Genomic DNA, 103,810 nt, shown 5'->3' with positions numbered 1-103,810 from the left:
GCCTAACACTTAACATCAGCATCAGTCCACTAGTAATCTTAACGTCCATGAGTTTAGGGCCAAAGTACAAAGCACACAGCCCTCATCGCTCGAGGCCAAACACTGTCCTTTGGTTTGCTGTTGAGGCATACAGCATTGTAAGCCTGATAACTTTGCTGAGTCCAGGGACCTGTTACTGATTTGTACAGCAGCTAGCACAGGAGGAGTGGGGAGGGGGCAAGCCCTCTTTAGGTCACCTCTAGTTACTGGGGAACGAGTAGTCAATTCATGTCCAAGGTGGTCTCTGGCCTGTACTCTCTGCAGCTGAGGTGGCAGGCTGTGAAGGCGGCCTTCAGGCCTGGTGTGGGGAGGGGGTGCTGGCACCTAACCCAACTTTGAGTAACTTGGAGGCTACTATTCTGTGACAGACCCAGGGCTTTGCTCCAGCATCATCGGATTGACAAGACAAAGGAGAGCCTGGCCTCATGCAACTTTGATAAAACCCAGAATATTGACAAATACTCAAGGGGCTTCCCCTAACAGTGATGATTAGAGCACAAGACTGGTACGAAACTGGTCACACCTGCACTTGGTCTTGTTCATGACCTTTTTTTTTTGGCAATTGTTCATGTGAGTGAGTTCCACTCCTATGACCCCTACTCTTCAGTGCTTATGACTGGCTCAGCTCTGGCTTATGACCTGGAGCCGTCCCTTGGTGCGCCACAGACCACAGCTGCCTCAAGTTCAGCATATAAATACCTGAGGCAAGGCCATCCAGGTCATTGTAGGGTCAAGCACCCATCAGAGAAAAGCTTAAGCTGTTCCTGGGCAGAAAAACAGGCCACCACGAGGTAAGAAATTGTTACAAATCATTTGTTCAGATGTAGCGGCAGCACTACAAGTGGCCCTGCAGCAGTTGTACTTCATCTCTGCCTTTCAAATAGCCCTAATGTTGGACCGGTCTAGCAGGTGCCTACCTGGGCTTTCTTTGGTGCTGCTTACAGTAAGCAAGTTTACACTATGGGGAAGCTGAAGGCAGTAACTCAATGGGCAGGTTGGGTAGGGGTGGTGTTTGCTTTCTGGCAGTAGCGCTAGGCCCAGCCCTCAATAGGAGGGGACAGCAGCCACCGCAAACTGCAGGTGGCCCCTGACACTTGCAAGATTCAGGATTTTGACTGACAGTAGCCGAGTTTCTCTGAGGTGGCAGTAGACATATTGTTGTTTCAGTGCCACATAGTGGGCCAAATTAAGAATGGTTATATCAGCCCGGTCCTCAAGGGGGTTAAAGCAGGTATGAACCCAGCCTTTTGTTAGCTAGACCTTTTCCAAGTGAAAAATGCTACCAGCATTTCCTTTGCTGTATCTGTCACTGGAAGACACTGATATTTAATTTAGTACAGGCTCGTACCCCTCGGAATTGGTCATTAGGATACTTCACTGTGTAACTGAATACAAAGTTAAAAGAAGCAAACAAAACCCAGGAAAACTGCCTGCTCTATCCGAGCACTGCACACAAACTCCCCAGGTGATGCAGTTTCAGCCTGATTGCCACTGAATGACAATTCAGTCAGTTATTTAAAAATATAATTCATACCACAAAAGCATAAACAAATGGAATCCAAAATGTTTGTGAGTTGTTCACCAAGAATCACAGGGTTGGAAGAGACCTCAGGAGGTCATCAAGTACAACCCCCTACTCAAAGCAGGACTAATCCCAGCTAAGTCATTCCAGTCAGGGCTTTGCCAAACCAGCATTTAAAACACTTCTAAGGGATGGAGATTCCACCACCACTCTAGTTAATGCATTCAAGTGCTTCCCCACCCTCCTGGCGAAAAAGTTTTTTTCCTCATATCCAACCTACAACTCCTGCTCTGTAACTTGAGACCATTGCTCCGTGTTCTGCCATCCGTGACTACTGAAAGCAGCCTCTCTCCATCCTCTTTAGAGCCCCTCTTCAGGTACTTGAAGGCTGCTATCAAATTGCCCCTCATTCTTCTCTTTTGCAAACCAAATAAGCTCAAATCTTTCTGCCTCTCCGCATAAGTCATGTGCTCCTCTGATGATTTTTGTTGACGTCTGCTGGACTCTTTCCAACGCATCCACATCCATTTTTGTAAGGGGGAGCCCCAAAATTGGACACAATATTCCAGATATGGCCTCACCAGTATCAAATAAAGAGGAATAATCACTTATCTACATCTGCTGGCAATACTCCTACTAATGCAGCTCAACATGCCATCAGCCTACTATAAATGCTCAGGTCCTTTTCTGTAGAATTACTGCTTACGGTCCCCAACCCATAGCAGTGTTTGGGATTCTTAGGTCCTAAGAGCAGGACTCTGCGCATCTCCTTGTTAAACTTCATCTCTTGGCGCAATCTTCCAATTTGTCTAGGTCATTTTGGCCCTCATCCCTACCCTCCAGTGCATCTACCCCACCCCCTAACTTAGTGTCATCTGAGTACTATGAGAGATTTTACCAAAACCTTTGCTAAAGTCCAGGGTTTGTCGCTAAGTCAGGAAGGTAGGTTGTTATGATTTCTAGGAGTCACTCCCATTATAAAATTAATTCATTTTAATTACTAATGTTATAAGCAACTATTAGGGAGTGCATAAAGAAAAGGAATTGAAACAAAGACGGTTGCACCCCCCCGACCCACTTCCTCAAACCATTCTATGCATTCATCCATAAAATTAATTGTCCACTTTTCTTGAGGCTAATATGATTAATTTCTTTCATAAGAACAAATAATATAAAATAAAATGATAGAAGTGCAGATTAGCACAGCTTTTACACCCATCAGGAATGAGGAAAAATTGTTGAACTCCCTCAGTAACAGATGAAAAAGCTAAAAACCTCCTATAAAACACACACTTTCACGCAAAGATTTCAGTTTCAAATATTGTACATGGTGTATCTTGCACATAAGGACACAGTAGACAACAGAATTCTTTAATACTGTACTACACGGCTCTGCCTTAAACAAAAACAGTTGTGTTCTGTAACTGGTGTTCTTTGAGACTCCCATGCAGTACCCACCCTGAGGTGGGTAGAAGTTTAGGAACAAGTAGGGTACAGCACAGCTCTGCCAAACCCAGCACTATGCCTAGTCTGGTAACAACAGCACAGTGAATGTGTACACCAGCAACCATGTAGATGCCTGATAAATGTCCTGGATGAGGACTTGAGCCAAGAATGTCACTGAAGGTGCCTGAGCCCTATCCCAATGGGCTCTCACAGTTGGCAGTGGGAGGATACCGGTTAGGTCACAGAAGGTGCAGATGCATGAGGTAATCCAGTCTGAAATTCTCCAGGAGCGGACAGGCTGGCCCCTCATCCACTCCACTGTAGAACTGAAGAGTTGGTAAGATTTTCAGAACAGCTAGGTCCAGTCTAAGTAAAAGGTCACAACTAAAGTCTTTCCTCCCACGATATGTGGGGGTTGGGACAAAGGACTGGCAGGAAGAGGTCCTGGATCACATGGAAAGTGGGCACTTCCTTGGTGAGTAAGGCTGGGTGTAGCCTGAGCTAGACCTTGTCCTTATGAAAGACTGTGTACAGAGGTATGGAGATCAAAGCATGAAGCTCAGAGAACTATCTGGTTGATGCGACAGCCATGAGGGTGGCTACTTTCCAGGACAAGTTGGACCAGGAGCCTATGGCCAGAGACTCAAAGAGAGGTCCCGTGAGCCTGTCCAGAGCTAAGTTCAGGTCGCCATGGGAACTGGGGGCCTGACCTGAGGGAAAACCTGCTCCAATCCCCTGAGGAATCTGCCCATCATATGATGGGATGAGACAGAGTCCTTGGACTGGTAGATGAAATGACGAAATGGCTGCCAGATACACCTTGAGCGAGGAATGTGCTGGACCCTGGTTCATCAGATGGAGCAGATAGTCCAGGACTGATTGAATTGGAGCATGTGATGGGGGAGATGCTATGATTGGCCTCCCAGCATGAAAACCTTGTCCATTTTACCAGGCAGGTCTTATGAGTCAGAGGCCTCCTGCTCTCAAGGAAAACCTGGTGGACAACATCTGAACAGGTCTGTTTCTTGGAGTTCAGCCACAAACCACCCATGACAGGAAGTGGGTGGGTGTTGCAAGGTTGGGGTGTAGGAGGCAACTGTAGTGCTTGGAGATCTGGATGGTCTGGCAGTGGCCACAGGGGGAGCACCACTAGGCTGGCAGGGGTCCTGAACCAATGTTGCTGGGGCCACAGAGGGATGATCATGACAACACAGGCCTTGTCCCTCTTGGTCTTCTACAGGATCTCATTGATGAGTGGGTTTGGGACAAACACATACAATAGATCCCCTGTCCATGACTAGAAGAAGGCATCAGATACAGAGCTTCCATCCAGACCCCATATGGAGCAGAACTGGTGGTACTGGAGATTCTGCCTGAAAACAGAATTCCTAAGGTAGTGCCCCACTTGTGGAAGATTATGTGGGCCACCTCCACTGGCAGCGTCCACTTGTGGTGATGTGCAAGAGAATTCTGGGTGCCCAGAAGGAGGTGACAAGTTTCTAGCTTGATGTTGTGACTCATACAAAAGTCCCACAACTTGAGGGCAGAAGGCTGAAGTGCAAGCTCCCCCTGCCTATCAATTTAGAACATTAATGTGGTGTTGTCCATGGAGGACTCTGACCATCCTGCCTGCCCGACGAGCGGGAGCAGAAGGCCATGCACACAAGGTGGACGGCCCCAAGTTTCTGGATGTTTATGTGCAACCTCATCTCTTCTGGAGGCCACAGGGCTTAGGTCTTGACATCCCCAAGCTGGGCTCCCCAGCTGAGGTCCAAATCATTCAACAGTAATTCAACAGTAAGATGACAACTCTGGAACAGGATCCCTTGAGGGGCACACATAAGATTAACCTGCCACCAAACGGAGAGAAGTACAGCCTCAGGAATGGAGAGAACCTTGCCCAAGTGATATCAGGACTGGAAGACGACCTAGGCCAGCCACCTCTGTAGAGGACACATACAAAGTCTGGAATGATGCACAATGTAATTGCACATCACCATGGGCCCTAAGAGATGAAGGCAAATCCTGGCTGTCGACATGAGGAACAGGGAGACCTTGTCATCTCCTGGAGCTATACCCTTCATTACTTTCTACTTTTCTACCCCTGTCTACTCCCCCTCTCTCTTCAGGGACTCCTCTCATGAGCAGCTTCTGAAACAGAAGGTGCAACAGCAGTTACTGCTGAGGGTGGGGTGGTATTCTTTATTCTCAGGGCCAAGAGTGGCCTCAGGCCGATCATGTACCTGTGAGACTTTAACCATTGCCTAGTACGGCTAAACTTCTGCATGGTCTGTGTGGCCTTGATCTTCTACCCCCTGGATCCCGGAGACTGGTACACAGTCCTCAATTTTCAGGATGCATACATCCACATAACTCCACCCTGAAGCCTCCTGGGGTTCCATTCCACTGGATGGGGAAAGATGGAAGGAAACAGTAAGGGAGGAGTTGGACATCAATAGGTGCTGAGCCCATGGTTGATGATGATGATGATGTACTTCCATATTCCCATCTTAGAGGGCCATAGGCATATCCTCTGTTTCACGGTAGATCAAGAACCCTACCAGATTGCAGTCCTCCCATTTGGCCTATCAACAGCATCTGGGGGTCTCACCAAGTGCATGTTGATAGCAGTGGTTCACGTTAGGCATTGGGTTGTCCAGATCTTCTGATGTAGGCACAGAGCGGGCTGAGCAGCTCTGGCCTGCTTGAGCCAGGGCCCAGAAGCCTAAGGGGGACTGAGAGCTGCCCAGTGTGGGTCTAGGCTCACTCACAGACATACCCCTCTGTTTAATGGATGGGGGTGAATGACCCTGCACCACCTCTTCAGTTTCTTTGCCAGAGCCAGAGATTGAAAGCAGTGCTGCCTGGTAGATAATGATTCAGAGGCACTGTGCACCAAGGCCTCCAAGTCAGATCTGTGTGCCAGTGCTAGAGCCAAGGATGCCTCCCTAAGGAGGGCACAAAGCCAAATATCCCACTCCTTTTTCCTCCTTCATTTAAAAAAATTGCAAATCTTGGACTTGGCACCGATATGAGCTTTCCTCAGACAGTAAAGGCTGCTCCTTTGTGTGTCACTGACCTGCATGGCCCAACTGCAGGTGTCAGAGGATTTGAAGCCTGAAGACCTGGGCATGCCCCAATCTGGGAAAAATTGCAAAGGGGACCAGAAAACAACCTACTAAGAACTACTACAATAGGGAACTAGGTACATGAACAAGAAACAGAAAGGAGAGAGGTTACAGTAGTTAGCTGGAGTGAAGCAGTTCCGTGCACCATCACTGGCAGCCCGAAGGAAGTGAGGATAGCAGGGAGAACACAACGCCCCTTATACAGCACCACAGAGGTGCCAATCCAGGGGTCTCCAAAGGTGCTCCCTTGCAGTACTGTCAGGGGAAAACTTCCAGCCTGGTTCACATGGTGAGCATACACACACACCTATGCTGGAATGGGCATGAACAATCACTGGAGGAATAGTTTATCTACATTAAAAACCTGCCAGAACATATGCCATAAACACCCAAATCACTCACAGAAACTAAGGCAAAACTGCTTTCTCTCTGCACCAGCCTCAAGCCCCTTTTTCTTTCCTTCTCTAAGTCTGACCTCTGGGCCTTTGTGACAGTGCCTGCATGCACAGGTGCGATGCCCTCAGGCATAAGAGACCAAAAGGAAAGGCCGTGTTAAGAACCCTTTATCAGCTGGAGGAGAGGGAGATGCAGCAGTCAGTCCTAAAATGGACACACTTCATCTCCTGCTCTTGCTGTCTGTCAGATTTAAAGGATGAGTTTCCAGAAAGGCCATGCTGAGAGAATTTCTACCAAGAGACAATCCTGCAGTGGAAGGGGTCAGAGAATACACAGTCACGAAAGCAGGTGCTGTCTTTGCTTTGTTTACCACTTTTTGGGAAACCATCACACTTTCTTCTGTCTAATTCCTCTGAGACGTGCTCTCTTCCCAAGCCACCCAGAGGCAGACAGTTAATTCACCAAGACACAAAGGCCAGGTGAGTAACCTGAAAGTCAATTACAAGTATGCAATTTTAATTAGGGCAATTGCATAGCAATAATCAACATATCGGAAATTGACTTGTGACCATTTTCACTGAGGGAGGTTGACGGGAGTGTTTCTTCCATTAGTCTTCCTTACTCCTCACAATAGTGTGGAGTACAGGGGTCAACTGCCAACCCCAAACAGATTATTTTCATGCATCTTTACCAGATGCACAAAATCAAACACCTGACCAGGTCACTCTTCACGGAAGTGTAGACAAGCCCTAAGTGTGACTTACCAGAGCTGCTGAGGTGTGTGTGTATGCGCACTTAGTACTCATTGGAGCTTGCTCCTATGAAACCTTTGACCTTCTAGGCAACATCCCTCATTTGCCTCTCTCACCTGTGGTACTGCAGAAAATTAGGGCCTGATATTTGCAGAGCTTTACCTATGGCTGTGGACCAGCCGACTTTTGCAGGCCTTTCAAAGAGTAGCTACACTAAATACACACTAGTAAATACATTGTATTACTCTAATTATAAACCTGTTGGAATAGGGGTTAAACTTGCAGATGCAAAGTGTATTTATTGAATGAAAATTCCCAAGTAACCATTTGTTGCTGCTTGAAGGGTCTCTGGCCACCTGACCAGTGGCTGAGGAAAGCACCTTAGAAAAACCAGTTATGCATGGTTGCAACCATTTTTTATTCTTCAAGTGCTTGCTCATATCTATTCAAATTAAGTGATTCACAAGTCAAACCCAGGAGGAGGGGTCAGAGTCATTGCATGGCTGACTCAAAGACAGTGGCCCTGAAGCTGCATCCTGTCCAGACTGCTGCACAATGAGATGTTAAAGAGTGGTCAGAGGACCATGTTGCAGCTCAACAGATTTCCTGGAAAGGCACATGAGCCAGAAAGGCAGTTGAAGAGGCCTAAGCTCACATAAAGTGCACCATAACAGGTGGTGTGGTAACCTTAGCAAGGTTGTGACATGTTTATACATAGATGATCTAAGAAGAGGTGCACTGTGGTGGTAGTAGTAGTAGTAGTAGCAGCATCCTTCTGTCTACGTAGACTATGGATCGCGCCCTTCGTAGTTCCATTGGGATCATCATTTGCAGTGTCGACTGTGACTGTGAAGGCCCACACGAGAGTGACAGTCCTTGCTGCATCTGTTGCATGTGTAATGGGTGTCTGGCAGGTCCTTACTGTGCTTTCTGTGGGCTCGCTTCTCCTCTGCTAGCTGTCTGATCCTCATCTCACCCTTCTGAAGGCCCTTGTGTAGTTCCTGCCTCCATCTGCTGTGATCGTCTGCCAGCTCCTCCCAACCATCCGGCTCGATGTCTACCTCCCTGAGGTCCCTCTTGCAAACATCTTTGTAGTGCAACTGGGGGCATCTGGGAGGTCTTTTGCCAGAGGCTAGCTCGCCATACAGGCTGTCTTTTGAGATCCTTCCATCATTCATCCTGTGGACGTGGCCAAGCCAGCGGAGCTGTCGCTGCCTGAGGAGCGTGTGCGTGGTTGGGACTCCAGCTTGCTCAAGGACGGCAGTGTTGGACACTCTGTCCTTCCATGATATTCCAAGGATGCGCCTGAGGCAGCACAAGTGGAAGACGTTCAGCCTCTTTTCCTGGCGGGTGTACAGGGTCCAAGACTCAGTGCTGTAAAGAAGGGTGCTGAGGATGCAGGCTCTGTTGACTTGCCTTTTGGTGTGGGTGTACAACTTGATGTTATTCCACACTCTCTCGCTGAGTCTGGACAGAGTTGTGGCTGCTTTTCCGATCCTCCTATTTAGCTCAGACTCCAATGACAAGGTGTCAGTGATGGTGGACCCAAGGTAAACGAACTCATGGATGACCTTTAACGAATAATTGTCAATGCCGATTGATGGAGGGTCAGCAACGTCCTGAGCAAGTACATTTGTCTTCTTTAGGCTGATGGAAAGCCCAAAGTCCTTGCACGCTTTGGAGAACCGATCCAGCAGTTTCTGAAGCTGGTCTTCTGTGTGCGACACGACAGCATCATCATCTGCAAACAGCATATCTCTGATGAGGACTTCCCGCACCTTGGATTTAGCTTTCAGCCTTGCAAGATTAAACAGTTTCCCATCAGATCTTGTGTGCAAAAAGATGCCCTCTGTTGAAGATCCAAACGTGTGCTTCAGGAGGAGCGTGAAGAAGATCCCGAACAATGTCAGAGCAAGCACACATCCTTGTTTGACGCCGCTCCTGATGCTGAAAACATCCGATAATGTGCCGTCATATTGGATGGTTCCTCTCATGTCTTTGTGGAAAGACTGGATCATCTTGAGTAACCGTGGTGGACAGCCTACCTTGTGGAGCAGTTTGAACAGTCCACCCCTGCTGACTAAGTCGAAGGCCTTGGTCAGGTCGATGAAGACAATATAGAGTGGCTTCTTCTGCTCCCTGCATTTCTCCTGCAGCTGCCTCAGAGAGAAGACCATGTCAATGGTAGATCTCTCTGCACGGAATCCGCACTGTGATTCAGGATACACCATCTCAGCAATTTCCTGGAGTCTGCCGAGGACGATGCGAGCGAACAGTTTACCAGTGATGCTTAGGAGGGAGATTCCACGGTAATTGTTGCAGTCGCTTCTGTCTCCTTTGTTCTTATACAAGGTTACAATGTTAGCATTGCGCATATCCTGTGGAACCTCTCCCTCTCTCCAGCACAGGCACAGTTGCTCGTGTAGGGGTTCCAGGAGAGTGTCTGTGGCACACTTGATTACCTCTGGTGGTATACCATCCTGGCCTGGGGCCTCTCCTACTGCAATGCTGTCGATGGCTTTCTTCAGTTCATCCACAGTTGGTTCCTGGTCCAGTTCATCCATTACTGGTAGGAGCTCGATGGCATCGAGGGCTGTATCAGCCACAATGTTCTCGCGTGAGTACAGCTCAGAGTAGTGCTCAACCCAGTGCTCCATCTGTTTGGCTTTGTCAGCAATGACTTCACCAGATTCGGATTTCAGAGGTGCCATCTCGTTCTGGGTGGGTCCTAATGCCTTCTTGATGCCCTCGTACATTCCCCTGAGATAACCAAAGTCAGCACTGGTCTGGATGCTGCTGCATAGCTCAAGCCAGTAGTTGTTGGCACAGCGCCTGGCTGTCTGCTGTACTGTTTTTCTGGCTGCTCTGAGAGCTTGCAGGCTACTCTGGCTCAGCGAGCATTTGTACTCCAGGAGTGCAGCAGCATGCTTCTTTTTGATGGCTGCAATCATCTCATCGGAGTTATCTTCAAACCAGTCATTTGTGTTTCTGGCTCTTCTTCCAAACACCGACAAGGCCGTGTTGTAAATTGTATCCCTCAGATGCTGCCCCCAGGGCTGCTATGCAGATTCTCCTCGAGGGTCTCTCTGAACTTTTCGGCTCTGAGTTTGCCATCTTTCTGGCATCAATGCAGGGCCTTCCAGTTGGTTTAGAGTGGTACAGCTTCTCGGGAATCACCTTGAGTTTGGAGCAACTAGCGAGTGATCTGTATTGCAGTCGGCACTATGATAGCTGAGTGTCAGAAGGACGTTTTTGAGGTTATCATCTCTAGTGATGACCATGTCTAGTTGATGCCAGTGTTTCGAGTGTGGGTGTCTTCATGACACTCTGTGCTGTAGCTTGGTTTGGAAAAATGTGTTTGTGATGCAGATTGTGGTACGTGCAAAGTTCGAGAAGACGCTGTCCGTTTTCATTCATTTTTCCCACACCGAAGTGGCCTAAGCAGGAAGGCCATGAGTCACGATCAGCTCCAATTCTCGCATTGGAGTCACCCAAAATGTACAGTTGTTTGCAAGCAGGTATTTGCGCTATGGCAGCACTAAGCATATCACAGAACTTGTCTTTTACTTCCGGTGCGGTGTACAGGGTTGGAACATAAGCGCTGATCAGGTGGACAGGACCGGCGCAAGTTTGAAGTATGACCTGAAGGAGTCTTTCTGATCTGCCCATGACTAATTCCACCATTTGTAGAAGGGTGTTTCTGATGGCGAAGCCAACACCATGCTCCCTGGGTTCTTCTTGGGCTTTACCCTGCCAGAAAAAGGTGTAGTCCTTTTCCTTTAGAGATCCCGAATCTGTGAGTTGCATCTTTTGCAGAGCAGCAATGTCAACTTGGAGCCTCTTCAGGACATTAGCGACACCCGAAAGACCGCTGTCATCAATGAGGAACTGAAGATCTTCAATCAAACCAGTCAGCATGGTCCGCACATTCCAGCAAGCAAGCTGAAAACTTTGATGGCTCGTGCACTGTGACAAAACTGGAAACCCCTTCATTCAATCGGCAACAGCCACAAAGAGCTAGGAGGTCTTGCAGAAGTGCTTGGTCCATTTGATGTAGAAGGCTAGCACCCACCTCACATTGAGAGTGCAGCTGCTGCTCCTGCGGAGAGCTGTGTGGTTTAGGATAGCAAATAAGAAGGAAAATGTCCTGGCTAATAGGGAAGCTAGAGACCACTTTTGGAAGGAAAGCTGAGTGAGGGCCAAGTTGGACATTGTCCTTATGGAATACTATATATGGGGGTTCTGACATGAGGACCCAGAGCCCAGACATCCCTCTGGCAGAGGTGATAGCCATCAGGAAGGCCACTTTCCAGGAGCGGTAAAGAAGGGAACACATGGCCAAAGGTTTGAAATGGGGTGGAGGGAGGGGTTGCTAAGCACACAGAGCACCAGGTTAAGGTACCAGGCTGGAACCAGCCAGTGGGTAGTGGTGGCCAACACCCTGGAGGAAGTGCCATGGGGTGTGTGAAAACAGAGTGCTTGTCCTCCCCCATATGGAAGACCAAGATGGCTGCCAGGTGAACCTCGATGGAAGAAGCAGTGAGACCTTGCCTACCCAGGGACATGGGCGCTCCTCAGTTGTCTGCATCCCAGGGCAGTTATGGATGACTTGGGCCTACCAGAAGGTGCAGGACACCATGCCTCCTTCTCCTCCTCAGCCTCAGGCAACCCCTCTGGCTTCCAAGGCTAGGATTAGCCATCCTCCTCTGGACTCTTACCCTTCCGCTCCTCCAGAGGAAACTTCCCATACCCCACCACCCGATCAGCCAGAGGTTTCAGTGAAGAGAGTGCCCCTGTTGGCCTCCTCCAGATCTTCTGTGGATGAGGCAGTGGCGGGTTCCTCAGTTTTGTGTCTTTCATCCACTGACTTCTTGGCACTCCAGGACCACCTCCATCACTCACCTGTGACTACCTCTGTCCTGCAAGTGCTGGATTACCTTGGCATGGAGATTGAAGTGCTGACTCCATAAGGAGCTGACAGAGCCGAAAGTCACACTTCTATGAGTCCAGGGCTTGAACCCCCTGCAGTCTGATGAGCTTCCCCCAGGCAACAAAGACAGGAGTGATGGGGCGGGGGGGCGTGGATCACTCTCTTGCATGGACTTCAAGCAGGAACCACTCCAGGGGGGCTCCACAGCTCACCCAACAGGCTGCAGTGAGGGTAAAAATTTCCAGTGGTCATGCACATGGCGTGCACACTCCCAACTTGAACAGATATGAGCAAGCACTCGAAGAAGAAAACTTTGTCCTTGGAGAAATCAAATTGCTGTAATTGTAAAAGCTCATGTAACAAACTAAAAATTGACTCAGTTATGTTGGCAATCCTGCTCCAGAATGTTTGTGTTTCACCCCCTGGGGATCTGTATGGATACAGGAGTCCTCCCATATGCAGGATGAAAGCACAGAGAAAACCACTGTTGAAAAATTAAGAGGAAGGGTGCAAGGGGAGCTTCCAATTTCAAAGAAAAAAAGCCATTTTTGATGAAAAAGCATGAAAAATTTCAACCAACTATTACAAGATCACTTCTTTTAAAGGTTTTAACATCTTTATTGGAAATAGAATTTTTCCAAAACCACATTTTCACTAATATTTTGATCACTTATTTTCTTTGAGTGCTTCAAAATGAGAGACATGAGATGTGTGTAAAAGATTGCCTTAACACAAAGAGAAATTATTCCTTTCAAAGGGCTCATCCTGAGTAAGAAAACCATTATATTTTGTAGGGTGCATAAATATTTATACATATGAGTTTGAGCTGTAGTACTTATCAGTTTACAATTCCACTGTTCAGATGGTGCTTTATAATAGTCATGTAAAAACACAACCAATAATAAATTAACATTACATTGAAAGAAAGTTTAACCATCACCCTGAAATTATTTCCTTTCACGGGTCTGTCACAAAACATTTCAAATTCTTTTTATTGTACCTCTCACTGCAAATTTCTTTGTTTTGTTTTTCAGTGTAATTTCTGCTCAATTACTGTGCATTTACAAAATTAGTGTAATAGCACCTAACTGTATATCTGAAGCAAAGACACATAATTGTGTAGGGCTAGATTCAATTTAAAGAAAGAAAAACCCTTCAATGATTTCTCATGAATGGCACAATGCATTTGTCCAAAACGGTTGTGTTGATTGCATCCAACCTACAATTTGTATGGGCAATTATGACATAATGAAAATATACAGTTGCATTATTTCAGCATGCAATAACAACATTTGGCATTTACCTTGCTGCATATGGTGCCAATGTTTTCAAAGTACTTTACCAACATCAACCAACTCATCTGCAGGCAACTGGACATCTGGAGATGGGTTATTTTCTGTGCAGGTCACTCACTCTGCATCTCACAAAAATGATCAGACCCCAGTGTCATGTTGAGTTGATGGGGGGGCAGGAACTGGGGATAAAGAGCTGTATAGGTTTTGTGACTGTGGGAAAGAGGAAGGAGCCTGGTGTAAAGGGTTGGGCGGAGGCATGAGAGTACATAGAAACTAGGGGAAGATTTTTGTCTGCAGTAAATCCCACTCCACCACGAAACATCCCTTCTCATGCTGATGTTGCTAGGTCCAGCCCCCACACCTCTCAGTCCAGGAAGCAGCAGGAAGTAGTGCATGTTTAAAGAAGAAACTGGGAGGTTGGGGGCTTCCTGACTTTTCCTTAATTAGTATGTGCAGAGTTGTCTAGCCAAGCGATAGCTTTTCCACTAGCACAATGCAGTTACTGCTGAACCTAGCCAGCAGGCATTCCCTGGGTGCCATCATCAGTACCGCATGACAGCTGCACAAAGGCTCCAGTGATACCGGTTGGTTGCACAAAGACTTTGCCCAGCCTGGAGCCTCTTCAGCAAGGATCACTGGTCATGTGACAAGTCAAAACAGGGCAGGCAGAGGATGAAAGACTGGCTGGGGATTACAATAGATACCCATTCCTCTCCTCAGTGTGTTTCTGCCTGAGCATCCTGGAATGGCAGATGAGACCGTAAGAGGTAACATCATGTTTTCTCCTGAAGTTTCATGCATACAGGATCAGACATTAAAACAATCTTATACAGGAATTCTTGTTAGCAAGATCTCTACAGTCAAAAATTATTTCTCCTATTTTCACTGTAACTGAATTATGTGCATGAAATTGGAGATAGAGACAGAAGCAATATGCGTAAATTGCTGGGATGACTTAGTGGGGATTGATCCTGCTTGAAGCAGGGGGCTGGACTAGATGACCTCCTGAGGTCCCTTCCAGCCCTATGATTCTGTGATCATAGCAAGGCTATCATGCAGCAGCAGAGCTGGGCTGCCATATACCTTCTTCAATAACCTGACAGTGGCAACCTCTCATCTAACATGAGGTGCAATATTGCTCAGAACTGGAAGCCATGAGAGTTGAGTCAGACACAGGGTGCTGGAGATGATGCGCATGGTGGCATATAACTGCAGATCAACCAGTTTGGTATGTGATGATGAACTCCATACTGGTGCTCAGTACTCTGTCACCGAGTATGAGGTGGGAAGCACTGACAAGTTTGGGGCCTGAGCATTTGCAAAATGTATATTAAAACATCAGCAGATTTAGAGGCCAGAGTCTGATACCCACTGTCTCATACATGACACCATGAGCAGTCCTTCTGAAGTAAGGATGGACTATGGTGGTACCTAGTATGAGGAATGCCATTATAATCTCCACTTTTTTAGGATTAGAATAAGTTAATCTTCTTCACTTTATGGGGGATATTCACTCTTTGCTCACACAATTCTATCCAGAAGTATACTACAGCACTGACAAATGAAAGAAGCTTATTTGTCCTACAAAAATCCAAAATTTGGGCTATGATATTCAGTGCCCAGTCCAGCAAGCCCTCCAACCACAAGTTTTCTTCTGAAGTTTCATGCATACAGGATCAGAGATTAAAACAATCCTATACAGGAATTCGTGTTAGCAAGATCTCTACAGTCAAAGGTTATTTCTCCTATTTGCACTGTAACTGAATTATGTGCATGAAATTGCACATAGAGACAGAAGCAATATGCCTAAATTCTAGGGGTATAATTGTGCTCAACTTTACTGCAATATGCATACACAGAGGTGAGGGCACTATCTGGCTAATTGTACCCTCACAATGCAAGTATTTCCTTTACCACAGATAACACCACAATACCAAATCCACATATGTGAATCATAAATGCACACATCTAAAACCATTCTGGATAATGAGACACCAGTAATTATTAGAAAGGAAACCAAAGACTGTGAATCAAATCCTGCCTTGAGATATATCTGTGCACTGTTAGATCTGACTCCATGCTCGGAATGATAGTAATTTCCTGATCAGAAGACAATTTGAGTGGGCAATTCATTTTCACCTGGGTTATTTCAGAAAACAAACTTCCATTTGCTGCAAAGACAATTAACTTGTGCATTCGACAGCTGAACTGAGAAGATGAGTAAATGCAACACTTCTTTATGCCAGGTGTTTACCAAAAATAGTATAGGTGGTATTTTTCTGTCAGAGCTTATTAATAACTCCTAGCCTGCAACAGGAGTAGAGTGTGCCTGATATTCTCAAATCCATGCTGCTTCTTCCATCTGGCATGTTCACCATTTGCAATTCTTTAAAGACGACATTTTTATTCCTGGTATTAAGATTTACAAATGACAAACACGGCCTGCCTTTTTAAAAGTATCATTTACTTTACTTTTTATTCAAATCAACTAAAAATAAACATTTTTGCATTTATTAGGTCTAAATAAGCTACTATAAGAAAATGTTATTACCATCCTGAAGCAGGACCTTCTTATTACATACCTTAGGTGTCACAATGAACCAACAGCAACAGAGAAAATACAGAGTTCAAATAAGTTAATTTCATCATACTGTAAGATTAACCCTCACCCTTCAAGAAAGCAAATAGAGTGCAAGTCCAAGTAATATTTTGTGCAAAAAATTCAAAAAAAGTTCAGTTTGACTTCTGTTTAAAAATACAGCTACTACAATGACAGAATTATAAAAATGGTATTTCAGACAGACCAACCTGAGTGTACTGTGACTGTCTCAAGTCACTGGAAATAAAGGAAAGCATGAATTTGTTTTATAGGTACATAATTTCATTGACACTAGTAGTAAATACAGAGGACCAAAATCCTCAGCTGGTGTAAGCTGGGATAGCTTTATTCAACTGAGCTATGTAGGGTTTAATCAGATGAGAATCTGAGCCGGAATCAAAAATCTGACACTTTTCTTTCTCTAGAGCGTCTGTCTGTCTATGAGAGCAATGGGGCCCTGAACTGCCATGTGCTTAACTTCAAGGAGACACTTAATTCCTTTGCTGAATCACAGTTTTAAATTATGTTGTTATCCAGAAATCTCAGGTAGTGTTTGATGTGAATCAATAAGTACTACAGGGCAAAAATAAAGGATTAAATTATGCCAGTGATTTTTATTAAGAATGCCCCAGTAATATCAATGGCTATGGCCATGCTACCCTCCCTTTCGGAAGGGGCATGTTAATGAGGAAATTTGGAAAATGCTAATGAATGACATGCTAATGACATGAATATGCAGCATCTCATTAGCATAATGATGCCCATGCGAAATTCAAAAGTGCTGCTTTTGGAATGCACGCCACCTGTGAAGCTGGGGGCCTTTCAAAAGGACCCCCAACTTTGAAGGCCCCTTCTTTCTCTTTGGTTTTAGGAAGAAGTGGCTTTCGAAGTCAAGGGGGCCTTTCAAAGGCCCCCGGCTAGACGGGCAGTGTGAGTTCTGAAAGCGGCATTTTTGAATCGCATGCAGCTGTCATTATGCTAATAAGGTGCTACGTATTCATGTCAAAACCTCATTACTATCTTCCAAACGCCCTCAATAACATGCCCCTTCCGAAAGGGATGGGTAGTGTGCCACAGCCAATGGTGTATTATGGTTCAAAAGTATCCATTCCCAGTATACTCTGCAGAGGTTTATCAAGCTGTCCATATACGGCTCTGACAGAGTGACTGATACTGACTTAAACTTTCCACACTGATGGCGTGGAGATTGAAAATGGGAATGTTGTACAATACTGGATACTACCACAACATATGAAATGAAAACATCAAGCACTACATTTAAAGACTGCTTTCAGCAACACAGAGACATTAGAACAAAAAAGTTAATATTGGTCAGTGCTTCCTCAAAGACACATCATGAAACAGAATAAAACAACAAAGTACGTTCGTGAAACAAGTTAGAAGTGAAAAATATGGCCATTTCCTTAAGCTTACTGCTAGAGCTCCCACAGAAAGATGCATTCATGATTTCTATTTTTTATTATTTTTTCAATCATTTTATAGATAGAAGAAAATTAAACTAGCTCGCTCACAAAATTATTTTTCTAAATAGACTAATTTTGAGTAACTATAAAGGTTAGAAGTTAATTTTGGTATTTCAATTATTTTTGAACAATATTCATATGCTACAGTCACAAACAAATTTTAACTTACACAGCAGCTTAAGGTTTAATGCCAAAAAAGAATTACACATTAATCACACAAGATCTAGTGTTTTTCAAATCTGTAGGAAAATCCTAAGGGACTCTGATAAATACAATGCTTTGTTACATTAGTTCTTAATAAATAGCTACCCTGCATAAAAATCACACCCCTTTATGCTACATATATTTTTCCAACTTTTTGGTAAAATGTTAATGTGCATCTAAAGTTGCTAAAGAAATGTTTACACTTGAAAAAGAAAGGAAATATGGACAGTAGATCAGAAACTGTACATATCTACCATTGACAAAAAGTTTAAAAATTATATCACCACCACTTCAACATTCTCACCTCTGCTAAAAATCATGATAGGTTTATGGATGGGCGAATGCTGAATGGGCCCATTTTGTGCTGGGCAATTTACTGGTTTTAGGGGTTTTCATTAAGAGTGACACAGGACCCCTAACATCAGGCCTTACTACTTCAGTCACCAGCTGAGCCTTTATCCTTAAATGCATATCAGGATAAAATATTAATGGATTGGAGATGTGCTTTGATTTTAATACTCACTGAGCTAAATCATGGCTGACATAAGCAGGCATGACTGCACTGAAGTTAGCGATGTCATACCCACTTATGTCAATGGTCAGTCTGGCCTACTGTACCCTTCGGCACCTACCAGATACCTGCCGCATTAGCCTATAGGAGGTCAATATCAGAAGCATCACCAGAAGGTTATGCTCCTAAAAATGGAAGTGGTGGTGTTTCTTACATGCTGATATAACCAGTGGCACCAGGATGAGCACTGTAAGCTCAGATGCTCAAGTTGAGAGGTACTCTACTTGCAAAATCCTTAATACCGCTGCTCATCGAGCTTTCCACTACGGGTTACAAAACAGAATACCGGTATGCTACAAGCATTACTGATCTGTAAACATTTTGCATAGAAGCAGCGCCTGGTGCCATTGAGCTATGGCTATAAGTCTCTGCCCAACAAGTCGATCTCATCCAGCAGGAAGTCCATATCCTCACGGCTCACCTGGGGACTGATCACTACCTGGCGAAAGAAGTTGACTTTGCCACGGTGAGGTTGGTACCCTAACATCATGCTTCCTTTCTTCATCATTCTCTCTTTAATTACAGGAGCAACCTACAGTGAGGGAAGAGAACAGATGTTTAAAGGTGTAATCTTTAATCACATTTAGCACCAGGACAGGAGTTCTCAGCTTGGAAGTGTCATGGCCATTGCGTATCACTAAATGAGAGGGAGGATCCCCAGTATGGAAAATATTGTCCAGATAGGAACAGACTGAACCACTGTGTTAGGACAAGGTCTTACCATCCTATGCTTATGTGAACTGGCCCACTGATTTCAATGGTACAACCCACATAAGAACTCTTTGCTTGGATAAAGATGACCGTACTGAGTAACCAAAGGTCCCTCTAGCCCAGTATCCTCTCTTTCCTTCCTGGCCAGTGCTAGTTATGTCAGAGTGAATGAACAGAACAGGTAATCATCAAGTGATCCATTCAGTGTTGCCCATTCTCAGCTTCTAGCAAACAGAGGTGAGGGACTAAGAGCCACTGATGGACCTGTCCTCCATAAATCTGAAAAACAATTTACATTTTCAAAGGTCTGTGCAAACACTGACTGATTTTTAGATTTCTGGTTTGTGACCTTAGTACATGAATGATGGTTACCAAAACAAAATGCCTTACTTAAGCACTGCATTATCAATCAGCAGTAAGAAATGTTGCAAGGAATAATACATCAAAATCAAACATTGCACCTATCTTTCTCTGGCTATTGCTTTTTCTAATTGTGTTTTATTATAAATTGAAATAAATTTTGACAGATAACGCAAGCCACCTACACGTTAGTTAATGTGCAGAGCAACCGCTTTAGAAATCCCCTCCCCACCAATCCATTCCACTTGGAACTTCATCACTTAAACAAATCAAACCTGCTTGGGCGAGACCCTGGTCTTTACTACCACCAGATCCTGATGGTTGTGGAGTAACTCCGAATTTAACTGAGTCTGGTTTCAGCCCATGTCTGCTTCGTCTTAAATCATAGCAATAACAACCTCAGGACACAGTTTCCAGGGGACCTTTATGATGAGCCAGGTGGTGGTGTTTTTTTGGTTCCCCTGGGAGCTGGTCATTAATCCCTCAGCATCTGCCTTGGCTTTCAGTCTCTAGGGCCAGTCTATGCCTTTAGGTTTAGGCATGAGCACGGAATGGTATATGAGCTACAGCAGCCCCATTGTGCTCTGTGCTAGAAGAGCATGAGGCACCAGGAGAAACAAAATCTCTAAAAAATCCATTAGTCTCTGAGATGCTACACAACACCTTGTTATTTTTACAGAAACAGTCTAATACACCTATCCCTCTAAGGAGGGAATAAGTAACTTCAGCCTTCAAAAGATCACATTTGATCTCCCACACATGCCTAGTCCATGATTAGTGAAACAGAGCTAAGATTCTTCCTCCTCCTCAACCATTCACTAGGAGGAGTATCTTGACAGCAGGCACTACACTGTGCGTGTGAGCCCTGCACTGCTGAATAAGAGGCAGCTAAATGCAGCATCCGGGTTGAAATCCTGGTTCCACTGAAGTCAATGGCCATTCTCTTGTTGACTTAAATGGGGCTTGGATTTGACCCTTAGTCTTTATTGTTTACTTTAGTCCCCAGAGTTGCCACACTGAATAGCATGTTAACCTACAAATAACACCACTGCACAGTAAACATGAATAAAAGATTCATTGAATAAGATCCACATGCCCAAATCCTGCAAGACGCTGAACACTCTGGTTCTGAACCTGAAAAACATTTAACTATGGCTTATCTTTAGGCAGGTGAATAGTGCCACTGCATCCAATGAGCTTACATTCTGTGCTGGCCTAAGACCACAGCACTCAGCTCCGAGCATGACCAAGCCCCTTATGAACATGACTAAGTGTCATATTAGTGGTTGTAGTTTACTTACTATTTTCTAAATTAGGCTACAACTTCCCAACAGTCCCTTCGTGTACACTGTTGGGTAACATTTTGTATGTGAGCTGAACAAATAGAGCTATGACCCAGCTTCAGTTCCTGCAGTAATTTATTTCAACTCTAAAAGCCAGTGGCAGAAAATGCTGCTGGAGCCACAAAAGAAAAATGATGGTGCCAACCTTTATTTAATAGCATTACTTCTACAAGGTACATATGCAGACACCTTTCACGAGGTAAGTCTCAGGCAATTTGTTTTGATGTAAACATCTCACAATTAGTCAATGTATTTTACAAGATACTGTTCTAGCCCCTCCACGTTAGTTAAGCTGTGGAGCCTTGCAATGTTCTTGGCTTGAAATCATTTTTGGATTCACAGAAGGAATATTCTTAGCTCCAGCTTAGATTCTCTCTGCCCACTCTTCGTTGTCTTTGTATGGAGTTTACTTTTTTTTAAAAAAAAAAAAAAATCTAAGATTGGTAGAGTTACAATTTTAATTAAAATCCACAACTCAAGTATGAATTAAGCACAGGAGTACAATGATTATCGGTGCAGAAAGCAATGTATTCCCAGAAACCTGCCTTTTGCCTAATAAAATAACAAAAAAGAAAGAGGCTAGAAGTGAAACCAGCATTAGTAAAGATCTGGGGGACAGAGGACAACCACCACAACAAATCTAACAATGAGAATTTGAAAATTCAATACGTCAAACATTTTAGGGTCAGATTGTGACCCCCTTGCTAATGCTGAGCAGAACCTTACAGTCATACAACCACAGAATACTAGAACTGGAAGGGACCTCAACAGGTCATGAAGTCCAGTCCTCTGCCCTCAAGGCAGGACCAAGCACCTTCTATATCATCCTGTAACATAAGAACTAGGGGTCACCAAATGAAATTAATAGATAGCAGGTTTAAAACTAACAAAGAAAGTTTTTTCTTCACACAGCAGGCCTATGGGACTCCCTGCCGGAGGAGGCTGTGAAGACCAAGACTGACAGGGTTCAAAAAAGAAGTGGATAAATGCATGGAGGTGAGGTCCATCAAAGGCTATTAAGCCAGGGTGGGTAGGAATGGTGTCCTTAACCACTGTTTGTCAGAGGATGGAAATGGATAACAGTAGACAGATCACTTGATAATTTCTGTTTACTCCCTCAGTGGCATCAGCCACTGTCAGAGGACTTTAGCATTAAGGTTTAAGTTGTCTGCATTTAGAATCCAGATTGTGGCTGACCCTTACACACATTTGTGAGGATGGGGTTAGAAGGAGCATCCTGCCCTACACAGCCAGCAAGACAGCTCCCTCTATGCACCCCACAGGGGACAGAGCAGTGAGGGAAGTGGGCTGGGCCTAGAAGTACAGTGCTGCCTGCATACTCCTCATGTGGCTCCTGGGTGCAAAGTTCGACCAGAAATCCCACAGCTTCTATAAATAACCCTTAGTTTACAGAATTTCACAAAGCCCCAGTGTTCTCCAGTACTAAAGTTAATATTAGTACTTTGGTTGAATAATATTTTACCACTCTCAGATAAACCAGATCATTCCTGATTACCTACAAGACCATTCACTAGTGAATGACTGCCCCCACAGTGCATTTTAAAGCACCGCCTTCTGTTCAGGCATGTACCCTACCAGCTCTCAGCCTGAGCTCAGCTGTCATTCTTTACGTCTCTTGTCTCAGGGTTCTCTCAGTAACTGCCACTCCTGGGCAAGGTCACCATTCTCTGTGGGAGTTGTCTCACCCCTATTTCTACCACCAGTTCCTGGCACTGCTCTCCAGGTCCAGATACAGGGCACTGCCAGAGTTTACATGTCTAGAGACACTACCAGGGCTGCAGGGTCTGTCTACCTAAACTAAAGGTGGTAGAGGGAAGGGAAGCCTAACTTTATGTACTTAGACAGCTTTCCCACCTTGCTTCCTGGCCAGCTTTTCCTTTTTAAGCTCCCCTTGTCCAAGCAACATACGCTCTGAAGGCACACCTCACTGGTACCATCCGAGTGCCAGGACGCTCATGAGCCTTGCTGCCAACGGGGTGGGGACATGTCCCATCACAGTACACTGTGAAGCCACCTTCTACTTATAAAGCACAGCTGCTGCTCGTCGAGCACTGGTTCTGGATGTCCTATTGGCAGGAAATGACAGGGCTGTTGTAACAATTCTACCAAAGATCCTTTCCAAAGAGGTTAAAAAGAGAGCAGAATTAAGTTGGAAGATGAAGATTTGAGGGATTTAAGAAGCCTAAATTCTCCCATGCTGACTCTTTCCTAAGACGACAAATTTCAAGGGACCATTTGAGAAGGAAGGCAATTTTACATGCCACAAGGGCTACAACAAAGCCAAGGAAATCTACTGCTTCTGTTATGATCAAAAGTTATTCCTATTTTATGTCAACGGTAACCTACATGCACTAGATCAGATTCTGCTCCCACTGAAATCAGTGGCAACATTCCCCATTTACTTCAAAGGGAACAAGATCTGGCTATCTTGAAGTGAAATCTATATAAATTCAAGATCCCACAAAAGAACCACTTTCTGGAAGGCAGAAGGATACTGGCAGATTGACTATTAAGGATTTAAACTGCTCAGATATAACCCTGATGAATGTTCCCAAAGCATGAGAACTGTTGTTGAATTTTGTAGCAGACATCTCCCAGGTGATAAAACTGGAGAAAGAGCACATGTTCACCATTTCCCAAACATGTAAAACCATTTTCCAATTCTTGCCTTGGCCTTCAGTTTTGCAAAATGACAAGTTTATACATGCAGCTGTCTCATTTGACCACAAAACTCCAAAGGAGGCATATTTTCATTCAGAATAAATTCATATTCTGCCCTGAGTACATGGTTACAAAAAACTGCTTGCCGTGAAAATCAGCTACACCAAATTCACAGATATTTACAACAAAATGAATAATTAACTCAACTATATAACAGACATGCACTTATTTTGTTGAAACAAGGTCCAAGACAGGAAGGATGGACTGAGATTTAATTCCATGTTCTGCCACAAATCTCCATATCACTTTGGGTCTACCTAGGCAGAAAAACTACAAATGGCAGTGAGTCTCAAGGCCTGTGTTATCTGAGTCCAGAATGGGGGGCTTGTGCTACAGTTGTGGAGATGCTGGGACTGAAGCTAGACTTTCAGAGCCTGGGTTCCTGCATGATTTGCAATGTCTACAAGGCTATTTTTAGCACAAACCCAAGTCTGTTACCCTGTGGGAGAATGTCTCAGAGCCCAGGTTATCTTTTGCTGTACAGATATAACCTCTGTCTTCCTGTGGGGCTCAGTTCTATCAGTAATGTGGAAACAACTGTATTTTCTCTGCCATCGCCCTCAGCATCATACAGTCTGTAAGATTTCTCGTTACATGTTCATACAGCACCTTACACGGCATGGCCCCAATATCACATGCTCTCTCTGGATGCTACTAGAACATAAACAACCTCATTTACCAAAAGATCTTGAAAACAGTTGCCACATCACATCTGCCCGTTATTTCTTATTCTAAATTCAGATGATGACTATGCACTCAAAGAAATTGATGAGCACGGTATACCAGCAAGTAAACAACTTTGGTTATTTATAATCACTACACTAACTACTTACTATAAATACTGTGAAACAATGTCTCTTTCAACACATTCTAAACCTAAGAAAGCATAGTTCTCCATTATTTAATAACCTGTTGTCATTGTGTTGCAAAATTGGTTGCAGACTTTAAGTGAAAGCTTTTTCTTTTTGGTGATAATTAAAAACAAACCCAGGTCATTTGTCAGCTGTCACCCCAATTGGGACAATCTAAATACCAAATGTTTGCACTCCCAATCACAACTTTGTTCCTGTAGCCAAGGCAGCCTGTAAAAACCCAAACATGTTTTTCTTTTGTCTCGAATTTGTTCTGAGCCCACAGCCCTAACCCACTAATAAATTATTACAAAATATGACTGCACCAGTGTTTCCCTCATGTCATACCATACCATAAACAAAGAAATAAATACATTTGTTAAAGAAACAGCAAACTACTTCTACAGCGCCACTAGAGAATCAAAGTAAGAAAGAGACGTTTCTGTATTTTTTGCCTGCTACTGATGTTCTCTGTGCATTTTGGGAAGTCGTGGTGCTACGCCTTCCATACAGTGACGTGTGTGTGCACCTCTCAATTGTTACTTTGTGCGAAAAGGAATATTAATTCATTATACATATTTCTTGACCAATAAATTATGGCAGGTTGGCCAAGCTTTATCTTTCATCAAACAATGGTTTCAGCCACTCATTTATGCAATGATCATAGCTGTCTAAAGCATCACCTTTCCATTGTGTCCCTACCCAATACTGCATTTGACTTATCCTTGATTACAACACAATATTTACATAGCTTCCGCTCCCCACAACCCCATTACAAAGGTGAAATCTATCATTTACTGTGAAGGGATTACTTTCAATTTACATTTTCAGTTGAATGTATTTAAATTTATGGTACTCATTTTTTCAGCTAAATCTATTTAAATTGATGGTCCTCATTTTTATAAAGGGTGAGGCAGGAGAGACTGTAACTGAATCAGCACTTACAGATATGTACATAGTTTTCATTACAGCTAAAATACACATTGGTGAGCAATATACTTTCCCATGTGACACTCCCACATCCATGTTTGTCATCACTTATGTGCACTCTTCTCCATTGTAGAGTAATTTGCATGACTCCCTTATTGTCTTCTTACACATTCCTGGTCCTTTGTGTTGCTTCATTAGCCTCTCTTTAACAAACCATGTGGAAAGTCTGGGCACTGAATGAAACCCAGGAGGTTAGCAATGCCACTAATGTATAAGTCAGGGGCAAAAACATTCTGATTTGTTTAACCGGTAGCCAGACAGTTGTGTGCTATGGCTTTTATAAATAATCAGTTTAAAAGCTTTCATAGCATACACTAAATTCTTCTATAAAGCATTGTGTTAAACTAGCATTTACAATTAGATTTCACTAGCTTTCAATACTGGCAAAAGAAGGTTCTTTCATGGAGTAATGAAACAACAGCTTGTCATCTTGAAAGAAACAGGTATCGAGAAGAAACTCTCTCTCAGTTTGTGTGCAAAGGGATGAGCTTCCATTTTCCTTGTCCATGGGGAAAAGGCAATCACAATGCAGTGCATGTGGTGGGCATATATTACAACAAACAACTCACATTATTTGGTGACCTAAGTTCCAAAACCCAAACACACTTCTCCCAGACAAAAATAAATGTCTCTTCAGAAATATGAAATGGTTCCCAACTCTTATTCCATTTTCACAAGCCAGCTTCTAGCATAAGGTCCATGTGTAGCAACACTCTGTATTTGCATCACACTAAAGATCAGAGAGTAGTAATGAGGCTTTGTTCATCTTTTTCAAATGGATCTAAAAGCAAAATGAACATTAAAAGAAAACCAGGTTCTTTGTATCATTTCTATCTTGTAAAGGAGAATAATGACCTTCAAGGAGGTTGCTGGCAGTTTCCCTTCAGAGAAAATGTGCACTGCTACCATAGCAAAACTGTCAGATCTGATCACCCTCTTTAACAAAAAGACATTATTATCTGCTCACAAAACCAAAAACTAATACTTGTCCTGGTCTTTACCCCTCACCTTATAATGCTTTTAGCATCCTCAAACTCACGTTTCAAGCCCTGATCCTGACATGAAATGGATATTACCAGACCACTTCTTCTTCAGGCAATTCCACTGAAGTCAGAAGGGCTCCGAGAAAGCAGAAGGGTCTGCCCATATGTATCTAACTGTAGAATTGAGACTGGAGTAAGGTCACACCCTTCTCCTAATCTCCTGTGTAGATTCCACTACCAGTGCTGTGTTGTCTGTCACATTTTTCTTTGTGACTGAAATGAGTAACTTTACAAAGTCTGTACGCTTTAAAATGATGCATGAACAAGGGCTTGAAAAAAAACCCATAGATGCATGAGATGTCACAGGTAAGCTAGCGCAGGCATGGGGACGGGGTGAAGTGGAGGAGGATTAGGAATTTGCATCTTCAGCCTTTCACAAACTGAAGTAAGCAAAAGATAAAAACAAGACCTTCCGAAAATTCTGGACAACAGTGTTAATCATGGACGGCTAGCCTGCAACCAGCCTTCAGACAGCTAAGCGGTGGGTGCGGGAGAGGGAAGAAGGAGCATTCCATGTTACTTCCTATATATCCCATGTAAGGCCTTGGACAAAAACTGCAACCCTTTCCTTCCAGGGACTTTTATCAAGATGCTATTCACACCCTGAAAGCAGTGAGCATGTATGGAAATGGGCAGGAAGTAGACCTAGTTGTCCAAGCAAGGAGTGAGGGAGAAGTGAACAGCATTCCATATGTAGTACCCAGAGAAACTGAGATCTCATCTGGGGTGAGTGAAGTCTCTGCTCTACAGCCTCCGCTGGCAGCCTGCTGGCCCTTACCTCGTGTGGTAGAGTGCAGGGCTTTAGACCCTGTGCTTGCAGGTTCTATCCCAGGTGCTGGCAACCAAGGTCTGTTGGCATTACACATAATGGGGCCTAGCAATTTGCACTGGGAAGAGGGAGGAGAGTGGAATGGGGAAACTCTAGAAACCCTTCTGCTTCTCCAGAGCCAAATCTGTGAACTAGGTTTTTACTAGACGCAGCAGCTGAATGCTACAATCTACACCACTGTCTATGTAACTGAAAGGTATCACCAGAAAAATAACCCGCAAGCAGTCAAAAGTTTCAGGTGAAAAACAATAGTTCTAACAAATGCTGTATGCTGTTCACACCAAAAACTGTGCGCTGACCACTAATAACCTATGCTACATTTTGTAGAGATTTCTGGAAATGGATAAATCAACAGAAACATAATAAAGCTAACAACATTCTAGATCACACTGCAGGATTTCCTGTGACCAGCAGGCAACCAACCTATGGCAACTACAGAGGGCACATGTAGCCCTGGTGCAATATCACCTTTACTTGAATTACATGAAGAATAAATTCGGCCCTATGACTTTAATTGCCTTCACATTCTTGCAACCCCCCTGCTAAATCTTTACTCCTGGGTGCCAATGGAACTACTTGTGGGAGTTAAGGCTACCTCACAGAAGGGTTTGCAGGACTGGCCTTAAGGGCATCTTGCTCATTTCCTGTAGCAGAGGAAGAAAATGGCCACCAGATGGGTTTCTGAATAACTGTTATTACTGTCAAACAATTTTATGAAATGCAGTTCTGTTCTTCTCATTAAATACATTAGAACTGGTCATATAATGTCTTTAATACTTTACTATAAATAGGTGTAGTCACAATTTTAGTTTTGTAGAGCACTGTTATAGGAATATTTTAATTAAGCAAGCAAGAGCTTCAAGTGTTCATATTTCTAGTACCCCATATAAGCAAATAAATATTAATGAATATTTTCAAAATGTACAGCTAAAGCTCACTGTGTATCACTTCAGTCTGGAGACTGGATTGCAAGAATCTCCTTTTCCTTACATGTCTCCCAAGTTTGAAGGCCCAAAGGAATTCTGAAACCTGCTCTAGTATCTGCTGCATTAACAGAGCCAAAATGTACATGAAACGTTCATTTAAAAATGTATCCAGCAAATCACCATCTTTTGAAGAGATGGGTGAAGTTTGGTGGATGGAAGAGAACAAACTTGTCTGAGATTTTCTGTATTATAATTGCAACTGCAGGGCAGAGGTCTCAAACTCGTGATCTACCAGCCATCTGCAGGCTGAAGTCTATTAGCAATATGGCCCAGGAATCCTAGCAGCATGGCAGCGGGGAAGCATGTCTGTACCCATGCCCCTTTCAGCCATCTCCGTCCCTGCTCACCCACAAGGGATGTGGCCTAGGGAGCTACCAGGGGGCCTGGCATGGGGGGAGGCCGCTGTGGTCAATCCCCTTCTCCTACTTCCAGATGCCACAGGGAAATGGAACGCACTGGGTGAGTGCACTTGCTCTACTTCCCCACGTGTCCCACCACTCCAGGGAGTGCAGGGGAAGCGGGAGCAACCACTTCTGCCACTCCTTGCTACGCACACCCCCGCCCGTACCTCCAAGGCCATGTCCCTCAGGGGTCAGGGGGTTGTGGGAAGAAGCAGGGCTTGGGGGATGAGGACAGACATGTCCCCCATGCTGTCAGAACTCCTGGGATGGATTCCAAATATGCCTCAGCCCACAGAAGGCCCATGCACCATGAGTTTGAGACCCCTGCTCTAGGGCTAAGTGCTCTTCCTACCAGGTACAAAGGAGAGAAGTTAGTTTGGATCACACCCAATTTATAAAGAATTTTTCCCCTCTCACAATTTCTACCTAGGCAGAAGTGTTGCTAAAGCTGTCAAAGCTCTACAAAGAGACAAGCTGCCTTTCCAGTCATCAGCATGGATCCTCGCAGATCCCACAGCACCGTGGGGAGAGTCCTGAAATTGGAAAGAAAGCCATGCTGGGTTGGGTACTGGCGGTCAGCTGTGATAGAAAGATGCTCTGTCAAGGGAAGGCCAGGTTTATTGGCATACGATGAGGGAGGGAGGGAGAAAATGGGAGGGACTCTGAGGGCAGGTCTGCACTACAGGGACACAATGAGCTAAGCTATGCAATTTATACTAATAGAGCAGCTAAAATCAGCGTAGCATACATCTACTAACCACACTGCACTGGGTTGACAGAAGAAACACCCTTACTCATCTAACTCTGGTGAAGTATTGGAGTCAACGCAAGAATGAGCAGCAGTTGGTTTCGCAAGTCTTCACTAGACCTGATAAATCTACCCCGGTGGATTGATCGCTGTACCATCAATCCATGGCATAGTAGCTATGCTGAAAGGACAGTAACACAGCCAGATTTCTACCACGTCACAGGAGGGTTGGAAACACAGGTGTTTACAAATGCTGGAGTGGATCAGTAGCACTGTGGAGCTGCAAATCAAGCCTATTAGCAGAGCGCTGAGGTTCAGGGATTCAGAAGCCAAGTCAGACGTGAGAAGACAGGAGGAGATGGGAAGGTTCTTTAGTTAGCCTGGAAAACCCAGGGTGGAACAATCTGTGCTGGCCTTATGGAGTAGGAGTAGGTGAGAACTCAAGCAGGAAAAGCTTTGGGAATAGCATTCTTGACCATTTTCACCTGCAGATTGGTATCACTTGTGCTCAAATTTTGCTGTTGTGCTTGATCATTACTCTGCTTGGGAGATGTAGAGGTGTTATTTCATTCTTTCCCAATAGCCCCACCCAGTGCTTTCAGTCCAGATTCAGCGAGGTAGAAAATACCTGACAATGTTGTCTGTCTTTTTTCCAATTGGCAATGCCACAAGGCCAGCTTATAATGAAAGGGATCTTCCCTTGGCGAATTTAATCAGGACCTGAACCCTTCAGCAAATTGGGAATTGCCATTAACCGTAAAAATTGCCAATATCTAGAAAAAGTCTTAGCTCTACTACCAATGTCTTTGGCAATTAAATCACCAATGCAGCAATTTCCAGATTTCCATACAAGCAATTCTGTCTGGCTTTAGACCCTGATGCACGTGTCCAAATGCTGACAAATAAATCACAGAGAAAAAAGGTAAAATCATTTCAAACTCTTGCTTTTGGTGAGTTTCTGCACTGAAGTTACAAGACTGAAGTTTCTGCACTGAAGTTGTATTTTTCCTGAATACAGTGATAAAAGCATGACCTGATAGAAACACCATGCATTATTCTGTATGGGTAACCGACCTTGTTAGCCAGCTTTTGAATTCTAAAAAAAACTACCTATATTAATTTAAAAAAAAGTGTGCGAGTAGAACAGCCTGAATAATCTGATGATCTTTCAAAGTAGTTATAACCTAGTTTAGAGATGTTAACTTTGACAGTCTGCTACACTTCCCTTCCTTTATTGAAAAGGTCTGTACTACTTAATAATAATAAAAAAAAATAATCCTCCTATAGTGTTTTTGAGCCAATCTATTTATCAGTGACTTAGGGTGAGATATTTATAGTTAACCGCCATTGGTCTAATTATGCTTCCATTGAAGCAATGGTAGATTAATCTCTGATTTATGGGAACAGAATTAGATCAACACACCACATTTGAAAATCCCACATAATGTTACTATATTGTATAGACTGGATTAAATATTCTGCAGAAAGGATATAATTCTCTAGTGGTTCCGATGTATTTTAGAATTCCTATTGACTATAACCATATACAATACTATAAGGCATTTGCTTATTTAGATCTCTTTATAGACTGATAGGACTACCTACTGTATGTTCATGGGAGAGAAACTAATTTCATTTCAATCCCATTGAGAAATTACTTGCATTTAAAACAGGGATCTATACTATACTAAAATCCAGAATTCTAGAAGACTTCACATTCAGTCAACAATTAATAGCTGGATGGCTTTGGAAAACGTTACAGATATTATCATCAGTATGCACACAAGGTATATCTTCATGCAGGGGGCAGGTAACACAAAAGCATGAGACAAATATGCAGATGCAAATATGGTGCCCTTTTCTCCAGCATCATTGGAAATGATTTTTTTTTTAATATTTCTGCAATTCTTTATGCAAGCAAACCTAATGGGAATTTTGCCCAAGGAAAGGATGTCGGATTAGACCCCAATCTTTTCTGTAATTGGAGTGGAACGGGGCTTCCCACGGATACACTATATCCAAGAAAAAGGGCCATTGAACTCCACACCTTCTGATGCTGGTGACAGGGATAGAAGTGCTACTGGGTGCATGAAATGAAACCCAAACTCAGGATGTATTGACTTCAGAGCAAAAGTTTAATATTTATTCGAATCAATCTTGAAATTTGGCTCTAAGAGATGTTAATCCACGTATTATCAAATCCACTCTGTTAATACTAATTACATTCAGAGTACTCATGAGTACTGTACCAGTGTTCTTTAGTATTGCATAGGCTTCTGACAATCTAATTGCTAGGAAATGGAAATACTAAGTTTTGCTACTGTAAGTTTGTTTTAATATATTTTGTTTATCATTGGGTCCTCTGAGTAGTTTCCCCCATCATGCTACTGCAGATGATCCTTCCATTCTAATCTCAGCAGCAGCACAGCCATGGATTTACATCATTCCAAACTCTCTCTAATTTGACTGAATTCTTAAAACTCTTGGACCAAGATTACGCTACTTTTTAGTCACTAATGAGAAGCAGAGGGAGGTGCAGTACATCCCTAGCAGAGGTGAAAATTGAGTACAAGGACCATATAATGGTGTCTTTCATTTGTAGATCCCAAAGGACTTTACAAATGTGCTTCTTAATTCCCATTTTATGCAGATGGGGAAGTTAAAGAACATATAGAATGGGTCTACACCTGTCATGGTTCAATCTTCCAGAGTGCCATTTTGCACATGCACTAAACGGTGCATTCTGGGGTCAATGTCGGCATCCTGCAGTGAGGACAGGGATGAATATCAACAGCTGCAAAATCAATTTTTGGTACGCAATTGGCATACCTTAAACTGCGTAGCAGTCATCGATATTCAAGGCAAGTGTAGACCCAGAGGTGAAGTTGCTCAGTCATACAATTCAGGGTCTGAGCTAGAAACAGAATTTAAGCTGCCCACATGCCAAGCCAATTCTTTATCTTTTGGGCCAAACTGACTTGTAGCAGCGTATTCCTATTAATATGCGCACTGCACTAGATCTTCAAAGACTCGTCAACCAGGGGTGTACAAAGACTCGAGATGGGAGAAGTCAGCTTCACAGAGCCAGACATTACATGCTCCTGAACTGAAAGTAAGATAAGGACATTCCACATGGCTGTGAAGCTGTTGACCATACTAGCCTCCCATTTGCAGACTATGCAATACACTGCATGAGCCAAAGTCACTAATCCATTGAACCACTGGCAGCAGGTGTGAGGAGCAGACTGATTGCGGGACCTTGGCGTTTTGTGGAAGGACAGCCGATATGTGCAGTGAACGGATGCTTCCATGCCTTTCCTTTAGTGTTTTAGCCAATAAGTTATTTCCTGGCCCTTTTTCATTGCAGTTTTTCAAACTGATGCTTCGGAGAATTTTATATAAACATGTACTTTGCCTTTGACTATGTCAGGAAAGCATCTAGACCCTACATACTACTACACAATTGTGCTTTTTAAACTCAATAGGCCTAAAAGCAAAACAAGTCCAGAACACGGCCACACAATAAGCTTTCGAAAATGTGCTCTGTAAATCAGGCTCTCTGTACGTCACTCATGTCAGAGGTCATCAATTTAAAATAAAGTGAATCAACACCCACTTTACAGGTTAACTTGACACTGAAGGCCTTCTCTTAGCAGGAAGAACAGCTCAGGGGAACATATAGCAACCCAGGCCCACTTCCCTTTCCATTTGCACAGCCAAATTTGCATAATTTGGCTCTTACAAATGGCTCACCTACATCTGCCAAGCTGGCCACCTGCAAATACCAAATGTACTTATACACATAGACAATTTGAATGTATATACGTTCTACTGTAATGTCAGCATGCAATTATGCAGACTTATATTTGTAAATGTGACCTTTGATGGGTTCCCAAGTTAAAAAAATTCAGCTATTATATGGTATAACCTTTCCACATCCAAAGTACTATGGGACAATTATATAACCACTCTGCATGTACAAGGGCTATGGAATAAAGGTTCTCTATTAACATTCTACAAACTCTAAACTGTTATTTTAATTATAACCAGACCAAATTCAAAAACTAGTGTATTAATCATATAATGTGCCGAACAGCTGGAATTTGCTTGGCCCTGTATTTCCTGTACCTTGAGCTCTACAGCAATTTTTTAAAAATTCAAATCCAAATTTCCCTTTATTTATTTTCAAATTCTACATTTGTACTTTACCTCCATTACATCACCCAGCTAATTCACGTATGTCACTGATTTCCTGTACAAACCTTGTCTTAATTGCCAGCCTCTCCATAACTAACAGGGATTCTGACCTAGTTTAGTTTGAAGATGTTAAACTGCCATCCTTCCAGTAAGTTTCTATACTAGATTTTCAGCATGGCTTTGTGCTCTCCTGATCCCTGGCAAAGCACATAACCTAATTCAGAGCAGCCTGATAACTGCTCAAAGTTATATAAAATGATCCAAAACACCTGCCCCAATAACTGCCATGAAAATGGCCAAACAATAACCATGCTAAAATAGCTCAGTGAAACTCAGAACTGGAAGGAACCGCAAAGGGTGATCAAGTCCAGTCCTCTGAGCTCAAGGCAAGACAAAGCATTATCTCGATCATCCTTAACAGGTGTCCCTCTAACCTGCTCTTAGATTCCACACCCTCCCCAGGCAATTTATTCCAGTGCTTAACTTCCCAGAGGCTATGTCTATACTGCAGCATAGATGCAAGCCAGCACTTCAAAGTTTAACACTTCGAAGTTGTCGTGCGGGGGGGGGAGGCTTAATGAAGTGCTGCATATGCACCACAGCACTTCATTAATAAACTCCCAACACCCTACTTACCATGCTCTCTTCGAAGTAGGGAGCTAGTGTAGACAAGCCCATAGAAGAACATAATTTGTTGGGTAAAAGTCAACATGGTTTCTGTAAAGGGAAATCATGTCTTATTAATCTATTACAATTCTTTGAAAGGGTTAACAAACATGCAGACAAGGGGGACCCAGAAGATATATTATACTTAGAATTCCAGAAAGCCTTTGACAAAGTCGCCCACCAAAGGGTCTTGTGTAAATTAGGCTGTCCTGGGATAAGAGTGAAGATCCTTTCATGGATTGAGAACTGGTTAAAAGACAGGAAACAAAGGCTAGGAATAAATGGTAAATTTTCTGAATGGAAAAGGGTAATGAGTGGTGTTCCCCAAGGGTCAGTCCTAGGACCAATCCTATTCAACTTACTCATAAATGATCTAGAGAAAGGGGTAAGTAGTGAGGTGATCAATTTTGCAGACAATACTAAACTGTTCAAAATAGTCAGGATGAAAGCAAACTGTAAAGAACTTCAAAAAGATCTCACCAAATTGAGTGATTGGGCAACAAACAGCAAATGAAATTTAATGTGGATAAGTATAAAGTAATGCACATTGGAAAAAATAACCTCAAGTATACATACAATATGATGGGGGCTAATTTAGCTACAACTAATCAAGAAAGAGATCTTGGGGTTATGGTGGATAGTTCTCTGAAAACATCCATGCAGTGTGCAGCAGCAGTCAAAAAAGCAAATAGGATGTTAGGAATTATTTAAAAAGGGATAGAAAATAACACAAAGAGTATCTTATTGCCCCTATATAAACTATGGTATTGCCCACATCTTGAATACTGCGTACAGATGTGGTCTCCACACCTCATAAAAAGATACTTTGGCATTAGAAAAGGTTCAGGAAAGGGCAACTAAAATGATTAGGGATTTGGAACGGGTCCCATATGAAGCAAGGTTAAAGAGGTTGGGACTTTTCAATTTAGAAAAGAAGAGACTGAGGGGACACATGATAGCAGTATATTAAATCGTGAACGGTGTAGAGAAGGTGAATGAAGAAAGTTATTTACTTGTCCCCGTTAATATAAGAACTAGAGTACATCAAATGAAATTAATGGGTAGCAGGTTTAAAACTAATAAAAAAAAAGTTCTTTTTCACTAAGTTCACAGTCAACCTGTGGAACTCCTTGCCAGAGGAGGCTGTAAAGGCTAGAACTATAACAGAGCTCAAAAAAGAGCTAGATAAATTCATAGAGGTTAGGACCATTAAAGGCTATTAACCAGGGGGTAGGAATGGTGTCCCTGGCCTCTGTTTGTCAAAGGCTGGAGATGGATGGCAGGAGACAAGTTGTTTGATCATTGTCTTCAGTCCATCCCCTCTGAGGCACCTGGCACTGGTCATTGTCGGCAGGCAGGCTACTGGGCTAGATGGACCTTTGGTGTGACCCAGTAATCACCATTCTTATGTTCTAAACTCTAAATCTAAAGTTATGTTCCAGCTTTCTCCAAAAGGAAAATCTTTGGCTGATTCTCTGTGATAGGATATATTTCCAGAAATATAAAAGTGCATCTTACATTCTTTCCCTTAGAAACTGATAATGCTCTCACAATGAGACTTAATACAGGGATAATGTTCTATAATTTCAGCTCTGACCAGATAACATATTTCTCACCACATTATTTTGAGTCTCATCAAAATCCACTTCCAAACTCTCTGAACAGAATTTCACATTTCCTCTTATTACTCAGCACTTCCACATTTTACCACATGAAAGTAGATTTCTTTGGTCAAAGACTTGGGTTTCAGGCTTTTGCAATTAAATGGGAATTGGTATATTTGAATTTCTTGATAGCAGAAAAGATCCTAATCTGATGCCCATCTAAGTCCTGAGACATTTAATGGAGATCTGGTAATAAGAGTGGCAGAAGCATTGGGTTTCATCACATAACTTGATAATTGCAGCAACAACAGAGTGGCACCTTCCACAATCTTTGCTCTTAGTTTACTCTCTGAAAGGGTCTGGAAAAAGGATTAATCTTTCTGGGATACAGAAAAGTAGTTTAAAAGATTGGCACAGAAAACAGTCAATATTTCATATTTTCATTTTCAGCTGGGCTGATGGTGACCTACAGAAACAGAGAATACAATTTGGATTGCTTTTGATCTCCATCTAGTGACTGAATTAAGGAATTGCATGAATGTAAGTAGTGACTGCCTGATTTGGAATTAAGCATCATTACAATTCACTTTTCTTTATGCCATTTTAAATCAACCCCCAACAAAAAGTTGAGTCAGCCTGAAAGGGCAGGGATTTCCAAATGCCCATGCTATTGCCAGACATTCTGTAATGAGCTTATTTTCTAACTATGCCTTTTCTGGCAATCTCTTTGTTACATTTGTTGCTCATTATACCATGATCACTCAAATTCTACTGGAAATATGTATTACTTTGAATTCTGTCAAAGAGAAAAATCTCATTCTTTTGGGAATTTTTAGGATCAAAAATGTGTTTCACAACTGCTCGGTCAGTAACATAACAAACCTGATAAAAGGACCTCTGAGCAAGTTCACTGTGACATTCCCTGGCAGTGTTAGGCTTCACAGTGAGACATCGAGTTAGGCAAGCTTAGCTAACCCTTTCCAACCAGGCTGAGTTTGTAGCTAAAGTCATCTAGGGCTTTGGTCAATGGTACTTCCCCACAGAAAACATGTTACTAGGGACTCCTTAAATCAAACTACTGATACTCAATGACAAAATCACTACCTAAGAGCTCCTTTGATCATATGGGTTTCCAAAGAGGGTTCACACAGCAGGCACTGAACTCTCCAAAGTCCTGTCTTGGGATGTACTGGCTCAACACAAAACTGGGGTAATATTCTTTTGGGACACAGCTTCTTCTGCTTGTCCCAAGTCTCTGTATAAAGCACCAAGCCTACCTACTTGATTATGGTACTATATACCAATGTTAAATAACAATAGCAGTCCAAAAGTAGGGTCAGCAATCAAGAAGAGATATCCCAAGAAATTGCAGAACACTGCTGAAAAGGCTTTAGCCCTTGCATGGGCCAAGAATGGCTAGAAGGAGAATACAGATACCTTCACACACAAAAATTAGCTTCCAGAACTACTAATCCACAAAAACAGCAAGTCAGGGAGCAGGGAAGTACTCCCTATCAGATGATACATCACTTCAATTTCCCCTGCCCACAAAGGGCACCATGACAAAACAACATCTATAGTGTCCATGCAGAACCTAAAAAATTTGGATCCACATTTATGACAATCAACTTGTATCCAAGCCACAGTCTGTACCACATTTTATATGTACCCATATCTGCACCTGGATTGGAGCCAGCTGTCTGTCTCACTGTTAGAAGCTTCCATGGATACAAAAATTTGTATCTGTATCCAGCTGCAATCCTCAAAGCTGTTAAACCATCCAAATGTAGCTACATTCATGGACACAGATATCTCCCGATGTAAAGCAGAAATTTGCAGATTTTCATGGCTCTAAACATCCACCAAGACTGAAAGCCGTATAAGGGACTTTTCTGCGCATCCTTTAAAGTCTTTGCAAAAGCTGAGCAGTTGCTTCCTTGGATGACTGACAGTTCAAATTCCTACTGTTAAAGGTATACACTAGCTTCTCAAATCTTAATAGATTCAGGCTGCTCAATGAATACACATGCCAACAGAACACAGGATTGTATATATTTATAAACATACTTTCACATTTAATTGAACAACATCCTCTGACTGGTAGCTGTATTCAAAGTAAATATATGCTTTCTCCCCTAAATCTTGTAATATATAATCTTATACAAAATATTATAAAAAGAAGGCAGCAGCTATTGCTTCTCAGAAGGTAGAAGACAATTCACATGTACGGTAGGACTCCCCTTAACAACAGCTTGTCTCAGTAAACACAGCACTCTCTGGACACATCTATGACAATTATGTTCATGGTAATTTTAAAGAGCTTTTTTTTTCCTTTTTAAAAGTAGATTTTACATGGTTTCACCCAGCAGACATTAAGAGTGTGTATACTAATTAGCACCTCAAGCCTATTCCTGTTGTTTTGGTGCCCCCCAATGGTCTTACTAGTTCACTACCAACTATGGCTTCAGATATTTTGGTAAGTATAATTTTTCAGGATTCATCCCAAAATCCATGTATAACTAGGTTCAGCTACAGTAGTACTGTTTATATACCAGGATGTCTGCCTTCTGAAAACCAGTCTAGCTGTTAAGATTTAGCATAGATTTCAAGACACCTTGTATGCTCAAGCACTAAAGCTGTGAAAAGTCCTTTATCCAACTTTTAATTGGCATGCAACATGAATTGCAACTGAGACAATGCTCGCTGGGAATCTGAAGCAAAGGATATGGAAATTTCCATAAGGTTTTCTTTAAAAATGTCAAGGTTAGTGTTTGTGACAGGGCATTTCATATTCTTTATGAATATGATATAGCTAGAATATGCTTTATGCAAGATACTGCATGTAAGATATCACAGGAATCTACTATGATTATCCCATTGTATGCATGTATCATTCCTGTACTTCAAATTAAAATATGAAGTATAGACCTGTGTTACTAATGTAGTCATGCTAAGTGAGGGCCATTAATAATACTCAAGGAATTTAATGTCCCAATACTTAGGGCAACGATCTACAAAAAGACTTATTTTCCCTCTGAGCCTGAGAGAAGAAGCTATTGTGGTTTGTTCCAAGACATGTGAACGTGCTACCTGATGCTGGGATCCATCTTGGATGCTGTGTATTTTCAGAAGAGCAAAAGGAAAGTTTTGAGTGAACACAAAGGATTTCCACATTTTCCAAAACCTATTTAAAGGGTGGGAACTGAAGTAATCCTAGTTATCAGTTCTCCCTTGCTACCCCTCCCAAGATGGCTTCTGGAAACAATTAAGACTGAACTGGGTGAAGGAACTGGACCCAGGCTAGAAAAATGTCTAGTCTGTGAAGATGATTAGATCAACTTTTAGGGAAAGATTTTACGTATAACTAGTGTCCTTAGAATATTAAAATTAGTTTGTGTGTGCTGTTTTATTTTGCTTAATAACCTACTTTGTTCTGTCTTATCTCTTATGACTACTTAAATGCAACCTTTTACATTGAATAAAATCATTTTATTTATTAATAAACCCAGTGTAAATAATTGTTACCTGGGGGATGAGTCTGTGCATATCTCTTTACATTGAGAAAGCGGGTGAATTATAAGAGTTTATACCGTACAGACCTCTATACAGGATAAAATGTATCATTCTAGGGTTTCGGTCCCAGAGGGGCTGTGTACTTGAGTGCTGGGGAAAAGTCATACTGTGCTACTTTCAAAAAAAGGGCAGTAAAGTAGCACTCTAAAGACTAACAAAATAAATTATTAGGTGAGTTCTCGTGGGTCTGTCCCAAGAAAGCTCACCTAATAAATTATTTTGTTAGTCTTTAAAGTGCTACTTTACTGCTTTTTTGTTTTGATAGTATATAGACTTGCATGGCTTTCTCTCTGTTACTGTGCTACTTTCAATGTGTCTGCAGCTCCTGAGGTGTGGCCCTCTGCCTGTTGCCAAAGCAGGCTGGAGAGCTGGGCTCAGAGAGACAGGGTTAAAAGCTGCGCAAGCTGTAGGGAAAAGCAGGCTCAGTGAGGTCTCAGCACACCAGGTGACAGCCCCTAGGGAGACTCAACTCATCACAGTATTATTTACATATGTACCTCATAGAAGTGGAAGGGACTCGAGAGGTCATTGAATCCAGTCCCCTTCTCCTCTTGGCAGGACCAAGCACCATCCCCAACGGATTTTTTTTTTTAATCTATTTGCCCCAGATCCTTAAATGGCCTCCTCAAGGATTAAACTCACAACCCCGGGTTTACAAGGCCAATGCTCGAACCACTGAGCTGCCAAAAAGAGCCAGATTCACAAAACAGAGGCCCTACTTATGTGGTTGACAGAGGCCATGATTTCCCCAGCCAACTGGCTGAGATACCACATATTCAGACAGACTGCAGAAAAACCCTGTAACTGCTGCTGCAGTTTTCCTTTGGCACCAGGAAACAATTGCTGCTGCCAACCCTGCTACCCATCACCACAACCCACTGTCACCCCAATACCTGAAGCACCTACCGCTGTATCACTCACTAATTAGCATTCCACTTTACAACATGCACCTATCTCAGAAAGCAGCCAAGTTTAGTGTAGCTCCTTGTTTTACCCCTGCCTGAATCAGGATACATAGCCCAAAGTATTACACCCACACTAGGTACCTATTTGTACCTCACTGAACAGCTAAAGAGGAGTTAATCACTCAACTAGCATTAAGAAGATGAAATACTTTCCAGGCTACTAGTTACTAAGGAGGATAGTAAAGAACATCTAGTAAAGATGACAAGTATCAGAGAGGTAGCCGTGTTAGTCTGTAGCTTCGAGAACAACAAGAAGTCTTGCAGCACCTTATAGACTAACAGATATTTTGGACTGTTAGTCTATAATATAGACTAACAGATGCATCTGATGAGGTGGGTCTTTGCCCACGAAAGCTTATGCTCCAAAATATCTGTTAGTCTATAAGGTGCCACAAGACTTCTTGTTGTTCTAGTAAAGATGAACATTTTAAAATCAGCAGGCCAAGATGACTTACCCCCAAGAATCTGAAAAGAGCAGACCGAGGAGATCTCTGACCCACTGTTAAACATTAATTGATTTTAATGTTTAATAGATCTTGGAATATGGAGGAATTTTCAAAAGACTGAAGAGTGCTACTGTTGTGTCACTGTTCAAAAAAAGCAACTGGTATACCTGAGGCAATTACAGTCCCATTAGCCTGACATCAGTCCCTAGGAAAACAATGGAAAATCTGATATGGGATTCAATTAAGAATTAAGGATAGCTTCTTAATTATTGCCAGTTAATATGCTTTTATGGAAAATAAGTCTTGTCAAATGTCACTTCCTGATGAGATGACAAGTTTGGTTGATAAAGCGCAACCATGCCTAATTAAAAATCAGCCGCAGGGTTTGAGACACTGAGGTTGTAGCACCTAGCTTTTCAGCACCTAGAAAAAAAAATTCACAGGACTAACACTGTAATTCACAAATCCTGAGTAAAGCACCTAGGCCAGGGGTCTGTAACCTGTCACTCCAGAACCGCGTGCAGCTCTTTAAGGACTTATTTGTGGCTCCCAATGTTTTAATTGCAAAGTAAAAGAAAATCCCAATAAACGGTGAACATCTTAAAGCCCAACAATGAACTCATATCTGAATAGCAAATGATGTTTTCTCAAAATGTTGGATAAATCTCCCTTTAATATGTGCAGTACATTGCAGGATATGATACTGTATCTATATTTTGATCGTGTTGCTAATAAAGTCTGAATTTTGAAAAGGAAAAGGAAGCTTGTGGCATTCCTGATGTGAAGGGCAACACACATTTTAAGAAAGAAAACTGAAATGAAATGTGAAGTAAAATGGGCATAATTAAAATAGGTTCAGGCGTGAAAGTCAGGAAGATAGTGGTACAAACAAACACTCACATAAAGTGTTAAGGAAATAGCCTAGTCTCCTCTGAGCTGCAACGCTTCAGTTTAGCTTTGGTTGTTGAAGTTAGAGTACCGCTGCTAGGTATTGTTGGCACCCTGTGATAAAAAAAAGTCAGACTAGATGACACAGTCATCCCTCTAACTTTAAACTCTACGACTGTACACAGAAGGCAGCTGTGGTTCTATTGATCTGGGGGCCTTCAGTAGTACCAAAGCCACTGGGTGAATGTCACCCTTCATGCTCAGAAAACTGTGACAGCAGGGAGGGAATCATTCTCCTACAAGGCAACCTATAGCCTTCAATTCTGAGTTTTAAAATCTGATTTATATTGGTAAAAAAAGGCCTTTAGCTAGGAAAAATCTGGGCACTTGAGGAATAAATCTTCTCGTGACCTCAAGATTCCAACACTTAGACTTTCTTGGGATCCTTCAATTACTGAGTCCCCCTGTGATGTATATTGGGCCTAATTTTGATCCACAAGCTACTAAATACCATCTATGCACATTGAAAAACTAGTGTGGAGCTCAGCATACAACTCAAAAAACTTTTCTCTTCCATCACTGCTTATTAATGTGCATATGGTATGGAGAAAGTCATTGCATAAAGAAGAGGTACACAGAGATGCATGAACACAATGACACCATGTAAAAAATGTACAGCACCAGATACAAGTAAATATAGACAGATAATACAATATTAATCTCGTGTTGAGCCTTGGAATCCAGTCTTCATATGAGAGAAAAAAAATACTAAAGCAGGCATGAAAGATCATATTAAACAACTAATATTTCAAAACCTCAAAGGGGAATGAAGGAATTGAAAAGTCAGTCACCACATTTAAGCAGAGCAAAAATAAGACTGTTTGTCCAAAGGGCCTGGTGGAGTCTTGAGATCCAGACATACTACCTGAAGCTGACAGATTATGCAGAGTGAATCACCATGCACAGGCTAATTTGTAAACCTCAGATTGAAAGATAGTTGACTGTAAATAGGGTAGGAATGACCAAAAAATTACTTTCTGCAAAATGATACTGCAGATATAAAATCTTCTGCTGCCGAGGAGCCCTAGTTGGAGTGTGGGTGAAGTAACTGACAGAAAAGTAAGTAAAAACTTTGACTATCCTTATCAGAGACAAACTAGCAAATACAAAAGATGCAATTATCCAACATCCCTCCTCAACCTCACCTCCTTTTTTATTTATTTAAAGTTTTAACTCAGTGCCACTGGATAGTTGCCATTACTCCTAACCTGGTTTTCCTGCCTTCATTTGAAGAATACTATAATAATGTTTCTTGTGTATAAGTCCAATTTAAAATATATATTACATATATTTAGAAAGCGTGATGAGCAGCTCCTGAAAGCTGCCTAGAATCTCTGTGGGAAAATACGTAATTTTTGTTCCATTTCATCTGCAGAGCAACAGCACACAGATTCTGAAATGCTGCAGAATATGGCAAAATGTTTCCAATAGTTGCTATTATTAATGGCTTTGAACCAAATATGAATCAGTAAAAGCACACATGCAGGAACAGGAGCCAGGAACTCCTGTGTTCTAACCCCAGCTTCATCTGTGAAGTAAACTTAATTTCTTTGCCTCAGTTTTCCCATTGGTTAAATGTAATTAGCTAACCCTTCAGGGAATATGAGGATTATTTTATGAGACAGATTCAGCCTAAATTTACACTAATTTCCTATGCTCTTCAAATAGTTTCAGGACAAGCATTTTAAAAACAATATGGACTTTATTTTCTGGCTAGCCTGTGTTGTAGGGCAGATGGAGCTGACTCAACCAGGCCATATAATTTTCTCCTTTGTTCCTCTTGTCATCATATTCTGCTAGTGACTCTCTTTCCATTCTTGAAATAACCCCAGATACTCAGAGCCTGATTACCACTGTGGCACTCCAGTTTTACATCACTGTAACTACTGAAAACAATGGAATGACAGAGTCAGTGATTCAGAACCACTGTTACGTCCTAATTAGAAATGGTTGGACAGTCTACTTTTCTAATCCTTCATAAACATAAAACACGGTGAAGCAGGATATCATGTCTCAGAAAAGCATGTCACTGGCTGCCTGCTTAGGGTAAACTAGCTCTACCCTGGCTTCCTCTCCTAGGCAAAGAGACAAAGACAGTCTGAGAACTCACTTCTTTGGGACAGATGTGAGGGCAGCCTCTCTCCTGACTTACTTATACAGTAAGTTACACCTACGTAAAAGTTAGCATAAAATTCTATTGTATGAGTCTGATAAAATGTTACATCCATTTCAAAGCGATAAAAAAGGACTATATTATGTTGGTTTGTTTTCTATTTAGGCCACATCTCACTGAGGACCTATATGGTATATCACTCAAAAGGTGTGAGAAATTCACACTCCTGAGCAATATAGTCACACAGAGATAGTGCTGTGTGGATGGGAGATGGGCTAATTGCACTGAAAGGAGCAACTTCCCACCAGCATAGCAGTGCCTTCACTCAAGTGCTATAGTGGTCCAGCTGGACCCATGCAAGGTTATACATGAAGAGAAGCCTGTACACAGAAAAGGCACCACAGCTTGGGGTGCCTTTCCCACCAGGCAACGCAAGCTGGAACTGCACAAAGGGCAGGAAAAAGAAGAATCCAGCCCTATCATGTCCCAGCATCCTTGGAGTCGATGGGTCCTCAGTTTGAAAAAAACGTGTCTATCTTTTCTCTACTGGGAAATACCTCATAAGTCTGTTCATATGGAAATATTTTTAAATCCAGAGGGTTTATTTAATAAAATGCTTTTTAAAAATAATCATTTGAAAACTGTATTTCCTATATAGCGGAGCTGTTCTTTCAACATCTGAAATGAACAGGTGACAGAATTGGGCCTTTCAAGGTATTACTAAGGCTGCATATAAGATTTCTAGGACCCAGGCCAAGAAATGGAAACAATGCCCCCTGCAGTAGTTCATGCCCCCTCCAACACACACCCCCTACCACTACCAAAGTCTCAGCCTTGTCATACACTACAGCACTTTGTTTCTTCCTCTCCCACAACCTTGGTGTTTTAATTCTCTTGGTCTCTGTCCTCCCTAACTGTGCTTCCACCTTTCTGGCCCTGCTCTTTGATCATGTTGTGCCATTCTGGATTTTGCCATAATTGGAGCTCTGTGACAGTGCAGAGAGTGAGTAGACGAGTCTGGTCATTTAGATGCTAATTAGTGGCCCAAGAGAAACTGATTGGAGGGTGTATGGGGGGAGGTTGTTATCTGATCAGGCTGGGTGGGGTAAAAATTGAGCTGTCCCCATGAGGTCAGGGCTGGTAAAATAGACAAGGAAGAAAGGAAGTGCAGGGGCAAAAAAAGGAGAAGGAACAGGACTAACTCAGTTTAATAATACAGGAGCTTCATAAAAGGGAGACCTTAGTGCCCCTCAGGTCCTGCTGGGAGGGCCTAAAGCTTGGTAAATATTGTAAAAAGACAGGCAGCTGTGGTGATATTGGTGAAGAGGAACTAAAACAAAAGTTTCACTGAGAGCACCCCAAGTGGAATCTCTGCAGTTTCTGCAGGGAAGCGGGCAGTGGTGAGGATTGGCCCGTTACACATAGGAACTTTTCCAGGATCATCACTACAACTGGGAGCACAGACAGAGATAGCTAGGGCAAAGGGCCAGCGTTTGTGTGACGGAGAAAACCCTACAATGGTTAGGAAGGCAATAAAAGGCAACACAGAAGATTATGCAATTGTTCCAGGAACCCTTCCAGGTGGAACAGCAGTCCCTCCTTGCATGGCAGGCTGAGCAGCAGCTAGATCTGCAAGAGTTTACAAAGCAAAAAGCACAAGAACATCAGCAACTGATATGGGGTATGGTGTGGCCCATGACCAGGAATGGTAGGAAAGTTGGCTGCAGGAAGTATTGGGCAGTTGGGAGGAGGGAGTTTGGAAGTATAAACCCAGAAAGGTGGGTAGAGACAGAAAGGCAAGAAATGGCTCAGGGGAAAAACAAGTGATGCATGGGCTGGGGCAGATATTGGCTGCTGATAAGGCCCCTGAGATGGAACCCAGAGTACAGGGCAGACCCAAGTTCTCCTACTAGCCACTGAGAAGTTACACAGATCTGGCAGACTGGATGGACTGTCACAGAATCACAGAATCATAGGGCTGGAAGGGAACCCAGGAGGTGATCTCGTCCAGCCCCTTGCTTCAAGCAGGATTAACCCCTACTAAGTCATCCCAGCCAGGATCTTGTCCAGCCGGGACTTAAAAACCTCAAGGGATGGAGAATCCACCACCTCTCTAGGCAACGCATTCCAGTGCCTCACCACCCGCCTGGTGAAGCAGTTTTTCCTAATACCTAACCTACACCTTTCCCTCTTCAGCTTCTGACCATTACTCCTTGTTCTGCCATCTGACACCACTGAAAACAGTTTCTCACCCTCCTCTTTAGAGCTCTCCTTCAGGAAGTTGAAGGCTGCTATTAAATCACCTCTAAGTCTTCTCTTGTGTAAACAAAACAAGCCCAAATCCCTCAGCCTATCCTCATAGGTCTTACGCTCCAGCCCCTTAATCATTTTTGTTGCCCTTCGCTGAACCTGCTCCAGCAAATCCACATCCTCTTTATACTGGGGGGCCCAAAACTGGACACAATATTCAGATGTGGACTCACCAGTGCCAAATAAAGAGGAATAACTACTTCTCTAGATCTGCTCAAAATGCTCCTCCTAATGCACCCTAGTATGCTGTTAGCTTTCTTGGCTACAAGGGCACACTGTTTACTCATACCCAGCCTTTCATCCACCATAACCCCTAGGTCCCTTTCCATTTTACTGCTGCTGAGCCAGTCAGTCCCCAGCCTGTAACTATGTTTGGGATTCTTCCGCCCCAGGTGCGGGACTCTACACTTCTCCTTGTTGAACCACATCAGATTTTTTTTGGCCCAATCCTCCAATTTATCCAGGTCCCTCTGGATTCTCTCTCTAGCCTCCAACGTATCTACCTCTCCCCCTAGTTTTGTGTCATCTGCAAACCTGCTGGTGGTACAATCCAGTCCCTCATCCAGGTCATTAGTAAAGATGTTGAATAACACCGGCCCCAGAACTGAGCCTTGCAGCGCTCTGCTTGAAACTGTCGGGGAGTAATTCATGGTACAAGGCTCTGATTCCCTGGAAGGGGCAAAAACACTCAGGCCATGTCTACACTTGCATTCCTCTTTTGAAAGAGGTATGCAAATATGGGAAATAAACATGCAAATTAGGTCCAGATTTACATATCTGGCACCTCATTTGCATATTCTTATTTGAAAAGAGCTTCTTTTGAAAGATGAAAACCAAAAGTAAACCCCATCTTTGAAAGAATCCTTCTTTCCATAAAGGTGCAACGCTTACCACTGGATGGTGCCACCTTTTGCTCATTCTGCATGGCTGATGCCCATTTGCTGAGGTGCTCCTCCCACACTGGGAAAGGTGGTTTTATTTCTTTTACTTCTCAGCCAGGACCAACCTTTAACATCTGAGTTACATAATAAATTTATTTTCAGAAATGTTTTAAGCAGGAAAACATAAAATTCCCTTAGTAGTGAGACACTACAACACTATTATATTTTTCTGCATTACCTATTATTATGATGTTCACTAACAGCAACAGTAATTTGGATATGGCTAAATTACACAGGTTTATTCATCTATTTAGATTATATAATATTAATTACAAAATTTGAAAATTGCATAACAACTCTCATACCAAATGATACTGCTCTTACTGTATCATGGAGCTGAACAGCACTCTACTTTGTTCAGAAACACACACCCCCCCTTACCACAAGTCCAACTTAATATAATATTGGCTTTTCATAGAATCAAAGACGTAAAGACTGCTAGGGCTGGAAGGGACCTCAGGAGGTCATCAAGTCCAGCCCCCTGTCCAAAGCAGAATCAACCCTAACTAAATGATCCCAGACAGAACTTTGTCAAGCCGGGACTTTAAAAACCTCTAGGGATGGAGATTCCACCATCTCTCTAGGTAATGCATTCCAGTGCTTCATCACCCTCCAGGTGAAATAGTTTTTTCCTAATATCCAACCTAAAACTCCTGCTTTGTAACTTGAGACCACTGCTCCTTGTTCTGCCATCCGTCACTACAGAGAACAGCCGCTCTCCATCCTCTTTAGAGCCCCCTTCAGGAAGTTGAAGGCTGCTATTACATTACCTCTCACTCTTCTCTTCTGCAAACTAAATGAGCCCAAATCCCTCAGGCTCTTCTCGTAGGTCATGTGCACCAACCCCCTAATCATTTTAATTGCCCTCTGCTGGACCCTCTCCAATGCATCTACATCCTTTCTATACAGGGGGGCCCTGAAATGGATGCAACATTCTGGATGTGGCCTCACCAGTGCCAAATAGAGGGGAATAATAGCTTCTCTAGATCTGCTGGAAATGCTCCTCCTAATGCACCCCAATATGCTATTAGCCTTCTTGGCTACAAGGGCACATTGTTGACTCATATTCAACCTCTCATCCAACTATCAACTACAATCAATCCCTAGGTCCTTTTCTGCTACACTGCTATTGAGCCAGTTGGTCCCCAGCCTGTAAAAATGCTTGGGATTCTTCCATCCCAAGTGCAGGACTCTGCACTTCTCCTGGTTGAACCTCAGATTTCTTTTGACCCAATCCTCCAATTTGTCTAGGTCACTCTGGACCCTATCCCTACCCTCCAACTATCTACCTGTCCCCCTCACTTAGTGTCATCTGCAAATCAACTGAGGGTTCAGTCCAGTCCCTCATCCAGGTCATTAATAAAAATGTCGAAGAATACCAGCCTTAGAACCAATCCTTGGGGCACTCCACTTGAAACTGACTACAAACCAGATATAGAGCTGTTGATCACTACCTGTGGGGCACAATCATCCAACCAGTTTTCTATCCACCTTACTGTCCATTTATCCAATCCATACTTCCTTAACTTGCAGGCAAGAATATTGTGAGATTGTATCAAAAGTTTTGCTAAAGTCAAGGTATATCATGTCCACCACCTTCCCCATACCCATAGAGCCACTTACCTCATCACAGAAGCTAATCAGATTGGTCAGGCAGGACTTGCCCTTGGTGAATCCATGTTGACTATTCCTGATCACTTTCCCCTCTTCCAAATGCTTTTTGAGGATCCCCTTCATGATTTTTCTGGGGACTGAGGTAAATCTGACTGGTCTAGAGTTCCCTGGACTTTTCTTTTCCTTTTTAAAGATGGGCACTATACTTGCCTTTCTCAAATCATCCTGGACCTCTCCTGATCTCCACGAGCTTTCAAAGATAATAATGGCGAAAGGCTCTGCAATGACATTTGCCAATTCCCTCAGTACCCTTGGCTACGTTAAATCCAGACCCACGGATTTGTGTATGTCTAGCTTTTCTATATAGTCTTTGACCTGTTCTTTTCCCACCAAGGGCTGCCAGCCTCTTTTCCATACTGTATTGCCTAGTGCAGTCGTCTGGGAGCTGACCTTGTCCATGAAGACAAAGGCACAAAAAAGAATTGAGTACTTCAGATTTCCCACATCATCTGCCACAAGATTACGTCCCTGATCCAATAAGGACCCCACACCGATAACCCTCTTACTGTTAACATGCCTATAAAAACCTTTCTTGTTACCCTTCACACTCCTTGCTAGCTGCAGTTCAACTTGCTGTTTGGCCTTCCTGATTATCCTCCTGTGTTCTCGAGCAATATATTTATACTCCTCCTCAGTCATCCATCCAAGTTTCCACTTCTTATACACGTCTTTTTTGAGTTTAAGATCGGCTAGGATTTCTCTGGTAAGCCAAGGCTGGTTGCCTATCATATTTGCTTTTCTTAGTACACATTGGGATAGTTTGTTCTTGTGCCTTCAATAAGGCTTCTTTAAAAAACTGCCAGTTCTCCTGGACTCCTTTGCCCTTCATACTAGCTTCCCAAGAGATCCTGCCCATCAGTTCTCTGAGGGAGTCAGAATCTGTTCTGAAATCCAGGGTCTGTATTTTATTGATCACCTTTCTTCCTTCCGCTGTAGTCAAAGACCTAGCTGAACCTCCATCCCCTTCTTGGGCTCGGCGTGCACCCCTTGGGCGTCAGGTCTTGTACCTTAATCTGTTACCATATGGAATTCTGCAGTTTCCCCCAATCCTAGACTGGCCCCTGGCCAACAGTACCATGGGGCTTACCAAAGAGAGTGTAGACCTGTTCATGTATCCCTTTTCGGAGACTGAGCAGTGGCGATCACAGTGAGCTGGTAGCATTCTTAAGCCAAAGTACGGTTTATTTTACTAATAGGAAGAACGCATTCAGAAGAAAAATTTTAAAACAATGAACTATTGGCAGGTTTAACTTCTTCAGACACCTCAGCAAGATACTAAGTATCAGTCTTGCTCTCCTGAAAAACTACCCCACTATCTTGAGAGTGTTTCCTTTTAAACCCACCTGTGGTTTGATCACCTATATTCACAGGCCTTTGCCTGTTCTGGTTCAAATTAGCTTTTTAGGTTAGCTGGAGAGGAGGCAAAGTCTCTAAAGCTAGTAGTCCTGGCACTGTCCCTTAGCAAATCTCAAATGGAGCAGTGCCAAATTCTGAGACATTCTTTCCTGTCCATTTTTGCTGATGTTCTGTAGCTGCACTAAACTAATAATTTTGAACCTCCTTAATCTGAGTGCCTGTGACCTAGGAACACCTGCATTTCAGATCCTAGCAGGGGACGAAGAAAACAGTTCTATGCGCTATTGCACCCCATCTCCCCCAGCTGGGGAACAGCAGCACAGTGAAGCACTTATCTGGAGGTTTTTCCTCCCCCACTCCCATAGCCACATGCGCCCCCAGAAGTGGCATGCCAAGTAAGCATCCCACCATCATATCCTTCATGCCCAGACCCTGCAATCCTCTCCCTCTCATGCAGCCTCACTCCGAGATCCCACCACCCCCAGCGTACTCCAGCTCCCTTCCAGACCTTGCACCTCCCATCCCAGCATACTCCTGCACCCTTTCTCCCTTCCACACCCGGCACTCCTGCCTTGCTTCAGCACCCTACCAATACCTTGCAAAATGTTTTTTTGTTTTTTTTACCTTCAAAACAAGAAGTAAATATACTGTCTGGCACAAATACAACATATAAACAAAAAAGATTTATGTCAGAGCACTGTAATGTAAAATTTTACAGTACTGTAGACCACCAAGGTACGTGCGTGTTGCGCTCCTCGCAATCCCCTGTGTAACTCAAACTTCATGCAAGTCGGGGGGAGATGTCCCAGCTCCTCTGGGCTTGCAGGAGACAGGAGTAGGTTGGTCAGTTTCCTGGCTCCCAGAGCGGCAGGGAGCTGGGAACCAGGCAGCAGCCTGGTCCCATCTCCCCACTGCTTGCAGGACATGAGAACTGACCAGTACATGGCTGATCAGTTTCCCCAGTTCCCACCAGTACAAGAAGAGCCAGGAATCAGGCTGCCCTTGGTTCCCATCTCCTGGCCGTTTGCACATGGCTGGTCAGTTTCCCGAGTCCTGCCAGCATAGGAGAGCTAGGAACGAAGCAGCAGCCTCTTCTGGGGCTGCTGCTGGGAAGCTGGACTGGGAGCCCAGCTGCTTCTCAGCCGCAGGGCAGTGGGGGAGCCCTATCCCTACCAGCCACAGTTCCTGTATCTGGGCCTGCTGGCTGAGCTCAACACTCCAGCCATGGGGCAGTGAGATCCATCCCGCTCCATAGATGGGGATCCCGTGGGCTGGGGCTGCTGGCTGGGCTCCACTCCCCAGCCAGCCCCCAACACAGGGTTGTGGGGTCCCCCTGCCCCCAGGCCAGGGATCCCGGGGCTGCAGGTGGCACTCTGTACATAGCCTGCTTTCAGCTGTGGCCCCCCCACCCCCTCTACAGCCCTTTAACAGGGGAAACCCCCCTTAACAGAGGGATCTCCTGCCCCTGCCCCTGCAGCAGCTGTTGGCATTCAGCCGGAGGATCCCACTGCTCTGCCAGCCCTCGTCCCCATTCAAGATAAACACATATCGAATGTACTTATCTCAGGGGATTACTGTATTGGTCTTCTGCTTAATTTCTTTACCTTCATCAAGATAAGTGTGGGAAACACCCATGGTCTGGAAAATTCCATAATCCGGCATAGCCTAGTTCCCAAATTTGCCATCTTAAAGAGGTTCAAGTGTATAGTCATACAGAAAAGACCTTGACAAACAGTATTCATAAACTACTACTGAGCAACTTCCAGTCCATCACAACTGTGACTATTATGTCAATCCGACTCCTAGAGATTTCAGTGCAAATCTCTCCTTTTACTTAATGGAAGTGGGATGAGTGCACATATGGCGTCTCTGGCTCACACATGCTCTGATTCTACACCTCATGAGACTTTGCTAAGAATTACTCATGTAAACAAGAGTTTACAGATTCAGGATGGCGACACCTACTCTCCTCAAGTACACATTTTTAAAGTCAATTTCTTAATGATGAAAAGGGAAATTTAAAGGTATTAGGCCAAAAGTGTTGTGTTATAAGAGACAAACTCTGCTCCCAGTCCTACTTCCCAAGTACAAACTCATAGCAATACCAACAAGCCCTTTCCCTGTGCTAAAACTGCACCCTCTTGTTTAATGTAGCAGTTGTTAATTGTGCCATTCATTTGTTGCTGTCTTAACATACTTAATGAAGGGACAAATACCAGTCACTAGCTATGCCTTGCATTTCTTTCCCACTCAAAACTGCAGTCGATGGGTATTTTGTGTGTGCAGAACTGAGCCCTTGATTTGTATTTGATCGGTACCATAAGACTCGGAAGTTGCCAAGGCAACCCTATTTCAACCCTCTGACTTTTTTGAGATGATAGACAACTCATCGTTCTATAAATACATGAGAACACTACTTGGGAGACAATCTTTCACAAACCTTGCTGTCCCCTAACTGAAAAAAATGTTTTTCTTCAAAGATGGGTAGGGATGGGGAAGGAGTTAGTCTGGATAAAGAGGGAAATGACACACACAGCTATATACGAGTAGAGAAAAAATGTCTTACAGTCATGGAGCAGTTTGCCTTTTGATCATTCAAATATAATAAAATTACATTTTTGTAAAACTTGACAAAAAATCCAGGTGAGGACTGCATCCAAACAGAAAAAAGGAAAATTGAAACAAATTTTCAGGCTGAAAAGCCAGTATTGGAACTAAAACAATTCTGTATAAAAGCTATACTGACACAACTTCTCTAATACATATTGTTTAGAAACACAATATAAATGAAATTTACCGCAGTGCAAAAAACCCACCACAAGGTCAATCATATCACTTAAACCCACCTTTATGTGCTTTCTTAGCCTCCAGTATGTTCCATTGGTCCTCTGCACTGGGATAAATGTCATCACACATGAATGCATAAAATTATGGCCCTTATTCTCTCCTGAGCACAGATTCCAATGGACCAGTAGAACAGGTAATCAACCTGACATGGTTATGTCTCCCTTTTCCTGGGGCAGGTATTATGCTTGATCCATGCCCAGAAGAGTTTGGAGCAACCCTTAATACTCTCTAAACTATGACAGCTGACAATGTTATTTGTCAGTAGAGGAGAGATGGGGTTCATTATGCTTCTGAGCTGCATCCCTGTCAAGACGCCTTCTCCTGCTCAACACATCCCTAGACAGGAAGCTGTAGTGGTGGCATGACCAGAAACCAGCTACGCATTTTCAGTGTGTGGTGGAAATTCTCTCATGCAGCAGGAATCCCCAGCTAGACATGGAACCAGATTCTCTCCTATGAACTACTAGGGTCTGGAAAACTGAGCCACAGGGCGGGGTCAGAATCTGACCCCTTTATGACCACAAATACAGTTGAATAGCTTTAGTTACGAAATGATACCACTTGAAGTATAGGGTGGAATGGATTTAAATATCCACTTTCCTTTGCCTTTGCTTTCCCCTTCACATGTGGTAGGGAGTGCCACAGTTATCACTTTCTTTCTTAACCATCAAAACAAAAAGCAGTCAAGTAGCACTTTAAAGACTAGCAAAATAGTTTATTAGGTGAGCTTTCGTGGGACAGACCCACTTCTTCAGACCATAGCCAGACCAGAACAGACTCAATGGTTTTCTGTGTCTTAAAAATATTGAGTCTGTTCTGGTCTGGCTATGGTCTGAAGAAGTGGATCTGTCTCACAAAAGCTCACCTAATAAACTATTTTGCTAGTCTTTAAAGTGCTACTTGACTGCTTTTTGTTTTGATAGTGTATAGACTAGCACGGTTTACTCTGTTTCTTAACCATGTCTTTAATTAGATCTAAATTCCACTGGCTCCCTTTGTTTTAAGCTGTACCTATTTACAGTGTGTTCATAAAAGAGCAAACAGCAAAAATACCACCAGGGGGCACGTATGCTAGTAACAAAGCTACTCAAGGCTTGTCACTTTACCCAGTGAGTTACATCAGTTCCAGATTAGAGGCAATTTTGCTTATTTTGCAGTGAGAAGCATGCTGAGATCTACACTACATTTCCTATTGGACTGTAATAAAAGCTTCCCATTTACTAGGATGCTTCACTTATTTTTGTAATCCCAAGAAAGAAATCCTTCCTGCCATCTTCTTTTACTTTTTCAGAATCATGTTTAAAGCATTTGGTTTGACTCTGTAGTTTGCTCTGGGCTTGGCTGCCATGGGCCTCTGATTTTCTGTGGCACTTCTAGCTGCTACTGTGATCTTGAAAATATTTTAGTATTTTACAGTTATGTTTTGAATGCTCAAAATAAAGCCCATTTCACTACAATACTAATGTTTGGCAGCCTTAATTTTCCCTTCCATCTTTGTCTTCTGCACTTGAAAATGCCCCAGTATACATTCTGATGAAAATCTACTGTGGATAGTACTATGTCTGCTTCTAGTGGTATAGAAAGTCCACTCTTCCTCCTCGTCTGGCACCCATACACACACTGTTGCATTTATATGTAACCCAGAGGCACCGAGATCACGTATGAGGGGGACTGAAGTCTCTCCTCTACAGCACTAGAGAAAGCCAGCTCCCCTTAGCTCAGTTGGTAGAGCAACAGGCTGTAGCCTCTATGGTCACAGGTTCAATCCCTCATGCCAGCAACTCAGGTCTGTCAGCAGCACAAATAGAAGCCTGCGTTCTGGTTTTATATTCTGTACAAATTTACATTAAGCATTGAACACAAAAGTACTTTGACAGAGGTAACAGGTTGTACAGGACAATAGCTATTACATCATAATCAGATCATCCCATTGCCTCAGCCAATCCCAATATATACCCTGCACTATGTGGACCATGAAGTCTGGAGTAAAGCTGAAGTGTAAGGAAGCTTTAAGGATACTTTGCACCATTCTAACGGCATTATGTGACCTTATCAAGGCTGAGAATATGGTCCCAGTGCTGTTAGCTTAGCATCTTTCAAAAGCAGTAAGCCTAAGTAACCTTAGAAAATAGTGTATTATTCTGAGAACAATTGCTGAACTTGCAATGTAATAAATTAATGAACTTAACAAGAAATTTCTAAAATACATCCTCAGTTGTTCACAGTCATACAGATCATTAAAGCAGGTGACTGATCCCTGTCTGAATGGAATAATTACTGCATTTAATCACAGTATGAAAAGACACGTAAATTAATTTTTATGTTAATTTTAGTCAAATAATGACATTATTCAGGAAGTGCCAGCAGTTAGGAAGAAAATCTTATTCCTCCTCACACTGAATAACAATGACATGATGCAACTAGCCTCTTAAACCTTCTGTTATCTAGGTCTTATGCTTTTTTGGCAAGGATTGTATTCCTTACTCCTCTCCTTTCTTCCATCTTTCTGTCAACTAGTTTTACTAACCATTAGGTTACTATAAATTACTTAAATTAGCAGTGTTGAATTATGAAAATAAATTATAATGATATCAAAGACACTAACCCCTCGGTGTTTGAATCTTTCATCTATATTCTTTCCTGCATCTCTTTCACACTGAGGGTCATTGTTGCCCTGTGTCACACATTTGGCTCTCCAATGTTGGGGATGGAGACATGAAATGACTGCAGAGCTAACCCTGGACTACTGGGAATGTGAAGGAAACCACTCTTCCTTCCCTTCATACATAAATTCCCTCTCCCCTTTCAAATCCTCTCTTACAACCCACCTTCTACTGGGATCCACAGTTCCATGCCATCCTTACACAAGCTAACTGAACAACATGTCACAGCCATGACTTATGTTGTGTGGAGCTGCACTGCACCAGGGGAAGCACTGGGGACATGCAGGGAGGCATTTGCTCCATTCAGTCCTGTACATGTGCCACAAGGTGCTCGCTCTATGCCGTCCCTCCTCCCTGTGCACCAGTCCTTCTCGACAAATGAGGTATCACCTCCTCTCCTCTAGGCTTCTCTCCGCCAGTTTTTCAGCCTCTTGCTCCCTAAGGTGCACAGACACTGTTACAGTGAAAAGGCCACAGAGCTGTGCATAGAGGGGAAAGGAATAATTTTGCGATACAGGGGTCATCATGATCTGACCCAAGATGTGCCGTGCCTTGCATTGTGGAAACCTCTCTTTTTTCCCCCCAACCTTGATTGAGACCAGAGTGTACCTACTGTACTGTATGCACTTCTTTGACCAGGCACCATGGGCCAGGTCATCAGCCAGTGGAAAACAGCATAGCTCTGTTGTAGCCAATGAAGCTTTGCGGACTTACACGAGCTAAGCAATTGGCCCATTTTTGCTTATGGGGCTTTGTTATGAACGTGAGTTGCAAAGGAAAGCCTAAACTTACCTGGAGACCTAGGAAAGGGTTAAGCTAACTTGCCTCTGAGGGAGGTTTGGAGGAAAGTGAGGAAGAGCAAAAAGGAGTGAGGGGGAAAATTCAAACCTGAAACTGAATCACAGCAGCATCCTTCCTTTATTAGGAAGCAGGGAAACAGAAAAAGTGGGGAAGCAATGAGCTATTCCAGAACAGATCCCCTGGGCTCATCTGGAATTGAGAGAGTAGGAAAAACTTTAGGTAGTCACGTAAGGTTTACTGTTTTCATTGTTTGGAAATTACATCTGAGCTGGGTTTTTGTTCCTTTTGTTCTCTTCTGTAATCAAGAATCTGACCCACGAAAAAATCCCTGTGTTCTGATTTAATTCATGTTTTTTGAAGCCATGTACAATGTTTGCAAAGACAGTCTTGTTTTTCATTATTAAAGGGTTTATTCTTCTTTATTAAAAAGCATTGGTTGATCCTTGGCATCCTATGGGAGCTTAAAACTATCTGCCTGGTCGCAGACTAGTTACCAGTGTAGCCTATAAGGATATGTTAGCCTATATAATGTATTTTATTCTTGTAGCCTAAGCCTATATTATATATATTATTTGCTATTTCCATCTACCTTTCATTGTTTTATTCCATTTTAGCAGTAATGAAAGAGGCTTACAGGGATCATACACAGCAAGACATTACCTTGCGCTAGGTAGGTGTGGATGTCTGGGCAATTCTAGACAGATATATATAAGGGGGAGCGCATCTGCATTCCCAGACTTTAGTTTAGCTTGTAGATGACATTTTTATCTTGTCTGGTGCCATGATGGCTCTGTCGGATCAACCATCCTGTTTATTGCAAAGCGGAGACCAAGGTCATCAAGAGCTGTTAGGTGGTATCTTGGCCCAAATGCCCATTTTTTGCAGTTGTTAATGAGTCTGCAATATCTTTTGCAAATTTAAAGGGGGGTGCTAGTTCCGTTCCCCAAACAGGTATGTGTACCCTCAAAATCTTAGGGTGTGGAAGTCTAGTTTTGGCTCTGAAAGGGTGGGCTGAAGTGACATAGGAAAACCTATAACACTCAGGACCAATTGGCCGTGGGGAAGTCTTTTTCAGTTCTCTCTGTTAGGGTTAAAAAAAAATCTTATTAATACTAGTTTCTCTCTAAAGTCTTCTCTGCTCTAACACTGTCTCGCCTCTCACCACTAAAGAAGTAAAGCAGTTCTTCAATTTCTCAAGTCCACCAGGAAGGAGTGCAAGTATGGTGTTATTCTAGGTATAATTTGTATTTATATACAGTTTTTATGTAACTAATCCAGGTGGATTAATCTGTATATAACCAAAACCTCAGATATTTGATTGTAAACGCCATTATTAAATATAATAAATCCTGTGCTACTATTATATCAGTGTTCATGTGATTGCTGCAGGTCCTGTGATCTATCTCCAGATAAGCATTCTTATAGATCCTCATGGCTGTGGTTGGGGGTGAAGGGAGATTCTTAGGTCAGATTGGCGAGCTGTTACCCAAAACAACAGTCCTACCCTAGTACCCAATTCCTGGACAACACCAGAGAGCACACAGCAACCTGCACAGGCTTTTTGGTGGGGTGCTCTTGCATTTCTTTCCAACCCCTTGGGAAAAGGAGGTTGAGGATTTTGCCCTCAAGGTGCAGATTCCAAATGATTTCTTTCCTGCAAAAGGAAATTTTGTACATTTGTTGGTGGTAGCAACTGACTGATTTCAGGGGAAAAAAAAATCCGAAGAACCTTCCTGTCTCTGGGAACTGCACAGACAGGGTCTAGCAGTGTTTTATTTGGCTAGCTGCCCCCATGACCTACACTAGACATGCCAGGGTGGGGAAACAGCTGTGACAGGTTTTTAAAAATGTTAGGTAATACATCATGTTTTTACAACAACATATTTGGGAGAGAGAAGATGTCATCCCAAAAGATGGAAGTACCCTGCTTTAATGCAAAGGAGGTCTTCTTGTGTTGTGAGCACCACTGGGAGAAGAGCTGGGCTCTGCTAAAAGATTTTCTAGCCGTGTCCAGGATTTTCATATCCTCACTCCACCTTTAATTACTATTACCTAGTTAATATATGTTAAAAGGAAAAGCAGAACAAGCCACTCACCATGAAGCAATCAATCAGGCTGGCTCATTTTGTTGCAGAGTTTCTTATTCAATAATAAACAAACATCAGAGTTTCCATGACTTTTCTAATTAATGTTTACCGTAGGCTCCTTTGTAGTCAATTTATTCTAATCGAAGAATTTAGTCCATTTTCAAAATATTAATAATTTTCCTTAAGAATGACAAAAGTTACCAAAAGGCTCACCATCTTTTTCCCATTCTATTCCTACTTCCTGTTATGGGTTACTTAATATCTGAAATTTATTCATAAGCAGTTTTTCCCCTTACTTTACCCACTGATAATGCAAGAGAAGTCCCAAGGACAATGTTGTGCATCAGAAATAGGTAATGAATGCTCTGTGTCTAGACACAGACAATACCATTCCTCTTCTCTCAGTTCCACCATCTGGAAACAGTTTTGACAGTAACCTGAATAATTATATAATATCCACTTCTGTTACATTAAGAAAGAAACTTAATTAGCCTTGTCTAAACAGAGAACATAATAAACTTAGAAATCCTGCTAAGATCTATGTAGATATTAAAATAACATTTGGTGGAGGGGTTAATGGTGAGCACATCCAAGAACTATTTCTCTTTCTTCCCAGGAAGAAGGGATAATGTAATAAACCAATAAGCCATATAGGTTTCACTCACATGGTGGAGCTTCTCCCAGTAATCGGGTTCTTTATCCATTTTTCTTAGGCTTGGTGGAATGTACCAAAAACAAATGTTTGCATACTCTGGCTGCGTAAGAATAGAAAATGGCTGCTTATTTATCTCACACTTACGTCACATCATATTCATTATAGCAGGTAAAAAAGTTCTAATACTGTGAAAAATTTCAATGAAAATGTTTGAGCTCTAGAAATGTTTCATCAAAAATAAAATTTCATCAATAACAAAAAAATTCACACAGATTTTGTTTCAGAAAACCCTATTATTCAAGAAAAAAAACTTTGCTATGGAAATTTTTTGACCATCTGGTACTCATACTGAACAACAATGGACCTGATGCCAGAATTCCAGCCTCTCCATTTAGTAAGAGTCCCAGACTCCTTGGGATGATGCGCATGTGGCTGTAATCAAGAAACAGTCTCTCCAAATTCCTGAACATGACTCAGGAACAGACAAAGATTTCACTTCGCCATGCTCCAGAGTGTCTCTCTCTCTCAGGTTTTATGCTCAATTCAGAGCTGTCTGTGAGTCTTCCAGCAACAAGAATGCCCATTCACAGTTTAAAGATTAACAAAATGATGTATTAGGTGATGAACTTTTGTGGGACAGACCCACTCCCATGAAAGCTCATCACCTAATAAAACATTTTGTTAGTCTTTAAGGTGCTACATGACTGTTTGTTTGTTTTTTTCCATTTTGTTAGAATACAGACTAACATGTCTACCTCTCTGTCACCATTCACAGTTTGCTAGAATTCAAGTGTTTCATACTTATGCAGCTTCTGCATACAGAACTCTCTGATTTTCCCAACAGACTACTAAAAGAATCAACCCAGCCTTTTCTGGGACAAATGAAGGACATATCTCACCATCTAAAAAACCAGTTACTGCATCCCAGTCCTGTTCAAATGTTCAAAAAATACCACACCTCCTTAATTATGGCCTGCCATGTCTTCGTAATTCAGTGCTCTACATGAGGAGGATAAGGAATGGAGAGCAATACAACATACCTCCCCCATACTAAATCCTACTAAAGCCACAATTCCCATTGATGCTGGCTGAAAACAAAGGAACACAGGTTGGGATAGGGAGGAAGACGGCTAAATCACACCATCATTCTACCTCAACACAAACACTGCTGATAGCCCCAGACCTCTTCCCAAGCGAGCGGAGACTTCCTACACTGTGCCACATTCTTTCATGAAAGGGCACTGGGAACCATTCATGTTTGCTGCTTCACTTTGAAACAGCACTTGGTGCATTCTTTGATCAGCAGGGAGACTATCATCAGCAGGAAGAGATCAGCAGACCTGCCACCTACCGCCAAAGAATGAAATGAAGTTCAGATCTAGAAAGCTCGTATTTCTTTGATAGGAATGGGGTCAAGCCATGGAAGAACTCTTTCCTCCTGAGCTGAAGCGCTAATTGACTAAAATGGAGCTGTGATCTCAAGCTGTTGCAGGACAAACGGTGCACGCAACCACAGGGCTTCTCTCTCGTTCATCACATGCAGCTGTGCCTCAGTTTCCCTTCATTCATTAGATAAGTTAATCCTCTGGGTATGTGAAGGAAAAAGAAAACACATACTGGCTTCACTAAGCCATGTGTCTCAACAATTCCAGTCTGTCCCTCAGGGGCCTGAGCACTTACTCCTTCATGCCACAAGTGGGGAGACAGCTTTTCTCCTGCCTTATCTAGAAGTCCCATCCTAGGGCCTCTAAACCATAAGCAGTTGCCCAGTCCCACCTTTACACTCTTTTCCCCAGGTAGTTTCATTAATGGGTTTTCCTCCACAAACCTAGGCCCCCTGAGGAGGTGAGCAGGAGGACAGGGAGTAGGGAGCAAAAATGATGGCTGCCTTGGGGCCCAGTGATTTAAAAGGACTCCCAGTCACTGCTACATCAGCAGCTGAGGCCCTGGGCACTTTAAATCCCCACTGGAGCCCTGGGCTGCACTATAGGGCTGACTAGGGGAGACTATACCCAACCCTGTCCCTTCTGACCAAGGCCCAATCACTTTCAGAGGCCTGCAGCAGGCCCACCTTGCCCAGGGCCTGGCACAAACCCAAACCTTCACCCCTGGTGCAGGACTGACTTCTGGGTCACTGGCAGCCTTTTCCCAAATGGGCAACTTATACCTCCCTTAGAGCTCTTATTTTACTGCATGCCCACAGACCTCTTCCCATCCCTTTCTCCTTCTCACAGCCCCTCCTGGGCTACTTTCTGCAAGTTCGATGCATGCTCCTGACACTTCCTCACTGAAGGGGCTCACCATCTGCTACTGCTGACTCTTCTATGGTTTTCACGCTGTAGAGGAACTCACATTAGATCTGACCTCTTTTCTGAGCATCTCAGTAACGGAGAAAAGGAGAGCTCTTTTAAATCCCTGCCTTCCCTTTCCCAGCCTAAAGTGCTGCTGAATTGTTTACAATTCCTACCAGTTCTTCTAGACTTCAAACTCCAGAGCACCTTGCCAAACAGATGTAAGACAATCCATAAAACCTTCTTAGCACCTTTTGTTACCCAGGCTAATCCCCACCTCTGCGCATTCTAAATTAGCAGAAATTTACTGTGAGAAAAATATTTTCGGTTTCTTTCCACTTCCAATCCAATTCTGATTGTTATGGCATTCACAGCAGAAACAAACAAATATAAACTATTTAAATTTCAAACAGCTAACTTCTGGTCTTTTAATTCTCTTTCTACACCGCTTATCTTCATATGTCTGCTTTCCCCTTCTGCCTCCTACCCTCTCTTTCTTCTCCTATGCCTCTCCCATTCAGTGACTCCCCACCTTCCTGTCTACTTTCTTCTTGCTGCTCTTTACTTACTTACACAAACACATTCTGAAGATTCCTCTAGACTCCCCTTCATGATAACCCCCAGGTGCAGATTTCATTGGCTGAACGATGAGCAGGGGCAGGGGGAGGCGCTTAGGCCCCTGCTACTCAGCACTTTCTCTGCAAACAGGATTTTCATCAATTTACTTTGCTGTCATGTAAATGGGATGTGAGTTAACAGTAGAGCAGGTTGAAAAGTGCCAGTTCAGCTCTGGAAATTTGGGAGCAGAGTCCAAAATGTCGGGAGCAGGGAGGAGGAAGGTTTGTTTGTTTGTTTTTAAATGAAGGAGAGTCCACCTTCAGGACACAAGTTTTAACTTAAAATTGCCAACCATGTCTAGCTCTTAGCCATTTTCCTCTAGCATGGGTTGTACTTTTAGAAACCCTACCCATTGCCAGACAAGGGGATTACTCAAGCCATTCGCCCCAATGCCTATGCAACCTCAGAAAACAAGGGAAAATGGACTGATTGTGAGAAATGCAGACAATTTTATGTGTTTAAACACATCTGTGCCTCAGCAATATACCAGATTTATTTACATATGCACCCAAAACACAGAGCAGCATTTAACAAAGATACAAACTCAGTTCTATAATCACTTACCTCTAACAGAAGCTGGAATCCCTCTCTCTTCTTAATTTCACCTACTAGGTATCTGCAATTGAACATATAATGTTTACAAGATGTAAAAAAAAACAAAAAAAAACCATTGGATATGCAGGTAGCAAAAAATTGTCTTGAACAGATCTAGACTTTTTTTAAGATTAGTGAAGCTTTAAAATAGTTTCCACCTGCTGTGAAAATACAGCAGTTAATGGCATAACCAAACTCCTGAAAATAAGCAAAGACTGGAGCCAAGTGCTGAGTGATGGCACAAGGCCAAGTGCGGGCAAAATACGGCCCATGGGCCACATCCAGCCCACCAAGCCACTGAGTCTGGCCTACACCCCAGTAGGAGCCTCAGTCAGGCCCCCTGCCAGCCGTCCCCATACATCACTCAGAAAAGCCAGCTGCAGAGCCGTGTGTGTTGGTGAATGATGTGAGCCTGGGGCAAGAGAGGAGAGAGTGCATGTGCTGCCCCTACTCTCAGTACAATCTCGCAGCTCCTATTGGTCAGCTTTCAGCAGACTTCCGGCCAATGAGAGCTGCCTGTTTGAAGAACAGGCAAATGTGCAAAGTACCCTTTTCCCTCATCTCCTCGGGCTCTCAGCATTCAAACCACATGCCCCATTGGTAGACCAATATCTGCCCGCTTTCAATGAGGGCAACAATTGGGCCTCTCTCTGTTAGAAGTGCAAGCTGCATTGAACCACCAATATAGCTTCCTCTTCTAATACCAGGGGCTCATTTAGACTAAAAAAGCTGCAACGGGACAGCTACATGGATGCAACTGTGTTGCTGTAGTGCTTAGTGGAGATGAGACCTATGTTGCCAGCGTAGGTACTTCACCACTCCAAGAGATGGTAGTTGTGTTAATGGGAGAAGCCCTTCTGTTGACACAGAGCTGTCTACACTGGGAATTAAATCAGTATAACTACATCGCTCAGAGGTATGGATTTTCCACATGCCTGAATAACATTGTTATAGCAACTTAAGTTGCTAGCCAAGACCAAGCCTAAGCTGTTCACCATTAATAACTTATTCTGTTCCTCAGGTGAAAGCTCTGCGCTGCCATCTCACTTCTCTGCCTCCTTCTGGCATTTGTCTCAATCTTGCCACTGCCACCGGCTCTCAATCTTGCCTGTTCTTTAGCAGCATTTCCCGGTGCACTGAGTCTCTCTGAGCAACCCCCAGTATCTTCATGCTTCCACTTTTACACAACAATCCATGCTGTCTCTGATGCACTATAATCTCTGAGCATTCACCAATCACAGCACGCTAAAAGAAACATTTCTTCTCTCCTTTCATCAGCAGCAGAAACACACTAAATGTAAACAGATCTGAACCAAAGTCCTGGATACCAAAATACCCCAACACAATAAAGAAATATCTGGATCTTGCCCCAAATGTTATAGCAGACAGAGATCTCTACAGAATTCTAAACCAAAACAGGTGGATCTTATTCCATCTGATCATCATAAGATCCAAAGTTTGCTGCTCAGTTCCATCTCCTGTCATAAAAGGTACAATTAGAGCTGCGTGTGAAAGACACAAGTTCAGTTTTTCAAAGGATTTCAAAGTTTGACTTTATTGCAACTTATAATGAAAACTGAAAATTTTCAAATTCCCCACAAAGGAAAACTCAAAAATAAATTGCTTTGGGTCCATCAAAACATAGAAATCAAAACTTTGCAACACTGGCTATTTAATATTGTAATATAAATTTAAAGAAAAGAACAGTCATTTAAAAAATCTAAACATTGTATTCCAAATATGTTGAAATGAGACATCTTGCTTTTGGCTGAACATTTTTTCCCACATTTTTCTTCTGAAATGAAATAGCGGTACAATCAACCTAATTTTGTGGCATATTTTGAATTTCCTGCGTGCCATGGGGTTCTCAGGCACCTGCCCTGCTTGCCATGTCATAACACCGGCACAAAAGATGTGAACCTCTAACCCACCCCGTGACCACAAGGTTGATAAGCATTGATCTACAGAGTCTGCTTAATATTATAGAATGTACCATCTCCATTTAGCTTATGTACACATAACATCACAAACAATTTTCTAAAAAATGAAAAAAAATCATTACTAGTATTACAAAGCATTAAAACATAACTCCCTTTATTTACAGCATACACAAACCATTACTTCGAAAAAAGAGTATCTGGTTTTAAAAGTGATCATTTTAAGTTGTAACAACAGCAACACTAATGGTGGTGGTAACAACAACAACAACAGGTAATATGCAAAAAGAACAGTGCATATCGCAGCCGTAGGGACACCAACACACACTTATAATAGCTGGAAAAAATCTGACAGTTTGTTTTAGATGAGAGTCTTTCTTCATCATGCAACTATGGTGTTGTTTCATCAACAATGGATCAGTGGGATCACCGGTACTGGGCTGCTGCTCCAAGCTCTGAAGGAAAGCATTGGCAGCTGAAGAAGAAGTTAGTGCGAGGGGTTTCTGCTACTGAAGCATCACAGTGAGAAATCTGTTCCATTAATCCTCTCTCGGCAGAATCTTCAGCTTCATCATCACTGTCAGCCTGTAGTACAGTCTGTATAATTTTGGCATCATACAGTAATAGATAGCTGAAGTCACTGGCATCCTTTTCAAGCCAATCTGCAACATCATCTTTGTCAACTTCTATGAAGCCAGGAAGTCCGTGGAGAATATTTTAAAAAATGCACTGGTTTCTTCCTCAGCTGCCAGTGCTGCTGTTGCAGATACAAGTTAACTGTTCTGAGAATTAGATATAAAATCAGGCCACAGATTTTACCATGGTGTTTGTAAGGTTGACCTCTGGATGTCTTTCCCATGGTTCTGTAACCCCATATATAGCATATTTGATATTGATATTTTTCAGCACTGCAACATATTGCCTTCAGACTCAGTTGCTTTATCAGGCATCATATGTCAATTAAGAACATCCTGTTTATTGTGTTTTTAGACTTTCCAGAACAGCATGGGCCATAGGCTACACAAGAGATGTTACATTTGGAGGGAGGGGGAAGGGGAAAAAAACCAACAGAAAACATCAGATGATCAGGTCATCTTGAGATGTCAATCTTCCGTCATCAAGGTGAGCAGGTGTGTTGTCCAACAATAAGATGGCTTTTGGTGGGACGTTGTTTGTGTTTGAGTGAGCACCTAAGCTTGGTACGAAAGTTTTAAAAAACCCAGTCACAAAACCCAACACTGTCCCATCCATGCTTTTTCCTCGTGATGTGTAGACAAAGGGCAACCATCCATTTTTGTATTAAAACCTAGCACCCTTTGGTTGCTTCATGGTCTTTCAGTATGCAGAGTTATTGAATTATTCGTGTTATATTTAACTATCTGCTCTACATTGTGTTTTATGTCCAACACTGTGTTTCTTATCATATCAATATTTTGGGCTATTTCTTTTAGTGACAGTTCTTTATTTTACTAATAGTCTCTCATTTAGCACCCAATGACAGTACTACATGTTTTCGCCAGTCATTTTACAAGATTGCAAACGTGGCAAGGCAACACTATGATGAAGGTGATGTCAATTTCCCACGACCATGCATGTGCACAGGTTATTTGGTTAATAAGGAGAGCTGGATAATGGAGTCGTGCATAAACAGGGTTCTGTGTGGCCAGGGCCATGGCAGAGCTTCACTGGCAGTGGGGGCTGACACCACAGGGTGCCAGAGAATGGGGCAGCTTCCCCATGGAAGAGCTCCCCTGCTGCAGAAGCTACTGCCCCAGGACACAAGGTAACAGGGCAGCCTCCCCACAGAGGAGCTCTCAGGCATGGGGAAGCTGCCCCAAGGCACAGGGTGCCAGGGAACTGGGCAGCTGCCCTACAGTGGGGCTAGCAGCAGAAGCTGCCGTCCTGAGATGCTGGGTGCTGGAGAACAGTGTCCTATATTTTGTGGGGCTATTTGTCCATTTTCTTACAAAAGTCGAGATGCCTGTGGGACAGCTTAAATAAGGGACAGTCCCAGGAAAAACAGAATGGATGGTCACCCTACTTCTGTTGCCATACTGACACAAAGTAATTGACAACTGACATTTTTATGCACAGCCGCAGCTGCAAAGTTTCAGCCAAATCCTTGCCAGGTCTACTTACTTGCTTCTGAGGTTACGTCTGCACTACCAATGTTGACATAACCCAAGTGAATCAGGGACGTGAATAAGCCACCCCCTCCTGAATGACATAAGCTACATGGACGTAAGCGCCAAAAACGACAGCACTATGTCAGCGGGACAAGCTCTTCTGCCAACATAGATGCTGCCACTCATGGAGGTGGGGGAGAAGAAAGTGAATTAATGAAGTTGACGGGAGATCTCTCCACTCAGCTTACAGCAGCTACATAAGACAGGCTGTAGTGGAACAGCTGTGCCACTCTAAGCTCTTTAACATAGCCACAGCCTGAATAACAGCACCATGGTAAGGTGTTTTGTGTAGCCCTTGCTGCAAATGGAGTGGCTGCATATGCCTATCTGTCTTGTTTAAGCGCCCTGGCTCCAGGTGCTGGCCTGGCATTTGGGAGAACTCCATTCTCATGGCATTATATTGTTGTTAATTGCTGCATCCCATTTCATACTCGGCAATCTTTCACATGTCTAGCTAACTACTGCATTGACTGAATTTATTTACCTCCTGTTTGTTCTGTCAGCAACTGCAAATTAGTAATGTCAGCATGAGTCTGTGTGCGCAGTTAGCATGATTAGACCCCATAAAAGTCCTTTTGTCAGGATTCTGGCTGAAGTCTACGAAAATTTCAATAAATCTGTCCAATTGTTGTGATATTTATGCACTTTTTCTGCTTGTAATTGCTTTTACTGCTTATTGCCACATACAGAGAGCACAAATAGAGGGAGGAAGAAATCTGTCAAAAATACCAGCTTTGGGCCCTGTGTACACACCAGGGAAAGAGTCCCAGTGAGGACCCACCAGCACAGCTTCCTTGTTGCAAGCTGGCACGTTAGCCAAGATCCTGCAGAGAGTGTTTATTCTGGGGCTCAAAGAGCACCTCAGAGAGCAGACATTTTTCAAAGCAGAGCATAGGGAATTGCCGTGTTGTTTATGGTTAATAAGACTTGTGCATGTGACTCATTATCCTTAGTGTATATCGCTAGAACCTCATTGCCATGGCAAAGAGCTGGTGCCACCTCCGAATGCTGTATCTAACTGCAGGCTGCTCAGATGCTGCCACCCATCTTTTGAAAACAAAGCCAGCACTCTGAATCTCTCTTTCAATGACCGCTTAGATCAGCAGTTACCATTTGCCACCTGGCCTCCATGAGCAACCACAGTAATGCTCAGGTTGACAAAGCTAAGCATAGACTGAAAAAGATGCTTTGTCATCATTATAGCACCAAGGGTTTGACTGATTTTATTATGGGATGGTTAGGAAGGTAGTTAGCAACCTGGGCAGAGCCTCACCCTTCCCCTTGAAGAGATATTTTTGTGGAATCAAGTGAAACAAGGTTTAGTGACCCTTATGCCTAGATGATTTTTGTCCATATCATATAACTACAATGCCACGTCCATTTAATCAGTTCAGAAAAAGTCTTCAGGTATGTCTACACAGCAGTGTTATTTCAAAATAAGCTATTCCAGGAAGACCTTGTTTCAAAAGAACGTTGTTACACACAAAATGCATTTCAAAATAGCTCTCGGCTATTTTGAAATAGAGTGTCTACACACAATAGAGCCTATTTTGAAACAGAGCCATTGGAAGCACTATGGCTTATTTCAAAATAGATTCTATTCCCTGTCTACACAGCTCCTATTTTGAAATAGCTATTTTAAAATAGGTGCTATTCCTCGTGGAATGATGTTTATCTACTCTGAAATAAGCCAACGACTATTTCAAAATTATTTGGAAATAGCGGTTGCATTGTGTTGACACAAGCAAAGTTATTTTGAAATAACTTTGCTGTGTAGACATACCCTTAGACTGGAAGAGCCTCTGCTCCCTCATTAATTAAAAACAAAACTTCATACAAAACACACAATACTTCCCTTTTTTTGGATCACCTAAAATTATATCATCTTGTTTTGGAAAGATACAAACAATTTTAAAATAGAGTTAACACAATAGCATGGTAAAATTGCTCTCCCTCCGTGGCTAGCATGTTGTCTTTTTTTATTTTTTTTAAAGCTACCCACTGAAACGAGATTAAAAGTGGTATGTGACTGACTGCATCTAATGTTTCTCTGACCACTGTCCATGACCAAAAAAGGCAGACACTTGAAAAATCCCTCATGCTTGATTTCTAATGTCTGATCCATTTGGAACCAGCAGTGATAATTTTCTGCCTACTTTTTTCCCCTCACAGTTGACAGTCAAACTGTATTATTTTTATCCCCTGACTGTGGAATTGTAGAAGGGGCAGAGTTCTAATTCAACAACAAGAAGTATTAGAAATTACAACCAGCACAGGAAATGTATGGGAGCTAGTAGGGAATGATGTTGGACGTCAGGCAGAAGGATGCCTTTAGAAAAAGGAATCAGAGATTATAAAAACTGCAGAGATGATCTAACACAACATGCAGATGTGATCATAGTCTTGTGATATATTACCCTAAAATGCAGCTTACTTCATAAAGCAATAAGAAAATAAGGGAATCTAATTCTTTGCCACCAGGATTAAATATAAAGAAAATAATCTCAAAAGTGATCAACTGAGCACATTATCCTAAATACTTTAAGAATAAATCATTTCAAGTAAATAGCTCAAAAGCTCTCTAGTCTAATCTAATACTATGAAAACACGATTCATTTCTAAAAAAAAAGAAGAAATCAATGAAATGACCAATGAGCAGAGTTTGATGCAAAGGAAATACAGTATTGCAATCAGGTTAAAGTCTTTGCAACTCTGCCTGGCAGGGGAAAAATTCTTGTCCTCAATTTGTAAGGTCAATGGACTAGCTCCAAAATTAATCCAGGTCATATTCAAGAGCACTAAAATATCCCCTCAGCATCAAAGCAAACCCTACTGTAACATAGCACAAAAGAAAGCTGCATAGCTGTATACGTGTATTTAAGAAATCTGGTTTAGTGCCCAGGAAAACTGACACCTCAGCTGCCAAGGGCCTGTGCCCATGCAAAGTCAAGATAGCAGAACAGCTACTGTACAGAATATTGCTGCTACTTTTCTAATTAATGCTATTTCTTTGCAAACAAAACAAAAAAAACCCACACCACCAGCTAAGTCCTTATTATCGAAGAGCGTATTGATCCCACCATTAATCTGTACATTCTCAGTCAGATGGCCTCAGCCAGTGACCTTGATGTGGCTGAATCCTTCTACTCATAGCAGGAGGAACTGACAAGCTTTGTATATGCACATAAATGAAGGACCTTGAAATGCACACAAGACTGCAATTTACTCAAAAGACTCTAGGGACATTCAAGTAGCAGGATGATGAAAGATTTAGCCCTTAATGCAATTCTCTCTAATACTATATTTCTTTATAATACATATATTTTTAGGCAATTAATGTTGTAACTTTTCCTTTTCAACACTTGCACATAAAAGAAAAGAGTTTTTATTGTTCTCCCCCTCCCCCATAATTGGTATTCTTTAAGATGAATTGCTCTTGGCCATTCCATTCTAGGTATGTGTGTTCAATATGTGCAACAGCATCAGAAGTTTGTCCCTTAGTGGTAGCCACAGAAGACCATCATATTCTGAGGCAAGGAGCAATTCAGACACAGCCACTTTCAGTAAAAAGGAACTGAGGTTGTGAGGAGCCAGCACCACCCCTTTTACTATGGCATATGCGTGCTAGTCCTGAGGTGTCAGAGCTGGTGCCCAATGGAGATCACTAAGAGGAAAACATCTAGTACCAGCACATGGGGCAAGCACACACACATAGAATGTAATGGACATGAGCAAACTTTCCAAGAACTGACCTTTAACGTGTGCCACTACAAACACTAGGATGCTACACTCGCTGACACACTATTTGGCATCACATTAAAAATCAGATATTAACATCGGGCTGAATAGCACTATTAATATTATTTGTATTTCAAAGACAAAGAGCCCCAGTCATGGACTAGGATCCTGATGTGCTAGGTGCTGTACAAAAAGACTATTTTGCTTAAAAAATTATTAAAAAAAAAAACAACAGTGATTATGTAAAATCCATATAAATAATTACCCTCCCAGAGCCTCTGACAACACTGTCTTGAAAATGCTCCTTGGGGGAATGTCACCATGCATTCCAATATGGAAAATATGCTTCTAAGTATGGGTATGACATAACTGGAATATGTTTTATGAGAAATATTTCATACTAGATATCACAGGTAAGGTTGCAATCTACTGAACTTGATTATTCCATTTGTAGGCACCTATCATTCCTGTATTTGAAGTTAGAAATATGAAGTATAAGCATGTGTTACTAACATAGTCATGCTAAATGAGGGCCATTTAGTAATACTCCAGGATCTTAATGCCACAATACTCCAGACAATGATCTGCAAATAGCCCCGTTTTTTTTTCCCCTATGAGTCTTGTAAGAGGGGAAATAATGGCTCCTACATATGGCTATATCAACTGGTACTGGCATTCATCTTGGATGCTGTACTTCTCCACTGAAAGAGCGAAAAAGTTTAAACTTGAACACAATGGATTCCCACCTTACACAAATCCTATTTAAGGGTAGGCATTTAAGTAATTTAAGTAAAATTCCACATGAGCCAGTTATTCTATAAAAACCTGCCACGTTGTTTCTTGTATGTTCCTCTGAGGTGCAAGATACAGGCCACCAACAGCATGTGGACTTGATGGAGCACTTGTGTGATCAATTGTGGTAATCCCAGCCTGCGTTTTTAAATCCAGGTTCTGCACCTGACTTTCAAGAATATTATGGCTTATGCGCAAACACATTTTAAAAATAAAAACAATTTCAGATGCCTCTTGGAAGCACTTGCAAATGCTAGGGTGGTGGGATTTCTTGTCCGCTGCAATCAGAAAAGCCACAGATGCTAACACACTTTACAGACGATGCCACCCTACACATAAAAACCTTGCCAGCACTAAAGAGGGTTTATTTTTTTGGGTATAGGAGGAGGGAATCCACTCTCACTACAGGTGCTACCACAAATTTGGTGGCATAAAAGAGGAACAGGGAGGCTGCAGCGGCCTCAGGAATTTCCCCACCATACCGACACCCTGACATGGGCCATGAATGGGAACGGTAAGAGACTAGTAAATTGACTCCCAGCTAGACACAGTGCAGACTCTGATCCACTTTGTTTTGCTATTAATGAAAATAGCAGCTTTGATTCTAAATTAGATATCTGAAATAAAAAGGGCATTCTTCACTGGACCCCATCAGTTTCCAAAAGATCCACTTTAGGCCTAATATAGATTGATTGTTTCCCTTTCATTTGGACCTTTATCTTCATTTTATGCATACTTTAAAATCTAGCAATAATTGATAAAGATACCAAGGTTTAACTGATTTCAGGATAAGCATTGCTTCAACCATTTAAAAACCAAAAAGAAAAATCAAAATTTGAGATCAGGTACCTGGCTAAGGCAAGTGCCCTGTTTACTCTTTCCTCGAGTCCTGCAGTTCCCAACGCCTTCCACGTCATCCAAAATTTAAATGCATCTGGTCGTCTGCTACACTGGATAGACTTGTCTCCTGTGTCATAGCTGACATCATAGAACTTGTCCTGCTGGAAAAGGTAGGAGGCCTTGGCAGAGTAGCAGTTCTTAAGCAGGTCCTATTTTCAAATAAAATAAAAGTTTAAGACTAGGGGAGGATTTTGGTTGAAAGATACCATTCAATTACGAATACATGTAGAGTATAAGCTTGGCTACAGATTTTAACATGGATTTGCAAATATCTGGTTAAGTGGCAGCTGCACTGCATATGTTCTAAGTAGATCATGAAGCCTGTAAACATGAAACCTTACTGGATATAATTTCATATAGAGAACACAATCCATTTTTTTAAAAATTTCACTTGGGACTGACTGAAGGCACATTTTCTATTTTGTTTCATTTCTCTACATCTGTTGTAAGTTTGTGAAATGGTACAAGGCATCTGACAACACTTTTATTAAAAGTCTCTATTTCTGTAACAGAATGTACAGGTTTTAATCTGCATTACAATACATCACAGATAACACCCTTGAACTTGTAATAATATAGAAGAATACATGTCAAGACAAAATTCAGGGGATATAAAAGTGATATGAGTTATCTACTGACATACACAGAATAAACTCTGTTAGGAGGATGAGAGAATAACAAAAGGTAACACCACTCATCATTATGTCTTTCTCCTTCTCAACTTATGCCTTCAGTTCCCCTTCAAACATTTATGGACCTGCTTGAGGGAAACAAAAAGGGAGAGGTGTTCAAGGTGGTTTGTCGCAGGGACTGGACATGATTCACGTCACAAGCTTCCCAGGTGGGCCAGCAAACCACCACTCTGTCTCACTTCTACACTGGCCAGCCAAATTGGCCTTGTAGGGAGCAAGCTCATGCTATGACCTTGGGAAGAGTGGATCTCTGGCTGCTCTTCCCTTATACTGCTCAGAACAATAATGTGCCTCCTCCATACCCATATGTTAGAGCAATAGATGGAAAACCACAAATGAGTCCTGTATTTGTACGATTTAAGAAACCACCCTCTTCGTCCTTTTAGGAGATTGAGAGTCATGGTGACAAAGGCAGGAAGGTGGAATCTCAAATCATGCAAAAGAACAAGCACTGAGTTTTTTCCAATCCCTAGTGTTTTTCTTATGCCTTAACATTCTGAATGGCTCCATACCAGCTACAGTAGTGTACCTATACAGCCACTGCATCACATGAAGTCCGTTTTGCAAAGAAAGTTTGCTCTCATAGGTGGACATCTGAGTCCACTAACAGAACAGATAGTGCTATAGTTTGAAAAAGGAGTGTGGTTTGCTTTGGCTGTAAGGACTGTGCGTCAAAACCCTGCAGTAGTGTTTCAGCTGTGAGGTTGGGGCATTTTTTAGGTCATTATAGGGGTTCTTTTGCCTACTTGGCTTAATCTAATTCCTGACTCCCCCCTGCTTCTGCCCCTCTACTCTCTGATTTGCTCACCTTGATAATATTTTTCTGATTTGTCAACCTTGATTACTATTTTTGGTTCTCTCTGCCTTAAATATTGAGTATGTTCTGGTATGGCTATGGTCTGAAGAAGTGGGTCTGTACCACAAAAGCTCATCACCTAATAAATTATTTTGTTAGTCTTTAAAGAGCTACTGGACTGCTTTTTTGTTTTCATTGTACCAGTTAGAAAGTTAAATTGCCCCATCTCTAGGCTTTAGCTGCCTCAGACCCCAAATCCACCCCCATATCCCCAAGCTTTACCCCCCATACCAGACTTAACCCTTCGCAGCCCCAAACCCACCCTGCATCTCTAGGCTTTACCCACCTCAGCCCTCAAATCCACCCCCTACGCCCCTAACCCCAGGATTAGCCTGCCTTAGCCAACCAGCTCCTCTAGCTACATGTACTGCCGTTGCTCCTCCACAGCAACTGCCTCCCCCCATCCCCACTGCTCCTCCCCCCGCCTCCTTCTCAGCGGGTCTCCATGGCTCCAGAAGGGGCAGACTCAGCCACCCCTCTCCCCAGCTCTCCTGATCACTTCCCCCACCTGCAGCGCACGCAGCTTCCTGCCCTGCCACACTGAAATAATGGAACTAAATTTAATTGGTTTAATGACTGGATCCCTCCCGCCACCCTGCTGGCTGTTAAACCAATTAAATTTAGTTCCATTACTTCAGCACAGCAGGGCAGGGAGCCACAAGAGTAGTCAGCAGTGGCAGCACCCAGAGCCACAAGTAACACCTTAAAGACCCGCAGGTTTCTAACCCCTGCACTAGTATAATGTGCTGAAGTAATTCTGCTGAACACAAACACCCCTGTCAGTTTCCGAGAGTATGAACTAGGTCATCCTGCAGCTGATTTTTAGGCAGCATAGCACATTCCTGGGACAGACAGAGAAGGAATCAAACCATATGGAAGAGCTGGGAGGGATGAAAGAAACAGGCCAGCACAAGGCAATGAACAACCGGGAGAGACGAAAGATCAGTGGTTGTCAGTACACCTAACATTTAGCGCAAAGGAAGGAAACATTTAGTCTGGTTTAATGAAAGCCACCTAAAGACTCAATACTGATCCCATTTGAATGAATGATAGTTTTGCCATGGACTTGGATGGGAGTAAGATCAGTGTCTAGGAACTGAAGACTACTTCATCATGCATCTGTGTGACTGAGCAGCTTATTTAATGATCTAAACGAATTAAGTTACAGGAACACCATGTGCAAAACTCAATCCTGGCATAACTCTAGTAAGTTTAGCATCCAGGGTGAATTTGGTCCCACATCTTTTTTTTGTTGCTGTTCTTTATCAATGTCTTTGTGACATTTTATACCCTTTTTACAGCTCTCTACTTTGCTCTGGAGAGTCTAGTAAAAATAATTTGCAATTGCTTCCTAATTATCTCCACTTTCACAACACAGCAATGACACCTTTAAGTTGCATTTAAAATGCTAACAGAAGCACTTACAGAACTGTCTTTCACTAGAAGAGCACAGCACTGTATTCCTGCCATCAGCATTTTATGGGGATTCCAGGCAACAGAATCAGCCCTGGGGAAATAAACAAAGAGGGGAAAAAATAAGTGATTACACTACAATCATAGTATTAGATAGCAAAAAATGCACATGTAAAATACGAATACTTGAAATAGACTTCTAGCTTTTTTCCCCACCTATTACAAATGTTGTGGCATTTTTAATTCAAAACAATATTTTGGACATACTTTGCCCCTTCCCAATTAACACCCTTCCTAGGTGTTCCCATGAGCCATTAAACTATTTACCTGTGAATACCATCTAAAAGCTTGCGATGCTTCCTTGACATCAAAGCTGAGCCACCCCAAGATGCCTGTTGAGATATTTACATAACCAAGACAATATTATTTGTATATTCTAAGGTTCTATAAGTACTCCTATTACACTATTTTATAAAGCCCCAATACCACCTCTGTTTCAAAAGCAGTACCGTTTTAAACGTGTGAGATCCTTGCTCACAATGCCAAATTCTGCACTCAGTGACCTCAGTCCAACCATACTGCCATCAAATTGGTTGCCCTGGTGTCAAAGGGGACCCAATTCTCAAAATCTCACTCACTCTAACACTTACCTGAATAGCCCCATTGACCCTAATGTCAATATTCTCTCAGTCAGTCTACTCTATGCAACTTGCAGAGTCAGGCTCAGTATTTGGACCACTGACTGTTACTGTAGAATATAACACCTGCAAATACATGACAGCAGCACAAAGGGTCTGAAGTTGCATTACTGGAAAAAAAAATGGACTTTTCAACATGGATTCAGTATGAGCAGGATTTCGATCCCGAGTACATAACAGTTGCAAACTACTATATATTTTAGAGACTTGGTGCATGTCTGCCCATCCATGAGTCTGTCTGTTCAAGAACTGCTCCCAAATGGTAAGAAGCAGGCCCATCAAATTTGGTACGCAGCTTCCTCTTACAACTTAATGAAAGGTCAGGGTTTGGTTGAGCCAGGACACTGGGATGTGCCTGGAATGTGACTGTTTCTCATCAAACGGAAAGGGAGAGGCACCATAGCCAGCACAGTTATACCCACGAATGACTACAGGGGGACAGCAAGCGCAAGGGAAAGTTAAATCCTTGAATGACCCCAGGAAGCAGCGGCCAGCGTGGCCCCCATCACTCCATACTGGCTTTGGGAAGCAGCTGCCAGCCAAGCCGCCTGGTTCCCATCACCTTGGGCTGGCCCCAGGAACTGCGACCACCAGAGCAACGCAACTCTCACACAGTGAATCTCCTCTACCTTTCAGACCCCTGCCTTCAGACCCCTGCCTTGAGCCCCTGCACCCCTTGCCCTGACACCTGCATCCTCCATCCCCGGTCCTGAACCACCCCAAAAACTTCCCAGCCCCCTCCCCTGGGCCCCCCACCCTCTGTTCTGACTCCTGCACCCACCACCCCATGCCCTGAACCGCCCCCCACACCTCCCATCCCTCCTCTAAGCCCCCAAAAGGGCTCAGTCAATGCCAGTAAACCCCCTAATGAATCAATAAGCATCCAACATTAATGTAGCGGTTCCATGCCAGCAGGCAGTAAAGAATCATGACTGCATCACTCCAAAGACGACTCTCGGAAACACCTGAGGAACAAGGATTGAACTGAGGGAACGTGCTGGACCTACGCAAAAGTGTTGAAAGGAATACCTGGGAGTTTTATGCTGCAAGCAAGTGCAGCTTGCCCCTTTAGAGCCTGCAGCCAGCTTAAATCATTATATATCGTGAGAATTTGGTATTCACATTCAACCTCTTTGGTACATTAAGTTTACACTGCATCTTTGCTCATTTGCTAAGTAAAGTGCTTTGATCAGTCTGCTATTCCTCATATCACTTAAAATCTATCTTTGGTAGTTAATTTTTTTTTTCAAAGCCAGTGTGTGGATCATAACTTGGAGCAGAAAACATCATATACATATTCTGGACCATCAAGAGTACTCACGCTGGGCGTGAGAGCAGAGGATCCTACTGGCTATACTCAGAGCAGCCTGGAAGGCCTCAGGGCAGCAGTGAGAGGGCTGACCCCCACCCAGGGGGCGGGAAGCTGCTCTCCCTCTCTGTGTACAAACCCCATCCTTGACATCGCTTCTCCTGCCAGCTGCACTAAGACGCAGCTCAGAGGGACACGTGGCAGCAATGAGCGGGCTGCCTTCCCCCGCCCCTCCCAGGGGTGTTGCTCTCACACTTTGTACAAACCCCAGCCCTGATGCTACTTCTCTGCACTCCTGCCCGGTGTCCACTGATCAGATCTGCCCAGCCGTAAGTCATACCAGTTCATCAAATACCAGTTAAACAAGAGTTCACTGTGTCTTTCTCCACACTGAGGGAGCAGGGGCAAATTTCGTGAGCTTATACTGTGCAGTTCTCTGTGCAATGCAAGATGATACAATTTGGGATTTACACTCCCAAGGGATTTACATGCCTTGGGAATGGGGATGTGCCCTAGTTGTGCCTTCCATGCAGTGCTGATCACTGTACGTAGCTGTAGCTGCAGCTGCATGTGTCCCTACCTGTATGCTGGCTCCTAAACAGCGAAGGGAGCCCAAGTTAATGGGTTGGATGGGGTGCATCAGTGGTATCCCAATCCCAGGGGGCACCCCAAGGAGAACCCATCACTCTGAGCATCCACAATGTCCATTAACATAAGTGTAACAAAAGTAGAAATACCAGATCCATCTTTTCAGGATGCAAGTATGGGAAACGCAAGTATTCAGCACAGCAGCTGCGCTGTGGCAACTTCATCAGTTGGCCTATAATTTATTTATACAGGTTGAACCTCTCTAGTCCGGCACCCTCAATATATGACTGGTGTCAAATGAGAGAATTTTCCAGACCATGGAAAGGCAATATTGTCCAGCAGCATTACCAACACTTCCACTGCTTACTGGGATCCTAGAAGACATTTAGGGGTGAATTACAGCTAAATAACAGCAGAGAACACTGAGGCTATGACTACACTAGACCTAGCAGTTGACCGCTGATATGCAATTTTAGCTACGTTAATAGCATAACTAAAATCGACTTATCAGTGGTCAACTACTAGGGCTGCCCTCATGGAAGAAGGTCAATGGGAGCATTTCTCCCATCAACCTTCCTTAATCCTCGCCACTTGTGAGGAGTTCCAGGGTCGACTTTGACCCTGGAAAGTGTCATTTTGCGCACGCAGGATACAAAACCCCAGAAGACCAACCACAGTACAGATGTAGACAGAGTCAGGACTGGTGGCTGCTGCCGGACCCTGAGTGGATGATTTCAGAGAACCGTCCACAATGACTCCCAGATCACAGAATCATAGAACAGTAGAGCTGGAGGAGACCTAAAAAAGCCATCAAGTCCAGCCCCCTGCCCTAAGCAGGACCAAACCCATCAGATCAGCCCCGCCAGGGCTTTGTCAAGGCGAGACTTAAACACCGCCAGGGATGGAGACTCCACTACTTCCCTGGGTAGACCATTCCAGTGCTTCACCACCCTCCCAGGGAAAAAGTTTTTCCTAATGTTCAACCTGGATCTTCCCAACCACAACTTGAAACCGTTGTTCCGTGTTCTGCCATCTGTGACCACTGTGAACAGCCTCTCTCCAGCCTCTTTGCAACCTCCCTTCAGTAAGTTGAAGGCTGTTATCAAGTCCCACCTCAGTCTTCTCTTCTGAAGACTAAACAGTCCCAATTCCCTCAACCTTTCTTCATAGGTCATATGCTCCAACCCCCTAATTATTTTGGTCACCATCCGATGGACCCTCTCCAGTGTATCCACATCCTTCCTATAATTGGGGGCCCAGATAAGGACACTGTACTCCAGATGCAGCTTCACCAAAGCCAAATAAAGAGGAATAATCACTTCTCTGGATCTACTGGCAACGCTCCTCTTGATGCAACCTAATATGCCATTAGCTTTCTTGGCTACAACAGCACATAGTTGACTCACGTCCAGCTTCTCATCCACTACAACTCCCAGGTCCTTTTCTGCAGAACTACTACTGAGCCAGTCAGACCCCAGCTTGTAACAATGTTTGGGATTCTTCTGGTCTGAGTGCAGGACTCTGCACTTGTCCTTACTGATCTCTCTCATGAGTGGTAATAGCTAGTTTAGACCTACTGTATAGAACACTTACACCTACATCATTTGATTTTAAAAACAAATTACAGTTTTAATTGTTTTTTTCTAAATGATAAACCTGCCCAAACTAGGTGTTCTCTTGATCAACCATAAATCGGCACAGAAATGGGTTTTCAGCTTCAAACTCTATTTTCCAGGTACATAGGGCTGCTGTTTCTTTTCAGAATGGCCTCTAATCACCACAACTCCTGAATTTTATTTCTGAATTACAAATTCCTGTGTTTACTTGTTTTCTCTTTCCTATATCCATCATCGATCATATTGCCATTAATACTTAAGTTCTTTTCTGCAGTAAAAAAAATACTAATTTCACATTACTGAGCTTGAACAGACATGCATGGCTATACAAATAAATAAAACAATGAGGCTACAGCCCTATTACACAAATACCTCCTGCTAAAAGCTTAAATATACCACAGCTCCACTACCAGCCTACGATAAGAATGTCATGTTTACACACATCACCCATTCATGATTGCGCAGGACACTGTCCCATCCTCTGAAAATCAAACCAAGTTCCTGTAGCAACTACAGCAATTGCACCAGTTAAATTTTTCTGAATATTAAATATTTTTTAGCTTCTTAATATGATTTAGCAGCTGGAAACGAGGAGAGACAGCTCTCCACAGGTCGCTAGCAAATAGCTCCCAAACTGCAAGTTAGGAATCACATGCCTAGGAGAACTAGCAGATCAAAGATGTTAGAGCTGATGTTAAGCTTAGAGGAGCTTAGAGGTGGAAGTAACAGAGGTGATGTTGTAGTTGGTGTCTGTTACAGGCTGCCAGATCAGGGAGAGGAGATAGATGAGGCTTTCTTCAGGCAGCTTAGTGAAGCTTCCAAATCACAGGCTTTGGTTCTCATGGGAGACTTTAATCATCCAGACGTTTGTTGGGAGACCAATACAACAGCACACAGACAATCCAGGAAGTTTTTGGAGACTACTGGGGATAACTTCTTGGTACAAGTGCTGAAGAAACCGACCAGGGGCCATGCGCAACTTGAACTGTTGCTCACAAACAGGGAAGAACTGGTAGAAGAAATAGAAGTGGGAGGGAACCTGGGCTGCAGAGACCATGAGATCGTAGATTTCAGGATCCGGACGAAAGGAAGAAGGGTGAGCAGTAACATACAGACCCTTGATTTCAGAAGAGAAGACTTTGACTCCCTAAGAGACTGGATGAGCAGGATCCCTTGGGAAACGAAGATGAAGGGGAAAAGAGTTGAAGAGAACTGGAAGTATTTTAAGGAAGTCTTACTGAAGGCACAGGAACAAACCATCCCGTTGCGTAGTAGGAAATGCAAACATGGTAGGCAACCAGCTTGGCTTAACAGGGAAATCCTTAGTCAGCTTAAATTCAAAAAGGATGCATACAAGAAATGGAAACGAGGACAGTTGACTAAGGAGGAGTAAAAACATACGGCTGGAGAATACTGAGCAGTAATCAGGAAAGCGAAAGCACGATTGGAACTGCAGCTGGCAAGGGACGTGAAGAGTAACAAGAAGGGTTTCTACAGGCATGTGAACAATAAACGGGTTATCAGAGAAGGTGTGGGGCCATTACTGGATGAGAGAGATAACCTAGTGACAGATGATGCAGGAAAAGCTGAAGTACTCAATGCTTTTTTTGCCTCTGTCTTCACGGACAAAGTCAACTTCCACATGATGGTCCTAGATGATGCAGTATGGGAAGGTGGAGGGCAGCCATCTGTGGGGAAGGAACAAGTTCTGAGCTATCTAGAAAAACTAGATGTGCACAAGTCCATGGGTCTGGATTTAATGCACCCCAGGGTACTGAGGGAATTGGCAGAGGTCATTGCTGAACCTTTGGCCATTATCCTTGAAGACTCTCGGAGATCGGGGGAGATACCGGATGACTGGAAGAAGGCAAACATAGTGCCCATCTTTAAAAAAGGAAAGAAGGACAATCCAGGGAACTATAGACCCATTAGCCTTATCTCAGTCCCTGGGAAAATAATTGAGGGAATCCTCAAGGAATCCATTTTGAAGCACGTGGAAGAGGTGAAAGTGATCAAAAGCAGCCAACATGGATTCACCAGGGGCAAGTCCTGCCTCACCAATCTGATCAGCTTCTATGACGAGATAACAAGCTCTGTGGACATGAGGAAGTCAGTGGATGTGATATACCTTGACTTCAGCACGGCTTTTGATACTGTCTCCCACAACATTCTTGTCCATAAGTTAAGGAAATATGGATTGGATCTATAAGATGGATAGAAAGCTGGCTTGATGGTCGGGCCCAGCGGGTACTGGTCAATGGCTCAATATCTGGATGGCAGTCTGTTTCAAGCGGAGTGCCGCAAGACTCGGTTCTGGGGCCGGTGTTAGTCAACATCTTTATTAATGACCTGGATGAGGGACTGGGATGCACCCTCAGCAAGTTTGCGGATCACACAAAACTAGGGGGAGAGGTAGATACGTTGGAGGCTAGAGAGAGAATCCAGAGGGACCTGGATAAATTGGAGGACTGGGCCAAAAGAAATCTGATGTGGTTCAATAAGGAGAAGTGTAGAGTCCTGCTCCTGGGGCAGAAGAATCCCAAACATTGTTACAGGCTGGGGACCAACTGGCTCAGCAGCAGTATGATGGAAAGGGACCTAGGGGTTACGGTGGATGAAAGGCTGGATATGAGTAAACAGTGTGCCCTTGTAGCCAAGAAAGCTAACGGCATACTGGGGTGCATTAGCAGGAGCATTTTGAGCAGATCTAGAGAAGTAGTTATTCCTCTTTATTCGGCACTGGTGAGGCCACATCTGGAATACTGTGTCCAGTTTTGGGCCCCCCAGTTAAAAAGGATGTGGATTTGCTAGAGCAGGTTCAGCGAAGGGCAACAAAAATGATTAAGGGTCTGGAGCACAAGACCAATGAGGATAGGCTGAGGGATTTGGGCTTGTTTAGTTTACAGAAGAAAAGATTTAGAGGTGATTTAATAGCAGCCTTCAACTTCCTGAAGGGGAGCTCTAAAGAGAAGGGTGAGAAACTGTTCTCAGTGGTGTCAGATGGCAGAACAAGGAGTAATAGTCAGAAGTTGAAGAGGGAAAAGGTGTAGGTTAGATATTAGGAAAAACTTCTTCAACAGGCGGGTGTTGAAGCATTGGAATGCATTGCCTAGAGAGGTGGTGGATTCTCCACCCCTTGAGGTTTTTAAGTCCCGGCTGGACAAGATCCTGGCTGGGATGACTTAGTAGGGGTTAATCCTGCTTGAAGCAGGGGGCTGGACTAGATGACATCCTGGGTCCCTTCCAGCCCTGTGATTCTGAGAAGCAATGCCCTGACTACGCCATTTCTCCATCTCAGGAAAAGTTCAGTGGGTCGACAGGAAAGCCAAATCCATGAATGTGAGACAGCCCTCAGTTGTTGCAATCAAGACAGATTCTGCTCTCATTTAGACCACTACTCACTGACAAGACTTGCTTGTCTCACTAGGAACAGACTGTGACTCAACTAACTGTAATTATGCTGTATCAAGCCCCTACTAAGAAGCTGAAAGAATTTAAGGCAATATTTCTATATAATTATCTTCTTCAAAACTGCATGGGGTTTTGTTTTGTCTTTTGGCTGGGAAGAAGGAGTGGGAAACTGTTTAGAAGCATTCTTAACGTACAATGTGAAAAAAGAGACATTGCCCAGGTTTCGAACCCATTTCTTTACTTTCTTTACTCAGAAAGTAAAACTTTCTGGTGCCCATGCAAAGAATGGCAAAGTTCGAGAACTATCTGGATCTCAAGTACATGGGAACACCACAGGGTGAAGAAAGCATCAACAATATCAAAGCAATGCTAACACACTACATGGTATATACACTAACTTACATCCACGTGCAGCCAAAGGCCATGTTTTTCACAGATATCAGCTATTTTATCCAGAGGATCAAATGCTCCCAGCACAGTGGTACCAGCTGTAGCACAGACAAGAAACGGTGCTGCTCCCTGTGAAATGATGCAAAACAAAAACAATGTCATTTGCACTGTTCACATCTTCTAATATGCATGCTGAGCTAAAATATGACAAGATCTAGAAAAGTAGGGCAGGTGTAATGGAGTCTACATTTTAGTGTCTCAGCAGTAAAAGTCTATCTTATGAGTTACTGTATTTAAAAGTGCTGACTTCCAAAATTCAGCATTCTAGGCTGACATGTTATCATGGGCTGGACTCCATGAGATGCAGACTATATTATGACAGCTATGAGCCTGGTAAAGATGAAAGCATGTTGGAGTGTTGACATCTCTCTTTCACTCTAGTTGACATTTCACAATCCTTCCTCTCTCACTCCTGTTTGCTGCAGCTCGGCCTAATATTGATGGCACAATTAGTTCAACCATCAGGCAAGGAAATGATGTCTCATCTGTCAGCAGATCCCACCTGCATCACCTCTGCAGTGCTTGTATTCTTCACCCCGCTTAGCTCAGAGAAAGACTGAGCATGCTAATACATTCTGTCTCAGAAAGTGCCAGCACGTCCTACAGCTGGAACGATGACCCGTATCTAACCGCAATGACAGTGACCCATAGCAAGTCACTGTGTCTGTCATATATCAGAGAGGTAGCTGTGTTAGTCTGTATCTTTGAGAACAACAAGAAGTCCTGTGGCACCTTACAGACTAACAGATATTTTGGAGCATAAGCTTTTGTGGGCAAAGACCCGCTTCATCAGATGCCCCACTACAATTTACATCAGCCAAACTGGACAGTCTCTACGTAAAAGAACAAATGAACATAAATCAGACATCAGGAACGATAATGTAAAGAAACCTGTGGGCGAGCACTTCAATCTCCCTGGTCACTCAGTAACAGATTTAAAAGTAGCAGTCCTAAAACAAAGAAATTTTAAAAAAATCAAATGGAGAGAGAAATCTCTGAACTGCAATTTATTTGCAAGTTTGACTCCATCAATCAAGGATTAAACAGAGACTGGGAGCAGCTTGCCCCTTACAAAAGCAGCTTCTCTGCCCTGGGTGTTAATGTCTCCCCATTAGATTCTGACAATGGGCCCACATACCCGTCTGATCTGACCTGTTTTTTCCTGTTTTGATACATACTACTGATAATGGGCCATTTCCACCTTGCTGAATGGACCTTGTCAGCTCTGGCCCTCCCTTTTACTGGGACACCACTCTTCAAGTACCCCTCTGGAAACTATCCTCCCCCCCACTAATGTATCTGATGAAGCAGGTCTTCGCCCAGGAAAGCTTATGATCCAAAATATCTGTTAGCCTATAAGGTGCCACAGGACTTCTTGTTGAGTCTGTCATACTCTTCCGAAAATAGTAAGGATTACATCAGTGGTTCAACATATTGTGAGATCTGCCATCTCAAACAGATTAGATAGATTGAGTGGTGAAACTTTTGGCTGCTCGGAGGTCTCTAACAAGTCTCTCTCTTTTGGCCTGGCCAGCACTGTTTTCCCATTTAGTTAATACTAGCAGACTGATTACAACCCATAACAGAATTCTGCCTTCTGATGCAGCTTATAGTTCTCATGGATGTCAGCGAGAGTTGCACACGCAGCGAGGTTTGCAGTTTTTCAGAGAAGCTTAATTCACCTCCAGCAGTACTGAGCAATGAAATTCTCAAGTGAATGGTAGCAGCTAGTCCTCCACACCACCCAGGGTCGTGCCCAAAGGATGGTAATATATATAAAAACATTGAGTAACACACATTAAAAGTGACATGCAACTGTCAAATTTGGGATTTTTCCAAGGACTGCATACTTAATTTTAAGCTAATGAGAGGGATCTTTATCTAATTTATTTTCAGGTCCAGATCCTCAACTGATGTCAATCAGTCCAGCTTCATTCATTTCAATTTATAGCAGTTGACAACGTGGCAAAGTAAGTTTTATTTCAAATGAAATCCAGACAATGCTAAGGCAACTTTATACCTCCTTAACCATGCAGGATGTGTCAATTTTACTTATACTTCCAGAGCAGTGTAAAGTTGCCTTGGTGTAAATGAGACTCAGGCCCTGATGTTCACAAAAATTCCAATCTGTAAAGTTCCTCAGAACTTTTGTTCATTCCTCTTTCAGTCCAAAACAAGCAAAATAATCTCAAAACGCAGTAAAGGACCCTGAAACTAAAAGAATCAAGTGAAACACTTCTGCAATGGCAGTAACTCTGATGTATTCATTGCATTGAACAAAATTCTTCAATGTACCCTTGCTGCTCTGTTCGTACAGTAAATGAACAGGAAAATGTAAAATTCACACTGATGCCAACAAGGGATCTGCCTGAATTAGGCTAATGGGATTGGGTCCTCTATGAATTCTTGACGATGATCATAATTTGTTTAGCAAGTAAGTGGAAGCATATTTTTCTTTGGCTTGCCACCATATTTAAGCAAACCCTTCTTTCTGAACTTTTCTCCTTTTTGCTCTAAGTACCAGGTCTAGCTGTATCTTGTTAGTAATGAGGCCTAGGGTTCTTGTCTATTATGCCTTATGTAGTGTTGGTTCCAGGATATTAGATAGATAACATGGGTAAAGTCATATCTTGTACTGAACCAACTTCTGTTGGTGAGAGAGAACTTTTCAAGCTTACACTTCTTCATGTCTGAGCTCTATGTAAGTTTGCCTCTCCCACCAACAGAAGTTGGTCCAGAAGAAGATATTACATCACCCTCTTTGTCTCTTATGTTTTGTAAAGCATTCATTCACATCCACTTTTCTAAAATAGGGGGAAAAACAGCTCTCTAAGGTATATTGACATCATAAGAATATTTACTGTGATTCACTGAGACATTTTGATGTGGAAAAACTATAAAATAGCAATTCATCAAGGAGAAAGGTACTTACAGAACCTAAACCTGAAATGAGAGAACCTTTCAAAGTGCGTGTCATTCCCATTTTAAGGCAAATGAGACAACCACAAATATCGATCAAAGAACGTGAATCTATAACCAGAAACACTTTTAAAAAGATTTTCTTTTTTCTAAAAATCAGTGCAGAACAAATGGATCTAGCCTGCTCTTGTTTTAGGTGTTTTTTCTTTAAAATCATCCAAAAAGCTATCAACAGGCCATTCACAGGACAAGAAAGGAAAATTCTTTTCTTGCCTAAGCAAGGAACTTTTCCCTATTGGCCCTGTTAATTGATTGCTTTTTAGTTGCCCAATCTTATTTTCACTGCTGCTTTCTCCAACCTGCTTAAAATAAGTGTTGTGTAGATCTTCTGTTTCATCTTTCTGGGGGAGCAAAGTGGGCTGTGAGGAAGTTCTTTTGCTAAGCAATTAGGCCCACAGTAAATCAGTAGTCAGTCGGCTCAATATGGTACACAATGGAGAAATAACACTAAATTTTTGGTTAAGGATATAACTCTGAGTCAGCCTTTATTGCAAGCTTTTTCTGCTGTCCCATTGCAAGGCAGGACAGCAATGTCATTTCTGACTTGATTGCAAAGTGTGGGAAAGCAGGCATGTCATCTCCTCTGTGTGTGGTCCAGCACATTGACATCCTAGATGGTAAACCAGGTGTCTGCATGTGATTCCCAGACTGAGGACTAAAATCTCAATCCCAGCCCTGGCTTCTGACACACATTATAGGAATAAAGAAAGACCCAGTTAACCGACAACCCAAGGAAAGATTATCTGCATCTTCAGAATCAAGTTCAGGCCACCAGAGAAGAAAGAAAGTTCACAGACTCCCATCAGTAACAAGTGCTAGCTGGCAGACTGTGGTCACACACTTTGCTGGTGCTCAGATACATCCCACAATACATAACTCTTGCCCCTGCAAATGCTACCCTCACCATCTTCATGGAGGGAAGGATTAAACATTGAATAGAGCTTCTGATCCCTGTCACTGCAATGGGCAAGGTGGAATTTGGTATTTACTACACGCCATGACAATAGCCCTTTGTTCCAGATGCTTCCTCACATTGGCCGATTCTTCTGTTACAGCTTTTCCTGAGAGCAAAAGCTATAAGTCAGGTTGCTACATTATAATCAAGAATGTAACAACAGTTTAAAGCAAAACATTCATCAAGTCAATTTGCAAGGGCTTCAGGGCAAAAGGAATACTGTAAACAGAAAACATGTACTAGAGCCCTTCAGGGCAGCATTATCTGATCTCATGATTAACAAGGCCTTTGGAAATGTTAATGGCCTGGTGCAGACTATTTCTCTGGAATCCATGCCTTACTGAACTATTTGTGGCAAACCGCAGGTGCAAGAAGAACATTTGTATATGAACTGCCCTAGTGTAGCTTTCTCTCACTCTTATTCCCCTTTCTTTCACTCAAATGCACAAACGCACAGCCTGCATGCTTGCTCTCTTGCTCTCTCCCCCTCTCACCTCTTTCCTGGCCCGCTGGACTTGTTTCTCCAGTTCCTCAGGTATCATCTTACCTCTAAGGGACACAGATTTAAAACTTTTTCAGTTATGTTCAAATAGGTTACTTACAGCATTACTGCATTTTAAAAGGATCAGCCCATGGCAGTGGCTTTGTTTCCTTACCTTTCATCTGTTGTGATGGAGTAAACGTTCTGTGTTCCTATGCCAAGGAAAGAAGCTGCCTTGTTCATGGAATAATGACACTGATTAAATGAAAGAGACAGGAAAGGAGAAAACAAACAAGCAATTAAAACAAAACTTGGCACGGCAGATAATGACATCAATATTTGACCATGGCCACATCACTAACTGTATTTCCTAATGTAAATAGCAAAATTGTGAATACTGTGCAGAAACCAGACAGCTAGAGCCAGATGACATGCACTGAATAGTGCAACTGGTAATGAGGCAAAGAATAACGTGGTCTACATTTAAGAGACTAGTAAAAAGATACCACAACAGTCTCATCCCACAAGCAGCACACACAAAACCTGCTTCTCATTTATTCTAAGGGTACTTTATATAGCACAAAAAGGCCTTAAAAGTCAAAGTAAACATACACTGGTCCAATTTATGCCACTCCAGTGGATGTTTACACTACGAGAGTGATGTAAAGTGGGTTTAGTATGAATAATAATCAAGTTAACAATCAATGCACTGCACTTTTTCTTCTCTTTAATGCAAAGAATCAAAGCTTCATATGTTACCATATTTCCAAATTTCTTCTGTGACCTAGAACCTGGCCACGTGTGGAGTCGGCATGTGGACACTTATTCAAACATGAGTGCCTTGTTCTGGTTTAGCTTAGGTTACTGTCACAATTAGCTACTGCTCTTTAAATTCACATCCTGACTTAATCCAAATTAACTTTTAAGTTTAGGCAATTCTTTTGGATTCAATCCTGCCAGATATTGAAAGATGCTGAATGGATTAATCTCCCATAGAAGCGAGTGGATATCGATGGGCCTTCAGTACCCTGCCAGATTAAGGCTTGGCCTAGATCTGAAAGGGTATTTTAGAATTTCTCTTACTGGAAAACAGAATCAAATTCTTGATGTTGTTATTTTGGGGGTTAAAACAACATATTTCAACAACCCTGAAGATACCTACAATTGTTTCTTAGAAAGGAGATGAAACCAGGTGGCTAATTAATTCCATTTTTTTCCAGAGGGTTCACACAAATGCAGTTACAGAGGAGCAGAATTATGAAAAATATACAGCACTTTAAAGTGTAGGTATGAATATATTAAGGGTATTCAAAACTGTCAAGCTTATTTTGATGAGATGGATCATCTCAAAGGGTTTGCTTTTTTTCTTTTTTAAAGAAGGCAGATTTTTTTCCTTTCAATTAAATGCACACAAAATACTAACAGCTAATATCAGTCAATCTGAAAACTGTCTAATTTTCTAAGATGACACATTCACAAAACGTTTAGGATTTATTAGTTTTTAGAATACTGCAAGAATAATAGCATGCATAGGTGGATAATTAATCTTGTGTAACATCAAATTACATCACAAACTGGTAATACAGAGCTGCAAAGTTTTGTGTTCATGAGATTTGGACTCCAGCAATAGAGTTTTAAATGACTTCTGAATGACTAAATAATTAACAACAGTAATAAAAAAAATAGCTGTCTTATACCACTGACTTTTACCATTAGGTTCAAATGAAAAGCATGACATTGAGTCATTAGAAATAGTCAAATAGCTCCAGAAAGCAACAGATCTGCAAAATTTAGATGCTAGTAGGCAAAGGGAGAACCCTGAATCATAGCTCTTATTATTAAACATGGACAGATGTGAGAGGAATAAGGTAAATACAGCTTTAGCTTCTGAGATACTGAGACAGAAAAAAAACGGGGACGGACTGAACACCTAAGGAAAACATGGAGATGCATCATTTCTGGATTTTAGGAGTCCAGTCTGTTCCCACGGAAATGGGAGTTATGCCCTGGATTTCAACAGGAGAAAAAAGAAGTCTTAAGTGTACAGCCAGAAGCTATTGCTGTAAAGATGAATAAGAATTACACTAACACATAGCTTTAGAGTGTTTCCATCAATGGCCTAAAAGAAAAAGTAGTGTCTGAAATATACTGGCTGAAAAGATCTCTCTTATGATTTGCTAATCACACTAATGTAGGGAGTTACACAGCACCATTTTGGCAAAAGATGTACAGCTATTTACAGAAACTACAGTCAAACTACTGTATCAATTCATTTATCACAGGGCTCAGAGTTCCCATTTTAAGCAAGCTCTTTGTGGTTTTCTTTTGAGGGAGATATATCATCTGTAGCCATTCAAGTTGGAAAAAAAAAAAAAAAGAAACCCTTTCAAAGCACAAAACCAAACTGAACACCAGTACACTTTAAGTGGGTGGAATATGAGAGATTACTTATACTAGTGAACGGAAGAGTTAGTATTTTTTGTTATAATTTCTAACACAATGTACAGTAGACCCTCAAGTTACGCAAGGGTTCCGTTCCGCACACCCTCACATAACCTGGATTTTTGCATAAGTAGGGGTCCGGCTTTTTCCCTAGAGGAACACAAGCACTGCAACCACGGAAGCAGCAGAAAGGCAAGTCCTGGGGTAGGGGGCAGTTGAGGAGGTTTAAGCCTGGCAGTGGGTTGGGGCCATGGGAGGTGGGTGAGAGGTGGAGTTGAGCTGGAGCTGTGCGTGGGGGTGGTGAGCCAGGCCATGGGGGAGCTTGAACTGGGGCAGGGGTGTTGAACCGGGCAGCGCGCAAGGGATTTAAACCAGAGCCGTGCATGAGGGGTTTGACCAGAGCTGGTGGGGGGGTCAGTTTGAACTGGGGGGTAGAGGTCTATTCAGGAGAAGAAGGATGAGGTTCTGTAGCCTGCAAAGTGCAGACATAGCGCCAGTGTAGATAGTGCTTAGGTGGATGTACCTTGCCTCACCTGGGGTTGTCCTTTTCACACCCCAAGCAACACAAGTTAGAGTGACCTAAAGCGGCAACATAGACCTGCCCTCAGACTAACACCTCCTAAAGAACAGTGCCTCGTTCACAGAGTGCCAACCTAAGAACACCTGTGCTGTGCAACACCAACAGACCATCTCATACACTGCTAAACCTGAAACGTTAAGATATGGCTGTGAGACTAAATCATTCAATGAGGGATGCATGGCAGTCAGCAAGCTCTGGCCACTGCTTTTGCTGAGTAGGGTCAGCTCTTTGTCTCCTGGTGCTTCCACGTGTGTCTTGTCCATTTATTGTCTCTACTTAGCTTGGAAACATCTCAGAGGAGAGACCAGCTCTTTATCATGTTTGCACAGTTTCCATCGCAATGGGTCTTGGACCTTTGGGTACTAGTCAATGCAAATAAACAAAACATGATAAAGGATTTATAGAAAGTTGACATTATGATGCATCAGTTTCTTGAGCCTAAGCAGTTTTTCATATAACCTCAATAAATCAACCATTCCTGAGCCAAACTATTCTGAAAAATAAAAGTGAGATAGTACCAAGTCTGGATGGAACAAAGGTAAACATGGATCTAAAATGCCATCTAAAATGCGGATTTCTACAGATGTCTCTCCTCACTCCTAAACTGATAAAAGTTCTAGTTGCACTCTGTACAACACCAATTAAAATAACTAGTGCTATAACAAATGCGAGAGGACAGGCATACGATGGTCCCAATGAGAGAGGGAGAATGGTCCTCGGGTGAAGGCATTACACTGAGACTCAGGACAGCTGGGTTCAATCCCTGTCACTAACCACAGAATTTCTCTCTTGTCCTGGACAAACCCCGGGATCTTCCTAATCCCAGGTTCCCATTTGAAAAACTGCCTTGTCCCCTGAGATTATAAGCTTTTGGGGGTTGTAAGCACTTTAGGGCAGGGCCTGTAGTATTACTATATTTGTGCATAGTCCCAGAGAAAACGGAGCCCAGCTCTCCACTGGGGCTTCTAACTACCATTGTAACAGAAGTAATAGTAATTATACCACCTGTGCCAATCTAATGTCAAAACACAACAATACTCAACGTTGTTTGTTTAAAATGTTGTGAATGTGCCAAAGCCCCAGCAGTGGAGATGTAGGTGGGAGAAATGAGGAGCATTAGTGCCAGTGGCCATCATTCCTACTCCAGCATCCAACCTGACTTTTGCATACATTGTGTTTGAAAGCTTTAAAACTGGAAGACGTTTTAAGATTCTTTAAAGCAAAAGTTGTTCAGAGACATATAGTGAAAGGTTTTGCCAGGATTCTCTTTGTTGGGCTTGATTCTCCACGACATCCAAGCTGTGCTCATGGTCAGTGGAAAAGGGGAGGCTACAGGGGAGCCAGTTGTAGCTTTCTGACCACTGACTGTCTGGCCCCCACATAAGCTGAAGCTTCAAGATCACAATTTCAACTTCTGTTATTGACGGATGCTTCTGCTAGATCTTGTGAAAGAGGAAATCAGGCAGAGCAGAGCTCTACCTCACCATAACCTTTCCCCATCCTGCCTATGACACAACTTCTGCCAACACCAGGAGTTTGGCAATAGATAGCAAAGCAATTCCATCTACTCTCCATTAGTGAAGAGTTTCTCTGAGCAGGGGAACTTCATCACCAGATATATCCATTCCCCGTCTCACACAGTGTATTGATGCCCCTTTTATTATGCTTGGAACAGCATTAGGTACACAATTAAACAATGCAAATGTACCAGCATATGCAAAAAAAGAGTTCATTATATAAAAGTTTACAATGAACGGAAGCAATTTCTTTACCTCTTCTGATGCAAAGAGAACCAGTCTTGGCAACCCTGAAAGCCCCTTTTCCTTTATCTCAGGACAATATTTATACCTAGCTAAGTTCATAGCATACATATTAGAAACAGAGCCACCTGTAAAAACAAAAGCACAAAAAACACACACACACAAAACACATTCATTTATTTTATTTTATGCACTGGAAACAACAAGTAATTCTTGACATACACTTTGTGCTGTGGGCGCCTACCCCATAAATTAAAACCACAAAATATGCCCAGTAATATATCCATCATAGCCTAGTCCTTTGTCAATAGCTTGAGAGATGAGAGAAGAAAAGGACACCTTCCTGCTTTCTTGGAAGATTAACACATTTGGACTGCAGCGAACCAAATGACAAGAGAATAACCACTGAAACCAAGGAGTTCTCGTATAGAGGATGCCCTCCCAGCTTTTCCTGCTTATATACATTGTCGGAGCTCCAAGTCCAGTGCCGCCAATTATTTCAATTGTGGCAGAGGGTTTCTTGGGCAACCACACCTCAAAGCATTTGGGAAGGAAAGAGCCAATAAGAAGGAACTTAAAGGAACCTGAAGGAACGCAAGATCTTTGAGAGAAGAACTGGAAGGGAAATGGAAAAGCTCGAGGAGACAGAGGATTTTTTAAGGCAAAATTGTTTTATGCAATTGAATTTAGTTTTATGAAAGCTAGAAAAGAAGAATACAATTCATTTACTAAGGAATCTGTTGGCATCTTCACATTTTAGCAAATTTGCTGTAAAATCACTGCAGAATATGCTAAAGCTTTTCCAAAAATATGCACAGACTCATGGACAAAAATTCCACCAATTTCATATAATTTTCCATGTTTCCAATGTTTTTAATTATGATTAATTTACTTATCTACTACTTATTGGTAGGACAGATTGATTAATTCTCATCCCTTCCACTATCGATTTTAACATTCGCTTCTCTTATGCAGGAAGTAGACGGGACAATTTCACAGCTTGTCTTCTTGCTGTTAAAAACGGTATAGAAAGACTTTGGGGATACATTGTTATATTGCCTTCTCCTCAGGCATCAGTAGCTGAAATAGATTGACAATATAATGCTACTCGTTTACAAGGCATTAAAATGTAGGCTTTAAAAATTAATCCAGAGATTTTCCATGATCAGCCTGCTCATATTGTTTCAAAACCAAAAGGTGTTTGCTCCAGCCCACATCCTATGATAAACACTGACATCCAAAATGTAAGCAGTGGACACCTAAGTGTATCCCGTCACACCACTGACTGGCTTTCATGCAAATAGTTAAAATATTCTGGCAGAAGACAGAGTGATAAATAAATGATGCACACTGATATAAAGATATAAAATACAGGGATTGCATTGTGCCAGACTCTTGTGTGGTTGGCATGGGTCAGGCATTTTGCATAGGGGACAATCACAGGCTGTATGCTAGAAATTGACAACCAGCTCAAATGCTGTCCCGTAGGTGGTTAACTGTCTAACCACACACACCAGCAATTTAATTGTACAAACCCAATACCCTTGCCTCACCCCGTCCCAAAGCCAAGCCCCTGCCATCTCCCTTCTCTGAGGCCATGCCCCAAGCTCCTCCCATCCCCTGCCACTCACTCTCCTGGCATCCTCACTCACTTTCACAAGGCTGGGGCAGGGATTTAGAGTGTGGAAGGGAAGTGACAGTTCTGGAAGGGAGTTTAAATGTGGGGTGCAGGATCCAGCCAGGCAGCACTTACCCTGGGTGGCTCCCAAAGGAGACCAGCATATCCCTGTGGCAGTGGGGCAAAGTGGCTCTGTGCACTGCCCCTGCCTGCAGGCACCGCGCCTTCAGCTCTCATCGGCTGCAGTTCCCAGCCAGTGAGAGCTGCAGAGTCAGTGCTTGTGGCGAGGGCAGAAGACCCCCTGCCCCATCAAGTATCTGCGCCGCTGCAAAAACATGTCAAATGCTTCTGAGTGCAATGTGGGATCTGGGCAGGCAGGGAGCCTACCTCAGTCCATTGCTGGACTGTTAACAGGTTAAACTCAGACTGGCTTCAGTATCCTCCGGGAGACCTCGCCCAATTTCAGGAGACTTCCAGGGCACCTGGGAGGGGTTGGCAGCCCTACTGTCCCTTTCACAGCATGCCGTGGTGCAGACGCGCAGTAGAGAAAGGAGCACTGCAGGATGGTGCAGTGTATGCACCCTCCTACTTGCTCCCGGGGCACAGTCACTCTCTAAAGCCATACAGCTTCACTTCACATCTCAGCTCAGGGCTCTGCATAAACAGTACCACGGAAACAACAGTGAACCCATGGCTCTCTGACTTCCCACACCATGTATTTTGTAAAGAACTTGTGGGCCTCTGAAATTAGGTCTACTTTAAATGGCCCAATCTCACTCATGTGGCCACAGAACTGGGGCCCGAGCCTGCTGCCCATTCAGATCACTGAAGATCATCTTGCTATTGACAGTAGCGACTACTGGGTGAGCTCCAATTCCAGTGGCTCTAGAATTCATTCTGTGTCATTTTTTTAATTGAGCCACAGAGCTGCTCAATGTGAACATGCAGATTCATAGACTATTTATTATTATGTTCTTTAATCCTGGGTAAACCAACTTTAGCAAAGCCAAAAGTCCTTGTAGCACCTGACTTTCTATGTTTTTTTGAGTACACCGTGCAAATTAAATAGATCACAACATTCTTAACAGTTAGCTCTCTGCAGTTTCCATAGGCTAGTTTCAAGTCCAGAAACTGGACAGTTGTTTTCTTACCAGGATTAAATATGCCATCACCTTCTTTCCAGCCTATGAACTCAATCATTCGCTTCAGGACTGCTTCTTCCACTAACAGAAACACCGGAGATACCTCATATGTATATCTGAATAAATAAATATAATAAGTACTGTATCATGATTGGCAATACACTGCAGAACTCAAGGTAACAAGATGTCATAGAAACTAAGAATTTAGCAAGACTCAAAGAGGGACTGAAGATTTATATGGACAGCAAGAATATCCAAAGTTTGTAACATTAATGGTATGAAAAAAAATTGTGAGGAAGATAAAAATCTCATGCTTCAGGAGTTATGCCAATTTCTAAGCATTATGAGTTAGGCAGAGACTTCCCTCGATGGCAATTTATCCCACATCAGTCTACTGTGCCACTTTTTGCACTTTCTTCTGAAGCATCTTGTGCTGAATTTCAATATATCACAGATCTAATACAGTATGGCAATTTACTCTGTTCCTAATAGTGTCATAACACTGACCTTTACATTTTCAAAGCAATGCACAGGAATTTCAGTCATGTGACCCACATTAAGGGAATAACAGCTAAGTCATATGCTACTTGGAAAATTTACCCTATTCTATGTAAGTTATCCTTTTGTTTACAATGCCTTTATATCTGCCTGCTCAAACAAGAAGTCGTTAGTGTTCAGTTCAATGCCAAGTGTTGCAGAGGAGATACACACACTGTGCTCCAACAAAACTTTAATTTTGTGCTTTTTGATTATAGTGTTCTCTTCATCAAAAACAAAAAAGTCACTCAGGTTGAAAATATGTATGGAAAACAAAATCCATGAATGAAACTAGACAGGTTTTTGTGGCTGCTATAGTTTAGCACCAAATATACTAGAGGTTTTCCTACCTAAAGGAACCGTACTTGGACCCTAGACTTCAATTTGATCTTCCCCTATCGCTTGCATGTATACACACACAACATTTATGCAAATTCATTTTAGAATCCGTACTTAATACTACGTGGAGCAAATACCAAAGGTGGCTGAAGAACTCTAGTGGGCATGCTTACAACAGTTCAGTTAAGTCCTAAGCTGGGAGCCATTTTTAAAATACCAGTCCCAAAATGGAAAAAAAATATTTAAAGGCATATAACTTATGGATGCCATAGACAAGAAACAAAAAGGACCAATTTAACACTTAATGCCAAACACACACAACAAAAACAAAAAAATATTTGTACTAGCTGCATCTTGAACACACAGGAGTAGATTTGGTCTTTCTTGTAAGTGCATAAATCACATATAACACCAGTGAATTTACCTTGGATTTATATGGGTGCAGGTGAAATCAAAGCCCTGCTCATTGAGAATACAGAGCTTATCTAAATAAGTTTGTTTTTAAAACATATCCAAATACTATATCTAAGTCCCCTGAATAAGAACAAATTTACGGGTAAAAGGGATAAAGAAAAGCCACTTCTGTGGTGTGGGGGGCGGAATCTTTACTCTTAAATTAAGACCCTCAGACTGAAATAACAATCCCTTTAATATTTGCCAAGTTTTACTGAAGTATGTGTTTGTGTGATACAGAACCAAACTCTGCTGTTATCCTGTGTTTCTGCTAGAAGTCCTGTGTTAATACAGACAGAAATGGGAAATGAGTATTCATAATAAAAAAAAAAAAAAAAAAGACATTTGGAATGTTGAAAGTGTTCCAGGGTCATTTCACTGAGTACAAAAAAGATTTACTTACACACTTGGGTTTAATGCTTCTGTAATGAAACGAGCCACTAATGAGTAATAATCAATACCCGCATACAACTGGTTGAAAAATCTTGGATGATCTGTGGATTTAAAAATTAAACATAAGTATGCCAGTATACTTAAGTAAAATAAACGTCATCATCTCTACTCATGACCATGGAATGTAAGTATATAGATTAAAATATACTACAAAGACAAAACAGCAGCATGGTGCTTTATTATCCTTTTAGAACCCACGTGACTCATTCTTCTTTCCAGACATCGGCCACTTTTCACAGAAGATGAAAATCACAACTCTGTTCAACCAACAAGTAACTGGCACTTAAATGATACCTATGCCTCATGTTTGCCTTCTTCATGGGAATGAATTTATTAAGGCTACTTGAAAACTTCCTGCTAAAATTTTTGAAGGAAAACTTGGTTTAGTTTAAACAAAATATTTATAAAAAGTTCCCATTTTCCCCCCTGAAACATTTTCAATTTTTATTGGAAAACTGAAAGCTTTATGTTGAAAACCAAATAAATCTTCAGCTTTCAGTTTTGAGCCCCAAAAAAACTGCACTGAAAAGGTCAACAAAAAAACTATTTCTCTCATTTTCATTTATATTTCTACGGAAAAAGCCACCATCTTCTAACCAGTTCCAGAAATTACACATTTAGCCTCATCTTGTAAGGCAGGAACTGAGGGCAACCTGACTCTGCACTCTGCCTTTAGCTTCCTAAGTTTCACTTTCCATTTTAACCCTGCACTTCACTTATTTTAGATATGACCAACCAATCCAGTTTTTCTATTCTTGGTCATTTCTCATATCAGAGTGAGACTATTTGCATGAGTTGGACTATTAGCGTGAGTAATGCTGCATGCAAGCAGGATTTGGACACAAACAGAATGATACTATAGATAATTTTCATCTACCCCATCTGTGTTCTTCTTTCATATCGCGCTCTGCCAACCTGAGGGGGAGATTTTTGTTTGTTAATTTCTCTGTTACATTACCTTAATGAGCCAGCCTTTCTGGAAACATTTTTCTAAATGTCTCTGTTTTAAAAAAAATTGTTTCCTTTCTTTTACCAGAATTTCTAAGATATACAGAAAAGGAGAAGCCCTCTTTTACCTTATCTTAATTTAAGTGGCACCATTTCAGGGTGCTGAAATATAAAATAAATAATAATGAGAAAGTAAGTTAATCTAAAAGCTTTTATAATAAAAGCAACTCAATTCAAGGTTCAGGCTACCATCTGGTCTATAGTTCACCATATTGTAACTAGTTATTATAAAATAATGTGAATACATGATGGACTAGAAGCCTCAAATCTTAAGCTTTTGCTTGGTTTTACAATTAGTTTAACATTCTTTGTGCATCTTGTTTTTATATTTAATCCTTTTCTAAGGTGGCTTAGTGCAACAAATGAAAATGTAAAGAAAAATTATAAAATGAAGATAATATATTCCACTGACATTGTAATGACATCTGCATATTAATATTGCATGAGACTTCAGATAAGCACCGCTAGTTTCTGTGTTCTTCAAAAACATATGCTCGCTCTTGTTATTTTTGGTTTTATACTGTGGTAACAGCATTTTTAGCAGGAAACATACCCAGTATATTAGATCAAATGTCCTTCATGCCTTCTGAAATATACTTTTACTATAGGATAGGTAGCTATCCTTCGGAAATTCTAAGCAGGCTTTCAGTGCAACATCCTGTTTCCTAAACAGATGTTCCTCATTTCTTTCTCTTGATATTTGGTTACACAGAACAGTTTTCATCAAGGTTACCTGCATGGGACCAATCCTGCAAGGTACTGGATGCCTTTTTTGAGATCCTGAGCACTCACTTCCCCTTGTCTTGAGCAGTAACAGAGAGGAAGCCGTGCTAGTCTATAAACTATCAAAACAAAAAGCAGTCAAGTAGCACTTCAAAGACTAGCAAAATGGTTTATTAGGTGAGCTCACCCACGAAAGCTCACCTAATAAACCATTTTGCTAGTCTTTAAAGTGCTACTTGACTGCTTTTTGTTTTGTCTTGAGCAGTAATTCTGACTGATCAGCCTTTTACAAGGGGATACTCAGCACGTGGCAGGATTATACTCCAAGTTAGGTTTGCATCCACTTGTGAAAAAGCCAATATATGTCTCATTCAGTCCACCTGCTTACATTTAAAAAGCGATTTAAAGCATGCATTACAAATTTTTATGTCCATTTTGCAAACAGACTGTTTGCTACACAGTAACCGTAAACGCAATGCAATTCTTTACCAACCGGCTGACTTAACCTTGCCATATTTGCATCGGATGGCAGTGACTATGACATCGCTACTCACCAATCAGGCAGCAGGAAGTCCTATGCAAAGGTCTTGGGGATTCATAAAGATCTTTCTCCTGCCTGATTTGGTAAATTGTTATATCATATTCCATACCTGTCTAGAGGCCAAAGGTGTCTTTCAGGAGACTTTAGAATAGCAGAGTCTCCCATTAACATCAATGGTAATCCCTCGCAGGATTTTTTAATGTCATCATACAGATTTTAGTTCCCCTCAGAAATCCATCTGATCACTGTGAGGATCCAGGTGGCTTGGCAGGTATGATACTCTCATTTTACAATAAGGACTAGATATGAAGGAGAGAAGAATTACTTATGCCAGCATTTACTCGAACAGCTAAAGAACAGCCAATGAAAGCATTTATATGCTTTCATAGGGTTACAGGCAGGTAGAAAATGTTGACATAGCAAAACATCACCTTGTTTCCTAAACGGTAATAAAGCTTAGGAGAAAATACCCTGATTTCATTGTTTTGGGGGTATTAAGGAAACACAATTAGAACTCAAATTCCTACTAGTTTTGACGCTGTATCGTATAACATCCTGGCAAAGTTGCAAGAGTCTCTGATGGGGTTCTCCAGTATCCCTCATTTCCAGATCGAGAAGTTTTTTCAGTTTTTCAGGAGGCTGCCATTCACACACCTAATGACAGGGGAAATGTCAGCAATGAATACAGACCGACTCAGGTAAAAATAAATGTTACAGCAATAAAACCTCACAGAGCAACGGATTCTGTAATGGTGTCCAAAGAGAGAAAATTGCACTTTAAGTGCAACAATCCTCTTATGATTGACTGTGTAAAATTGGCCTCAACGGATGCTATCTTTATTGTGACCCAGGGACTTCCTGCTCCAACCTGTTCTGCTTAAAAGGAAAAAGTTTGTTTTTCTAAGTGTTAGGGCTGCAAACTCAACCTGAAATCTGGAAACCAAGTTCAATTGCTCCTGATTTGTACAATCTTCATTAGGTGTAATAAATCTATAGGCCAAATTCTGAACTTGGCCACGCCCATGCAATCCCAGTGTCTTCAAGTGGAGATGTGCCAGGGACATGGAGCTGAGTTCATGCAGCTCACAAATAGGCAGGGCCTGCCTGCCCAGCACTTCTTTCACGTAGCCTCTGCAAATAAGAGCACTATTCAACCCAGACCAGCCGGCAGTACTGCCACTCTGTAGTGGAACCACAGACACCCTTACTCAGAGCTGAAGCCACCTCTGGTACAGATTCTCCTGCAGGCTCAGCAAACTCACGGGTAAATTTGTCCCCGGGGGGGTGGGGGGGAAAATCAAAAGCAACGTAGGCAACATTTTCTTGTACACACGTTTTAATTTAATTAGACTATTGCAATTTTCATGACAACATATTTTTGAATCCAGACAGCTATATTTTATTTCAAAATAAAATAAACACACATTAAGAACAAGTGTAATGCCATTTTTGTGCTATAAAAATCAGATATCTTGGAAGGCTAAAGTTTTTAATCACTTATATCTACTGCAGTATATTTTCACACTGATTCCACGGCTTTACCTTCTCTGTTACATCAGAAGCTTTCTGTATGACCTCCTCCATTATGATCTTACAGGCCTCCTCCACAAATTTCTTGCCTGCTTCTGAATCTGCTATTAGGCCATTCAGAATGGCACCATTCAGCAAGACAGCATTCTTCTTCTTCTGGAATATTTCCTGATTATTACTGTCAACTGTAAAATAAATATCACCCAGTTAAAGTGATGCTTGACCAGCTAATCAGTGATTCTCAGCCAGATATATACATATATCCATCCCTTGGGGTATGCAGAGATCTTCCGGAGAGTACATCAACTCAGCCAGATATTTGCCTAGTTTTACAAAAGGCTACATAAAAAGATATCTGCTGAAGTCAGTACAAACTAAATTTTCATAAAGACAATGATTTGTACACTACACACTGTACAACATTTTATATTCCAATTCATTTTTACCATATAATTATAAAATAAATCAGAAGGTTAGCAACTTTTCAGTAATAGTACACTGTCCCACCTTTGTATTTTTATGTCTGAATTTGTAAGTTTTTTCAGCAAGGTAAAATGTGGGAGTACAAATCAGACTCTTGAAAGGAGCACAGCAGTCTGGAAAGTGTCACTGAGCTAATCCTAAACTACGGGAAAAACACACACACACACTCTTACACTACTAACAATGTATTAAATTCTGTACACACAGCCCAGTGTAATTAATGAAGTCCTTAGGGGAAAAAGAATTGTCATGACTTTTGCATGTATTAGGAATGCAGGTTTAGACCCTAGAATAGGAAGGGAACATTCTGAAAAACAGAAATGTTCTAATTTCTTTAATTTTCAGACATTTTTCATAGATTGTAAGGTGAAACGGGACCAGAGTGACCATCAAATCTGATCTCCTGTTTAACCCAGCATATAGAAGTTCCCCAAAATAATTTTTACAGCAGAACTTTTAGAAACATATCCAATCTTCATTTTAAAATGGTCACCAATGGAGAAGCCACCAAACACTTTGGTTAATTTGGTCCAATGATTAAGTACTCTTGACATTAAAAATATACGCATTATTTCTAGTCTCCCTGAGTAGCTTCAACTTCCAGCCACTATATTATGTTATACCTTTTTTCTGTTAAACTGAAGAGCCCACATTTATTCCCTTCATAGGTACTTTTAAGTTGATCAAGTCAGCCCTTAACCCTTCCTTTGTGAAGCCAAATGGATCCAATTGTGTGTGTCACTGTAGGGCAGGTTTTCTAATCCTTTAATTGTTTTCACAACTCATCTCTGAACCCTCTCCAAATAATTGACAGCCATCCTGAACTGTGGGCACCAAAGCTGGTCACAGTGTTCCATTCATGGTTGCACCAGGAACAAAAAACCTTCCTGCTCCTAAAAGACTTCCCCGTTTTGCATCTCAGGAACACATTAGCTCTTTTGGCCACAGCCAAAAAGGTGAAAAAAAAAGTGGGAGTTAAAAAGTGCCTGGCTTGTTAGCTCCCCATCAAACACACTAGGTTTCCTTCTCCTCTGACCTTTCCTCCACTACTCAAGCCCTGTTTAGCTCCTTATGGAGTAATTCCCAGCATCCTTGTGCCCAACTCCTCCAGAACATCTGGACTGAGTGTTCTGACCACACCACCTTTGTTGCTCTCCTTCAATCCTTCCACTGTCTCCCCCTTCAGCTTTTTGCAATTGCTGTCTAAGCCCCCACCCTACTCCTACCTACTTTCCGCCCTTGTCTCATCACATCACCCCACTTCCAGTCTGCTCTCCAGAGATCCTACATCTTGTTTGTCCACTTTTCTCTACCAGCTTGTGCACTAAATGCACTTCCTCAGGTAATGTACAAAACCTTTCCATCATTGCCTCATACTGTTTTTTTCTGAAGCAAAGATACTTTTTTTTATCATTAGGAAACTAGCTGACTAAGGCATCCACTTACCTATTTCAGTTACGTATCTCAGGAGAGAAGACCAGGTATCTAATTCTGGATGATTTGAGTATAAAGTGGAGGATGAGATAGTCCAGAGGAGATGTCACAGAAATAGGCTCAGATGTGACATAAGACAGGCCAGAAGTAGAGTAGTTCTGTGGCTACTCTTGTGTTCAGAAGTGGTAATTTAAGTCACATAAGTGGATGGGGTTACCCATAGATAGAGAGAACAGAGTGAAAATGAGGGGATCTAGGACAGAACCCAGCAGAAGTGAAGTGACTGGGGAAGACCACCAAGACACGAAGTACAGCCAGAGAGGTGGCAGGTGACCTGATACTTCAACAGGGCAAGAGAGGACAAAGTTACAAGAAGGAGGGAGTGGTCAGCTATATCACATGCAGCAGGGAGATCAAAGAAAACGAGACAGAAATGGAGGCCCTGAGGTTGGAAAAGAAAGAGGTCTTCAGAGACCTTGATAAAAACAATCTTGGTCAACAGGAGAGGCCAGAAATCTGGTTTTGAGAGGGATCCAAGATGAAGTTGGGAGAGTGGAACTCAGAATAAAGATTATAGGCTGTACAAGCTGAGTCTCAAGGGGAAAAAGGGATAAGAGGATGAGCTAGTCAGAGAGACAGGCAAAATATCATGTCTTCACCTTTAAGCACCCAGCCCTCTTCCACATATATGGAGCACTGAGGAAAAAAATCTGCCTGGTTTTCTGAGTCTGCTGTCCCTTGCACTATTGACTTTACCATTAGGAGGAATGGGAAGATACGAAGTTTATTTATGGAATTATATTCCAGGATTAATTTTTACAAAATTCAATTTTTTAATAATTTCAATAAATAATGTTGCTGTTTATTTTCAGCATGTTTCACTATATTAATTTCAATATTCACAATTTTGGGAAATTATGGAAGTTTTAAATGGTATTTAATGACAGGAGACTAAAAGAGTCAAAAAGCTAAAATTACATCTCACATGCACTGGCCTCACACATCAAAGTAAATATCCTTAAATCGAATTCTAATAAGTGTTCAAGC

The 103,810-nt window shown here is 42.4% G+C and overlaps 1 protein-coding gene across 1 annotated transcript; it reads right to left on the bottom strand.

Moving 5' to 3' along the window:
- Positions 1-18,446: 18,446 nt before the first annotated feature.
- Positions 18,447-95,348, bottom strand: GADL1 (glutamate decarboxylase like 1). Its single transcript, XM_074986126.1, has 11 exons — positions 95,272-95,348; positions 92,515-92,630; positions 87,896-87,975; positions 87,734-87,788; positions 83,258-83,374; positions 75,561-75,625; positions 75,246-75,327; positions 72,222-72,421; positions 62,690-62,741; positions 59,227-59,316; positions 18,447-18,898 (listed from the first exon to the last, which is right to left on the bottom strand). The coding sequence occupies exons 1-11, from the start codon at positions 95,318-95,320 to the stop codon at positions 18,725-18,727; spliced, it is 1,080 nt and encodes a 359-aa protein (XP_074842227.1). The 5' UTR covers positions 95,321-95,348; the 3' UTR covers positions 18,447-18,724.
- Positions 95,349-103,810: the final 8,462 nt, after the last annotated feature.

This window comes from Carettochelys insculpta, chromosome 2 (genome assembly GCF_033958435.1).
Source record: "Carettochelys insculpta isolate YL-2023 chromosome 2, ASM3395843v1, whole genome shotgun sequence".
NCBI lineage: Eukaryota > Metazoa > Chordata > Testudines > Carettochelyidae > Carettochelys > Carettochelys insculpta.
Note: the sequence above shows the minus strand (reverse complement) of the source record. Positions and strands in the feature narration are given on the sequence as shown.

Bases quoted from the DNA above. Each gene is read 5' to 3' on its own strand.
- GADL1 (XM_074986126.1), bottom strand. From the start codon at position 95,320: ATGATTGAGTTCATAGGCTGGAAAGAAGGTGATGGCATATTTAATCCT. The intron at 87,789-87,895 runs GTAAGGAAACAA...TGTGTCCCTTAG, and splicing joins TCCATCACAACAGATGAAAG to AGGTAAGATGATACCTGAGG. The intron at 75,626-83,257 runs GTAAGTTAGTGT...ATATCTCAACAG, and splicing joins GCCTTTGGCTGCACGTGGAT to GCATCTTGGGGTGGCTCAGC.